The 144,179-nt window shown below is 44.1% G+C and overlaps 1 protein-coding gene across 1 annotated transcript; it reads right to left on the minus strand.

Annotated features, from left to right (window-relative positions):
• Window positions 1-8,541: 8,541 nt before the first annotated feature.
• On the minus strand, window positions 8,542-112,396 carry GDF6 (growth differentiation factor 6). The gene is made up of 2 exons (XM_069220508.1): window positions 111,905-112,396; window positions 8,542-13,180 (listed from the first exon to the last, which is right to left on the minus strand). The coding sequence occupies exons 1-2, from the start codon at window positions 112,230-112,232 to the stop codon at window positions 12,312-12,314; spliced, it is 1,197 nt and encodes a 398-aa protein (XP_069076609.1). The 5' UTR covers window positions 112,233-112,396; the 3' UTR covers window positions 8,542-12,311.
• Between the last annotated feature and the right edge of the window lie 31,783 nt (window positions 112,397-144,179).

Consider the following 144,179-nt stretch of genomic DNA (forward strand, 5'->3'; position numbering starts at 1 on the left):
ATTTATTTTATTGTTTTTTTCATTTGTTATCTGTCCATCGATTTTATCTACACAAGTGACCTCTGTGTGGTTGTACCTGTCTGTAGGATTGTGTACTGGGTGATGTACCCATAGTACCAACCCTACGCGAGACACTGCTGGCTCACTCTTGGCTGAGCATCCCGCACAATTGTGTGAGTGTTGCCGATTATGTGGTCTCTGGGTGCTTCTTGCTACATTTTGTAATTTTCAAGCACCGAGCGCTCCATTGCCTGAAGGATAGTAAACGTGGGCCTGTCTGTTACCCTGTCATCGATCTCCTATTCCAGATGTTGGGTGATAACTCGGGTCACAAAAGATCACCCAGTAAAGATGGCGGAGGCCTGACAACTGGATGAGCCATCACACACATCTTGCTCAGTGTTTGGGAGTAATACGCAATAATCAAAAGTGTGATGGCTAAACAAAAATGCGTCCGTAGTCATAGGCATTAAATGTGAATTATTTGTTATCACTTTTTGCAATATTGCTGTGATGTGGGCGCAAAGCGTGGTGCCGGTTCTACTTCACTGTCGGGCCAGGATACTACTTTGCCGAGCAGGGGTAGTGTTGTCTGAAACATGCAGTTTTGCGCATGCAGCTGATCTTGGCGTGCCCTCTTGCCACTCTCCTAAATCAATTTACGTCGGGTTGCTTCAATACCTGCCCAGCAACTATTGCTCCCGCATTCGATATAGGCTTTACAAGGACAGACCTATCGGCTTTGTCAATGATTGTTTTAGCTCCGGTTCCCCAAACTTATCTTTGTCACCGACCTGCATCCTGTCTGAGCCCTAGATCCATAAACTGCCCGGGAGGTGACTCCTAGACAGGAGTACCGCAAATTCGGGGGTGCGGGCTATGTTAGCAAACCTTGCCTGGCCCTATAGAGTTCATAATTATGTTAGTGCTAGACACTGGAAAAAATGACGCTTGATCCCAACGACCTTTTCCTAGGTGCTCCTAAAATTGTATTAAACGTAGCGCCCAGCCCGCCCACTTTAAGCACTTATGCTGGTCCTGCGCCGATCCAACGCCACATTAGCGTCATTTTTTTACGTTAATGTGGAGTTGGAAGGGGAAAAACGTTGCGCCATATTTACAAAGTGGTGCAATGCTTGCATTGCACCACTTTGTAACCCGTTGCGCCACATTATGCCTGCGCCAAGCATAATGTATCCTTTGCGCCATTTTTATCTGCATTTTGTAACGCCTGATAAGTGCAGGTGGTAAAAAGAACTTCCCTTTGATTACAATGGGTCTCTGGGTGCTTTGCAGGATTATCGTCATAATTTCCGACACTGATTCTGAAAAGCACTGGACAAGCTTAAAAAATTATGATGCTAGTCACTCTAACTACTGCCATGGTGCGTGTATTTTAAATATAGTGCTACAATGGTGGCGTTAGGGGGCGCTAAGGGCCACAGGAAAAGTGGCGCTGCACTAGGAGCAGCGCCACTTTTCATAAATCTGCCCCTACGGGGCATATTTAACAGCCCCTAGCGCCATTGAAGCGTCACTTTTTGTGACGCTCTGGTGGCGCAATGCCTTGCGCCCTATGTACAAGGTGGCATTAAGCCACTTCTTGTGGCTTAACACCACCTTGTAAATACAACCTCTTAACATGCAGCCCTTTGCGTGGAAGGGGTGTGCAATGGGTGTTGCTTTGGGCGTGCCACAGCAACAGCCATTGCATTTTGAAGCTGCTTCAGATTTACGAGTTTTCGTAAACCTGAGGCAGCCCCAAAATCTAACGACACCCTAGGGGTGGCATTAGCAATGCACAACTAGGCGGGATACTTTTATTCCTCTTCGTTTTTTGCTTTTTCTATGTGTGCTTCATTCTGCAGCAGACACAGAAAGAAAGAAAAATGCCAGCAATGATTGTTGATGTGCGGGAAAGTTTTTCTTTCTGCACAAAAACAATATTCCCCTCAACGCAGCCATCCTTGCACCATGACGCAAGGGTGGCTGAGATGGCGCTCGCTGCAAATTTAGCGCTGGTGAAAGGGACAACATAGGTTTGTGCAGTATTCAATTAAATGTGACGCATCCCTGCATTGTGAAAATGACAGAGTACGGCGCTGCCAATTTTAGCATAACTTCGCGTTCCGTCATTTTCTGTTAAATATGGGCCCTTATAGCGCCTGCTTATACCGAATGTAACCAAATGCTACTTCATGAATCGGCTCTTCTAGTGCATCAGGCCACGCATTAGTCACTGGAACACATTCACAAACCGACTGCTTGGATTAAAGACATAAGCGTATGATGACATAAAGGTGAACTAATATTGTGTTTTTCCTGTTTTCATCCTACGTAGGCTGCACAAACGCTGGGATCTCATGTGCTTCTCTTCATGTTTGTGCAGCACGCAGTGTGGACACTAGGCCAGAGTGCACTCCTCGAAGAAGTGCAAGTCTGTTGAAATATACACAGAAGTGCCTTTAAAAAAAACTGTGCCCTACACTGCCCCCCACCTCATTCACCTGTACCCCGCCCTCTTCACACACGCACACACACACACTCACCACCACCCTCGGTTGTGAAAGAGATAACTGCATTGGTGGAAAACTATGTGTATATCTTCATATGGGCTTTGTATAATAAAACAATGCCTACACCCACACACTGCTTAATTTGTGAAAATATAAGTGCCAGTGTCCGAGGTATTCCTCGCGAAGCCATGGTGGTCACCACCAATTGTCCCTGCCAACACTGCCAAATGCTAGTCCAGGTCACCTAATGTTGTAAATATGGCCTTGATCAATATTTTTCACATTTTTAAATGTGTATTGAGTGTGTTGTTGATGAGTTGTGCTCATATACAGACAGTTTCACAGTGTGGTAGACTGTCATAAATACGACTATGGTACAAATTAAGCATGCTGCACTCACGTGGGTTGGAGTGTGGTGCACACAAGCGTGCACAATGGCAAAGAACGCCTCGCATGATTGGTGACGGTCACTTTCGGGAGCATGAGAGGGTCTTGCGGGTGAATTCCTGTCCAAACATTTGGCTGTTGTAGGTAAGACCAGGCTCTTCCACAGGTTGAGGGCCCTATTTACAAAAAAAAGTTTTGTCCCTAAATATAAGTCTTCAGATGAAAATACCTCTCTTCTGCCTATCTGAAATTCATAAACGGGTTCGTGGCAGTCGTAAATACATTTACTACTGCAGATTTCTCCACCAGGAGTGCGACAATTCCACAGTAGTGAATCTTACTCAAGAGATAAGGGATGGGCAGTCAAAGGCACAGGTTGTCCTGGAAATTAGGGAACGCCAAAAATGTACAATTGTCGGCATTCGTATATTCCAAACTGACATGTTCCCACTCCTGGTTTGGAGAAACTCCCCTTGCAGGATGGCAAGAGGTATGGCTCAACGCCAGATTTGCTGAAGGTGTAGTGAAGAGCTTTCTCCATGGGGAAACGTGTTTCCCAACACAGCACAAACTAGCTGCATTTGCACCGGAGGCTCCATTCCGCATGTGATATGTCAAATGACTTTCTCTGTAGTACACCTGGAAATCTACCCATGCGATTACAAATCAAGGGCAACTTGTGCTCAACTAAAAACGTTCTCCCTATGATTTGTGTAACAGAAAAGCTGCCATACCTAGGAGCAACAATTCCTACAACAAGTCATTTTACTTTCCCAATAATGGACCGAATCATACATATCTGATGCTATGACAAGTGAGTGCATCCACATTCTACAGGCTTGTTGCATTCAGGGCGTTGGTGCGTTGGTGCGCCTGTCTGTGGCACTGGTTCAGGAAAGCACCTCTAATTAAACCCAGAGTGAACTGTGTGACTGGTTCAAGGAAGCATCCAATCGTATTCCAGGTGGACTGTCTCTTGCTCAGGAAGGTGTCCGTGATTAAGTCCCTAGGCCTTCATTACGCATAGCCCACAAAATGGACTGTTTTTTCCCCATCTCCGAATTATGGATAGTGGGGTACTGGTAGCTCCAAGTGAGGGGAAAATCCAGCCTATTATGAGATGGACCCAGCGGGAGCACAAAACAAAGAGGAATTACCCGGGAATCTGTCATTTAGGGTCCAGTTCCCCCCGTATTTCTCAATTTTCTCCAACGTTTCACATGGAAACTTCAACAGATTTCAGCATCCGAAATCTCTATGTGAAAGTACAAAATCTTTCATTCCGATAGGTCCAGTAACTGCTGTCACCAGCCCCATCAGAATTAGGAAGCCACTCACAATGCGGGCCTGAAGGCTAAGAGGGGATTCATAATTGTACTCTAGCAAAGACACCAGGTCCGTGGATTTCTTGTGGCCCTTATAATGACACCAGGTCTATGAATTTATTCTGGACCTATAATTACGATGAGGATAGAAACTTCTGCTAGTGACTTCATTGGAATTCAGTACTCGCTTGTAGTCGAAGCCTAAGTGAGTTGTGTCATAGTCTCAAGAAGGTGTCCGTTATTAAACTTTAAGTGAGCTTTGTCAATGGTTCCTGAAGGTAACAATAAACATACTCGAAGTAAGCTGAAGGTAACAATAAACATACTCTAAGTGAGTTGTGTCACAGGTTCCTGAAGGTAACAATAAAATAATCTAAGTGACCTATATCGCTGTCTTGGGAAGAGAACAATAAACATACGCTAGGTGAGCTCTGTCGTGAGCTGTCTCATTGGTTCCTGAAGGTAACAATAAACATGCTCTAGGTGAGCTGTGTCGTTGTATTGGGAAGGTAACAATAAACATACTTTAAGTGAGCTGTGTCACTGGATCGTGGAAGTAACAATAAACATACTCTAGGTGAGCTGTGTCACTGGTTCCTGAAGGTAACCATAAATATACTCTAAGTGAGCTGTATCGCTGTCTTGGGAAGGTAACAATAAACATACTCTAAGTGATCTGTGTCACTGGTTCCTGAAGGTAACAATAAACATACTCTAAGTGAGCTGTGTCACTAGTTCCTGAAGGTAACAATACACCTACTCTAAGTGAGCTGTGTCACTGTCTTGGGAAGGTAACAATAAACATACTCTAAGTGAGCTGTGTCACTAGTTCCTGAAGGTAACAATAAACATACTCTAGGTGAGCTGTGTCCCTGCCTTGGGAAGGTAACAATAAAAGTACTCTAAGTGATCTGTGTCACTGGTTCCTGAAGGTAACAATAAACATACTCTAAGTAATCTGTGTTGCTGTCTTGGAAAGGTAACAATAAACATACTCTTAGTCAGCTGTGTCACTGGTTCCTGAAAGTAACAATAAAGATACTCTACGTGAGCTGTGTTGCTGAATTGGGATGGTAACAATAAACATACTCTGAGTGAGCTGTGTCACTGGTTCCTGAAGGTAACAATAAAAATTATCTAAGTGAGCTGTATCGCTGTCTTGGGAAGAGAACAATAAACATACGCTAGGTGAGCTCTGTCGCTCTTTTGGGAAGGTAACAATACACATATTTTAAGTGAGCTGTGTCACTGGTTCCTGAAGGTAACAATAAACATACTCTAGGTGAGCTGTGTCGCTGTCTTGGGTAGGTAACAATAAACATACTCTAAGTGATCTGTGTCACTAGTTCCTGAAGGTAACAATAAAGATACTATAAGTAAGCTGTGTCGCTGTCTTGGGAAGGTAACAATAAATATAATCTAAGTGAGCTGTGTCACTGGTTCCTGAAGGTAACAATAAACATACTCTAGGTGAGCTGTGTCGCTGTCTTGAGAAGGTAACAATAAAGATACTCTAAGTGAGCTGTATCCCTGGTTCCTGAAGGTAACAATAAACATACTCTAGGTGAGGTGTGTCGCTGTATTGGGAAAGTAACAATAAAGATACTCTAAGTGAGCTGTGTCACTGGTTCCTGAAGGTAACAATAAACATACTCTAAGTGATCTGTGTCACTGGTTCCTGAAGGTAACAATAAAGATACTCTAAGTGAGCCATGTCGCTGTCTTGGGAAGGTAACAATAAAGATACTCTAAGTGAGCTGTGTCACTGGTTCCTGAAGGTAACAATAAACATACTCTAGGTGAGCCATGTCGCTGTCTTGGGAAGGTAACAATAAAGATACTCTAAGTGAGCTGTGTCACTGGTTCCTGAAGGTAACAATAAACATACTCTAAGTGATCTGTGTCACTGGTTCCTGAAGGTAACAATAAAGATAACTTAAAGAGTGGATTGTGGCTGTGTAACACACTGGTGCGCACTTCCAAGATTAATGTTTATATTGTGAATATGAAACAACTGTCACTCATGTTGGAACTTGAAACATATAGATTTCAGGAGTGCCAAGGTAGTTCCACACCCAGCCACAGGGTGTGTAGGCCGTGAGCCGAATGGTCCACAGTGGATAAATAGAGCAGAAGGAACCACGGCACATCCAAATTTTCAGAATAGTGTCCTTTATTCTTTTATTTAGTTTATCCGTTGTAACATCAGCCAAAGTGCTCAATGAGAAGACAGCCGACACGTGTTTCGTCGTAACAAAGACTTTTTCAAGGCTTGCTGATATAGTATGTGGTACTCAAAATGTACCATTTATGTCCATAATATAGCATTCAAAGCGAAGAATCATATAGTGTATGAAGGTACTCCATGTTGAGTTCACCGGTGCGTTGTAGAATTATGTCAATGATTGCACCTGGAACATAGTAAGTTCACACCAACTCCAGCCAGAAGACATAGAACTAAGGTGAAAAACAGATCCCCTCAATGGAAATGCTCCAAGATGGTTGAGTTCATTTCTCTTAAGTCCGATTGCAACCGTCTTGCTCCTCATTAATAGTAATGGTCTTCCAATGGATCCTGCCCTTGTGCCGCCACCGAGTGTGGAAATCCGGCAGCCCTTCCCGCTACACCATCCTGAGCATGGTACTGCGACACTATTCTGAAAATTTGGATGTGCCGTGGTTCCTTCTGCTCTATGTAACAATAAAGATACTCTAAGTGAGCCATGTCGCTGTCTTGGGAAGGTAACAAAAAAGATACTCTAAGTGAGCTGTGTCACTGGTTCCTGAAGGTAACAATAAAGATACACTAAGTGAGCTGTGTCGCCGTCTTGGGAACGTAACAGGTAACAATAAACATACTCTAAGTGAGCTGTGTCACTGGTTCCTGAAGGTAACAATAAAGATACTCTAAGTGAGCTGTGTCACTGGTTCCTGAAGGTCACAATAAACATACTCTAGGTGAGCTGTGTCCTGTCTTGGGAAGATATATCGGAAGCTGGCTGTGCGACTGGGTCAGGAAGATATCTGGATTAGCTGTCTCATGGGCTCATGAAGGCGTCTGTAATGATAGCTCTAAGGGGTCACCTCACCTTTTCTTGACAATAATGGTACTCTAAGCGAGCTGTGCCACTTGCTCTAGCAGGTCCCACAGTTTCACTCCTAGAGCTTCCTCTAGAGCAGAGGTCTCCAAACTATTTAATGCCGCGCCCCCCCCAGTTGAAAAATAAAAATCATTGGGCCCCCCTCAGAATTTTTCACAATTATTTTATAAACATGGCAATGTTTAAATATGTCTAAACCTATTTAAACATTGCAGTTAGGTACTGTTACCTTTTTAAAACTGCAATAACATCCTCCTGCTTAAAATAAAGGCCTGTTATCTGTATAATATTTATTTTGGCCAGAATCTGGGGCCCCCCCTGGGATCACTTCAGGCCCCCCTAGGGGGGCCCGCCCCCCAGTTTGAAGACCTCTGCTCTAGAGTGTTGAGTGGGGGTAGTTCCACAAGATTTTGTGGAATGACCACGCCACAAACTTATAACTTTTACCGGGTGAAGATATGCACTTGGTAAAACCACCTGGTTTTCGGCTCACATTTTCCATCCTGTAGCAGGTGGGAAAAGTGAGCAGGAAGGGCCTCGAATTCAGTGAAAACATGTGGTACGGAGCCGAGTAATTCCAGGACTCCCACGTTATTCCCCATTCTTACCCTCAAGTTCATAATGCAGGGTGCCGATACCCACCGCCGTTGGAAACAGCAAGCCCGTATTACACCCCTCTTTTACCGGTCAACTTGAAATAGGCTCCTAAACGGGTTTCCTCACTGACTCAGGACGGTATTTTACTCTTCAGCCCTCATTAGGAGTCGGGCACACAAGGGGTATCTCTGTGGGGAGACACCCACCGGGTACCGCACCCAGCAAAACAAAAAACTTTCCCACTGACATTTTCCACCGCAGAAAGGGCACTAAAATCGGCAAATGCCTGGGATAAAGGTCCCGGCATCTTAATCCCCATCCGAAAATGTGTGATTCCCAGTAACTGGGGAAATAGCGTCTGGAAGTGTGAATTCTTGCCACTCTAAGCTCCCAAATTTCCACAATGAAGGCCTCAATGAGCTATCTGACCGGTCGGGAACGTAATCGTATTTAAAATGGCAGAAACTCCTGTTTACGTTCCGTGGGTTCTTTGGGAGGGAGTCACAGGGTGGCAATGTAGAAGCAAGGCTATTTTCCACGGTGCACCCTTTCTTCCCAGGTGCTAATGAGAAGGCGAGGTGCAACTTTACAGAAATCAAACATTGTAGAGGCATGTTTTCTTTATGGGCAAAAACAACTTTATTTAACAGCCATCTGTGGAATTGTGTCGAGGAAAAAAACATGTCCTGCAGAACAGTCCAAATATGAATTCACCTCATATAATATGAGAGCTTTAGGTGCGTGTATGACGATGAGGTAGATGAAAAACCCTTCTCAAATATTACCGTAGCAATGCCACTTAACATGAATAGTGTGGAAAAATAAAGCAACAATATATCAGATGGATTACTGTGATTTACCCTGTACAACTCAAATATAACCTTTACAAAAATATTACATATTATACATTTCCGAGTGCATAAAACGTGTCCTTATTTAGTACATTAAAATAGATGCAGCTGTTGCCTTTTGCTTAGCGCCAGTCCGTTTAAATAAGGGGATATTTACAGGCTTGGACTCAAACAACTCAAATAAAATGTGCATTTAAAATCGTCACGGCTGCGTGAGTTTATTAGGGGATGTGTGTCCGTGCGCTTTGGGTGAAGAAGAGGCGAGTCTCCGAGAGAGCCGGGCAGTGTGTGCGTTTCCGCTTCCGGAAGTGCTCTTTCCTTGTGTATGAATAAAGCCACATTTCTGAATTATGACGGAGAGGACAGGGTTCGCTGCGTGCTGGCTTTCAAACGTGCAGATAATATTTCTGTAAAATGACGGCTCTCCTCCCCCGGAAGCTGAAGCACTTTAAAGTTCTGCGAGGTGCGGGGGCTTCAACCACCCACCCGCCATCCAGCTCCCTGCGACACTTTGCACTTTTCACAGTTTTTCATTACCACGTCTTAAAATGTACCTAACTGGTAATTACACTCCTCAACAATGCTCTCCCCCTCCCTTGTCATTCGTGTTTTTTTTTTTGCTTTCGGCCCCAGGCGCTTTCTGGCTGGTAATCTTGCAGGAATGTGAGAGGGGTGAAACGGAATAACCCTTTTTAGTGAAACTTCAGAGACAGGCGGGATTTTACCTTCCCAGCCCCCTCCCTCGACCTCTGGTGTCCAGTCTGACTTCAGAACCAGCCCCGGCTCAGCGTCTGAAGCGCCGGGTCCACATTCACCTCCCATCGCCACCTCTGTCCCTCTACTTTCTTTAGCTATCGCTTCTCCTTCTGAATCTCCCCCTCCTCCGCACCGTCTCCGCCTGCCCGCTCTCTGGGCGTCTCGCTCTCTCTCGCGTGTCCCCCTCGTGCTGTCCCTGCCGCTCTCTCGCTTCATGTCTCTCCTCTTTCTGCCTCCAGACAGGCAGATATCTACAGAAATGTTTGCGTGCACAGCCAGAAGAGATACCAGGCATTTGTATACATAAGTAAATAGATATAACACTGGTTTCTGGACGAACGGGTGGAAAGATAAGCCCGATCGGCAGACAACAGATCGGTGATCAGACGCAAAATGCACGGGCATGATGAACAGATAGCCACGAAGACATGAGTGCGCAACAGATAACAGATGTGTGTGGATGAAAACGGATGTAGAAAGAGCAGCCAACATAAAGACAACCGAGGAGGGTACAGCATGGACCACATGCTGGACCGCAGATGAAAAGATAGGCAGATGGGGTGATCAACAGATAAATCGACGGATATCAGACCAGTGTATAGATACATCGGTGTATGGATGAAAAGATGGCTAGATACGGTGATCTACAGGCAGATAGACAGATGACAGACCAGTCTATATAAAGGTAGATCCTAGATATGTGTTTGGATGAAAAGATAGCTAGATAGGGTGATTAACAAAGAGTTTGACAGATAACAAATCAGTGTACAGATAAGTATATAACAAATCGGTGCATGGATGAAAATCTAGGTAAACAGGGTGACCAGCGGACAGATCGACAGATAACAGAGCAGTGTATAGGTAGGTAGATAACAAATCTGCAGATGGGTGAAAGGATGGATAATTAGGTAGATGAACAGGTAGGTAGATGCATACTGGTGTGTTAGTACATGCCTGGGTGTATTGTAAAACCAATTGCACTTCGTGTAACATGGAATGTGCATGGGCTCAATGAGTATAGCACAAGAGCACGGGCTTTTACTGGAACAAAATATGTAGCATGTAGACTAGTCTAAGTCGTTCCGCCATTGCTGAGGCTGAAAAGCTCATCGGAGGGGAAGGTGTTCTGAAGGTGTGAGCGGGTATGTGAATGAGTGTTCAGGCACATACAGACGGACATGTAGATAGGCAGAAGTGGGCAGATATATATGGAGATGTACCGAGTGCAACATGCGATTTCATAAGACTTTCGAGAGTGGGAGAGGCCCTAACGCCTTGCATCTCCTGGGCCACGCTGCCCTTCGCCTCCCACAACGAGAATAAATTGCATATATGTCTGCAAGTCTGTGTATAGGTTAAGCCATGCTGTTATTTCATGTAAAGCAGCGCAGTCTCATTGCACAGACCCACAGTGTGAGCAGTGAAGGTCCCAGGGTATTATGATCCAGAAGATGGAGCTCTCCCATGGCAAAAACATATAACACTGGATTTGACCTCTACACTAAAGCAGTAACTGTCTGACTATGCAGTCATTGCATCTGCTTATTGGCCCAAATGTTCTTTAATGTACTGTGCGTGTGCACGGGCGTGCGTGTGATTTTCAAAGAACAGCGTTCACTCAGGATATTTCCAAATTTGTCTGTATTTTATTGAAATTGCTCACAACTCAAGGCGTGTTTCGGCAGCAGAGCAACCTTACTCGCCGCCAAAACGCTGTGCTAAACGGCCGAAATGCGCCACGAGTTGCGTGCGATTTCAATAAACTGTGCAAGGATGTAGAGATATCCCGAGTGAACGCTGTCATTTGAAAGATGCGAGAGACAATTTAATGGGCAGACAGGCTCTTCCAGCTGAGCCCTGCACTCCCGCAGCGTCAAAGGGCGAATGGCAGTGTTCGAAAGAGAATATAGCTATATTTTATGACAATTCTGTCCTCACCTTCCTCTTCTCTTCATTATGTGTATCCTCGCTGCCACACACAATTAGGTCAGGTGTTTACTGGCTATTTGACACTCCTTATAATTGCTTTCAAGGTTAGAGGCTGGAAAACACCCTCTAAAATAGACAATAAAAATAAATACAATGGTGTCAGGGTTTTGACCTCCTGCCCAAGCGTTAGTGGTTTAAGGGCCTTATGCTGCTATCCTCAGGGTCCTTCAAGGCTCAGTTTGAACAGGTGCCTGACACTGCCTCTTGTGTACACTCCGAAAACCAACAGAGGTGGCAACATAATCCCCCTTGTGTCCAGACAAGGCTACCAGGACCTGACCTGCAGGGGATGGGCCCTCGCACAGGGAGAAGGCATGGCATCCCTCCCCCATCACAACCCCACACTTCCCTCTGCAGGATCAGAACCGAACATCCACAAAGGACGACCTCTGGCCTCAGGTGGGCTGCCACTCTTGTGCTTGGCAGTGTTCTCGTTAGACATTACCCCAAGCAGAAAAGCTGCCAAATGTGGTATCCAGAGGGGCTTTAGTCACTTTAAAGAAAATGATTTACTGATTTGCGGCCTAGGCTTGGTCAGACCTGCACTTTGTCTTCGCTTGCTCACTTCCATCCGTTTAAAGCATCGGTATATAAACGTGTGTGCGGTTCGTTGTGTGTTTCAGTGGTCACAGTCTAGCGTCTTTTAGCAGAACACTGCAGCACACGCCGGTCGGTGGGTTTCCTCCCCCAGCCCTGTGAGGGCAGCTCCCCTTCAGTGACTGGAGTGGTGCAGGCCTCAGGCCAGCCCGCTCTGTCCCTGTCCTTCTCAGGTCCAATCTAGCTCTGCTGCTACCTGCAGCCGCACGACTCCACCACCATGTCCTCGTACTGCTTGTACACCACGTTGTTGCCGGCGTCGATGTAGAGGATGCTGATGGGCGTGAGCTTGGTGGGCACGCAGCAGCTGGGGGGCGTGGCGCCAGGGTCCATGGAGTTCATGAGGGTCTGGATGATGGCGTGGTTGGTGGGCTCCAGGTGTGAGCGGAGCGGGAAGTCGCACACACCCTCGCAGTGGTGGGCCTCGTACTCCAGGGGGGCGATGATCCAGTCGTCCCAGCCCAGCTCCTTGAAGTTCACGTGCAGGGGCTTCTTGCTGCAGCGCAGGCGAGACTTCCGGCCGTGCCGCTTTCCGTGCCGGCTGCCGAAGCTGGTCCGCCTCTTCCGGCGGCTCTTGAACTGCAGCTTGGCCTCCTTTTCGGCCTGGTGCGAGGAGTTGGCCTGGTCCCGCATCTCGTGGTAAAGGTTCTTCCTCTTGGACTTGGTGAAGACCACCAGGAGGGCCTTTTCCTGCTGCGGCCGCCCCTTCCGGGCCAGGCCCAGGCTCCTGAGGTCCGCGGCCCTGCCCGCAGGATCCGCGGACAGGCGCAGCTCCAGGCAGAGCTGCTTCCCTGCCCCCTTGGGGCTCTGGAGGCCCTGCCAGACGTCGAACACCTCCCAGGTCGAGCTGCCCCCATCCTGGGGGTCCAGCGTGCGGGAGTCCAGCAGGGTCCTGGACAGGCAGGAGTAGAGTTGCAGGTGATGTACACCCGGCCCGGCCATCTCCCCGGGGGCTCGGCGAAAGAGCCGGAGCTCAGCCCCCACCAGCTCCTCTTTGTCCGACAGAGTTGACACATCAAACAGATACTTCTGTCTCCTGAGAGGACTGTGGGATAGATCGTCTGCAAGATAAGAGAACAAATAATTATCGTCAGTTTCACTTAAAAGTCTCTGTGAAAAGGCTACATCTACCTGCAGAAGGTATTACGCTCCCTCAGACCTCTACCCTTAATGGGCATTGAATCTTTAAAAGCGTGCGATCAAAATGGTATAATTACAGTAAGAGTTAAAATGAGTACATCGTTAATAAAAAAGACAATTGCTCACAGTTTGAGTTTTGTTTAATTTAAAAGTTTAAGAGAGAAAGCAAAGAAGGAAGTAGAAGAAAGAACGAAAAAACGTCGAGGTATACGGCGAACATTAAAACAGAGATAAATAGAAACGCCCATAAGACATAATATTCAATTTCGAAAATAAAAAAAACAACGCAAAGGAAAAATAAAGAGGAGAAAAAAACTATAAACGTTGGGAATGGAAGTGAAAGGAATGAAAGAGACATGTAAGTAATGAAACAATACATGAAATAAAGACACATTATAAAAACGAAAAGAAAGAAATTAAGCGAAATAGAATAGGATAAGGTAAGAACCAGAATGGAGGAAATACAACGGGTAAAAGAAAGAACATTAGCAAGAAACAAATACGTGAGAAAGGAGATATGGGGAGAATGTTAGTTATTTAGCAGCATCCATTGTAAGATCAGGTGTAAAATCCACGTAAATTAGTCTGTCAACATGCCGGACAGGTCTGAAAAGTGTCCTTTTGTTAAGTGCCATATTCGGTACACAGAGTCCGATGCCCTTGTTTAACCGGCCGTGGACAGAGCCCCACAGCGAGCACGAACAGTACATCACATTCCCACGATTTCTGCCTCTATACAGCCCGTTAAATATACGTCTTCCCAGAGCCTGTGGTCAAAGCTCTTTACATGCTGAAGGACGCGGGGCCGTAAACATGTCTGCGCCGTGCGCACGGCTTGGGAACAAGGAGTCCCCTCCGCGCTGTGCACTGTTTATTGGGCTTTAAAGGCCACTGGTAATTCACTGCATGCCTAAACAGAGAGTCCTAGAACAATTTTCCAAACAAAATTGGTCCTACCGTGAACATCCATGTATACTGGGAAAATTGAGAATCGCAAAGGTAATATGAAAACCAGTCTCTCTGTGAAACTAATTACCTAAACATGTTAACTAAACGTGGACAATGGTTGCATAGCGGCTAAAAGGCAACTACGATTTGCAGTGTCTTTTTGAAGAAAATTTCTGCGTTCGCTCTATACTTGTTTTCTCAAAGGGAGTTTTTCAGTAACAACCACTCCTCCACCCCCCCCCCCCCCCCCCCCCAATTATGCCCGTCCACTCCTCAGCTTCTCCGAAGTCCTCGCGCGTTTCATTAACATGCCCGAGGGCGCCCAAGCTTAATTCATTCCTGATTGAAATGATAGCACTCGCAGCGATATCCCCAGTGCCCTGATGCACCCCGCTTTCCACAGCCCTGCTGCTCTTATGTGGGCGGTTTTATATGGCGCGGGCATAAGCCTCAGGCGTTCTCGCGCTTTACTGAAGAAATAGAATATTACATAAGAAACATAAATAACAGCAGACACTTAGCGAGAAGCGGGGTGTATACAGACTCAGGAAAGTAACATAAAATATGGCGGCAGCCGGATAAGGCGTCGTTCAACATCTCTGTCCACGCGTGTTTTACAGGTAGCGTGTAACTCAATAGACTGGGGAACTATGCAGTAGACGGGTCCCTACGTGCGGCCTCAATGCGGGATATCACACACCTGGAGAAAGTTCCAGCACGTATGAGATGCGCCATCTATAGAGGCGAGTGCATCCACTTCCGTGGCTGGGCTCTCTCGGGCAGTTGTGTCCGACAGCAGGACGTCTCCTCGGATTCTTAGCTGAGCACTGCGTCAGGCCAAATTGTTTAGGCGACATCAATTTAAAATATCTTCTTTGCACCAATCCCTGTAATGGAAAGATCACTTTTTAATTCCGGAGGTCTGTTGTTTTACGCCACTGAGGCGGGTAGGATTTTTTAATTCCCTGTTTAATTCTAACTTTGGTTAGATTGTCGGGATCTTCACATGTAATATAACAACATATCAACGAGTTGTCTGGTCGTGACAGCATAAGAGGAGTGTTTTTTATTGTTACTTCCTTTCTGGGTACTCTTCACGTTGTACAATCTCTTGTCAGGTGCGCACGCACCAGCTCTTCCCTTTGAGCGCTACGCCTCGTCACCTTGTCTCTACATTTAAAGCGCTGGGGTCTAGAGACGAACAGAAGGCGCCGTAGTGCAGGAAACCGTAAATTGTAAAACCGTATTTTTTTAAAGAGCGCTCTAAAATGTTTTCATAATGAAGGTGCCAGCGCGATACATTGTGCATTTAAAATGTAAATGCCCCGTTTCAATCCTTTTAGGTGAGCATTGTTAATATGCACACCAAGCGCAGGTGATATTCTTAACATTATCGCAACATGTAATATTAAAATGTAGCCTTCCTGCTGCGTTGATAAGTTTGTCTGGCGCACAGTCTGCGCCCAGGAGTCCGCCTCTTCTGTTTAGCTCACCACTGAAACAACACGTGGCCAGTGCAAGAACAATGTGTATGAAGTAATGTAGAGGTATCTTCACACTCCTCTTCCTCCTAGCAGTTCTTAGTTTTGAGGCGCAACAAAGCTTACTTGGAGTGCAGACTCACTGGTGACAAGTAGACAAAATAACGCAATAACAAAGTTCACCGGGCCTTCGCCTGCTGTGTAACCCAGAAGAAACGTTATTATGTAAGTTAGGTACGATAAGACGTTTCCAAACAGGGCTCAGTCCCCCAACATCCAATTTTGCCCCAAATCATCTCAGTCACCTGAAAGACGAAAATGTCTCACAAAAGCGTGAGTGGGTGGCCATGCCACTGCTGCGAAGTGTTCTGCTATGGCTGACCTCCTGCCAGGAGTCCGTCTTCTGTCCGTGACCCAGTTCTGCGGACTCCTTGAGACCTGGAGCTTTGCCAACGAGTTGCTGGATCCAGAGCCCTAATCACTTAATGCAAACACGGAAGGGCTTGCACCTATAGCACCTTTGAGGGGCCCAAGGACCAGTGATATAGCCGCTCATGACCAAAGCATTCGAACTGGCATATATTATTATTATTATTATTATTTCATATTATTATTATTATTACATCATATAAATGGTGAATCATAAAGTCTTGTGAAGTTTCTTTGCACTTTAGATCAAACCTATATCGGATCCACAGTGAGGGTGCAGATGGTATGAAAGACACGAATTATAATTTTGTCAAAACTTCATGTCTTCAACCATTTTCAAAATGTAGCCAGGGAAAATTCAGCATGAATATTGAGTGCCACTGAATCCCAGATGTGTGTGCCAGGAACTCTGAAAAGCATCTGCAAAGCATAACATTCCATCTGTTCCATGAGGCTGGCGAAGGTGACAAACAGGAGCCGTCCCCTCTTCATGCCCACCCCGTGGCTCTTTGAAAGCCCTAACAGCGCATCATTAGAGCCACAGGCTTGTGGCATAGGGACAACTGTATTGTAAGAACCGTGGAAGTGCCTACACACCAAAGGAAAGAGTGGGCAACGATTTCTGAGCACACCACTTTAGAAAAACAGGCTAGTGGCTTTTATTAGCATGTAAACCAATGCCAGCTCAACTGTTGAATGGAAAGGGCAAGGCGCTGTGGTAGCCCTCTGCGCTGGAGCCCCACGCTGTGAACCTCCACACTATCAGCCCTAAATTCTTCAAATCCTGATCGTCCATGTGAGCAAGCTGCATTGGATACAAGGGCAGAGAAAGCTTCTGTACTGTAGCCAATGGTAACTGAGTAGGACGGGAATAAATATTTTTATGGCCATAAGGACAAATCCACAGGCACCTTCACATGCTCCCACTTTATCATCGGAAAGAAATGTCGCATCATTGGCAGGGAAGCAATGGGCCAGGCCCGTGGGATTATCATGACACACTCCCTTGGCCTCTAGCACCAGCAATCCTGTGCAGAGCCATAGGAGCTGGGCATTCTGAGGTGATGTGAAAAGCACCCAAACCTTCTGCACATGTTCTTAAAGTCCATGGGACACAAACTTCACCCCTAACACCATAAAAAAGCAAGATGGATATCAGATCATTCCCTCCAGGAAGGCAGACCATCCTGCTGCTCCATCCACTGCTGTATAAAGGGACATAAAACCTGCCAGTAAGGCCTGCTTAAGTTCAATAAATGATACTGTGAAGCCAAGGTCTATTACCCGTTATGGGATTTTCTACATCAAATTCATTTTCTTATCTGTGCTGTTACAGATAGCGAATTCTTCAGTCTAGAGGGATGTTCTATCAGCTAATTTGGAAAACCGGTTGTCCACCTGGATGGTCTCGGGCAATTCTTTGTCCTGCTCTAGTAGGAGATTTGGCGGGACATGAAGTTCACTATGGAAATTCTTTCCCTCGTGATTCCTATGAGAACATGCAGATGGATTATCAGACCAAGCTGGGGAATATTGGGCATTGCATTCCAAGAAACAAGGCATCTTGGGATCTGGAAAACCCACACTGCAACATACTCTGTGCAGAACTGCAGCAACATGTCATTTTGCATGTATTTCCTTTTATATTCAATGGGGATCCGGTGTCACGTTCCTGTTATGGTTAAATCGAAACCTTAAACTCTGGGAGGACAGATGCAGGGACTTTTGCTTTTGAGTTCTGGCATTACTTTTATTGTGCAGCCACTGTTTTTGTAATCATGGCTGTAAGTTTCTTCCCAGATGCGGTCACCCCTCCCTCCCAGCAGTGTCACAACAAGGGTTTGCCTACGTGTGTAAATAGCCCTTGCCTTAACAATACTGGTTCTAACCACGCTCCAATACTTGGAGTACTCATGTTCTGTACACATCCAGTAAGTAACATCATTTCACGGGGTGAACAACAGACTCAGAGGTATAGACCAGGGTTTGGGTGGGACACTGTTGAGAACTTCACCGAAATCTAGAATGTAGGCAGATAAATGAAATCCATCATTTGCACATGGAAGTACTGGAGGAAACGACACCTACATGCATTGCTGAGAGGGTCAATGGATACAGCAATGCAGGGAAGGATCAAGATAGTGGGAAGTGTGTACCTCTAGGTCTCAAGAAGAAGAAAGATCTGCAAGGTTATGATTGTTGCTTCATCTCCTGTATTGGGGCCTCTATTTGAAAAACGTATTTTTGTCACTCGTTTTCAACTAATCCAAGCCCTCTTAATCACAAATACAGGGATACAAAAACATTAAAAGCTCAGGCTGTCTGTTGTCTGCCCACTAAATAGTACCAAAGGAAAGCTTAAACGAGCATTGGTCAACCCATTCCTTTTCCACTTGGATCTATAGATGTGTTTTACTTCTAACACCTTGACACAAACTGCATGAGAGAGGGAAGTTTAAGTTTTGGCAGGCCAGGCATGCACACTGAGCTTCTGGTAAGCATGCCTAGATTTAAAATGAAAAAATTATCTAGTTTTTGTGCAGTAATCTAGCTGCCATGTGTAACTTATGACTGTCCCAACCACTTTAACAAGGGACACTTGGAAGGTCGGGGTCATGTGTAATTGCCAACTTTGTGCATGCCCTAAAATGTCACTGCCCAGCCTCCATAACTAGTAGTAGCTGTTGAACGTCCAAACAGGTAACTAGAATCTCTTAGCCCAATTTGTACCAAGCAAAACGCCCACGCTATGGCCTTTAAAGCCAATCCTTTCCACCTGAAAATAAATGTATAGAAAAATGGCGGGGTAATGTGTTTCCAGCATAATTTCCCTAAGGAATTATCAAATCTGTAGGTTTAGAGGCATTTAGGAAGGGACACAATTGAAATTTCGTAAAGAATACATGGTTCATCGAAAGAGCCCGACCTTCCCCAGAGTACCCTAGACATTTCTTACTCCCAAAAAACCCTTTTATGTAAAAATAAAAGTGTGGCAAAATTCATGTGATAAAATGTAAATTATGGTGTTAGAGGAGAAGTCTCTCGTAGTCTCCTCATTTAGCCCTGCCACCATGAAAGAAGGGAGGAGGACGACACTTGAGAGTAAATTCCTTTCACAACTAACTCTTTCAAAGCTACTCAACGGCTGTGGTATACAGGGAGTGCAGAATTATTAGGCAAATGAGTATTTTGACCACATCATCCTCTTTATGCATGTTGTCTTACTCCAAGCTGTATAGGCTCGAAAGCCTACTACCAATTAAGCATATTAGGTGATGTGCATCTCTGTAATGAGAAGGGGTGTGGTCTAATGACATCAACACCCTATATCAGGTGTGCATAATTATTAGGCAACTTCCTTTCCTTTGGCAAAATGGGTCAAAAGAAGGACTTGACAGGCTCAGAAAAGTCAAAAATAGTGAGATATCTTGCAGAGGGATGCAGCACTCTTAAAATTGCAAAGCTTCTGAAGCGTGATCATCGAACAATCAAGCGTTTCATTCAAAATAGTCAACAGGGTCGCAAGAAGCGTGTGGAAAAACCAAGGCGCAAAATAACTGCCCATGAACTGAGAAAAGTCAAGCGTGCAGCTGTCACAATGCCACTTGCCACCAGTTTGGCCATATTTCAGAGCTGCAACATCACTGGAGTGCCCAAAAGCACAAGGTGTGCAATACTCAGAGACATGGCCAAGGTAAGAAAGGCTGAAAGACGACCACCACTGAACAAGACACACAAGCTGAAACGTCAAGACTGGGCCAAGAAATATCTCAAGACTGATTTTTCTAAGGTTTTATGGACTGATGAAATGAGAGTGAGTCTTGATGGGCCAGATGGATGGGCCCGTGGCTGGATTGGTAAAGCGCAGAGAGCTCCAGTCCGACTCAGACGCCAGCAAGGTGGAGGTGGAGTACTGGTTTGGGCTGGTATCATCAAAGATGAGCTTGTGGGGCCTTTTCGGGTTGAGGATGGAGTCAAGCTCAACTCCCAGTCCTACTGCCAGTTCCTGGAAGACACCTTCTTCAAGCAGTGGTACAGGAAGAAGTCTGCATCCTTCAAGAAAAACATTATTTTCATGCAGGACAATGCTCCATCACACGCGTCCAAGTACTCCACAGCGTGGCTGGCAAGAAAGGGTATAAAAGAAGGAAATCTAATGACATGGCCTCCTTGTTCACCTGATCTGAACCCCATTGAGAACCTGTGGTCCATCATCAAATGTGAGATTTACAAGGAGGGAAAACAGTACACCTCTCTGAACAGTGTCTGGGAGGCTGTGGTTGCTGCTGCACGCAATGTTGATGGTGAACAGATCAAAACACTGACAGAATCCATGGATGGCAGGCTTTTGAGTGTCCTTGCAAAGAAAGGTGGCTATATTGGTCACTGATTTGTTTTTGTTTTGTTTTTGAATGTCAGAAATGTATATTTGTGAATGTTGAGATGTTATATTGGTTTCACTGGTAATGATAAATAATTGAAATGGGTATATATATTTTTTTGTTAAGTTGCCTAATAATTATGCACAGTAATAGTCACCTGCACACACAGATATCCCCCTAACATAGCTAAAACTAAAAACAAACTAAAAACTACTTCCAAAAATATTCAGCTTTGATATTAATGAGTTTTTTGGGTTCATTGAGAACATGGTTGTTGTTCAATAATAAAATTAATCCTCAAAAATACAACTTGCCTAATAACTCTGCACTCCCTGTAGACTTGATGGCAATACACAAACTTCTCATAGGAGCTCAAGGCTGGAGTCAGTTGAGACAGTGATCATGACCTCGCCTATCCTTTGACCTCAGGTGATAAAGTCAAGTGCCTGAAACAGGAGTAAAATTCCCAGCCTGGCCCCACAATTCAGTGGGTTTTGGGGCTGCAGAATGGTATGAGTACTGTGTGTAGAAAAGAGAACAGTGAATACATTCTACTTAACAGTGATGGAAGTGGGAGCACTTTTATCAAAACTGTAATGCAGGCCAGCCACAATATTTTATGTTTTGCATAATCTAACCTTCAAAGCTGGGGTTGATTTTTCAAAACAAAATGTCAATGGTCCTGTCGTGCAAGGAATTAACTCCCTTTGCCTGGGGGATGTTGAATATTTTTCACACCTAGGACCTCCATGCCTTGCATAGGATCCAGAGAAAGGAGAAATATGTATCAGTAAGCCAAACGTATTGAGAGCAGAACTTCAAGCGCATTTACCTGGTGGCTTAGTGGCAGATTGGCTGCAGGGTCATAGGTTTCTAAAAGCAGAGCCAGCTGAGGCTGTGCAGTCAGAAAGCTGGCAGTTTACTTTTCTTTCCTGGGTCCCAAATGCACTTTGTCAATGGAACCAAGCTATACCTGGCTGCTGAGCCCTAACCAAGGCGAAAACAGTCCGAGGTTACTTGTGTTCCAGTTCAGGGAGGATCTCACCTGGCAGTTCAAGCTGGACTGTTCACATTGGACCAGCCAGCAAAGTTTTAAAGTTTTGTTTCCTCTTCTCTCACTTTCTAGAACATGGGCTATACCAAAATACCACATTGTTTTCCATTTGTTTTCACAATGCTGTGTATAATGCTTGGCCATTGTATAGCTCAAATCTTTTTTGTTAACTGCTCTTATATGTTCCAATATTTTTTTTTTCAATGTGCACCACAAGGAATCCAGATATATAATAACACTTTGAATAAATATCCCTTTTGGGCTGAATACTGATGAAGAATGGAGATACACTTGTGAGAACCTATGACAGGCACAATTGAAAACTTGAGAGCTTGAAGTAGCGATAGAAAGGAGTGATTAGTCTTCTTTTTCCCCACTTATATTAATAGTCCATTGATTTTATTGCACATAAGGTGTTTTGAGTTAGTTTCAATCCCTTTTTTTCTAGATTGTTTTGGTAATGGGAGGTTTTGACATACAATTCAATCGATAGGAGTGACTAACATACACAGTTTAGATACAAGAAGATAATGTGACATATGAAGAACAGGTAATGGATATAATATAAGAACTTAGCTGAGAGTTAAATACAGGAATATAGGTAATAAAGGAAATAACGAGATATGACCTGTGGTACATGTCAATGATTAACTATTTCATTTATTTTCCCTCATTAATTAGAAAGAGGAATATAGATAGTGAGAGCTATGTGATGAACAATGAAGACTTGGATGTGAATGTATATCAGAGAATAGATTATTGTGAGCACTGAGCTAGAAGTACATGTAGAGAGTAATTTACCATTCAATTATAAATCACATAATGCAGCTTGGACATATAACAGGGGTTTGGGTGGCTACAACCCCAACAATGGCACTGGCAGCAAGAGCGTGTGGGTTGGTGTGTGGCCCTTGGCTGACGAATATATATATATATATTATATATCTTATAATATACAGTCACCACCACTTTTATAGTTAGAATTGCTTTTAAATAGACAAGCCAATTTTTAAAAATTTTGGTTTGCTAATAACTTTAGCGCCGTTTGAAAAATCTTCACAAAATTTTCCAAACAAAATTAAATTCACTTCCGCTCCTTCCTCGAAAGTTGCAGGTTGATCCATCAAGCAGGGGCTGAGAAAAATGTGGTGGTCCGAAAAGCAAATTTTGCCATGCATTTTCACTAGACTTCTTTGAGAAGCACCACCACAAAAACTGTTGAACGGAATTATACCAAATTTAGCAAGAAGCTAGTTCTGAATTTCCAGATTGTGCTTTCTGTGATTTGATGTAAATCTGTTCAGTAGTTTGTGAGAAATTAAGGTTAGAAATATTTGTATATCTGGATGGTAGGACTGGCTGGAGAAACGCGAGCATCCCCCAAGAGTGTGAATTAAAAAATGGAGTCGTGTGATTGGCAGAGAGGCCCATTATTCTCGTCAGCCTTCTAGCTCCCATGGGAGCTAGAGACTCTTATGAATCCGGTGGGTGTGAGCACTCTGATAGGCTGGCGACTGGAGGTTTAAAAATGAGATGGCCACTATTACTGTTTACTGTGAAAATTTTTAGGTATTGTGAGGATGAACTAAAAAGCTATATAAGCTAGCATTAGAAAGGAATCCTGACACCATAGTTATTTATAAAAGATCTGTAAGTCATAAATACTGTGATGAAAACAATGCACATTTTTTATTTATAAATGTGATCTTGTGGGACTCTCGTGGGATCGTGAAAAGTAGAAAGGAGTAGGTGATCTATGAATACAATCTATTATGCATACCTGTACTTGTAGAGAACAGTCTTACTGGAGATATTTGTTTATCAGAGCCTACTATTCAAACCCATTACCATGGGAAGAGATCTGAGTGGAGAGAGCACTCTCTCCTCACACGCTACTATGTACACCAATCACCTTGTCAAGAGGTCTCAGAGGCAAGGGCAGTCCCTTCCTACACCCTACTATGGATGCTCACTAACTTTAACTTGCGTATTCACAATGCAATGCTTATGACCTCACATACTGCATCATTCATGACATGATCTACAACATCATTTATGACATCATTGATGACATCTTAAATGACATCATTGATGACATTGCTGACAACATCACTGATGGCAAAGGAAACCCTGAATAGTGACCCCAAACCCTTGACTAGTGATTACACTTAGGAACACCTGCTAGACACACAGGACAAAGCTGTGTTTTTCAACTGCATTCTACTTAGTTTATTCATTTTTGTGTCCAGTTTTTGATCAATTTGCAGTTTGATAATGCTTTGATGCCTTGAAAAGCCCCAATGAAGCCTGCTCCATGACCTACACTTCGTGATAACATAAATCAATAAAGATCATTTTTAAGAAGAAATGAAAGGGCAAGATCACTAAGCTATAGATTTGAAGGGCAAAGACGATCAAAAGGTTTGGATGGGGAGTGCAGGAGTGAAGAGTGCAGATGCAACATGGATTCAGTAAATGAGGTGAAGGCATAGAATGAAGCATGGTAAAGAAGAGGAGAGGTGTAACAAGAAAGGGAATTTCAAGAGAAAAGAATGATAAGGCAAGGCAGCCATAGATGAGCCAAAATTGTATGTGAAGTAGAGGGCAGCAAACTGTGAATTGAAACTGAGGCTCAACAACATCAAAGAAACGCGACATTTGTGAGTCATACAGAAGAATGAAGCAGGGGAATTCAGACAACAATTCTGAACTTTCAGTGGAAAGTTAATAACCCCCACACAGACAAGTTAAATTGCAATGGAGAGGACTATGAAGCCTCTTACCCTTGCCCACAAGGACACTTTTTAAAAGAGGGACCACTCACCCTAATGAATGTTGTTAAGTATTACATTTTTACACATTGACCAGTATACTCATAGTGGAGGTTGTGAATGTAGTATAGGCATAAAGGACGAAGGCATCAAAATGCTAGTCAACATGGAGGTAATTGTTAACATGAGAAGCAAACAGTGTTCAGATCTACCAGATTCTGAGACGATTAGCTTGGTATGAGTGGACGGAGAACACTAGAAAGCAGTAAATAGTGAAATAAAAGATGTAGACGAAAGGGGAACACAATATACTGGGGAACACTCTGATAACAGAACTGAAATTCGGAGCAGCAAATCTGCTTAACATAACATTACTGGACCAACTCACTGAGGAGCTCTTTTGCAATACCAGTTTCACCTGTAATGTATGCAGGGAGTTTTACTTAACTCCCTGCATACATTACAGGTGAAACTGGTATTCATCCCTTATTCAGACTCAGAAAGTCGCATGCAAATTCAATGTAGTATTAAATGAGACTAAATTGACAGACTGAAATGCAGAAGAAAATATTACACTGACAATACAGGGGAGACAAAAAAAGCGCCATGAGGCAACCAGTGACAGTTTCACTGCTTATATGCAAGCTATGTTATCTCCATGTGCGTTAAATGCTAAATAATTGTAACATAAATATAACAGAACAAACAACTGCACGGCGTGCTCTTTAGAATTATCCAAATTACATGCTTGCGCCCTCACTCTCCATCACATCCTGGTTTCAATAATCTGGTATTAAATGGAGCACAGATAATATGTTATACAGCAAGACATGGTCAAGGTGCCCCTGCTGGAATATAATATGGGGCTCGATAAAGCACACATCGTCTCCTTTGAGCTCGGTACATGCTGTATCAAGTGCCTCCAATAAATAGTAAAAAACACATTAGAACATGGGAAGTTTGCATGGTACATTAGCGCTCAAACAGGCTCTGCCTGAGCACAATTCATGTGGAAAGTCACGTAATATATGTGAAGAGGAGAGTGTAATGGTGAATGTTCTGATAGATCACTGGTTGATTGCAGAAAATTCAACAGTACGGTGGACCTATAGGCTGAGGTGGTGGCAGCGTTGCACGAACAGATATGAAGACATCCCTTATCATTACTGTCTTCTCGGTCTTGGATATTGACAATGCATCATGGTATGTACCATTGACTGAGTAAAGTATATGCTTTGCAGCATTACATTTAAAAGGAGGCATCATTGAGTGAGTCCTAAAATAACCATTCATTTCAATTAGCCTATATTTTACGCTTGACTAAAACATTTCATTTAGAATGAGACATCATGATAGAAAGTGGCTTTAAATCAACATCTTTGTTTCTCATTTGTCTGGGGATGGCATGCTTGATAATTTTAAGAAGGTTATAGTAAAAATTGAACAATAAGGGATGTAATTTAACCGAATCGGAATGACACTTAATTCAGAATATGAAGAATAATACTTTCAGTATTACGTGCAATATGGAAATGGACATTATTATTCTTATTATGCATGTTTCAGATATCTCAGTTATAAGAAATGCCATAAGGCCGTGGAAAAGAAAAATTGCAGACACGTTTACTCACATGCATAGATTTTTCTAGTTTACAATTCTGAAGGGCTTTTAGAAGAAGACATAAAGAAAAATACTGATGATCGATACCCCAAATCAGTAATTAAGTTTCTTCCTAAACTTCAAAAGGAAGGTTTCTGCTTACTCCACCTATTACTGCAAGTATTGGCTCTATAACTGAAAAACATGTTGAATATATAGACCACTTTATCAATCTAGTAGCGGAATAGCTACTATCTTATAATAAAGATTTGAAAACATCTTTGAAAAGAGTTTACCATTTTCCATAGGCTGACTACTTTCCAGAGTGCATGGGTACAAAAAATATGTGCATCTGCATTAAGTATTGCGATTTCTTAAATGCTACAAAAAATGCTTTGAATACTAAAGCAGGTAACTGTTTTTTTTCTGAAACCAAACTGATTGGAAGTAGATTTAGGGGCTCATTACGACTGCCCGCCAATGTCCCACGTCGGGGTGACAACCTATGCGGCCGTCCCTCCGTGGGTTCTAGCACGAAATTCCCGCTGGGGTGGCGGGCGGCCCAGTGGGAAACTCGCCACAACACTTACGCCAGCTCGTAATCGAGCCAGCTGCAATGTTGCGGTGCGTCGGGTGGGACAGCCCCCCTCGCGCTTTTCACTGCCCATGATTCGGGCAGTGAGAAGCGCGATGGGGCTGTCTATGGGGGCCCCTGCACTGCCCATGCCAAGTGCATGGGCAGTGCAGGTGCCCACATGGGGCCCCTAATGCCCCCTTTCTGCCAGCCTTTTCATGGCGGGTGGACCGCCATGAAAAGGCTGGCAGAAAGGGAACCCATAATCGGGAGGGCAATGTTGCTTGCAGCGCTGCCGTGGTGGAATAAGACCGCCAGCACCACCAGGCAGTCGACTGGCGGTGCTGGCGGTTGGAGCATGGTGGCTCCGCCACAGTCATAATTTGGAGGTCAGACCGCTACTTTCGTGGCGGTCCGACCACCATTGCAAGTCTGGCGGTCCCAGGACCACCAGACTCGTAATGAGGCCCTTAATGTCTAAAGCTAGGGAGGTCCAGAGATTAGCCATCAGCTAGGAGACATCTCTGCCTCCTGTCCTGCTTTTCTTGATGGAAGGGAGGATGCCCACTTTAGAAGAGGTAAGGTGAAGGGAAGGAGAAGGGAGATCTGGTTAACTATATTTTAAAATGAGTAGGGCCAATTTGTAGATGAAGTTTGTGGGTAAGTCATGTGGCTTTAGAAGAGGACCACTTCTTAATAGAGAGCCACTGAAGCTGGTTTGGATGAAAAGAGATCAGAGAACAAGGTGTAAAGTTCAGAATCTGGTGTGCAACTGAGTTTTGAACCATTTGTAACCTGAGAAGATACTCCAGCAAACCCAGATACAAATCATTACCATAATTAAGATGGGAGGTGATCAGTGAATGCACTGCTGTTTTCCTGACCTCTCGAGGTAAGATAAGAATGGTCTTTCTCAGCATTCAAAGGAGGGAAAAACAGGTGCTCGACAGCTTGTTGATGAGTTTTGAGGAGTTAATGCAATTATCAAACCACATGCCCATGTTTATGGCTGAAGAAGTAGGATAAGGGAAAGTTCCACTTTCTGCAGCCACCATGCATAAGACCAAGGGATGGAATGTTGACCAAATAAGCAGGACCTCGTTCTTGTCATTATTTAAGTTAAGACAATGTTTCTGCATTGATAGGGCAACTCCTTACATAAAAGAGTAAAAGTTAGCTTGTTTTTGACTGCACTCTTTTGAAAATGAGATGATATTTTGGGTATCATCTGCATGTGAAACCAACTGAAAGCTAAAGGAATGGTCCAGAGATGCTTGCGGACAAATATAGATATTGAAAAGGGTGCGACTAAGCAACAGTCCCAAGGGGACACTGCAATTAAGCTTCCAGGTGGTAGAGGGTAAGAATTACCATTTGACTACATACAGAGAGAAAGGAACCTGTTCATCTAAATACATGTTTACAAACACCTACATCAAGTAGACTGTGAAGGAGGGTAACACGGGAGACTGTATCAACTGCTACTAAGAGAATTAGGACAGCATTCTAATGTTTATAGGGTCTGTTATTGCATCAATGCTGACACTCCTAATTTCTTTCCAGTTGTGGATCTCTCCTATGACACAAATTAGACATTTTGTACTTTTTTTTACTTCCTGTTGCCCCATTAAAATCTTCCTTATTGAAGCATGGATAAGTGACTCCTCATCTACAGACATCGCTACTGCCATACCACCAGGTCATTTATCTCCCATGTCAACCATCAAGGAATGAAGGGAGGAAGCATTGCAATTATTTGTCGTTCCTCACTCACATGTTCCATCCCAGACAATCTTTCTTTGGACTTAGGCAAACCAATGATCTTCATGCTCAAATCCAGTCCCTCTACTCCTTTTTTGTGGGTTTTTATCTATCACCCTCTTGGTTCTACAACCCATTTCTGCTCCTCACTGACTTTCCAGTTCAATTCCTTCTCAAGTATGCTAATTTCACACTGCTTGGTGATCTTAACATCCAGTAAGACAATCCCTCAGATACTCCCACAGTCTAACTCACAGAGCTGTTATTGATCTCACTAGCCCCCACCCACACAGCAGGACATTTTGTAGGTATCATTTTCATCAATCTTCCTAATACTAGGATTTTCTACCACATGCCACTTATGTGGTGTGGCCACTTTACTGTCCCTTTTGCACTTCCATTTAGCAACCATTTTAACGCTCCACCTAATCCTGGCAGCTCTTGGGCCAGTGGCATATGGGCCACTGTTAATTCTTTCAATTGAACTAAATCATTACTCTCCATGCCAGGCATCATGGCAGCCTGTACGTTCTTTAAATCAATGGTTAGGTGGTGCCCTGGGCTCAATAACCCCTATTTGGACCACACACCCTGTTTGTAAAATTCCCACAGCACCCTGGTACAGCAAGCAACAAACTGAGATCTTCGAAGCAGCACTAGAAAAAGCTTGAAAGCATTCTCCTACATCCAAAATGACAAAGCTATCTACAAAGTCACAAACAAACAATACCAGTTTTAATCTATTCTTCATGGCAATTATACTACACTAATAGGATAGAATATAGAAAAAGACTTAATTAAGCCAGCAGCATACAGGGAAGAAATTCCTCCAACTCAAGAACTCTACTCTAATTTATCAATTTATATTCCTTTTACTATAAGGAGATTGCCGCACTTCCATCTCATTTCTCTCCCACCCCGATGTGGCATCTTCTATCTCTACCCTGGTAACAGTGGAGCCTTGTGATAGCCCACCTTGCCGCATTTCAGACGTCTTTCTATGGAGGAAGTTGAGAGCCTTATGTCCAAGATTAAATCAGGCTCCCCAGTAATCCTTATCCCCCGCACATCATAGCCCTGGCTCTAATATCCGTCATCGTGTACTGACCCACCTCTGTAATTTGTCCATTCATTCAGCCACGGTTCCAGACACCTGGAAACATTCCTTTGTTAAAAAAAAAAAACTCAGCAAATCCTATTATTTTAAGCAACTTTCAACCACTAACTCTCAGACTTCCTAGGAAAAAATTCTCTCTTGGATCCATCTCAGTTTGGCTTCCACCCCTCCATAGTACAGAATCTGCTGTGGTGGGAGTTTCCGATGATCTCAGAATGAATCTTGATATATGGCATACTGAGTGCTGCACAGCCTGATTTCCTTAACTAACTAAAAGCCATTAAATGACCATTTACTGGCTGATTTGTAGGAGGTGAAAGTGGAATACATGGGATTATTCCCGGCTTTACACCGTTACCAATTGTGTGATCTTAGGTAAACATTTTTCCCCATCCTCCATTTTCATTATTGCATATGAAAGCACCTTCAAATACGTGCCTTCTGAATATAAGCTGTTCAAAAACATACTGTGATTAAATTAATAGACTATACTGTTGTTCTGTTTATAAGAACCTGGGCCACATACAGGGTACACCTGACAACAGATTTGCCTCTTAATTCACTAATATCATTGTCACCGGAGCAGAGACAGGAACAGTTCTAACTTTATAATTAAAAACTATCTATTTTAATTAGCATCTCTCAGTGCAGTGATATACTGTGACATATTAATGTCAAAGATTACTTTTTTAGAATTCTGAAGAGACATAGGGCCATGTTACAAGTCTGGTAGTTTTAAGCCCGCCAGACTCACAGTAGCAGTCAGACCGCTGTCGCCACATTATGACCCTGGTGGTGGGACCGCCAAAAGACTGCTATCTATACCAGAATCTTTGATCCAGACGGAATGACGGTGGTTGTGATTGTAATCACCATGCTGATTACAACCATGTTCCATGCCAGGCTTTTCATGGCGGTTCAACCGCCATGAAAAGACTGGCAGAGAACAAGTGCAGGGGGCCACAAGGGGGCGCCTGCACTGCCCATGCCTGGGCAGTGCAAGGGCCCCTCTCTTCAGCACCGTCAGAATGACCACTGTCTGCTGCACAGACAGTGCACATTCCAGGATGCTAGGGAGGCCCCCTGTGTGACAGCATTGGACTCGGCTCCATGTGGAGCCGAGTCCAATGCCACCCCACGTGTTCCACTGGACTGCACACAGAAACCTTGGTTTCCGCCAGTCAACCCAGTGGAAAACTCATAATGGGGCCGATGGGGAGATGGCCAGCACCACGGCGTTCTCCTCATCGGGAGTTTAGGAGTTGGATTTTTAAAACCGCCAAACTTTTAATCAGCCTCTAAATAATATTTTAGGTAAAGTTTGTTGCACGACTTATATGGATACGTTTTCAGGATTGGCTCTGCTCATGCATGGGCTCTAAGAACCAGACCCTTAGCTCAACTCTAGCAAGGCTCTCCCTGTTAATTTGTTGGCTCTCCCACCTCTAGGTTTCAACCATCCAATTGATCCAACAGATTCCTTCTTCAGCGTTTTTGGATCTCCTCATACTCATGACCTGAACCTGGAGAAAAAGACACAAAATGCCATATTCTCACCAGAGATGCCAGAAACTTCAAGCAAACACTCCTTTATGGACATTATATGCATTCTTATTTAAGCAATGCCACATAAAGAAAATGAAACAGACCAGCCCTCTTAACAGATAAACCCAAGGATACCTCTGAGATTGACACTAACATAAGATTCACCACTAATTTCAAAGCTAAAAACTATGAATTGTATAAAACTATGAGGAAACAATCTCCTTCTATGAGAAGAAAGTAAACAGCTGTCAGAGCACTCACAAAAGTAAAATATAAGAGTATGGTGATGTAATAAATCCTCTGTGTGGAAGGCAATCACGCCAGGCTCTGGTTCAGGATAAATTTATTTCTTGAAGTAGTTCAATCATGATAGGAAAATGTCCTTGAAATCATATACAATTAGCCTCCACAGCCAACACGTGTTTCGTCCAATGAGAGATCCCTCTCACGGACTTCATCAGGGCTTAAAATCAGGTACTGCCTGTGTTCAACAGTACTCTTATCGTGGTCTAAGAAATCTCGTGTGATGAACGCAGTTAATTATCACCTCCCAGTATAGTACTGTAGGAATCCTGATATGTAAACTTAATCAAATATGCTAGTATCTTTATGGGAACATCGTAGCCGTGGTCAGATCATTGCACGGCGTTCCCTGTGACCGAGATCTATCTTCGTAGAACGAGCGTCTGAGAACCGGCGCCGGTAAGAGTACCGTTGAACACAGGCAGTACCTGATTTTAAGCCCTGATGAACTACTTCAAGAAATAAATTTATCCTGAACCAGAGCCTGGCGTGATTGCCTTCCACACAGAGGATTTATTACATCACCATACTCTTATATTTTACTTTTGTGAGTGCTCTGACAGCTGTTTGTTGTTACTGTCAGTTTCCTTTGAAACATTGGAGGAGTCAGGAAGATCCTCCTGTCAGGAGCACCATGACAAATAATATTCTGTGAACTCGACTGTATGGACTTACTGTGAGCGCCCGTTACCTATGTCCTTCTTCCTAGCGGCTTTCTTCTAAATATGAGAAGAAAGTAGTAAGGAATATATTACTACAAGATTGATGATTAATCAACGTTCTTAACTATTCAAATGTTAAATGAGTCTCAGCTATCTAAATTGTAGATATAAGACCAATTCGGAAACATGGTTTCCTAAATCGGCCTAAGGATTCCACAAGTGTGACATGTGTTCTTGTTGCAAGTTTAGTTTAGATAAGACCTACATTTTCACATTCACTATGGAACAGTTTCTTCAAAATTCTGGGTTTTATTAATTGTATGATAGTGTTTTGTGTTTAGTTTCTGCATATGTAAAACAATATGGGATCTCCTATCAAGTGCCTCAAAGATCACTGTAGTCAACACCTTCATGCAATTAAAGGTAAAGATGTGAGATATTCTGTGTCTGTAACCTTTGGTAACTCTCACAAATCTTCAGAAATTTCAAATTTCAAATTTATTAGCATCAATAAAGCTAAGGTAATCAAAAGAGGAGAGGGTTGTAAACTGAGTCCGGGGAAAAACAATGTGGCTAGGTATATGGACTTTACAAAGATGGTGAGTTTGAGATATTTTTGGGAATTAAATACTTTCAAGTGACTTGGAAAGTTTCTCATAGCGCATTCTAATTCTTTTTTTTTTCGCTTTGAGCATTTTGAACTTGTGTAAGGAATTACCTTAACTAATGCAACATGAACCTTGTTTCCATCTTATATCAAGATGATAGCTAAGGGATTCTAAGCTGAATGTTTATGTACTTTAAGCTGTAAGTTTAATACCCACATTAGGTATATTGATTAATTTATTTTATTATTGATAAGTGTTTCACTGTTTTGCATTTTGGTTTTATACTATATGAATTATTTCTTCATAATATTGACTAGACAACAAACAATTTTAAAGACGAGATTTTCTGCATAATATATCGTGAAGTAAATTCCAATAAATGGAATAGTTACATTGACCAAAATTTTGTTTACTAAGGCTAGTTTTACTGGTTTGTACTTTAATTTGAATAGATGTGAAATATTATTTCGTTATTACTTTAATTAATAATATTAATTAGCAACATGTTTAGGATAAAACTGTGTGATGGAATAGTTTGATTTTAAAATTATGAAAACTATATAAATGTAAAATAATTTCTTACAATATGGCATATATACTGCCATTCTTAATGACATTTTTATATATATTTTGCAAATTTTAATAGTATGCAGAATGAAGGCATCATACCTAAGAAGGCCATGGCACTATTGCCATTGCTTATCATTGAATACAAATATTTTGAGAGTGTTTTTTCAAAACACATTTGATAAGGTTTGGGGTAGCAGCTGTAATTTAACCTGTTTTGTTTATATCAGGTACTTTACCATATGATATGTTCTCGTTTTATCGAATGACCATAATTAGTCAGATTTACATGTTTCACTGTTGCATGGTTGTGGGAAGCATAGGATCTTTAGTAAATGGTAGCTGGATAGCTTGAAAGGTATTGTAATTGTGAAGAGACAATCTACAACTCTAATTAATAAACAAATCTTATGAGGCTAGATCACAAGCAAAAATTATTTCCTATGCTGATGACACTCAGTTACTATTCTCATGGGGCAGGGACAAACTGTTTCCAGCTGAAAAAATTCGGGTTTGTCCAACAGCCATCTTTCAATGACTGAGTCACCATCAGCTGAAGTGTAATGCAGCAAAGACGGAGATACTCTTCTTTGGTATATGGACACAAGAACCCTGCCAATCCTTGTGGCCAGTGGATGTCTCTCCTCCACTGCGGCAGGACAGTCTGGTCTGCTATGTGTGTTCAGAAAGTTTTTGCACTTTTTCTCTTTTTCAGCAAGGAAACAGGTAGTTCAGGATTGCAGGTGGTCCAAAACACTGCAGCCGAGACTCCTTGGCTTGCTCTTGAGAACACACATTTCTACATATCTTAGGGAACTTCACTGGCTTCCCATAAGGAAAAGGATCCTTTTTAAGACCTTGCTGTTGCACATTACATAAGGTGCTTCATCAGTCTGGCGCTGGGTATCTTAAAGCAAGGATTTGCTTTCATGCACCATCTAGACGCCTTCGCTCTGACAACCTGTTTCTGGCTAAAATAGCTAGGATTCGGTGGCCCAGATCATTTCGGTGGCAGGGCCATTTCATTTTTAGCTCCATCAACGTGGAACAAAATCCCTTTGGAGTTATGGAACATTTCTGCCACCCATCAATTCCGACAGAAATTAAAAACTTGGTTGTTCAATCAAGAGTAAGCAAGTGTGAGTCCCTTCTGATAGCACTCATCTGTGCTGCATAGTGCCAGGACAATCCTAGGAGTAACAGTGCAAGTTATAAATGCCCGTTACATTATATATTGGCATAATAGAGGAAAAGTCAGTCATTCTTGTTTAAAGGTACACCAGTAACGATATAGGTTACATATTTCAGGAAGTGCATGAGAGTTATATGTATGTACTTCAAAACTATTAAGGGGGCTTCAAATGGATAATGAAACAAAACACTTGTGACACTTGATGTAATGTATACTTAGCATATTGTACATTTATGGTCCTCTGCATTCTCTTTTTATTTTGCTTGACAGCCCTGGTGAAGCTGTTTCCGAGAAACACTAGTTGGCGGTTATCACTAAACTAATATTTATGGAAAATCGACTGAAGTAACGTGACTTCAATTAAGTGTGACTTTGGCGTCAATTGTAGTGCTGTGTGCCTCCGTGTTACTGAATTTGATGATGTAAATATACACCATAAATATTGTTGGCCTGGTTCTCTCCTCACCTTGCTGTGATGGTTTAAGAAATTGATTGGTGCACCAAATGCCTGCTCATACAAGGAAAAAGATCTTAGACCCATGCATTATAAATTAATTTCTTTTAAGCGAATTCTTTGGATAACGGATTCCAATAGACATTGCTGGTGCCTTTCTAAAGGAAATAATCGTGTTTCTAAGAAATATACACTTTGCACACTTCATCATTGAAAATAAAGAAAGTAAGCGGGCAATTGGATTATGATTTTGACTGAGAGGCAAGAAAGATGAAAACAGGAGAACGTAATTTTCAATTCGATCACTAAATCTAACCTGTTCAAGATTTAGATGGAAATATCTACACACTAATAGTGATAATTTGGACCCAGAGATATATGAGATTTACATGCCGAAATACGAGCGTGCGAACACACTGTTGAACATTGGTCATAAAAGTGCAGTAAAGGCCTTAAGTAAAACAGGATATTGGCTCACTGAGGTACAAAGGGGAAAGAAAACTAAACGGGCTAGAGAACAGCTCGAACAAAAAACAAGGGCATTCGGAGAATGAAATAGATCTAGTGAGTCGACCTCCATTATTATAGATTTAAATGTGGACACACTGGATCTGCGCAGCAGACACGTGCAGCGGGCACGCCCAAAATTATTCCTGGTGGCCCACACTGCTAAACCTCACCCCAAGGCCTAAAGGAGGTATTAAGAATCTGGTCTTTCTGATCGACAATTCTCTTTTTATGCTGGACCAAGTGAATGCTGTCTGTGCGAGTTGCTTTGATCTCTTACAGACCCTCTACAGAATATTTTAGTGGATTCTTGTGGCATGGCGTAATAGTAAAGTGCAAACCCTTATTGTGAGTAGACTAGATTATGGTAATGCCTTGTATGTCAGAATGGCTTGACCACCTTCAATTGATTACAAACTTGGTGGCAATATTGCTTCCCACTAGGAGCTCGGTTTCGACCTGTTTAGATTCCCTTCATTGGTTACCAGTCCGCAAGAGAGATATATTTAAGCTACTTGTCAAGTGCACCGTGCATTGTATGAGAAAGGACCAGCAGCCTTACATGGTAGGGTTGTCTTTCACAAGCCAGTGCATGCTCTCCGATCTGCTAACCAAGCTTTGTTACACTGCAGATTAATTAAGAGATCTAGAATGGCTGCAGGAGCTCTTTTAATTATATGGCAGTTTTACACTGGAACAGTCTTCCTCTCTATGCTCAACTTCCAATCTCTTGACTTCGTATTTGGATGCTGCAGCCATGGCTTTCCCTTCCAAGTGTGTACTCAGGCCATAAGGAATTAGGCTGGATTGCTGTCCAGAGCCGGGATATCCCTTTGAGGATGAGTGTGCGCTATAGAACTGCTACAAACAATAATAATTATACTACTACTACCAATAATAATAATAATAATAAGAAGAAGAAGAAGAAGAAGAAGAAGAATAGGTTTTATTTCACTACAGAATTAGTATTTCAAATGACAGAACCCCTAATATAGAAATGGTGCCACCTTGTCAGCACAGGCGAGCAGTGAGTTTGCTTTTCAAATACGCAGGAACACACAAGGGGCTATTCTTGTAAACATTTACATTAATTATACTTCTTGTTTTGGCTGGCAGATGCCCTGTGAACTGTAACAGAGGATGTGGGAGGGGCACAGTAAGGTACAGCCCAAGACTTTACTAGTTGCTGTGGCAGCAGGGCGAAGTGGGGGGACGGCAAACAAAACAAAATAAATCTTTTTTTTTTTCTTTTTTTTAACTTACCTCTACACCTTCGCACCACTGCTCTTCAGGTCTCCGGCTGGACTGCAGGCTCCCAGACACAGGCTACCAGCCTTCCCTGCGGCCAATCCTAACACTGCTCTCATGCTGTTGGCAGCATGAGAGCAGTGTTAGGATTGGCCTGAGTGCCCTAGATTTGTGCTCCCAGGCAGACTGGGAACCTGTACCTGTTGTCTTCAACCCAGCAACACAGTGCCGGGTTGGAGAGAGCTCAGTGCACATGTGTGTTTGGCCGTCCTGAGGCGGTCGTCCAAACACACATGCGCACTGAGTGCGCACCACTCCCTCTCCCTGCCTTTCATCGCACATGGCCCAACCCCTTTAAAAATAAAATGAGGATAAACATTGTTTATTAACATTTATTTTGAACGTTTTGCAGCTGCTTCTGTTGGCGGGTGAACGCTCCTCTGCCATAGAGGAGGAGCCGCCGCTGTACTTTACATAGCTATGTGAAGGTCACACATATCTAATAAACTGCCTTAAGGCCTACGAGTACCATATTATGATTGTATTTCCGATATTCCACTGCCCTAAGGCCCTCCAGAATGTGCTGGAGTAAGGATAATAGTGACTGAAATATCATTCACACAACATCACAATAGGGGTAAGAGCACGAGTATGCATAAGGTCAAGAAGAAAGTGTTCCAGAGAGCATGACTGGGACAGAATTTAACATGTGCAAGTAAAATCCAAAACAAAATGCTTACAGGAATATATCACACATGATTTTGGTTACAGTGACAAGCCCAAAGGGTCGCATAGCCCGATGGAAGAGCAATTGGTCATTTTAATGTCCGGTGATGACCGCAAAGCAATATTGATATGATAAGGGTGGGTCAGTACAAGAAGATAATTGAAGCAAACACACCTCCCAAACTAACTCTCCTGGTAGGGATTAACCTGATGTACAAGCCAAGAAAGACAAAAAAGTCATTGTAAACACCCTCTGTGACTTGAAGCCAAGTGGTAAAAGTAAATGTCTGCCCCACCCATGCGACTGCCACGATGGCCCGTGTCGGTTTCAATGCCTGTGCCCTGTGCATAGGACCTGGTGGCATGCTCTTTCCACCTCACACCAGGTAGGTCCCCTTCTCTCCAGGCCTGCATAGTGAGAAGAGTGAAAGAGTAGTACCAAAACGCCTCGCACATTTCTTTTATTTATAACAAAGAAGGAATACCAAGGCTTGTCTGGCAAGCACACTATGCTACCCAAAGGCAGTCTAAGCGCTCAGGATGCCCAACGCTTTGATTCAGCAGAGCCAAATGTCCGCTCTGGTGGCAGAGACATGCATTCTTTGGGGGGGACGGTAAGTGATTTGGAGGAATATGCAAAAAAGATGGTGACTTGGCTGCGGCAGGACTAAAGAGCATCCCCCCCTCATTTGAACACATTGTGCTCCAGATGGGGCCTCCCCCGTCCAGCAAGGAACAGCATTCTAATAAGATAAGACTGAGTCAAAGGACTTGTGCTCGTTAGAAGAACTGATATAAAGCTTTGGTTCATCACCAAGGTAATGAATGAACACGGTACAGTTGTCCAGCAAAGACAAAAGCAGCACCAGGTGCACATTTAACGCAGCTGCAGATAAAGCGAACACTTTTGGAAACCAAGTGAGATTAGCCCAAAGCTTGACAAACGCCTGGTGTCATATAATCTGCATTGATAACCAAAGATAGTTTATCTAAAAGGACTGGACGTGCCAAGGTGTCCTGTGTGGCGGACATCTAGAGGAGGCGCAGGATAGCACAATGTCCTGCATCCCAAGCACAGAGTACAGCACATTCACTGTCAGGTCAGTCTAGGGCCTGACTAGCAAAGAGATGAACAGAAGGCCCTTCAGGTACAGTCCCCTCCTCGGCCCTGCCCTAATTTTGTCCATTTAGAAAGTAAAAGATCTCCAAATCATCTGCCGGCTTGTGTGAATGAGACACTTTTTGAGATTATTTTATGAAAAAATGATGGAAACAGAGCTGGTGGAGATTTCGATGCCATGGACATTGCACTGGCTTTGTTTTGAGTCTAGGTAAGAGTGTGATAACTACGATAAAAAGTGGCATTAAACACACCAGCTCATGTATGGGGATGGAAATACCGATATTCCAGGCGCTGGGTTGCCCACAAAAAACACACAAATCTGGCATCGCTGAGCAGACTACAGGGGTATAGTGCTGCCACCTCTCCGTACTGTTTATACATGCCTAGATGAAGAAATCAGAAAATAAGGCAAGTGGCCAAAACATGAACAACAGGGATTCCTTCTTGGGTTTGGAGTAGGGGGCAGATTGAGGGGGACGGTAGAATGGGGACTCGGGTACCTGAATGATGTTAACTGTACAGTTTCTTACTATATGTTTTTTCTCTATCATTCTGGTCAACAAGCCTGATTTTGCGAAACTCAGTAAAATCTGTTATAAAAAACAAAAAAAAAAACAGCTCATGTTGGAGCCTGCAATCACATCCATCTGTCAACAGTGAATCTAACAAAAGGAAAAAATAAAAATGTCTATTACAGTTCCATACACGGGGCCCTTTCTATATATCATCAAGAATATAAAGCAAATGCATGTGTAACCAAATTGAATTTGTCAGTATTAATGTTCCTTAAAAATCTATTTTTTTTCAAATATATGTCTCGTTTCATCTTCATCTTCCATGCTAGGTTATTGGCACCCTATTGACTTTTCATTATTAAGAAGGAAAAATAAGGGGGCCTGTGAGTTTTTTACATTCTGGAAGCCTCCTCTACTCGTAGTGGGAGGCTTTACATGTTGAGAAACAAAATTGCAATGTTTGATAATGACACTGTGACTCACAATATCAACACTGTTACACCTCAGAAATTGCCGGGTAAAAGGTGCTACAAGGAGGCATTGTCACTTTTCTTGTGTTTTGCAAGGACTGCATCGATACTTTGCGACTACTCGTGTAGATGCAATGAACTGAAATGCTGCCCTTGTGAGTCAGTACTCAGTTGCAGAGTTGAAATAGTCCATGAGGGACAACTTCCAATGATAGAGTAACAGCTGTGTTCATTGTGGATGATCAGAGAGGGTTATGTATTACTGCATATTCACCTCAATGTACACTTCCCCAGTGTGAGCTTTTAGCAATGCAGCGTTCGTTCCCTTAGGGTAGGGTGACCAGACGTCCCAGATTTCCCCCGACAGTTCCGGTTTTTAGAGGACTGTCCCCGTGTCCCGATGCTTCTCTTAATTTTAAACAAATGTCCTGGTTTTTGGAACAAAGATCAAATCATTACATAAATGTCACGTTTTTTGGGACAAAGGTCAGATTATCTAGGGAAGGATAAGTTAAAGACGCCTACAAAGTATGAAATAATTAAAGTAATTTATCTGTTACTGTCAGGCAACACAGTCTCCTGTCTCCTGTCTGTTCCCAGCAGAGGGATGAGTGTGGAGCAGAGAGAGGTTGGTGGGTTGGGGGTGCAGGGTGGGAGGTCAAGCCATATGTATAGTCTTGTAAATGTGTGTGTGTGTGTATATATATATATATTTATTTATATATATATATATATATATATATATATATATATATATATATATATATATATATGGCACACACATGTATAGGCACACATTCACAAAGCCATGCAAAAAAACGGGACATGCGAGATATAAAATTGAGTGTAAAGCCGTTTGTCCTTCTTTTATGTCTGACGTGTCCCGGTTTTTGCTCCTCGAAATCTGGTCACCCTACCTTAGGGGTGAGGATTGCAAATATGTCACTTTGCAAATGTGAAGGCAGAGATAACTCTCTCCTGTGCCTTGCAACCCTCCATCTCTCCATTCCACGCTGATCCCAAGGATTCACCGAAAGAATGATGCCTCATAGTCTGTGATTCCTCAAGAACAAATTATTCGCTGATCCCGAGGATTCGCAGAAGGAATGTTGCCTCATATCCTGTGATTCGCCAAGAACAAACTATTTGCGCAATGAACAATCTAGGCAAAATCAGGCATTTAGTGCAAACATTGCATCTGCGATGCAACTGTGCACTATGTTCTTTCCCTGCATTTTTCCACTTGAGCGCTCCATGATCTGCCCAGCATTTGAGCGTAGGCATCTGAGAATTATCAGTTCATCTCTGCCTAGGTTAACACATAAAAATTGCCCTTTGCATTGAATTGTCTAAATGACAGCACTTTTCTTGCAATTAATTGATCTCTTGAAAGCAGAGTAAGAGTTTAATTAAGCTGCCTGATTATAGAAAGTTTGTTAGATCAGCACAATTTTCTTTCCTACACTAAGCTGTTTCATCCCTTTTGTGATGCACTGTTTCTGTGTTATAATAATATTTCTCACCCGAAATAATTGTAATAGTACAACTTTGAACTGTGTGATTTGCAAGAGTTACAGTTTGCCTTACAACTGACTAACTGGATGCTCAAATCCGACCTTTAGGGCCTAGTCACAAACGGCACTTTGTAGCATGCCCTACAATAATACCACTCACACACTACAAATGCTATTGGTTAACCTTTATGTAGAGGTTTACTACTCAGCTGCTCCTATCTTTTCCCAATGGATATAATCGCCCCAACGGCGGCGATATCCACACATAAATATACTTTAAAATGATGAAACACTTACTGCAAAATGGGATGGATTTAGGAAGGGGTAAAGCATGTTTAGGGAGGTTTAGGCAGTTGCTCAGGGAGGGACACAAATAAACAAAGGAGTAATCCCATTGCCATTCAAAAACTGCACTTGTACAGTTATTGCAGCCAAAAAGGGCATAAAACGGTTGTAAATGTACTCTATGTCAGGCCTAAAGTAGGCCCAGAACCACACAAGGCCAACCTTGTGTAAACTGCAGCACATTACCACAACAAATGATGGAGGCAGGGACTTAAATAAAACCCCATAGGACATAATGCAAATATAAATACACTTTTTTGACTTTTAAAAGAATATATATATTTTAATGTTAAAAATATATAAATAAAAATATATTATTTTTGTTCAACACACTTTTTAAAATGTAAACTTGAAAGTAACTTTAGGTTGGTTGAAAACATCTTTTAAAATGCATTCTGTACATAACTTTTAGTAATTTCTAGAACATATCAAATAAAAATTATTTTTTTACTGTTGTTGGGATTTTTGCATTCCTACCTCCAGCTTCTACATTACTAAGCCTGCTTATGCATTCTTAACTCCTGCTTGTGCATTCCTAATTTCTGCTTCTGCATTCCTAATTCCTGCTTTGGCATTCCAAACTCCAGAAATTGCATCCCTAACTCCTACTTGTGCATTCCTAACTCCAGCTTCTGTATTCCTAATTCCTGCTTCTGCATTCGTAACTTCAGATTCTGCATTCTTAACTCCATCATCTGCATTTTTAACTCCTGCTTCTGCACTCCTAACCTCTGCTTCTGCATTCCAAACTCCGCTGTCTGCATTCCTAACTCCAGACTCTGCATTCTTAAACTCCTGCTTCTACATTCTTAACTCCATTATCTGCATCCCTAAATCACTAAATCCTGCTCCCACATTCCCTTACTCCGACTACTTCATGCCTAACTCTTGCTCCCACATTCTTCACTCCAGCATCTGCATTCTTCACACCCACTCCACATTCATGACACCTTTTCTGCACTCCTGTTTCCTGCTTCCACATTCAATCTGCAACCTAGCTAGATTCACAAGACGGAAGAGCTTCTTATGGTACACAAAATCGCCAAGTGCTGGGGCCATCAGGGGCATTTGGAGGGTGGAAGGGCAAGGGAGTGCACAATATGTGTGCAATGGGTTTCATATTTTTAACAATGAAAAAGGAAAGAGTTATTCGAGGGGTCTGCAAGAAGGTTCGAAGAATGGTAAAAAATTCCAGTGATACACACTTAGTTACACCTTTTGTGACAGTATTTGTAGCTGATTGATTAGTTTGCAATGTCATTTGTAAGGTTTGTGAATACCCAGAAAGTTCACCACCTTCCTAGAAGCCACCCCATTCCCTTTCTGAGGGGCAATCATGGCCTCACTCCTACCCCAAACTTATAGCTGCATACCAACCACACTTTGGAGTTTCCCCTAGCAATAAATGGAATTCCTGACCACGTGTTCAACGTGTAGCACACACATGTAAGACATATGAACACAGAAGGTTTGATGATTAACACTCAGGGCCTGATTGTAAAGTAGTACTGCATCAGTACTATTTATTACAAAATGCAATTGACAACCTACCACTATAACTCTCCACTTCCACCTCTTGCATCTTTTATATGGGAAGATCCTCATGCATGTTAGTTCACTACTTAGTAATAAATGTGGGAGGGGCTGGGAAAGTGGTTGGAAAGGGGCATATTTACTACTAAATGGGAGGGGTTTAGGGAGTAGTATGGAATGCTTAAGGTAGGGCTAAGGATGGGTTTGGGGAGGGACAGACACCCACCCAGAAAGCAATAAACCCATTGCTATTTATAAGCTTCAATTCTAAAGTTACTGCAGACATAAAGGACCTAAAAAGTAGTAAATGTACTCCCGCTCAAAACTGGAGAACCCCCTTCACCACACACGGAGAATCCTGTGACTGAAACACCCTTCCATAGAAAGTAATGGAGGTAAGGACTTAACATAGACCTACATAGGAAATAAGATTCAAATAAATAATTTAAACCAGTAAAACATGTAAATACATTTTATGTAATAATAAACATTGTCTTAAAAAAATACAAATGTATTATTTTATTTTACAATATTTTAATAACTTTTTAGTTTACAAATTAGGGTATCATTATTCTTTCAAATAAATTATTTAATTACATTATTTTTAAATATTGTTGTACCTCAGTTTTATAACTTTTAATACATAAGAAAACATCATTGTTGTTATAATAATTCTAATTCAATATATTTAAAATATTTAAATCTTAAATTAAAATTATAATTGTTACTATTTCTGTAGATTTTGTATATCATCTTCTACATTTAAAATAAGTATATATAAGATGTGTTTAATGTTTAGTATAAATATATTTTTATGTTTTCTTTTTTTACTTTCCCCTATGGTTTACTATAGGGAGATCTGTACCACCAGCGTTGCACACTTAAAATGCTAAATGTATAAACCATCTTAGATGTGATTTAAATATCACCTTAGAAATGCTTATTCTTCATTTTGACACTCATTACAGTAAATAAATAACATATTTATTGCAGCATAGTGTCTGACTTCCGTAGACCTGTCCGATGTCTAGTAAGCATGTCTAGCTACAGAAAACCGTTTAGTCTAAGCCATCTATGGAGCAGTTCAAACAATCCTTCAAGATTTTTTTTTTCTGGTCTCTCATTTTATGACTAGGGTTCACAGTTAAGTTATTGAGTTTTTATCTGTATCTGATCATACTCCCATTTCCCGGCTCATTGATTTGCTGCCAGTTTCAGATCTATCTCAATAACTACTGAAGACTAAATACGTCCCATTCAAATGGTGCCACATTTGTAGAATATTTTACCAAGCGGTCCTGTGAGAGGTCGGTTTAGGCGCATAGAGAGCACCCGCCTTTGATGCAAGTCTGACTATAAGGGGACGCTCCCTCTCCTGGACACCGGAGGCTACTAGCCTCTTGTGATAGGGTCCTCCCCAGGTATTCCCTCGGCAAGGTAGGCCCCCCCGCCCATCCGGGTGACACTTATTATTTCTACTTAATTGCTATTATATTCAACGCTCACTAAGCATGTATAGCAGGGATCCTTCGCCCTGAAGAATGCCCCGAGACCTTCCAAAGCTCTATTTTGAGGGCAGAAACATGTCGGCTTCTTCCTTTTAGATAGGAGACGTCATTGCTCTCACTTTGGTGTCCCAGTCTTCTTTTTAATCACATCAAACAGAACCTCCTATTAAAATACTTACATGGGTATCTGTTTAGGTGTTTTTATTTCCTAGTCTAGCTGGATCCCTTTTCCAGAACCAGAATTGATTTACGCACTCCCTCCTGTTCCTTTAACAGTGAGGTTGAGTCCGCCCAGGTGGCATTGTCCTACCTGGGTGGGGCTAGGTGGTCATATGATGAAGCATGACACCATAGAGTGTGTGAGACCACCTAGTCCGTAAAGGAAATTCCCCCTCCATTCCATACACCTAAGTCCTCCCTTGTCTCGCCTCTAGTTGAGGATCACGAGGGGCGTAGTGCTACAAGTGATACACTACTGACCTGCCCTCGTTACAAGAACCCCGTACTCCCAATTGTGTTTCTGTGTTGGTTTTTGGGAGTTGAGTACAGCTGTGTTCTCCATCTACCCCCCCACTCCCATAATTTCTCTCTCTGTGTGTTTTGAATATTTTACCCCACAAATATTGTAATGTTTTTGGCCCCATCTCACCAAGGTATTTTCAGTTGGAGACATACGTTTATGGCCAAAAATGCCTTCTTTATGCCAGCCAGAAAGTCTCAAAGGAATTCATGATGAGTGTAAATGCATTTACTGGTGACAATTTCCTGCAGTATTAAATCCCTCTAATGGAGTGGGAATTGGGCATTCCAGGGCATGGTCTGTCTTACAAGTTTGTGAACACCCACAATCATGAACATTTGTGCACATTCCAAAATTTCTCTCTGAACTCTTCCATGTTGGAAATGACTGAAGTAACTCCTCTTCCAGGATGGGAATGGGAACGATCACCCCAGATTTGCTGGGAAGAGGAAGAACTTTCACCACAGCAAACAAGGTTTTGTCCATGGTGAAAAAAGTGCATTTGCACAGTAGGCTCAAATCCCCTTCTGCAGAGTTCTACAATATGTAGAACTAATCCCTTCGGATTGGTCACATCACAATCCCAGTTATACACCTGGTGCAGCTTTCCAGGTTTACAAATGAGAATGTTTGTAAATGACAAAATAAAAATGCCAAAAGTACATTCAGGTAGTGATCCAAGTCTCAGTCTGTATTTATGTATGTATATGGTATTTCTATAGCACAAACCTAGCCGAAAGGCATTGGAGGTCTCTACATGGTCAAGGAAAAACATATGTCAAATGAGTAAGAGAAGATGGAACTGGGTTAAGGATGGTTAATGATTGTGATGTAGTGTTCTTTAAAGAGGTGAATCTTCAACTCTTTCCTACATTGGAGCTGGGTTGGTGCAGTCCTGATGGATATTGGGATGTTTTCTAGATCCTGGTGAATAGATGGAAAAGGCCTATTGTCTTGTTTTTAATTTTTTACATTTCTTAATCTGCAGACTGATGGTGTCCTGGCTGCGGGTTTGCCTAGATCCACCAGAGATGTTGAGCTTTTCTGCATGTTAAGTTGGTCATGATAGCTTTGCAAATGATGTAGCTGGTTTTAAAAATGTTACGGGACGGCACTGGGAGCCAATGGAGTTCCATCAGGATGGGGATGATGTGATCATATTTTTTCAGGCCCTGGATGAGACCTGCTGTTGCATGTAAGATGCCCCTGAAAGATGCCAGTGTGGCACCTGGGAGGCCATGGAGTAGGGCGTTACTATTATCCAGGTGCAAGAGTATGAGGCCTTACCAGCAGTTCTGAAGTCGCTTTCTGGAAGAAAAAAAATTGACTTTCTTTAGAAGAGATGGCTTGTACCAAGCTGTCTTTGTGTTTTTTGGCGATGTGTTCCTTGAGGGTTAGTTTGATGTCCAATGTAATTCCAAGTGACTTGGGATTTGGTGAAAGTTGGGATTTGAATCCATCAAGGTACATGTCTTGGAACTAGGTTGGTTGTTCTTGCTAAATAACAGGCATTCTTTCTTGGTTGGGTTGAGTTTGGATGATGTACAAGCACTGATTGAGGTGTTGCATGCTTGAAGGAGAAGAGACTTTGAAGTAAAATGCTGTACTTTTATGTTTTTTTGTTGAATGGGGTTTACCGCGTCAACATGTGCACACCATTTTTTTATCTATAATAAATTATATTTTATTTTGATGTCCTGTCTCTGTGGAAAGGCATAAATTGTAAACTTGCAATCTACTAGGAAAAATCACATTATCTAAGCATTATCAGCTTACAAAAATGACTTAAGGAAATAGAAACACAATTTACTGCCTTCAAAAAGTTTTGTTTTATGTACCTTTACAAAGTCAAACACAATTTCTATCATCTACCTAATCTAAAGTCAGCACTTGCACTGCAAACAATGAGAACTAACTTCTGGGCATCTCGTTGTGAACAGTGCTTAATTTGTAAATAAAAACATGTCAGTGCCCAAAACTCGCGGCTGCTGCAATTAAATGTGCGAGCACAGAATACAGACAGTGTAATCCTAAAGGCACTTCTCGGGCCTCTCTAATCTATTTACTGACACTCCTTGCTTCTTCAGCTCACTCTTGCAACTTTCTGCTTTCTCCCTTTGTGTTGCTTTTTTTGTTTTTCTTTTCCTACGTCTTTCCCTTATGTCTCTTTTGCCCGCAGCAAATGCTTGAGGCAGAAGAATAAGTGCCAGCCCTCAATTATAAGTGCTGGTGCCCCGCACCGGAAACCACTGGCTCAAATTAAGCACTCGTTGTGAGGGAAAGCAGACTTCTGTCACACACGATTGATAAAATCGCTAACTCCATTAGGAATGGACGGTTATTATTTTGGAGGAAACTAAGAGAACAATGAGTATTTTGATGATTATTACCAAGTCCTCTTTGTAGATAATACTATTCATTTAAACGCGGATATTGAGGTTTTTCTGCATGGTGTAATTATGCCAGTACTTTCTCAAGCGGATCAAGGCTGCAATGGCTCTGAGAAAATATCCTATTGGCAATTATAATTTTTAAATTAGGGAAGACTACTGGATTGTAAGGCTTCACATTGGTGTTTGAATAAGAGTTTTCCAGTGTTCTACAGTAAATAACACACAGAAGTAGGGTCCAATAGAGCAAACTAACAAGTTTAAATCAGACGTCTAAGCCATGTGTCACAAAGACAGTTTGTAACCTGCCTCCTCAGTGATGCTTCTATGTGGGCATCAAATATTAAAATGTTTTGTATTTCTCAGAGAATATCAAGAGTACACCTTGGAAGCCGTGCTTGCTACAACTTCCTATAAATAGTAAAAGACACAAAAATCTATGCATTTTTTCATACTCCATTAGGATAATCACTGTTATACTTTTCATCCTTGGCGTGGTCTCCCTTAACTTTTTGCCTCTGTTTCCCAGGTTGTTGATGTGTGCTGGACTCTGATTTTGCTGTTTTAGTTACTCTGGGCACTTTACCACTGCTAACCAGTGCTAAAGTGCAAGTGCTCCTTTACAAAATGTGTATGCAATTGGCTTATCCATGATTGGCATATTTGATTTACTAGTAAGTCCCTAGTAAAGTGCACTAGAGGTGCCAGGGCCTGTAAATCAAATGCTACTAGTGGGCCTGCAGCACTGGTTGTGCCACCCACATAAGGAGCTCTGTAATCATGTCTCAGACCTGCCATTGCAGTGTCTGTGTGTGCAGTTTCAACTGTAAATTCGACTTGGCAAGTGTACCCACTTGCCAGGCCTAAACCTTCCCTTTTCTTACATGTCAGACACCCCTAAGGTAGGCCCTGGGTAGCCCCAAGGGCAGGGTGCACTGTATGGTTAAGGTAGGACATATAGGGGGTCATTCCTACCCTGGCGGTCCGAGACCGCCAAGGTAGGGGACCGCGGATGCACCGCCAACAGGCTGGCAGTGCATCCAGGCCCATTCTGACCGCGGCGGTAAAGCCACGGTCAGAAAAGGGAAACCGGCGGTTTCCCGCCGGTTTTCCCCTGGCCTGCAGAATCCCCCATGGCGGCACTGCAGGCAGCGCCGCCATGGGGATTCTGACCCCCTTCCCGCCAGCCTGGTTCTGGCGGTTTCGACCGCCAGAACCAGGCTGGCGGGAACGGGTGTTGTGGGGCCCCTGGGGGCCCCTGCAGTGCCAATGGCATGGGCACTGCAGGGGCGCCCTAACAGGGCCCCACATTGATTTCCAGTGTCTGCATAGCAGACACTGGAAATCGCAACGGGTGCAACTGCACCCGTCGCACAAAAGCAACTCCGCCGGTTCCATTCGGAGCCGGCTTCATCGTTGCTGTGGGTTTCCCACTGGGCGGGCGGGCGGCCTTTTGGCGGTCGCCCGCCCGCCCAGCAGGAAAGCCAGAATGACCGCCGCGGTCTTTTGACCGCGGTACGGTCTTCTGGCGGAATCACCACCATAGTAATGTGTTTTATATGTTCTGACAGTGAAATATTGCTAAATTCGTTTTTCACTGTTGCAAGGCCTGTCCCTCTCATAGGTTAACATAGGGCTACCTTTAAATCTGATTAAAGTGTAGATTACCTTTGGGAGCGGATGGACATGTGAAGTTTGGGGTCTCTGAGCTCACAATTTAAAAATACATCTTTTAGTAAAGTTGATTTTAAGATTGTGTGCTTGAAAATGCCACTTTTAGAAAGTGGGCATTTTCTTGAGTATACCATTTCTGTGACTCTGCCTGTTTGTGGATTCCCTGTCTGGGTCAGTTTGACAGTTGGGCTGGTTGCACCTCACACTAGACAGTGACACAAAGGGAGCTGGGGTGTAGTCTGCATTTCCTGATGAGCCTCTGTGCTTGGAGGGAAGGGAGGAGTGGTCACTTACACCTGAAAGGGCTGTGCCTGTCCTCACACAATGCAGTCTCCAACCCCCTGGTGAGTGTCTGGGGCCTGGCCTGGGCAAGGAAGGATTTCACATTCAAAAGAGACTTTACTTTGAAGTAGGCCTACGTCAAAAGAGATATTGGGCATAAGAAGGGCACCCAAAACCACAGACATTAGAACACTTCTGGAAACCAAGAGGAACCTCTGCCTGGAGAAGAGCTGAAGAGCTGAGGAAGAAGAGCTGCCCTGCCTATGACTGTGCTTTGTGGAGCTATCCTGCAGTTGCTGCTACTGCCAGAGTAAGAGAGACTCCTACTCTGCCAAGTGGTGCCTCTCCAGTTCCTGGGACCCTGAAAGGAGAAGGTGGCAGCCTAAGAGGAGGAAATCCACGCACGGAGCACCGTGCGGGGAAAAGATCGACGCAACTCCGATCTGGAGCTGAAGAAACGACGCGCCACCGGCTCCGCGGCTGAAAATCGCTGTGACCAAAGAATCGATGCACAGAGCTGGAGAAACGACGAGCAGCATCGCTGACGGAGGCTGGGAGATTGCAACCCATGCTGTGTGGTTTTCGGATCATCGTGCGGCTGGATATCCGATGCAAGTATTGCTGGGCGTGTAAAAACAATGCATTGCCTGACCGGACCTGAGAGTGCTGACCTGATCGACACATCGCTCTCCTGCGGAGAGAAGAAACGACTCGCCCCGACCCGACGAAAGTAGAAACGACGCAAGGTCTCTCTGGTGAGTGAAATCGACGCATTGCAAGCCCTTTTTGACGTACACTCACCCATGTAGGGGTTATTTTTTACACACCCAGGGTAAATTTTCACGCTAACAGTGTTAGTGTGTGTTTATAAACTACATAAAGGCTCTTTTTGCTTTTTAATTGATAACTGGACTTGTGTATTGTGGATTTTTGTCGTTTTGGTCTTGTTTTTTCTAAACCTGTGTTGTGTCATTTTGTAGTGTTTTCATTAAGTTACTGTGTGTGTTGGTACAAATACTTTACACCTAGCACTCTGAAATTAAGCCTACTGCTCTGCCAAGCTACCAAGGGGGTAAGCAGGGATTAGCTGAGGGTGATTCTCTTTTACCCTGACTAGAGTGAGGGTCCTTGCTTGAATAGGGGGTATCCTGACTGTCAACCAAAGACCCCATTTCTAACAATCACTCTTGACAAACCTTACTTATTTTGGTGCGTCCCTTGCCCTTTCATACACTGAAAAAATATTTACTCCTGTCCTTGACAGCTGTAAATCTGCAACCTTTTTATGGGCAGGAAGCTACCTACAAATGTCTGTGAATGCTCATAAGCATGCAAGTTAGTATAGTTTTACCTCTTTTTGCAGGTACTCCCACCTGAAACACCTGTCAGAAGATTTGCTCATACTTAAAATTATTCAATATTCATGCAATTTAAATACAGCTTATGAATCAGTAAAGTGAATTTGCACTCACTCGTAAGTGATACTAAGTGATGCTACGTGGGCGCCTAAGTGTTACTTAGGTATGAAAATAAGTCCATGAAATTGGTACACACTTTTTATTCCACTTTGCAAGAACTGAAGAAAAAAAATAAGCTGACAGGAGTAGGCATTCAATATCGCTGTATAAAAAAGCTGACTCACAGAATCAAAAATCAGATTCCTTTCCTTGTCATTTGGATTAACAAGATCCGAATATTTCACAGCGAGCAAAGGCACGCAATTCAAGGTTTAATAATTGGTAAAAGATAATAAAGTCGTAAGGTTGAAGTGTGAGCATGCCAAATTTGATCTCTACGAGACAATTTCCTTTATAGAATATGCAAAAGGACCGAAGCTGAGCAGCAAAACAGATGACTACCTGACAATTTTGATTATCGATTTTTTTTTTTAATGCTATGAAAGATAGTGGATTTTACAAAAGTAGCCATGAGTTTGAGGCTTTCAAATGTCAGATCAAAATAGCTGACCCAGAGCTTGCCAGCAGGAGTGCAATCAACAATTCTACAGTAGGTAAGCCGAATTTGTGATCTCGGGCTAAGAGAATGCCCGACACCTGCACCTATTGTTAGAATCTGGCGGTAAATGTTGATGAACACCCCATTTTCACCCTCAGATTGTAACAACAAGTGAAGACCAGAGTTTTCCATGTTCAGTTTCCACTTCACGTATTGGCCTATTTATTGTTTAGTCAAAACAAACAGGCAGTGTAAGCATTGTTTCATAGGTAGACTAAACACACATATGTATTTGTCTACAGCAAATAGAAAAAACTACACTGTCTTTGGTCTTGAGACAATTAATCACAGATCATTTAACACCGATGGGTGTGTTGAGCTTTAAAATATTTTTTACAACCTTTGCAAATTTCTACGAAAAACATCCCAACTTCCAAGATGTTGCAAAGTTTTACACATTGCTTCTTGTGCATAGAACAACTCAGCAAAGGGTAAACTTGCAGACAAAAATCTGCCATGTTGACAAGAAAAGGATTGCAAATAATCCTGCATGCATATTACAAATTAGCTGAGTACGATTAGATTGAAAAGTGTCTTGCTGTGCTGTGAAAGTCACCTATACCCACAGAAAAAAAACGTTGCTTACACAATGAAAAATTGAAGGTAATTCGGAAACCTTCACGAAATGAGAAAATTAGGACATCTGTAAAACTTTGAGGGTGGAAAAAATATTTGCACAGCCCTAACAACACTTCTTTGCTTGTAAGTGCCTTATGCATGGTTTATCAGGCTTTCTTGGAAACACAGTCCCCATTTCTTTAGGGTTAACTACTGCACTACGTTGTAATCAAACTATTGAGATCTACATCTGCCTGATTTCTTTCAATACCTAGGTTCAAGAAAACATCATCATCAAAGAATTCGCCATGTCTCCGGCTGCCTCCAGCAACGTCACATCATCTCCAAAAACTCTGCAACATGCTTCCAGAATTCTCCTGTGACAAATACACCCCCATATGCAGCTACTTTGAACGTCAGCTGGACCCTGTCACCTGGAAACTCAACTTCCCACCCAGCCAAAGAACAAACCTGGATCTGATGGCCCACCATCACCACCGATGAAACCGCTGTTACCATGAAGACCATCCACTCAGGGATCCCATCGGACCCCTGCACCATCACACCTTCACCAAAGAACTCAGACCGCTAAGCTAGGTACTAACACCATCCTCAATGCCTCCATCAACTCAGCCTTTTTTTCTGGACACCTGAAAAAACTCCACCATCATGCCCTTACTCAGGAAGCCATCAACAGACCCAGCCGTGCTTGTCAATTACATGTCCACCTCCCTCCTACCATCCATGGCTAAGATAATCAAGCAAAGCCTTGCCAGCCACATTAGCAACCACCAGCTCCTCGACACCACTATGTCTGGATTCAACCCCAACCACAGTACAGAAACAGCACTCATCACTGCCATGGATGACATCTGCATGATCCTTGACAGGGGATATGTAGCAGACCTCATTTCCATAGGCACCTCTGCAGCATTCAACATGTTCTCACACCTCACCCTCATGAGGTGCCAACACGAGATCGGCATCTGAGGAACCCCCCTCCACTGGATCTGCTCTTTCTTAACAGATAGAATGCAAGCTGTCTGCATAGTACCCCTCCTCTGAAGCCTACACTCATCTGTGGAGTTCTTCAAGGTTGATCCCTTAGCCTGACTCATTTTAACACATACAAGAGCCCTCTGCCTAACGTCATCATGTGCATGACATCAACATCCTCTCCTACGCTGATGAAACACAACTCATACTCTCCTTCTCAGACAAGACTTCAGCACAAGAAACAAGTACACTACCTGTATGACTAAAGTTGTTAACTGGGTGAAAGCCAACTGTCTCAATCTCAACACACACCAACAATATGTAGACAGTGACCTCTGGCAATAACATCTCACTATGGGACTCCACCTGGTGGCCAGCTGAACTTGTAGCCACACCCACTCCTCACGCCAGGAACCTCTGAATCATCGACAACAGCTAAGAGGACACAACGACACAAGTCAACAGTGTCACCACATCCTAAAGATGTTGAGGAAGTTCATCAAATGGCTCTCAAACAATACCAGGAAAAATGTCACCCACGTTCACTTCTCCAGAAAACTGGACTACAGAAATATCAATAAGCAGCTCACCAGAAGACTAAAAGCTATCCTGAACACAGCATCCAGACTCATCCACAAACTCCCACGCAGAACTCACATCAGTCCACACCTCAGAGAGCTTCCTTGCCTCCCAGTACACCAACATGCTCATTTCATACTCCTTGCACACACATTCAAGGCACTACACAAATTAGGCCCCACCTACTTGGACAACCTGCATCTCCTTCCACCAATGACCCAGGCAAATAGGCTCTGCAGGACTTTGACTCACACACATTCCACTCATAGAGAGGGCCAGAGCATTCTCTTACAACACTTCTAAAGCATGGAACATTCTTCCACTTGACATCAGAGACTCCTCCACTCTTCTTGTATTCTGAAAGAAGTTGAAGATCTGGCTCTTCAATTGATATACACACCCTTGGCTGAGTTTAACACATGCACCTCCTCAGAATCAGGATACCCATACAGGTGATAATGTGCTCTACACATACATTTAACATAACTTGAAAAAACAGCAATCTTAAAAGCAGATCACTTTAGGGATGTTCTTCCTTTGAAATTCTTGGCCACAAAACAACTTCTTAATATTTTGGAAACTTTTCTCTTAGCACCAGAGCCACTAATTATCGATGATCAGCAAAGTAATTTTGTCGCAATGTGTCTGGTAGTGCAGCACCAAGAAGCCCCCAGCATATGCTGCACTATAAAGATATAACAGAATTTGATTTGTGAAATGAATTGTTAAAGTTTATATTATAATTTGATAGCGCACCAGTGTTTCTAATGTAGATTTTGCAGAGGAAAATATCGGTAGCAGTGTAATTTATTCTAATAGTTGATTTAAATAAATTGATTATTGGGAGAATAAGCGTAAATCAAAATAGTAGCATGAAAAACCATCTTTCTTATTGTTAGGATATTTTGAAATAATAAGATTTTCGGCACGGCTGAGGGCTAATGCGTCGCTGTGCATATTCAGAAGGGCGAGTTGGGGTAAGCATGCTGCCAGGAAGAATCGGATCCGTTTGAGGAGAGTTGTGAGGAACAATAAGAAAATCAAAAGAATAATTCTAAGGCTTAAAATGATTTGTCTGTGGACCAAGAATTTTGGTGACACATATTCCTCTCTGTGAAGCACATAGACTGTGCTGGGGAACTTCAGGCTCTGTAATCAAAGCTATATCCCCGATATCAAATGTGCTCACCAGTTGTGAGGAATGTAATATCTCGAAGGTTGCTTATACTTATCCGAAGCCGGTTGAGGTACACAGAGATCTCAGTTCCTTAAGCAGAGTTGCCTCAGCAGCGGCCCCACCGTAGGCACTGGAGCTTTGCAGAGTGGGCACCATGTTGAATGTGTTTTTAGAAGCCAGGACATCAGCCACTTTTTGGCGGATACTGTTATCCACCAAACTCTAAATGAGGCCATAAGTTCCAGGCCTGGAAATACTTTTGACAAAAATATTCGAATTTATGTGGTCAGATATGATTCTTACCAAATACAAAGAATCCATGAAATGCATCTAAATACACAATTCCCATAACAAATAATGTCATGAAGCAAGGCAAAAGTGTGTAGCTTCAGCAATAGACACAGACTTTTCATAGAGGCTCGGGACTGGGATCACAAAGGGAAAAACTCGAGTTAAGTGGGGAAAGGCACATCTGCAATACCATGAACTGCGTTTGTGCTGCAGGACTTCAGGACTCCAACAGCGATCCTGAAACTGTCAGGGGCAACTTGGGAATCAAGAATGAGGTTCTGTTCAGGTCCGTGGACCCAGAAATTTGAAAATCAGGCTTCAGGGAGTGAACACCTGGAGACAAAACGACACTTGGAGCAGGAATAGGTGATCTGTTGCCAGGTAGTTCAGTTCTGAAAACCCCGAAAGCCGGGAGTTGAGTCAAGTCCCAAGTGTAAGCCAGACATCTTCCGGCAGCGCACACGTAGACATAAAGTTGATTCTCAAATTCTATCATTAACGGTTCAATATGTGATAGCTCTAGTGGGAGTCATCTTATAGACAAGCACATGGCAAAGATGAATCATTTAAGACAGACAAAGGCAAAACGGCTAATCTGGATATCATGGAACTTCCATTTCACTTTTTCCGTGCGGTTTCCGATTGACGGTGACCTGACATATGAACCAATTAATACACAATCTGATAACTGTTGAGAGTGTTAAACTCATCTAAACTTTTTGCATGCAAATGAAGATGTACAAAATGAAGATGGCGCAGACACTTGGCTATACTCAATAGCTCTCTAACCTTGTCCTACATGCATGAAGGTTAACTCCTCTGACCGCTCCAAATAAGGCCTCATTGTAGAACTGCTTATCGCGGTGGGGTTTATAGCCCCAGTGGTGAATAGTTACAGAATGCATTGTTGCTATTATAAATAATCTACAAAACGACTGAAGACTTACTAACCTCCCTGATCCCCAACCTCCATGGTGCCAGCACCATTCACCCAGAGAGCACCTCCCCCTTTGTGAATCAGGTACCACCTCCGTCAAGGGGTTGGGCGTCAGCCAATGATTTGAAACCGCAAACATGGATGCATTTGGTACTGAATCACAATAAGGAACGAAGACCACCTTTCGCGCTTTTTCCTAAAAGCGATTTGGTTTGAATCCGTAAACCCATTTTTTGCATGGAATTTTTTTTTCAACTCTCAAAAATAGTTTCACACCTTCTAAAAAGCCATTTTGCTGTCACACAGCCTGTAATTTTGCAAATCGCACGCTTATGGTTATATTTTAGTTTACATGATAACTACAATAATAATTTACAACAATAATTTACTAACTCGGAGGTTGGTTTGAAGACGCTTGCTGCTTTCATACGACTATTAGTGATTATCTATGGTACACTTGAGATATGATGGCAATGTGAATTTAGTTAGAAGTGTTGGGAGTGGTACATGGTTACTCACATTATGATTACATGGGTGAACTCATGCCGTTGCTGGCTAGGGATGGAAACTGTACTTACTTCAGTTAAATATGAATTAATATTAAACAGTAGTTAGGAGAAATGTTACTTACTCGAACCAAAAGCAATATGTTTTATGCTTTCTTAGGATGCATTTAATAATATTTCTAAATTGCACCTTAGGATGAATTTAAGGGACTTGGAACAAAGAGTTGGCGCTCACTGGATGAAAAACTGGGACAAGAGAAGGATTTGTGTTCTACTGGTTCTGTCAATTGTAATTTTTCTATTTTATAATACTTATTTCTATTTTCTTTTTCCCACCATATGCAGACTATCTATTCATGGTTAACCGGAGACAGCCTTGCCTGAAGGAGTTTTATGTAGAACACTATCCAGCTGGATTGACAAACCAAGAATGTCGGTGCTAATCACCTGAACCACCTTGAGAAATTAAACTAATCACTACTGCATAAGACTGAAATTAATGATAGCAACAAGAATCAGCGCCAAAATAGCATCAAGTCTGGGTTGGAAATGTGTTTTTCTGGAGTAGTTCCCCAAAGGGATGGGGTCATTATTCGCAAAGAAGGCACACTGAAAAATTCTGTCCTGGGAACGTGACAATGAAGGTAGATGGATCGTAGTAAATAATAATAATAATTACAATAATAATAATAATGGGGTCCACTGTGGACTGGCACAAGTTTTATCTGGTTAGAAATTAAATTGATATGTCTCCCTGTAAATGGAAGACTGGTCATTGTAATGATTTCAAATAAGTACTCAGCAAGGTAGCAGAAAACCTATTGTATGACAGAATGTGGCCACTTAAGTCTCAAAAATACCTAATCATGTTATGTAAAATCTTAGCACTCATGGACGTATCAAGAGTACATACACCCACTAGACAGGAATTCACTTCCTATTCCTTCCCACACCAATGCTACTCCCTGGTTCACTACCTTATACTGAATGGTCATCTTCTAGACCAGGAAAAAACAATCCCCAATGGTTGAAAGTTCTCCATACCTGATCATGCCTGTATTGTCTTGTTCACTGCAAAGCACACTACTATATCGACCTCTAAGTCATGGTCTCTGAATGCTGAAATTCTGGGTGATTCAGATGATTCACAAGACAAGTCAAATTTTAACTTAGACAGTACTTTGCAGAAAATAGAACTAAATAAATTCAGCAGGACCCCTGTAGGACACCATGGAAAGAGTGCACAGGGACCTTCTTTTAATAGCATCTTGGCACATCAGAATAAAATCTGAAAAACCTGAATCCTTGGAATTGAAAATCAAATAAAAGACATAAGAAGCCCACATTAACCCTAATGCATTCAACTGCAACTGCAAGAAACTTAAAACATGCATTTGCACAGCTAATAAAGATGGCCATCTGTTATCATATTACAACAAGGCAAAAAACTGTTTTTCAATTAAAAGTGAGACTAACTTAATCTGCATCAAGGACAGTGGCCACTAAAATCTTCCGAATTAACAGATTTCCTTTTTTTTACCGTTGTGATTTTTTTTAAGTTGATGAATCGGTGTCTGCATGCAACATGCCCCCATATATGACTCCTTGTACCCCGCCGAAGAGCACTTTCAGTTTAACCCCTTGCAGGATGTCAGAAGCCATATACACGCTTCAGTTCGGTTCTGACAGAGAGACATTAACTTCCTCCCTCCTCCCTGCAAATGTCTGTCAGGAGGGCTCCGGGCCCATCCCTTACCTGCACTTCATATCTTGGTGAGTCCCTGAGATATGCCTCCCAGATTAAAAAAAATTGTTATAACCTTAAATGTCAAAAGAAAAAAAGAAAAATTAAATTTTTCTGTGGGAAATGATTCGTGCTGCTGAGAAAGCTCAGTTGGTTAATGCAATCACTTCAGACGTGTGCATATAGCAAGAGGGTGTCATTTTAACTTCATTGGGGAAAAGTGACGCCAGTTCATAGTGTAATGAGGACCTAGCCTGTGACAGAAAGCACCATCAGTATGTAGTTATGAACTTAAATAGTATACTACAATTGTTCAAAGATACACCAGTAAGAATGCATGGCATTACCACGAAAAAGGTTACAGGGATGTTATAGTTAGGCTGACATTTTAAACATACAAAACCATAGAAATTCAACTCGCACCCCCACCATGCACAGGTTTTTCATCAAATATCACATTGATATTATCAATGATGCTATCAAAGATGTCATGAGTGCTGTAATTTGTGGGGTAATTAGCAGTGCATGGTGAGGGCGCGAGTTATAGTTACTTAAGTTAACTCTTACAGGTGAATTTCTATAGTTTTGTACATTTAAAATGTAAGCCTAAATATAACGTCCCTGTAACATATGTTTTTTAAATGAAATTTCTATGGGCTTTTTTCAAATCTATTTTCTAACTATAATGTCCCTGTAAAATGTGTTTTTTTCAGTGAATTTCAATGTTTTTTTTACGTAAAGTAATTTTCTACTATGCGTTTATCCAACCACTGCCACGCATGGCCTTTGGCTGTGTGCGGGAGTGATTGGCCGCAGGCCAGGCCTTGTGGCCAACCTCTATAACCACTCAACCCCACGCTGCACACGGCCTATGGATGTGCACAGCAGGGTTTGCCACAGGGCCTGGCCTGCAGTCAGGCATTGTGGCCAACTCCTATAACCACCCAAACCCGGGCCATGCATGGCCGTGCGTGGTGGGGGTTGGCTGCAGCATCAGACCTGTGGCCAGGCACTGCAGCCAACCCCCCTCACCACCCAACCCCACTCTGCGCACAGCCTTTGGTCGTGCACGGCGAAAGTTGGCCCTGGTCTATCTCTCTGGGTGTGAAAATAGGTGTGACAGGGAGTATCTGGATGTGAGAGTGGCTGTGTGAGTGTTTTTCTGGGTGTGGGAATGAGTGCGTCCTTGTCTGTGTGGGTCTGTGAGTGGGTGCATGAGTGTTTCAGTGGGTCTGTGAGTGAGTGGGTGAGAGTCTGAGTGGGTGTATGAGTGGGTGCATGACTGTCTCACTGGGTCTGTGAGTGTGTGTGTGAGGGCTTGAGTGCTGCTGTGAGCGGCAGCACGAGGGTCTGTGAGGGGATGCATGTCTGAATGGTTCTGTGAGTGGGTGCGTAAGGGTCTGAGTGGGTGCATGGGGGGGAAGAGATTAAAAGAGAGAGAGAGAGAGAGCATGATAGAGAGTTTTTACTCTTTGATGAATGATATACTTAGAATGAGATATTTCTGGACATATTGAAAAGCAAAATGTATGTCAATTAGAAAGAGTGTGATCAAACTTCAGTATGAATCTTAAACTTTTGAAGTTGAAAAGAAATGAAAGAAGGAAAACAACCAGGGGCACATCTGGAGTAGAACCCTCAACTTTCAGTGTGAGGTTCTGTGACCTTAATCTTTACACCATAGGTGATGCTTCCAAACATACCTATGACAGTCAACCCACGCATGTGAGTGGAAAGAAATGTGAATGTTCCATCACTAGGAAGGCTTAACACTCAAAACACTAGTAAATAAACAAACATACTGCCAAAGCAGATTTGAACCTTCAGCCTACTGAGTGACAGCACAAGACCTTGACCATTAGGCCAGGAATGACAATGTTCTGCTCTGCATCCAAACATAACTATAACATTTGCACCAAACAAAACATCCTGCTAGTCTGACTCCCTGAAGTAATTGCATGGAGAGAACATTACAATGACAATCTCTCTTTCTCTCGCTCTCTTCCATCCCATTATAGGATGGAAGAGAGAGAGAGAGTGACAGGACCACAGAGGGACCCTCAAGGCCCACGCGGTCCTAGCCAGCTCCCCATATCCTGCGGGAGCCTGATTGCTCCCACAAGCTGTGGGAGCTGCTTTAGACAGCAGCTCCCTGCTTGTGGGAGCATTGTTTTCAACTGTTTCCCTGCATGCATATTTGCGTGTAGGGAAACAGATGAAAACTCCACTTTCTGCCAGTGGAAGCTGTTCGATAGCTCCCCCTGTTAGAAAGCAGACTTTGTTTGCTTTTGCTTGGTGGGAGCTGTTAGCTCCCACCAACCAAAAGCAAACAGCTATGTCTCAAGGGTTAGCACCCCGGGACATAGCAGGTTCTGGCCTGGGGGTTGCAGTCCCCAGGGCCATTATTGGCTCCGCAAAAGGGGCCACGTGGCCCCCCCTTCAATGTAATTTAGTCCCGGGGAGGTGGTGGTCCCTGGAGCCCACAACAGACCCCCTTGATTCTTTTATTGTAGCCCTGGGGAGGTGGCAGTCCCTGGGCCTGCAGGGGGGGGGGGGCACGTGCCACCCCACATTGTATTTCTTTAAAACGGAAGGAGGTGGTTGTCCCCTGGGCTGTGGGGTGGGCCAGGTGCCCCCTGCATCCAAATTCATTAAAGCCCGGGGGAAGTGGTGGTCCCAGGGCTGTGGGGGTCAGGAGGCCCCCTCCGCATTCAAGATGTCAGTGCATTTAAAAACTGTTTTTTTAGCCCTGGAGGGGTCCCTCAAGGACACCAGTACCGGAGCTAAAGGGTCATGGTGATCTACCCTGGCCCCTTGTCTTATATTTGTATCTTTTTTTCTGGGACTCAGCTGAAGCAGAGTCCCAAGATGGCTGCCAACACTTCCTGGTTAAAGTGCTGGCAGCCAGTCGGAGCTCTGCATTTCCCTGCATGAGCTTGTCATATTCACGAAGTCATTGCGGCCAGATATATCCAAATTTGGATTTCCTTTAATATCTCAAAAACTACTGAACAGATTTACACCAAATAACTGAAAGCATAATCTGCATCCTGACAGCTAAAGTTTTGCCAAATTTGGAGTAATTACATCCAGAGGGCTGTAGTCGTCTTCAAAACTCCTATGGGAATTAAGAAGGGGAAACACGTTTTTTTACACTCCCCATTTGTTTTAATCAGCCCCCGCTTGATGGATCACCCCAAAACTTCCCATGAGCAACAAAAATCACCAGCACACTTTGTTTGGAAAATTTTGTGAAGATTCATCAAACGGTGCCAAAGATATAGGCAAGTCAAAGAATGCTTTTTCTATGGAAACATGGTCCTAACTGTAACTACCCACTCGGGACCGCCAGTAGGTAATATATATATAGTTTTGGAGGGAGGACCCCCAACCAATTTTTATCAAAATTTACCCCTACCTTCCATTAACGCAACCCACTCTCCTCTTAACCCTATAATAACCTGTATCTCCTTTTACCTCTATCCACCTTAAAACGTAAAATTTCCCTTACTGCTGTTTACCACTACCCATCCCTGAACCTTAAAAATGATCTCCCATTACAAATTATTTATAAAATATACACATATTTAAATATATATATTTATGTGTATATTTTATAAATAATTTGTAACAGGAGGTCATTTTTAAGGTTCAGGGAGTGCGGCGTTACAGTTGCTGTCAGCTTTTTGTTTTGAATATATGTATATATATTCAAAACAAACAGCAGACAGCAACTGTAACGCCGCACTCCAGGTGAGTTGTTATACTCTTTTAATTGCAGTGAAATAAATCACCAACCATCACCACCGACACATTTCGACCTACTGGTCTTGTTCACGGTATCTAAGTGTTTTTTCAATGTCTGTTATTTATAATCTATTCCCTATTGCCCAACCTAGTGCATTCTGGGACATGTGGTGAGCTTTAAAACCTAATTCTTCAAATGAAAGGATACAACATCTCACAGTATTCCAAAGAGTGAAAAATAAAATATAAAACCAGATCTATTCAAGAACCTACGGAAAGCATGTTTGTTCACATTTGAAAAAACATAAATAAGACCCAGAAAGGAAATCACGTACTATAAACTGGTGTTGATTATTTTGACAGTAGTCCTACTCTAAGGGGTTCGCTCATTGAACCACAGTTATTAATCATAAGTGTTCAAGTTCCTTCACTATCTATAGATGTTATTCCTTTGTCCTCTTTGCTATTCAGTCAGTAACACATATTTAAGAATGTTCCAGTTACTCCCAGATATATCCATTCATATTCTATAATAGGCAATTGTATATCTACATGGTATATGATACTGTGCATATTGTTGCATCCTGGATTATAAATGATAGTGAAGTTCCTCATTACCATTGAGACCCCTCGGGCTCTTGGTTCTTAGCTGTATTACAAATCGTGATTCCAACCATCTTAGTTTCATCTCTTGGTCTCCTCCCCTCTCATTACTGTCAATACTTGCGATTCCGAAGAATTTCATATCTGTCCAACTAACTTCATCATGTGTCATCAGATGTTTGGGCATGGCATAGGTCAGATCCTTATTTTGCACAGCTCTAATGTGTTCTAAAACATGTTTTTAAGGGGACAGATTGTGCTGCCCACGTAGCGTAATCCACAAGGACATTCAATTATATGGACCACATTGCTGGTATTGCAAGTGATCCTTTTATTGATCATCAACTTGTTACCTCGGTAATCAAGGAATTCTTTCATGTTTGTACCTATGCGGCATGCTTTGCACTTGCCACGGCATACAAAGCCAGTTGTTTGAGCTGTTAGCTAATTTGGCTGTTTCTTCATCTGAAAATGGCTGTTGATCAATAAGTCTTGTAAAGACGGTACCTTTTTATACGTTACCATTAGTCTATCTCCAATCAATTTTCCATCATCTGGATACTTTCTTATGACATCCCAGTATCTATTAAGGATGTTCAAAATTAGATGATTCTCCTTGCTGTATGTCATTACCAATCTTATGTTGGATTCATTCTTTGGTGCATTAGTCATTGGTTTATTTAGTAATTCCTCTCTTGTCCGATATCTCGCTTTTAGTTCCCCAGATCTTATGCCTTTGTATTTGTATTTTCTCTGGATGAATCTTTGTCTGGTTTCACTAAACCTTTGTTCCGTTTCTTGTTCGGTGGAACAGTTTTGTTTAATCCTGATGAATTCTCCATATGGTATGCTTTTTTTTAGGGATATTGGGTGGAAACTGTCTCCATGCAGTATACTGTTCGTTGAGGTTGCCTTCTGAAAAAAAGCTGTCTCGATTTGGTTATTCTCTATATATACCTGTATGTCCAAAAATTGGACACAGTTAGTACTCATATTATATGTAAATTGTAGGCCCATATCATTTTGGTTCCACTTTTCAAAGTATTGCATAAATTCATTCTCTGTTCCATTCCAAACAATAAAGAGATCGTCTATATATCTTAACCAAATTATTGCTTTTTCTGCAAATTCTTCATTGTCCTCTCCCCATGCTACATGTTTTTCCACCAACCCATGGTGAGGTTCGCGTAGCTGGGTGAGAAGGACACGCCTATCGCTGTCCCACAGATCTGGGCATAAATTTGGTGATTGAATAAAAATATGTTATTCCTCAAACATAGATCAATCATTGTCAATAGCATTTGTGAATGTTTCAACGTATTCATATCACGTTGTTGTAGAAAGTAGCATACCGCTCTAAGCCCTATTTCATGACTGATGAATGTGTGTAAGGATACCAGATCAATGGTGATTAGTTTGTACCCCTCGTCCCATCCAATGCCAGCTAGAATTCGCAAAAAATCGCCTGTATCCTTTATGTAGGAACTTAGACTAGGTACCATCGGGGCTAAGAAATGGTCCACATAGGTTGAGACATTTTCATATAATGATCCACAACTGGAAATTATCGGACGTCCTGGCGGCTTGTCCAGACTTTTATGTATCTTTGGAAGAAAAAATATGGTAGGTACAATGGGACTTTCATTTTTCAAGAACGTTCTTTCACCATCATTTAGCAGGCCCTCCTTGTGCCATGTATCCAGATATTGGTTCAGCTCCAAGGTTAACTCATTTATGGGATTCTTTTCCAATTTCAAATAGTGATTTTTTTTGTTTAATTGTCGGTACGCTTCCTCTATGTATTGTTGCTTTTCCATAATCACTATGTTGCCCCCCTGGTCAGCTGGTTTTATTTCCAAATTCTTATTTTTCATCAGTTCCTTAAGTGCCTTGAGTTCTTGCAAAGTGATATTTTCTCTTTTGGTATTTTTGATCTTTTCCACTTTCTCTAATTCTTCATTCATCAGGTCATGGAATGTGTCCATCCTGTTACCTGGTGATAGTACCGGACAGAATTTAGATTTAGGCTTGAAGTCTGTGCAGCAATGTCCTCCTGTGTTGATTTCTAATTGCTCTAGGACTTGGGTTTCCGAGATCTTATGTTTTGAACATAATCTGGAGGAAAGGTCCATTCCTCACATTTGCACCAGCATTAAATGCGCGCCATAATGAGGACCGTTTTGTTTTACTATATATATATGTATATATAGTAATATATATATAATAAATAAATATATTTATATTTATTTATCATATGTGGTAAAGGCATGCATTGTAAGGGCATGCATCGCAATGGATGCATGGTAGAGGCTGTTTACTTAATGTCACCAGTGCTTAATTTGAGCAGGTTGTTGCATGTGGAGCCCCACCAGCACTCATTTTTATGTTTCGCCTATACAGCACACGTGCAGTGCTGTGAGACGTATTGTTTAAAATTCAGTGGGCTTACAACCTGCCCACAGCATATCATTTGTTGTTTTCATTGTCAGTCTCATTTGCATTCTTTAGATTGCTTTGCTCTTGTAGGCTTCCCTTCTTTCCTTGTGTTAGCGCCTCCTTGGAGCATGCACCAAGTACATATGTTCTTCCTCTTTGTTCCTCCTCATCTTTTTGAAATGCACTATATATATTTTTTATTTTAAAAGAGCTTGGGTGTTATTCCTGGATGTGCAGTCTGATTTCATACTTTTATCACAGGCTTATGGCTTATGGCTTCCTATTTCTATTGCATTCTGTTACATCAGTTACTTACACCCAAAACTGTACTACTCTATGCCACTTCACTCTACTGCATACCAATCTACCCCACTCTACTTTAAGCAACTCCACTCTTCGCCACTCTAGGTCACTCTACTCTACCCCACTCTAATCCATGCTACTTCACTCTCCTTTATGCCACTCTATTCTACTGTTTGGCACACTACGTAACCCTGCTCTATGACACTTTGCTGTACACCATTTTGTTGTACACCACTCCACTCTATGCCATTCCACACTACGACATTCCACTCTGCACCACTCTTAGCCACTCCACTCTCTACCACTCTACTCTACGCCACTCTTGGCCTCTCCACTCTCCTCTCCTCTTTTGCCAAAGTAAAGGGAAATAAGTTATGGAAGGATTAACTCCCCACTAGGAGGGCCCAGGACCCAAAAGAAAGACACAATTGTAATCTAAAAAATAACAATTGAGCCAGCTCTTACCAACTTTCTTAAAAATCTGTTTCGGGAATTCATCCAACATGGTAACACATAATGCAGTACTACAGAAGCCTCAATAATGTTAATCCCAAAGAAGGCAAAGGTCCCTGAAGGCTGTTGAGAAATAGCCCAGTTTTCCAATTAAATACTACCTGCTTATTCCATACAGGAGGTCATAAATGTATTAATACACAATACTCTAACTGGTTTCCTAAACACTGATTATGCGCTTATAACAGAAGGCTGTTTGGTCATATCATTAACTGTGATAAATCTTGCTTGAGCCCTCTTCAATTATTAATAACAATGGGGATCAATCTCTCAATAAAGTTTACCTTTCCTTTTTAAATCCATCATTATTAAACCCACCCTTGATCCAGTGCCTAATGGCCCTTTAAAGAACAGTAAATGCATCTGTCAAAGGGGCCGACCAGTGAGCGAAGTCACAATACATCTCCAAATTTGCTGACATCATCAAACATTGGAACATTCTGGAATTAGCAATGCAGACTGGGTAAAAATAACGGGTTTGTGTTTTCTCTACATCATATGGCCCCTTGAGCACACAGTTCATCCTGCACGTATGTCACCCTACAAAATTCACAAGTTGTGGTTGCCCCCTTTCACCACTACTTTCCTCCCACCCCTCGAAGCTTTGCTGTACATGTGTCTAAACTTACGCCATGCAGCTATTATTAACAAAACAAGGTTACCCAATGGATAAATTATACTCTCAGTATATCCTCTCACACACTTTCAGAAAGGTCTTTGTAACCATTGACTACTTTTATGTCGAATTAATCTGTGCCAAAAAAACATCAAATTGCTCAGTCTAAACTCTGACGAAATAAAAAAATGGGAGGGAGCGGTCTGCTGAAAATGTGTGACTACCTTAGCAGAAGTAATTCCTAACATAAGGGACCATTCCATGATCCGGTGCTCTGCCGGCACAGAATGGGCCTGTATGTTTCTTTTTGGTATCTCTAGCGCATGGACTATATCAATATATATATGAGTTAATGCATGATTTGCTGACATCGAAGCTCAGAAACACAGGGTTGTCATTGCTTCTTTGTGTTTTCCAGGTCTACGTTCAGCAAAAGGTCACTAAATCTAAGCTAATTCATGGTAATATGTGTGCCCAAGAAGCCAAAAAGAAATGCACAGATCTCTTCTGCACTGGCACAGGACAGAAAACGGAGACAATATGGCCCCGGTGATGCTAAATACATTATTGACACACGTACATTAGAAAAGGCAGCCGGTTTATGAAGATAACATCGTTTTTTGCACACTTTTTACTCTGGAAAAGGACACAGTGATCAATATCTACAATCTTCAAAGACAGGACTAAACCCATACCCTTGCTAGATGGAAAGCTAAATATTTGTGTATGGGTATGCTAACCCAAGGTTGTCCAACATCTGGAAGGGCGGGATGCATGTCATATCAGATTTTCAGGCTAACCACAAAAATAACTTTATATGCAGTAAATTTGAGTGGGAAATCAGTTGTATTGTGTGTGGTTAGCCTGAAAGTTTTTCTTGGATCCTGACTCCTACAACCCTGCTATAACCCAATATTATTCTCTAAGCTATCAACTTCATAATATTACCAGAACTGTGGAATTGAGGAATCATACTTGATGAGATCTTTTCACTATTCACTAGTTAACCTCGCTTATACCAATACCTCTATCATAAATATGGCCAAACTCCTGTTCGACAAAGCACTTTCTTTATTAACAGGCATATTGGAAACTTTAAAAATATGCAAGCATATGGAAGTGCCTTCATAATGTTTCATGAGCATTCAGAATACAGTATGATACAACGAAACTAATTGCATTCATATCAGTCTGCATGCATATCGATATTGGTAATAACTCACCGCATCAGCATATTGTGCTTCCACAATCTGATACTTATGGATCTGCCCTGCTAAATGGCGTTTTATGTTTCAAAACTACTTTCATCATTTCTTTTGTTGTTAGCTAAATTTATTGGTGCTGCTTAGGAAATGTCGATTAACTTTCTGAACTGAAATGTTGCTAAATATGTTTTTGCTTTACTGAAGGGGTTTTGTTTTTTTATTTTTTTAACTTCTTTGACACATCCATTAATTGCTGCAGTTGGTTTTAAAATTAAGGTGTAATTGTTTATAAAGAGAGATTAATGTTATCTTTATATAATATAATTATCACATCCTATGAAAGGCACTGTTTATATGAATTTGCTGTTTTTGGAACATATTTATGAAATACATATCTTTGAATTAAATTGATTAAGCATTACCAGTGTGGTGCCCTTCCTGGCTGAGCAATTATTTTTAATGTAACATGCCTTTACCTGATTGAACCATGCAATAGTTGCGTTCAGGTCGAACAAGGTTATTGAGAATTAAGGCTTTGCGTTTGCAGGATTTCAGTTTGTGTGACAGCTAACTAAATCCATGTATGAGAACATGTTCATAAAAACCTGGGCAGTTTTAAAGCAGGTTTTGAATCTATTTTATTTTGGTCTCATTCAAATTTAATTTCATTGAAACAGGTATACAGGTGCTCTCTTTGATCAAATGGTTTACCAATAAAAGTTACTGTTGCACTACTTACAGAATATCATAAATCATACCCGGTCTCCGGGCAGAAGGACATCACATATTGTCACCGAACTCTATGATTCCCATCTGTCATCTGAAGGTAACCTATCTTTCTGTTGAGAAATGGTCTTCTAAAATGCATCTGTAAACACTAGAGGATTTAGGCGTGGTTCTATCGGGAGAAGGTTCTCGCTCACATGGTCCTTCAGGTCACACAGGGGTAGGGGATGTTGTGCAAGATGACGGGACTTTACCCACTTACTACTGCTGGTGAGATCAGGTTTGGCTTCCTGGCAATAGCTCTTTCATCTACAAGACCAAATAACTCCTCCCCTGGAACCTACCTGAGCACTCATCACCTATCACCCACACTTTTTAACCTTTATATACACCCACTGGCAGAGATTGTATGTCCTTATGGTTTGTCATTTGTTTCTTCTGCCGACCACACTCAGTTGATCATTTCATTTTCCTCAAGTTCTAATACAGTTCAATCCCAGCTAATGCCTTGTCTTCAAGAGGTAGCCAGATGGATGGCAGACTGTAAGCTAAAACTGAATGAAGACAAGACAGAGGTTTGTCATTGGGGAACAACTTTCATCATAGGTCCGTGACCCTTGTTCTGGAAGGTCTGGAGTCTTTACCACCTCCGAAAAGCACAACAAAGAGTCTGGGGGTGTGGCTGGACTCCGCCTTACCATGGACCAACAAGCAAGAAAGCTCGATGCCACCTGTTTTAAAGTACTGAGGTTGTTGAGGAAAACCTTTAACGTTCTTCCTTTCTTAGCCAAAAAATTTATTGTTCAAGCCCTCATAATCTCACATCTAGATTGCGATAATGCTCTTTATTTTTGGCTCACCTGATTATGTGGTGAAGAGGCTTCAGATTGTGCAGAACACCGCTGCTCGCCTTCTTATAAACATCACAAGTCATCAATCGGTTAAATCCTCCATAGCAGCTGTCCACTGGCTTCCGGTAGAACAACGTGTACAATTTAAGGCCCTCTGCATTATGCATAGAGCACTTCACAACAGGGGCCCTGCTCTTCTATGACCTCCTTGCTGAAGATCCCTAAATTCAAGAGAGCTCAGTGGGGCAGAAGATGTATGGCCTACAGAGCTGCTATACTTCGGAACTCTCTCCCACTGGGGCTCCGCTAAATTAGCCATGAACTTTCCTTTCATAAGAATTTGAAAACCTGGCTGTTTAGGGCCTAATTAGGTGTCCCCACAGTTCACACTGTTCTGCTTCAGTGCTGGGAGGCCTTCGGGTAGCCATGCACTATACAAATCTCTTAAACTAAACTAAACTATCTCTGCTCTATGTAACATCTCTCCTACCCTCAAGCAGTAGAGCCCTCCATCCCTTGCCACCCCTCCGCCCAGTGGCAGCACTCCCCTTTTGTCACCTGGTAGCCTCTTTTTCCCCATTTCCTGCTCCCACTCCATTATAATGTCAATCTAGCACAGCGCTGCAGGCTTTGTAGCTATGTGTGTGCTTCAGAAGTCTCAAACCTACAATATACATACTTACAATATACATACAAGGAACCAGTGATGCCACATTCTTGCAGGATAGCTCTTGGTCATATGGAGAGGTTGAGTATACATATTCTTTCATATCAGGGTCGAGGCCAGTAGAGTCATCAGACACCACCTTCAGGCCCAGGAGACCGGACTGTATAGCCACAGGTATACAGGTGGGAGAAGGGGTCTGTGAAGACACCTACAAGTCAGATTAGAATCGACTATGGAAACACTGCCATGTTGATCGGATGACAAACTTAATGTGTAGTCAGGTGTACATGTTGGGGACTGAATAAACACTGTCCTAAAGGTGAGAGTCCTGTCAAGGATATTGAGCTGTGCAAACATAGTCCTACAAGCTATACCCCTAACATCAACAGACACACCTGAAAATCCTCAAATATCCCCTCATTACTAGAAAGGACAAAAGAAGACACCCCTACATATGCATCCCATTGAAAGAAAGAGACAATTCAGATTCAATAATCGATCAGTCTCACAATGTGATTTAACAGCCCTAAATGCATCGAAATCACTCCTTCGCTACTGGAATAAACCGCACCTAATGAAAGGCAGATCAGCAGCTGTTAGCATGTCAGCTACCTCTGTTCTATTACATGGCCATTAACTATACTTACTGGCACTCACTGAAACATAGTTAACTCCAACCTCTGAATGAATAGTAGATACACTGTACCTTATTTATTTTAAAATAATAGACAAGGACAGAACAACAAGACTGGTGACGTTATTAGCCTTGTCCACAAGCAACACCTCATCGGAATCACGATTAAAACTCACTTTCTTTCTTCTTTCGAATGCCTCATCACACAGACAAAACATAGAAGACTGAACGCCACCTGCCATCCTCCAGAAATTAGCACCTCTTCCATTGATTACATAACACATAGTTTTATTATATCACATATACTAAATAGGACTTTGAGCTTTGGAAGCTTCGCCATGCCTGAGAGCATTTTAGATGAAAATAATCACTTCCAACACATTACGTTTTCACATGAAATGTCACCGTCACCACACATAAAATTATACACAGCTCAGACCCAATCCCTGTGACTGACCATTGGTGCATACCTTTCATTATTTTCAGTTCCCATGTAGTCTACAAAACCAAATTCTGAAGACTATGAGGCCGCTAGAGACTTGAATGTCATCAATGTTTGATATGACTACAGGCCTAGCAGGCTCCCATCATGGTACTGCTACAAATCCTGTCACACCTTTCCACAAGTACAATAAGAATCCCACACTCACAATGGAAAACTTGCCCCTCTCCCACTAGGCAAAACATAACAGAATCATGTTAAACTTGGTGAGCTTCTTCATCAACATGAAATACTATTTCATCTGTATGCAGTCACCAGCTGCCATAATTGAAGATAGACTGCAGAACTAGTGTCCCTAAATAACCAATGAGAGGAAGGAGAGGAAGTCTTTAACGCGGTCCAACACACATCCTCCCCAGAGAGCAACTTATAAATAAGCATAGTGTGCTGTACCGCCTCACCACCATATACTGAATTGAAATGGTGGAGCCAGTGATAGTATCAATTGATGACACTGACTCCACCATTTCGATTCAGAATATGGTGGTGAGGTGGAACATTACACTAACCTTATTCATAGATCACAGAACTAGTCTGAATACCTTAACTTCGTACACCTCTAATGTACAGATTTAAAGGAGATGATTAAACTAAATATACATTAACAAAAAATGAATACCTCATCTCCCATGCATCTCTCCCACCCCCAAGCAATATTGCGAGATCCCACAACATGGACTGGGCCCTTGAACAATATTCGTATCTCAGCCAAATGTATCACGACAGCTAAATTGCGTGGTCTCATTCGGAATCAAATCTAAACCCTGATGCCAACATCAACAATAAAGTAAAACATGCAAACCACCTGTTAAGACTAATAAGAATTGTCAACCATTTCCTCCCCAGGAACAATCTAAATATTATAGTCCAAGCTACAGTCACCTCTTGGGTTCAATAGGGAAGGGCACTGTTCATTGGCCACTCCAACCTCCGAATTGCACACCTCAAGGCAGCCAGGCACTCTACTGCCTGGCTCATGCGAAGAGCTCAGAAAATTGACCTTAATGCTCCAGTTTTAACGTCCTCAACTGGTACCAAATAAGGCCTGCATTGTCTGCAAACCTGATTGCCTTATGTATAAAGAACTACACCTAGACCCCTCACATACCCAGAATATCCCTTAAAGAAACTGACCATTTCTGGAATGAACAGATCAAGTATTAAGTCCATTCTCCAACTTGAAAATCCACAAGTTCAGACAGTAAAAACTCTACATCAAAGCATTCACTTGCTGCTAATGCCCCCGAGAAATGGAACTCTTTCCCAAGCCACATTCCCCTTGCTGCCTCTCTAAAAAAAGTAGAAACTCAAACTAAAAAGCTATGTACTCACTAAATACTAGATCTGATTGTTGCAGGACGTTGAGAGACATTCTCCTTTGTGCATCACTACACATGGATGCAGCTCAATATAATTCTTCTCTGTGTATTGTACATCTCATGACATATCACATTATTTGATCTCATTGTTATTATGCTTTCACTTGTCAGATGTTCTGTTGTACATGTTACACATTACATAGATCATTTATTCTAAGATTACTATTTACTTTTGCCTATGTCTCTATGAAGTGGTCCTCTACCCTACCGAGATCTAGGCTGCATTACAAAAACAATAAATACTCTGTGTTGGGGCTGATTTTTTTATTTATGCAATTTTATATATCACGGACATTATCCAGAGATGTCAGAGTGCTTTACAATAGAACGAAGAACGTTACATGAGAAATTCAGTGTAACAGGGTAGTAGGTGACAATACGTATAGCTGCTATGGTTACTCATGTTGAGAGTTACGTATGTACAAATTACAAATTACCTATTAGAAAAGTAAAAGTGATTAAAGTTGCACAAATACATACTACAAATGTATAGAGTTAATCAGAAAGGTTGTTATAGGTCTTTAGAGTGACATGTAACAGGGTGAATCCATTAAGTTTGAGGGTGTATATCTGGTGAGGAGCTTGGCGAGGATCGTTATTGAGACAATAGTCTCTGGAAAAGAAGTGTTTTAAGGTCTATTTTGAAGATTTGGAAAGAGGTGGTGGTGAGAAGGTTTGGAAGTAAAGAGTTCTAAATTCTAGTCACATTTCCTGAGAAAGATTGCACCATAAGTCTTTCCCTTTTAAAAGTTGGAGGTTTGAGCAGCAGATTTTGAGTGTTTCATGAAGTTCTAAATCCATTTGATATCTTGAGTTTGTTTGCTAGGTAACGAGGGGTGGAAGTTTGAATGGCTCTATGAGGATACAAGCTCTCTTTTATAAAGACCTAGCTTCAATAGGAAGCCAGTGAATAGTTGTCAGCACATGTGTGATATGGTCATTTCTTTTGGTCCAATAGACAAAAAGTGCAGCCGAGTGGACGATGGATAGGTGGACTTTAGGGAGGCCTGCAAGGAGACAATTACAGTAGACTAGTCTAGAGAGTATCAAAGATTGAACAAGAGTTTTCAGGTCCAGCTCAAGAAAGTAATGTCAGATCTCCCAGAGAAGGTGCAGTTGGATGCATGTATTCTTGGCCATGGTGTTGATTTGGGATTGGTGGTTAAATCTTTTGTCCAGAATGACACATAGGGATTAGACATTGTCAACTGTGGTACTTTTACTGTTAAGAATGTTTAGATTATGCATCCATGATTGAAAAGGCGGTGAGTTTGAGGTAGATATAAGAAGGAATATGGTTTTAGAGGGATTCAGTTTTAGGTGATGAGATGACATCTATTCTTGGATGGAGCTGAGGGTGGTGGCTAGAAGTGAGATGTTGTGTGCAGAAGACACCTTGAGGTAGATTTGGGGCCGTCAGCAAAAAGGTGATAAAGGATCCTAGCCTTTATCGGGTCGAGCGTGCAAGCGCTCTGACCTGTTGTAATCTCTCTGTGGGCTTTTAACCATACCCATTACTGCTATTCATTCTTTGTTGTGCTTGTCTTAAATGCTTCATTTTTATTGGTGCATTTTGTGAAATGTCCCTCCTTTGTGTGCTGAGTTCTCTCTCAGGTGATTTCACTAAGTGAATATTTTTGTTGGCCATCACACTACGTCACGCTTTCTCCTGTTACAGCGTGTGATGGCCCCTCCTCCAGTTTCGGTTTGCCTTTCATCCCAGCCACAATCCTTTCTAGACATTCACGCAGGGAGCCAATAACTCTCACGCTCAAGGCGGCCGTGCCACTTTGAATTGACTTGCTTAGGTCAACTGTATTACTTTTCATTTTCAATTTATTTGGCAAGAAAAGTCCAATTAGGAATTTACAACGCTAATATCTGTAACTTGAGCAAACGCAAGACCCATTGCTGTACAAATTCTTGTCAATAAAGTGGTGTTTGGCGGGAGTCCTACAGCTCAGGGAGATGTTGGTGTGCAGAGTCTGCTTTAGATGGTGATCAGTGGCATAGTTATTCAAATAAGGGGGTCCCTCTGAATGGAGCCTGTGCTGACATTGTCATTCAGGCCTTTCAAAGGGGGTTGTGTAGGCATGGCCCAGTGGGTCAGGGTGTAGGGGGCTGTAAAAGAACAGTCCTGGAGACCCAGTCAGCAGACCAGGAAGGAGTTGTTAAACACAATCTTTGGATATAAAGCTGTGTAGAAGCCGTCTTAGGGTATTAGCATCAGCGCAGGCACAGTGATGTATGTTAGGAGACTGTAGAAAGTTTTTCAGTAATAAAGAATGAGATATTTTACAGTCACACCCCTACTGGTCTGAGTGTCTTCGAACTCAGTGGTTACGGGCCTTCTTACGATCGGCACCTTTGCTTAATTGCGTTTCGCTCTTCAACCGTGACACGAATGAGCCATGTTTAAGACCCGTAGTAGAACAAATAAGGTGGGGCCCGGGTCACAGGAATGTCCTAACTAGCACAAGCGCACGGGGGAGGCCAGCAGTGAATTCGGCCTCGGGGATAGCGCCCGGGGGCACGCTGTATCCCTTTAAGTGAATGTGGCTCTAATTATTTTAAACTGAATTTATTTGAGGGGGTCCGAAGAATAAGGAGAATTTAAGCAGCGGGGAGAGCCGCCTTCCCTCTGCCCGGTGCGGTTACTTCGGCGTTTCCAAGCGGTGATTTACTATCTCCGGGGCCGGGTGTAATTGCTTGGAGGGGATGGTTTATTTTAGCTCCTTGTATTAAAGAAGGAGTTTGTTGATTGCCAGCTTCCACTCCCAGGCAGGCCTGAAATTCGACAAAAGCGTGCAGTTAATGAAGGCCACGGAAAGTTTCCCTTTCCAGGGCAGCTCCATGCTGGGCCGGGGCCAAGTCATCAGGGCCGCAATCCTAACTTTACATCTTGGAGCATTGTAGGAAAACCGCAGATTATGAGCGGCCACAAGCAAAAACCACATTCAAGTAGCGCGCCATACTTAAAGGATGGTAAAGCCTCTTACTTACGGGTAACTCCAGACTAAGCTAGAGCACTGGGTCTTCTCAGAAAACGTCCCACGTGGGCTAAGGGCATAAAAGCGCCCCAAAAATGTTGCCACTGGCATGTCTCGTGGTGTGAAATGGAACCGTGGCAACTCACCTCTGTCGTGGAACCCAAGATGTTGCTCCGGCCGTGAGGGGTCTTTGTGAGCTGTGCTCAGGGAGACTTGCCAAACCTCACAAGTTCACGTGAAGGCGAAAGTGTCAACGGCCCGTGGGCCCAAGAGAAACGTGCTCGGTGGGCAGTTTATTTATCTATTGGAGCCAAGGAGATATCGTACAGATGTTGCATCCATTTTCACATATGTGCATCTTGCGTGAGCTTTAGTATGCGAAGCTGAAGAGTGCATTGGGCACTACGGTACATTAATGTACATTTCACTTTTTTAAGTTCTGGATTTAAACCATAATGCCTTTTCATCTGATTTGTATTCAGTTGATCTTGTATGCTACATTACTTAGTAACAAATCTTAGTAGACAATTTTAACTGGCCCTATCTATCTATCTATCTATCTATCTATCTATTTATCTACACACACATATAGTTTTAAACTGTCCAGATGTTACCTGTACTCTTACCACTAGTAATGACGAGGCGTAGCCGACAGCCAAGCCAAGTGGACACAAAATACGGGCAAAGGTCATGCTCTATGGCAGGTACCCTAACCCTTCTGCCCACTGTTCTTCTGTATTCTACATGCACTGGGCAATGTCACAGCTCTTGTCCATGCCCTTTCCCCAGTAACCTGTAGAGTGTGCAGCCATTTTTTGTAGGCACCTTGCACAAGGCTGTCTACATCAGCAGCTCCATCTCATGGCCTATATAAGCTTGCCCAGTTGGCACTGCGCACATGTCATGGCTAACAATCACAGACTGTACCCAGAATCCCAGCTTCAATTAGCTGCTTGGCATATCCTTTCACTATCTCCCACAGGTTCTTGGCACAGCACATGACCTGTGGCTTCACCCTATACCTATACCCCTTCATTCAAAAGTCCCCTTGTTGCTCAGGGCACATCATGGGTCCTATGACCACACCCTGTATGTATTGATGCTGTCGGAAGCCTGCTGACAATGCTTTCTGACCAATAATTTATGTACTCTCCTATCCCAAGGATCTTCTGGGCCTAGTGTCTTTGGATATGCTCTGCAGACTTGGAGGAGTCTCAGAGCCCCGGACATGGCCTTAGGCCATGCTCTAACCCCAAGAGGATGGCTGAAACCTGCCTCTTGAACCCACTGAGTATGGCCTTCAGCCCTGTTCTACAGGTTCTGGAAACCATGTCTTCTTTCTCCACGACCCTAACCCCACTCATTTAGCCATAGCCTGTGTGTATTGGGTAAAGACATTACCTACTGTGCACAGACCCTTTGTCCTGCAGAGCCAAAAGGGAAGTTCATATGCTGTTCCCTTATTCCTAGAGCTCACATGGATTGACTTTCTCATACCCTATGGGCACACGGTATGACAATAGTTCATGCACTATATCCACTTTATCTAACCCAATGTCCTCTTTTCCCTGACTTTCATTCATGACTAGGGGTGTGCAGGGAGCTCTGTTCCGATTGGTGGCGCTAACAGAGTTTTTGAAATTCCTAGGAGTTATCCAAACAACTCCACTAGCCCCGCCAGCGTAGCGGAGCTCACCCGGTGCACGCTGCAGCCCAGTAAGGACTGCACAGCACAAGCGCAGACAGTCTGCGCTTGCACTGTGCAGCCCATACCTGGGCTGCAGCGTGCCCCGGAGCAGAGGAGGGACGCAGCTGCTGGAGAGGACGCGTCGTCGCTGTCGGACGACGAGGAGAGGACGACCCCCGGGAAGACCCAGGTAAGTCCTTGTCTCTTTCTTTCTTTGTTTTGTCATTGTTTGTGCACACTGATGCACAAACAAGGACTGAAATGGCAGTGAAAGAAAACTGCCATTTCAGGCCTCTTGTGCACTAGCCTACCCCATGTGCAGTGAACACGAGGCAGGCCAGTGCACAACAGGCTTGGCAGCTTTCACTACCTATGGCCCTGGCCTGAATTCAGGCCAGGGCTTTAGGCAGTGAAAGAAAGCTGGCATTTCAGGCCTCCGATGCACCCACCTGCCCTGTGTGCACTGCCAGTGCACAAGTGGCCTGAAACAGCAGCTTTCAATTCCTACAGCCCTCCTCAATGCACCCATCTCGAAAGCGCAAAGCAGGGTCGGACCTGGCTGACCTGGCCCGACCAATGCTTAGCGCTTCCGTGGTGGGTTCATTCAGGAGGACTCAGCGGGGCACGGAACTCCAGCTTTGTAGAATCCCACTGAGTTTTTTTCAATTCTGTGGAATTCTGAGAAGCTGGACTCCGTTCACTCCACCCAGGCCTATTCATGACCAACAGGATCAGGGCACAGAGCATGCCAAATGGCCATACCCCCTGACCTCAGAAATGTACAAGTTCTGGTAAAATGATGCAGCCTTTTGTCATGCCCAGTGAGAACTGGGCAAAGGAATTGGTCTTTGGCAAAACCCATAGATAGTTCTCCTGCACACAATACCAGCTGGGCACAGGGCATGGACTTTGGCAAAATGTTGTGCCTAGTACTCTAGCATTTAAATAGCTGTCTTATGTATGCAATGTTGAATTGGCTCTGATCAATAGGTCACATGTTCAAATCCTCACAAGGCTAACTCAGCATTTCATCCTGCTACACATGATAAATGAAGTACCGATATATTTGCTAATATAAGACCTATTGCTTATAGTGTTAAGAAATAGCAGTAGTATGGAATGGAGCACTATTTTAAAGACAAATTATTTTTAGGTCGAGCGTAGGCGTATGACTTTTTGTATACTTTTAAGTATACTTCTGTGGGCTTCCAGTTATTTTGTTTTTAGTTTCAGTGTCATTTGAAAATCCTTGGTTGCTAGTGGTCAGTCATGCCTCTTTGTCCCTCCTTCTTCTGTATGAGAGCAGGGACCAACTACTGTATAATTACGCTTTGTCCTGCTTATCTGATCTGTAGGGGACTTTTTTTTTTACTTTGTTTCCTGCTCCTGTCCAGGGAAGCCTGCCTTTTCATTCACAGAGTATTCTTGCTCTGGGCTTAGCTGTAAACAAGACCATAAATCAGGCTGTTATCTTGGTCACATTTGGTCTTTGTGGGCACTCTGCACCCTCTCTCAGCTACCTGGCTCCAACCCTTCCTTGGCTTGGATTTTACTTACCAAGTGTGACTGTGGTCCCCAGGGCGGAGGATCACTTGTAATTGCTTATAACCTAGGCACCCAGCTCTACCAGGGTTCCACAATCCTTAGAGACAGTGCCCACTTCTGCTCCAAACTGGGATCCCACTCACAGCTTCATTAGTGCACCTCAGTTCACACACTCCAAGCCCTCAACTGTGGCAGTGTCAGACTCCACACACGCTGTCTGCCAGAGCACCTCAGTTCTTGTAGTCAGTACACTCTGCTGCTCCAGTACGGGGACCTCGGGGCAGCTACATCAGTGCACCTCAGTTTGCACACTTCAAGTCCCTCAGACATGCCTGTGTCAGAATCCCACACATGCTTTCTGCCAGAGCACCTCAGTTCTTTCAGTCAGTACACTCTGCTGTTCCAGTACTGGGTCCTCGGGTGCAGCTCCATCAGTGCACTTCAGTTCACACACTCCAAGCACCTCAGCTGTGCTAGTGCCAGAACCCCACACATGCTGTCTTCCAGAGCACCTCAGTTCTTGCAGCCAGTACACACTGCTGTTGCAGTACTGGGACCTCGAGCGCAGCTCCCTCAGTGCACCTCAGTTCACACACTCCAAGACCCTAAGTCGTGCCCATGCCCAAGAACCCCACACATGCTGTCTGCCAGACCACCTCAGTTCTTACAGTCAGTACACACTGCTGTTCCAGTACTGGAACAGACCTCGGTCGCAGCTCCATCAGTGCATCTTAATTCACACACCCCACGCCCCTCAGCCGTGCCCATGCCAGAGCCCCACACACTCTGTCTGCTAGAGCACCTAAATTCTTACAGTCAGTACACACTGCTGTTCCAGTACTGGGACCTCAGGCGCAGCTCCATCAGTGCACCTCAGTTCACACACTCCAAGCCCCTCAGCCTTGCCTGTGCCAGAACCCCACACTCGCTGTATCCCAGTGCACCTCAGTTCTTACAGCCAGTACACTCTGCTGTTCCATTACTGGGACCTCAGGTGCAGCTCCATCAGTGCACCTAACTTTTACCCCTGCGAGGTCACATCCTTTCCTATTCTGGGACCCTGCTCACATACAGTTCCATTACAGCAGCTCAATTCTAATATTCAGTCCCACTGCCAAGACAATACTGGACCCAAAACAGCAAAACACCGTTACTATTCCAGTACTGCAGCCCACATACAACTCTGTCAGTGCGCCTCAACCCTAACATGCAGTGCCCCATTATTCCAATACCAGAAATTACACGGCGCTCCGTTTCTCGTTCCTCACCTGCTGCCTTTCTGTTACTCTAGCACTGGGCAGGGACACAGCTCTGTCTATACCCCCAATCCTGATCTAAAGTTCCCCAATATTGCTGTATTGGGGTTCACATACAACTCTGCTAATGCACCTCCTGCTGTTCTGCAGTGCCCCTTGCTGTCCCACACTCTGTCTTCTTGTAAGGATGTGGGGGAGCCAATCAAATACAATCTTAGCTGCCGTCTTTATTTGGGAAGCTCTGTTTCACCTATCTCACTCCGTTCTTTCCTTTACTCTGTTTCCTCTCAATGTTTTCTTTCTCCCCCACTTTTCTCTTTCCAGCTCTTAAAATACACACATTAACAGTTTCGCTCTTTCTTTAAAATGTTTAGTTATATTCCTCTCCTTTTTCTTATTTCCCTCTTCTTATCTCCCCTTTCAAACTCACAAACATTTGGTTATTTCTTTCCCTGATTTGTTCCTCTCTTTTTTCATCATCAGGCGTTCATTCTTTCACTATTTTTTCTCTTCACTTCACTTCATTCTTTCTTTTTCTTTTTTCTTTGCTCTTTCCTTTGACTAGGTATGCATACTTTCACTTTTTTTTAGATCTTTCTTTCTTCCTTTCTCTGGTGTTTTTCCTATCTTTATCTGTCAATTCGCATTTTACTATAAATCCCTCTTTTTCCCGTCTGTATGCAGAAGCCACATGTTACTTGTTGGGTCCCAAAGTGTCAAAGTGGTTTTCCTATTCTGTGTCTGTGGGAAATGTGTCAGTACTTACATGTCCTGGTTCTTTTGCTGCATGTTTCTCTCATCATCTCTCTTTTTTTCTCTGATGTTCATTTTTCTATTTCTTTTCACACTTCTTTCATTATTTTTTCCACTTTATCTTTCGTTCGCTAGCTTCCTTCCCTTCTTTCTTTTGTCTCACATGTTCTATTTCTTCCCTTAGTTGTTTTTTCATTTTCTCGTTCTTTCTTCCCCTTCCTGCTTTTATTTCTTTGCGACCCTTCTCTTTCTTATGTTTGTCTGTTGTATTCCTTGCTTCTCTTTTACTGCCCCATCTGCTTTCCCTCCTGAGTCCCAGTTATCAATGGAGCAACAGGTGCAGTGGCACCGGGGCCCAGAGACCTACGAACCACACTCAAGTCTAATTACTCCTTTATTTTCCTACTGAAATTCCAGTCAACCATTTTCCTTTCTTACTCCAGGGCCCATGACACCGTTACTTTGCCATTTGACCTCTCCGTCTTTATTCCAGACTCTTTCTTTCCTTTCACCCTCCAATCCTTCATAAGGGATATTTTTGATATGGTGGTTTGAGCATTATACTTTAATGCCAAATGTTTTTTTCTGATAAAGGTTTATATGATAATTGTATATGTTTCAAGATAGTGGAAGAAGGTAAATGAAAGTGCTTTAGTTAAATGCTGGGCCACTGGAATTATATGGCGGGAACAGATGAAATTATGAGGCAGGGTTGACCAATTTATGTGGCAAGAAAAGTCCAGTTATGAATTTACAATGCCAATAGCTCTAACTCAAGAAAATGTGAGACCTATTGCATTGCAAATGCTTGTTTATTATTGGTGTTATTATTTTTACTATTATCAGTCGCTCCTTCTCTGCGATGCTGTCTTAATGTGGATTTTGGGCAGTAGTTCTTGAAGTTTCCCAAATATTTTTTTTAAGATTTCAATTGAAAATTCAAATTTGAGCCCCTCTCTATTTTTCCTCTGTAACTGGTCAGTACCCATCATTGCAAAATCAAAAAACGTTTGCATACTCTATCTTTGAAACTTTGTTTGAACTTACTTCACTTCTCATGAGACCAAAGTAGTAAGCCATCCAAAAATAATGTTGTTATGGACGCATGCAGCATTGGTATATAGCAGTACTAGGTAGTAATGGGGACAGAGCATGAACCTGGACTGAGCCTTGCATAAGATTCAGATTGGGTACCAGATGCAGATACCCTGCAGCAGGGTAAGGGTCAGGGATACATTTAATGGTATAGGGAAAACCAGTATTAATCTTACCTTATCCTAACTTTGGTGAGGAATTAAAAAAAACATTTTGGTTCATGGAGCTGAGTTTGCATACCGTGGCCTAATGTAGATATAGTTTCGTTTTTGGGGGAGGAGAGAATGCATTTTCCACCCCTTTCAGGGTTAGCTCCATCCTCCCATGTAGTAGGGTATGCACGCTCTGCTCCCTAATGACCAGATAGAAGTTACAGTCACCACCAGGCTGCAACCGTAGTTGAAGTTACAATGGCCGGCCCTTCTCAGGAAGTTTTTTTCTTTATGGGAACTCAAAACGGCTAACAAAGCAAAAAAACGTAATATCTATTTACATAATAGTAGATTTTTGTTTTTCTATTTTTTCCAAAAATAGTGAATAGGTTAATACTAAAGGGCAAAGGCATGCCATACTCAAAATTCAGTTCTAACTTTGGAGTAAATCCATTGAGATGTTTTTGTGCAGCAGAAATGCAAAAATTCCAGTGGGACGTTGAAGGGGAAATATAGATGTTTGCACCCTTGCCTCGCTTTTCACTTCTAGACAGATCTGCATGGTTGATACTTATGAACATGTATTCATTTGAATATCTGTTTGGTGTATGTGTATCTGGTTGGCCCGATAAAAAGTAATATGGAGAAAGTGTGTAAATGAACGTGCATCCTGACATTTATTACTAAAGCACAACACTCAAATTCCATTTAGTGCAGTATAGCTCATGAAGCCACTGTTTACTGCTGCTTAGCCTCAAACATTCCACCTTTGAGAGACAGGGGAGCAGGTACCATACTCACATGACCTGGTCAATATTTTATTTTATTGTTCACATTTAATCACTATCGATCTGGGGCAGGTTACATACCTTTGTTAATATTACAAGTGGTGAGGGAGGGGCGTGGCATCACTATGACCCATTTGAGAACTCACGTCTTGTGTGTCACGAACTTTACCCATATTCAACATTAGTTAATAAGTGTATCTATTAAATGTATTTTTCCGTTACAAATATTTTGGTGCACAAAAAAGTGCATTGAAAAGGTGCACTACAAAGGTCACAATGAGCAATTGATAGAGATAGTTGCAATTTAATGCGAAGGATGTCCTGTCAGCAACTGCATTCGCAAACCGCCAACTACATGAGAGGTGATCAGTTACATTAGAGTCTGCATAGTTCGGTTTTCAAGAGGTCTTTAATAAGCAAGAGCTTAGGTTCTACCCTTAGTTTGGACTCAGCATTCAAATATTTCAATATCCTGGGGTCCTGTACAGTACTTGAAGTGTCTTTAGGCTTTAGGAGTTTATTTCTGAAAAGGTTTGCAGTGGGACGCGGGGTCAGTGCTCCAGAAGTGGCGTAATATGAGCCAAGTTGTATGAAGAATTTATCTCACTACTCCTTGTACGCAGACACAGGGCTTTTAATTTAATCCCCAATTCCACCACAATATAGTTGTGTGCCTTCAAAACTGGTTTAACATGATCTCATTTCCAGATGTCAAGTCAAAGTATTGCTGTATAATTCTGAATTCTTTGCAGTTTACTGGTAGCTTTTTTTGGAACACCAGTGTCGATGTTATTGCAGTAGTCAAGACACACCACAACACAGGTGGTTTTGTTCTACCCTCTATTGCAACTGAAGGAAGAGAAGGATTTTCTGAACCAAGGACATCTGACAATAGAAACCTTTAGCCACTGTACTGATCTATGGGGCAAAGGAAAGGTCGTTGGTGAGGATGACCCCAGATTTTTGCTTGTTTCAACATGATTGACTGAGCTCCTAAGGCAGGAGGACAGAAAGTGTGATGTGTGGATGAAAGTGTGATCAATAACCGCATTTGAATTTCAGTTTTTGATCCGTTTGGTGAGGGCATTCTGATTCATCCAGTTATGGGGGTTATCAAGGCACTTGAGATGTTTCAGTGGTAATTCAAACTGGTTTCTAAGTGGAAGATGACGTGGGTATAGTCTGCTTGTATATGAAGAACTCCTGGTATTGTTGCTCTATGTGTCCCAGCAGGAAATGGTACAGCGTGACCAATGGGTGATAAGGAGAAATTCTGGGGAGCATCTCTCATCACCTTAAAGGTTGGTGGAAGATGCTAATGGACAGCCATGGACCTGTGACTGAGTTTGGAAAGGAAGGGGTATTCCCACTTTAGTGCAATATCATTCACCCCTGCCTACTCATTCAAATCTCTGATGAGGATGCACTGGTCCAATACATAGCAGGTCTCTTCGTCAAAAAACCCATATATAATAAATACCATGTTACAATTGACCTCGTCAGGGGTAGTGAGCGCTCTATAAATACAATTACAATTACATATACGTATATAGTGAAAGCCTGCACGAGGAGGAAGATTTTGTGTAAAATGTGTGTTGGTGTAATGGAACGTAATCTCCTGCCACAGAAGCATGTTCATAGAAGATTTCCTCAGGTCACGGTAAGTGTTTGCTTTGCTAGTCTTGATAGAATAAGTGAAGTTTCCTTGCAGTGCGCCAGTGACATTTTTCTTAATGCTCCTCTGAGAAGCGGGAAGTACGTCTTTCCTCGAGAAGTGAGGCGGGTCTCTCGTGGTCCGACTGTCAGACTGTTTGCCTATCTCTGTAATCCGATAGACAAACGTCAAACAAGGCGGCAAAACCGATGAGACAAATCTACCTCAGTGAGAACCCGGCAGCCCGTCCTTTGCTTATCACAAGCTCTTCTGTGACAGCTAAAAGCGAGATCCCCTAAAGTGTTCAGTGGAATTCCTTATAATATTTACCTGCCTGCGTTGTAAACATCACCCGCAAACAAATCACCTCTGTTGCAGCGTTTTATAGAGCGCCTTTTACCCGCAGGCATTAATTGTACCGAGAGGGGCAGATTAGGGAAGAAGGCAAGAAGAAAGGGAAGAGGCCGGGCACCAAAAAGAGAAGAGGAGTGGGGGAGGAGATTTTGGAGGGGTGAATAGGTGGACGCACAGATGTATTGTTTGTAGCATTTTCTGTTGCTCACCTGGACACAAATCTCTTCCACCTGCTATTTCAGGTATGAAGTAGGAGCACAGTAAGACTGAGAGAGTTTATTTCTGGCATCTTCCTCTCCTTTCCTCTGTTTTTTTCCTTTCCCTGCAGACAAATCTTGCTGTGCAGAGTTACACAGGCTCCCCCCGGTGGGGGAAGCTGCTGGTATGTTTCCATTCCGCCTAAAGCGGGGCTGACTTTAGGCGACAAGCCTGAGAAAGGCTACATTTGCCTTTGGGAGATAACCTGTGGAAGCGAAGGCTCTTGTGATCAAACCACTGTTCAGGTCAAGGATTGATGCCAATATAGATTAGGTGCGGTATTTGCTGCGAGCTCTGACCACCAAAGACGCGCCAGAGGCCACTGCCAGTTACTTTGACAGACAGGGCACCGCCGACGCCATGTTACAGCTGATAGGTTGGTGTCAGTGCGAAATCCATCCACATTGTTGAAAAATATGCTGCTGCCTTTAGTTGTTTATGCTGCGTTTGTCACTTTGACGCAGTAAGCAAGCTTATTTAGTGTGGTTTCCTTCATATTGTCCTATGTTGTGTCTTGTGGTAACACTTTTGGTTTGTGTTGTGTGTTATGGTGGTGTTCTGGGTCAGGGTTAGTTATTGTAAGACTTGTTGGATCAAAACAAGTTATATAATATTTTATAACTTAAGTTAATCAAACCAGAAGGCACCATGCAATGGTATTTCTCCTATAAGTACCAGTGGCAGCTCCTCCGTTTGGGCGGAGGAGCGTCGTCCCTCCGTCAGCATCGGGAGCTGCAAAACCTTTTAAAGAAAACGATAATAAACTATGTTTATTATTGTTTTCTTTGAAAATGGCGGGGCCATGAGGGTGACGTGCACTGAGGGGGAGTGCTTAGCACTCTCCCTTCGCAGCGCATGTGTGTTTGACCGGCCGTCTCGGCCAGTGAAACACACATGCGCTGTAGGCTCTCTCTAGCCCAGAAACATGGTTGCTGGGCTGGAGAGAGCCTGAACAGGCTCTAAGTCTACCTGAGAGTGCCCTGGCTGGGAGCTCCCAGCCAGCAGCATCAGGATCGGCGCAGGGCAGGCTGGGAGCCTCTGCCAGCAGAGGCAGAGGAGCATTGAGGGACAGAGTAGCGATAAGGAGGTGTTTTTTTTCTTTAATTAAATTCAATGTTTATTCCCTCCAGCCTCTCCCCCGCACCTTCCTGTCCTGCCCCTTCGGCAATGATAATTGTGTGATTTACTGATGTTATTATTAAGTCTTTATTTTGGAGCACATAGTCTTAATTGCACATTTACACATAAAACAAGCATTTGCAATGCAATGGGTCTGACGTTTGTTCAAGTTAGAGCTATTAGCGTTGTAAATTCCTAATTGGACTTTTCTTGCCACATAAATTGAAAATGAAAAGTAAAACAGTTGAACGAAGCGAGGCGATCCAAAGCGCCACAGCTGCCATGAGCGTGAGCATGAGAGTTATTGGCTCCCTGCGTGAATGTCCAGAAAGGATCACGGCTGAGATGAAAGACAAACCGAAACCGGAGGAGGGGCCATCACACGCTGTAACAGGAGGAAGCATGACGTAGTGTGATAGGCAACAAAAATTATCACTTAGTGAAATCGCCTGGGAGGAAACTCAGCACACAAAGGAAGGACATTTCACAAAATACACCAATAAAAATGAAGCATTTAAGACAAGCACAATAAAGAATGAATAGAAATAGTGTGTGTGGTTAAAAGCCCACAGAGAGATAACAATAGGCCAGAGCGCTTGTGCGCTCCACCCTAAAAAAGAAGCTCCATCTGACATGTTTCTGGGGACAATTTTCACAAGGTGTATGCATATTAAAGTACTGGGGAATAGCTGGTCAAAGCACACTAGGTTTTCTTACTCAGTACTGTTATGTAGTTTTGCATTATGCTGCATGTTGTTATGTTACCTTATGCTATTTCAAATTGTTTTATGTTAGTGCCAAAAGATCATCCAGTCAATATTCCCAGCTGACATTTGTTGTGATCTGTAGATCAGTAGCTCAGCTTCTGGCAAGCTCAACTTAGCTTTTAATCCTTCCAAGGTTCACAACTTGAGTACCTTTACATTGGGTAGGGAAAAGCGCCCCTCCGACATGGGGGGAGCGCGGCCCCTTAGGATTCGGGGCCGCCGTGGCCTGAACCCCTCGCACTAGTTGTGCCCATGCACTTCTGCCCTCACGCCTCGCGAGGTGTGGGGGCAGAAGCTAGGTAAGGGGTAAACGTAGGTGCAGCGTTCTCTGAGCCGGTTTCAGCCGCCGCGCTCCAGCTGGGGGGCTACTTAAGCGCCCCCCAACGGTGGGCCTTGTGGTTTGCGCGGCAGCTGGAATCGGCAAATACAGCGTTGTCCCTCCCACCCTCTCCCTTGTCTTTATGGTTGGAGAAGAAGTACTGAGGTAACCAGAAGCAACAGAGGGGTTCCCAAGGCTGGGGCCCCGGGTTAACACCGGAGGCAGGATCCTGACGTCCTGAACCAACCTGCGGATGTACACAACAGATTAGGGGGTAGGGAGCCCAGATCGCTGGGGTGGCCATGGGGCTCCCGCTCCTAGCCACCCCGTTACACCCCTTGACAGTTTGGTGTTTGGAGAGGGGGCGGAACCCTGAGCATGAGGACAAGGAACGGTGAAGTCAGAGGAGCCGCCCCCCCAGGGATACAGGTGAGGTACGGTTCACCTGTGTGGTCCAAGGGAGGTTCAGGCAGGAAGGGATCCTGTCACAAGTGATTTATGGTTATAGAATAAAACTTATGAAATGGTTATTATCTTGTAAATATGTTTTTGAAATATCTTATGCAGTGATTTATTGATAAACAAGTGTTATGTAATTAACAAATGAAAAGTTAAGAAAATAAACTTCTTCCAACAAATGAGTTGTCCGTCTGCGTATAGCCGGTGTTGGGGTGAGGGCTTGCTGGTGCCCTCCGAGTTCTAATGGTATCACCTGTTATTTGCAGCACTATGAAATATCACATCTTGTGCTGTGTAGTGTTTCTTAATGTTATCTTAGTATGCCTGCAGTAACCCAACTAGGGTAACCCAATGTGTAAAGTGATTTTCAGACTGCAGGACTTACTCTTTATTTGAGAACTCTTCAGTAGCATGAATGAAGGCTCCTAGTTTCCCTATTTTACTGATTTGAACAGATAGATAGAAATACAATTTCCTTCTTGTATTTATTTATAATACGAGCAAAAAATGGAAAATACAGCTTTTTGATTGATTCTCATAGCTGGCACACATGCCTAGTAGGCCAATACCTCAGATTGACATGTTAAGGATTTTTAAAAAGGGAGAACGTTTGTTAAACAAAATTACACTGTTGCATGTTTGACATGGGTGTGTATTATATATTCATGCAAGTGTACTAACTTATCATAAATTAATACGTTCAGCATTAAAACCCATCTGCAATATGTGTATTATTGTACATTTATTGTTTAAATATATGACAAAATATAAACTAGTTGCAGCATAGTTGTTCCACAAACCCCTAAATAAATAGGGATGAAAACAGATAAAATGAGCAAAAATTAAATATGGATAAATATAGACTGTACTGGCCAAACAAACCACAAAACTGGAAGCCCTATTTATATTTTAGCATCCATTCATTTTTGTCTATTTCCATAGGAGTTTGGCTCAGCTATGTGAATCTGTGCCCTTTCTTCTGTGGGACGTAATGGAAGAGCGCCCCCCCAACATGGGGGGAGCGCGGACCCTTAGGGATCGGGGATGCTGGGGCCGAACCTCGCACTAGTTGTGCGCAGGCTGGCCATGGGCTTCCGCTCGCGCGTCTCGTGAGACGCGCAAGTGGAAGTCCGACGCTTGGTGAGCGTCGGTGGACGGGTGCAGTGCCGGACCGGTTTGGGCCGCCGCGCACTGGTGGGGGGGCATAAAAGCGCCCCCCCCCCCAGAAGGCTCGGCCTTCTTACTTTGTGCGCGGCGGCCCTGGTTGGACGGACCTGTCGGCGATTGGATCATTGTGCGAAGAGCGGCAGCAAGGGAGCAGCATCACCAGGATTATTGCCGTGCACGCAGGATCAGGGAGCTGTAGCGCGCTGGCGAGGTCAAGTGCCCTTGAGGCAGCAGGCTATCCTTGTTCAGGGGTTCGAATCCAGCCCATGCCCGGAGGTGCCTGAGGACGGACAAGGGAGCGACCTTGTAGAAGTCGGGTGCATCAAATCGGACGCGTAGTTACAGGAGCAGGGGAGCGACCTCGTCAATCATTCGTGTGGGCAATTAAAGGGAAGCGAGGTGAGTGAGCTCACGAGGCTAACTCCGTTGTTAGGGGGTTGTTCTGTGCGCGCTCTCACCTGCTAGGGGTTCACCCCAGGTCAATTAGTTAAAGGGTTTCTCCCTGTTTTTAATGGTTTAAAAATTTGGATGCCACGTGGGAGAGGGCTGTGGCGCTAGGGCTAAAGAGTTTGTGACAACAGATATTTATTCTCCTTCCAATTCTCTTCAACTTTGTGGTAAAGCGAAAGGGTGTCATATATCAATTGTTGAAGGTGCTTATTTGCAGGTATAATTGTGGTATTGGTAGGTTGGTAATTTTGTCACTAATTTGAACGTGTTTAATTGTGCATTGCATGACAGTGTCTTAGGACTGTTATCCACTGTATTTTGTAAAAGTGCTGTTGGCATTGGGCTAACAGATTATTCCTTTTAGGTTAATTAATTTAGAAAGTTTTCTTACCACTGCTTACAACTTGTTTACCTAATATTGGCATTATGGCAGCTAATAGGGTGAGAGGAGGTAAGAGGAAGGGCACAGATCCTGATCTTGCCCAACTATTAAAATTGGTCCTAGCTAAGTTAGGGGGCGGGGATTCAGAAGGGGAGGCTGCTCCTTCAGATGGAGATGACGGTGAGGTAGGCGCTTCCCGCCCGCGCTGTGCGAACGTAGCACCGCCTGCAGCTTTTCCTCCAGTTAAGCGTAGGAATAAAAAACAGACTGGGGGGACGGTAGTCCAACAACCTACGCCTCAGGCAGTTCTTGCCCCCCCTCCCCCTGTGATTGAGTTAGTCACAGTGGTGGCCCCCAGTAGTGCAGCGGCTGCGCCTTCTGAAGAAATTGCTGGGCATCACACAGGGGTAGGGTCGCCTAGCACGGGTCCGGCGGGAGGTGTGGAAGCTATGCTGGCGGATATACGGCGTTCTGTAGCAGCATTAGCAGCACCAGCCAATGATGTACCCACACAAGCATTACCCATTGCGCAGGGAGTGGCACCAGGAGCTAGCGCAGTCACAGAGCAGGGGCAGGTGGCTAGGGCCCATCCAGGGGCATCCCAGGACCTGACAACTCAAACATTGGTGTCAGTATCACAGATGTTGGCCAATCTCACTGTGCCAGTGCCAACACCACCCCCCACGACCCCATGGGCTAGTGACCCATTGCAGAACACGGTACTTGAACTTAAGCGCCAGGTGGAGGCATTGGTAGCAGCGCGTAATGTTCCTTCATTGCAGGTGGCGACCTCAGGTCCCTGTGTCAGCCAGACACCGGGCCCGCTGTCTCAGACTCCTCCAGTTGGAAAAGAACATGGTAAGGTCATAGAACAGGGTGTTAACACCATAGTAACACCGGCTCCAGCTGAAGTCACGGGTGCAGACACATTGCTATCTAGGCCGGGGAAGTTAGCTGCACATGTGGCTTCTGAAATCAAAGAGAAAATATGGAAAGGGGATTTTGTGGACATTTTTAGCCTGGTAAGGGCTAAGAGAAGGGAAATAGAATCAAAGGATAAAGATACTAAAGCTTCATCATATACAGATAAAAAACCAAAGATAGAAGAGAATATTACAAATTGGTTATTCGGTTTTAATGTGTTTATGTCGGTCATGATGGAAAAGAAGCCTGAAATTGGTCTGTCAATGATATTTTATGCAAACAAAATTTTAAAAGCTCACCATATGTACGGTGGGAACGCTTGGCTGGAGTATGACCGTGATTTCAGGTGGGCAAAGGTAGAGGATCCAACAATTGGTTGGGACCAGACTGAAGTAAATGTTTGGCTGGAGTGCGTGAACAACAAATTACCCAGCAAGCAGCCCTTTCAGACACAGTATACAAGTGACAAAAAAGGGTCTTGCTGGGCGTTTAACAAGAAAGTATGTTCACGCCCCCCTGGGACGTGCAAATTCAGGCACTCCTGTGCATTTTGTGGGCACCCCTCTCACCCCGAATTTAAATGCCTTAAAAAAGCAAAGGACAGAGCTAAGGAAGGGAGTAAATCCAGTACCTAGTTCTTCCTTGCCTTCTCCCATTCACTTAGAGGTTTTGTTGCCTTGGCTGAAGGTTTACCCAGTCAAGGCTTCAGCTGAACTACTGATTAAAGGTTTTTCACAGGGTTTTAGAATTCCAGCATCCCAGGTCCCCCCCTTAGGTCATTGCAGAAATCTTATGTCTGCCGTGAAAAACCCCGGTGTGGTGGCTAGGAAAATTGCAAAAGAATGCGCTCTAGGGAGACTGGCTGGCCCCTTCACTTCCCCACCCACAGCTAATTTTGTCTGTTCCCCATTAGGAGTAGTACCCAAAAAAGAGCTGGGACAGTTCAGATTGATCCATAATCTATCAGCCCCACGCAGCGCCTCAGTGAATGAGGCGATAGACCCGACTCTATGTTCAGTGCGTAATGCTACCGTAGACCAGGCACTAGTGTTGCTGAGGGGTCTGGGGCGGGGTGCGCTCTTAGCAAAAACAGATGTCGAAGCAGCTTTCCGGCTTTTGCCAGTTCACCCTGAAGATTACAATTTTTTGGGATTCCAATTTAATGGGGAGTATTTTTATGACAAATGTATGCCCATGGGATGCAGTGTGTCCTGCAGTTATTTCGAACAGTTCAGTTCTGCTTTGCAATGGATTTTCACCAGGCGTACAAGTCATGCGAATGTAATACATTATTTGGATGATTTCCTAGTGTTGGGCCCTCCTGAGTCAAACAAATGCCTTTGGGCCCTGCAGTCTCTGACAACCATGTTCGGGGAATTCGGGGTCCCAATAGCCCAAGAAAAAACAGAAGGCCCCTCCACATGCATCGCTTTCCTGGGCATGGAAATTGACACCATAGCGGGGGAGTGTCGCCTTCCTCTGGACAAGCTTCAAGTTTTTAAGGGGTCCATCAGAACTGTCTTATCCCATACCAAGGTCACTCTGCACCAATTGCAAGTCCTGGTGGGTCAATTGAATTTCACCCTGAGGATCATTCCCATGGCCCCCCCTTTTCCAGATCCATAGCTAGGTCTATGGCAGGGTTGACCGAGAAACACCATCACACCAGGCTGTCGGCTGAAGTAAGGGACGATATGAGAGTGTGGGAAGCATTCCTACAAGACTTTAACGGGCGGTGATCTGGCCTCATCCCCCTGCCGACAGCCCTTCTCTTGCCCTATTTATGGACACTGCAGGCAGTGTAGGCTTTGGGGCTATACTTGGTTCTGCATGGTGCCGGGCAGATTGGCCAACTGGTTGGGTAGAGTTGGGGCTCACCAAAAATATAGCATTCTTGGAATTATTTCCCATCATTGTAGCGGTTTCTGTTTGGGAGGACACATTGAGAAACAAAACAGTAGTATTTTGGTCAGACAACATGGCAGTCGTGGAGTCAATCAATAGACAAAAAGCTAGCTGCAGATGGGTGCTGAGACTACTTAAGTATCTGGTGCTGCAATGTTTGAAACTCAACATCACATTCCGGGCGAAACATGTTCCTGGGGTAAATAACAATGCGGCTGATGCCTTGTCTCGATCATTAATGCAGGATTTTCAGAGGTTCCACCCACAGGCGTCGGAGAGGATGACAGAGTTTCCAACATCACTGTGGAAGATTGGTGTCCCGCGCTGTCAGCCCTAGTAGGGGCTTCTTTGGCGACACGAACAAAGGGGGCATACGAAAGGGCCTTCTTGCATTATATACTGTTTTTGAAATCAGTGAACTCCTCAGATTGGTTTTCATCCGAAGCAATCTGTGCCTTTTTGCAACATTTAAAAAGCAATGGTAAACCTGTCTCGTGCGCCAAGGCCAACTTGGCAGCCATCCGTTTTTTCGCCAAGCTAAGAGGGCAAGACTCTAAACTCAATGCCTTTATTATTAAGCAGGCACTGGTGGGGTGGTCAAGAGCGGAGGGCCCCAAAGTAGACTACAGGCAGCCTATAACCCCCCAGGTATTAGAGAAATTGCTGGGTGCAGTTGCTGTAGTTTCTTCCTCCCCGTTTGAGACTGCCTTATTCACATCAGCTTTTTCGGTGGCCTTCTATGGGGCCTTCCGTATTGGGGAAATGTTAGGTACTTCCAAGAACGACCATGCAGGGGGTCTCCAGTGGCCAGATGTAATAATCAATAATAACTCCGCCACCATACTGCTACGCAAATCAAAGACTGATCAGTTAGGAAAAGGGGCGAGGATTGCTCTTCGGGCAGCGCAGGGGTCTCTTATCTGTCCGGTTGCCAACCTAGATGCTTACCTAAAGGTGCGCCCTTTAGAAAAATCAATGGCGTTATTCATACACTCAAATGGGGACTGTCTGTCGCGCTACCAATTTACAGAGGTAATGAAAATATCATTAAAAGCAGCAGGCATAGAGCCTCTAGGTTACTCCCCTCACTCGTTCAGGATTGGCGCGGCTACGTTAGCTGCGGGGGCAGGCTTGCCCATCTCTGAAGTTAAGGCCATTGGCAGATGGTCGTCTAACTGTTATAAGCGTTACGTTATGCCAGAGCTGGTCTAATTTGGAGTTTGTGTGTATCTTAACATTCTGTATCATTCCTCACACAATTTTCCCTTTATTGCAGTAGATGGCTCCGCGTGTGGTTTGGGTACTGGGGCATTCATTCGTTCGTCGGGCGGCGTACCGGTTGCAGCAGCTCCGTAAACCGAATCCGGCGACAAGCTTAGACGTGGCCTTCAGGTGGTGCGGGGTTGGCGGCAAAGGAATTAAACAGCTACAGCAGCTGGTTGATTTGGCTCGCGGATGTGCAGGGCTCCAATCCCCGGACCTCATCATCATTCACCTTGGGGGCAATGACCTGGTACATCTAGGTCGTAAAGCCCTCAGAGAGGCAATATTCTTAGAAATAACAAAGCTTGCTAAGCAATTTCCTAATGCAGCCATCGCCTGGTCTCACATGGTACCACGGAAAAGATGGGGCCCAGGAATCAAACCAAGAACAATCAATGTGTCAGTTAGGCGGCTTAATGCGGAGATGTCAAAGCTTTGCCCTGGTCCAGGCCGTTTGTGGAACATCCCACATAGACAATTGAAAGGACCTGAAATGTTTCATAGGGATTTGGTTCATTTATCCGATGCAGGTACTGACCAATTCATGGCAGACATGTGGTTTTTCGCTAAGTGTTTGTTTTCTGGTGGGGAGGGCGTAGGACCCTGGGGCCCTGGTCGCCTCGTGGCGCAGAAAGAGAGAATAAAGTAACCGGAAGCAACAGAGGGGACCCCAAGGGTGGGGCCCCGGTATAACAACAGAGATAGGATCCTGAAGTCCTGGACCAACCTGCGGATGGACACACCTGTTTGGGGGTAGGGAGCCCACATCACTGGGGTGGTCACGGGGCTCATGCCCTGGGCCGCCCTGGTACACCCCTTGGTTGATTGGTGTTTGGAGAGGGGGCGGAACCCTGAACATGGGGGCAAGGAACAGAGGAAGCAGGGATACCGCCCCCCACTAAGGATACAGGTGACGACCAGTCCCTGTGTGGTCCAAAGGAGGTTCAAGACAGGAAGGGATCCTGTCAAAATAATCTATGGTTACAAAGTAGCGTCTATAACAGTATATATATATATATTAAAGTTTGCAGTGAAATGTTTTAGTTGAGTAATGTGCATATGATGACTTGCATAAATTGTGTTTATGAATTTTTATGAAAGTATATATAAAAATAAATACTTCTTCCATCAAACAAAACTGTCTTGTTGGTTGGTGTATGACCGGTGTTGGGGTCAGGGCCCTATGGCGGCCTCCGAGTCCCAGGGGCGCATTGTACATGGGGAAGAAGGTCTCAGCCAGTGTTAAAGAAGTACGAGGTCAGGTCTTCCCCTCCCCACGCACAACACATGTGTGCACTGTTTCAGCACACAGAGGGCATGGCACGCGGAACTCAGCTCTGAACAGGACTCGAGCCCCTTGTCCTAGGAAAGATGGGGAATCACTTCCTCAGTTTGAAGGTCAGTTTTGCTTTTATGTGTTTATCATGGCACCCAAAAATATCGGGAAAAAGGACAGTTGTGAGTTCTCTTTGCCTTTGAAATCTTATCATCTAGTGTCTTCCCTACAACAACGACACAAGTGCTGGGTAAACACAACAGCAACAACAGCCTCCCGCCTCGGGGCCGCTGGGGATGATGTACAGCAGCGAGACCATACACTGCACGTGTCAGCTCTAGGCTGGGACTCTCCTTGGACCAGCAGGAGAGTGCAGGGCTGCATAAGGCACTGAGGGGGGATCTGTGAGTGCGCGCATTTCAGACTGTGGGAAGCAGGGATGAAAGAGAAAGGTGACCCCAGTGTTGCCACTCTGACATTTTGAAAAATGAGACACGTTTTGCCTTCTGATTGAAGCACATTTCCCTTGATATCAATGTGGCTTGCTGTGCTTGTTCAAAGAAAGCTCATTCTAGACCTGAACGGCCACGTCGTACTGTCAATCAGCAGAACCAACTTCCTGAAAGCCAACTCAACCTTACTGAGCTAACATTCAGATATAAATTAAGTTTCAACATTTAGAGAATGGTGATCTCTTTCAAACCCGAGAGTGATCGTCGTGATGTCCAGACTCGTGGAGGGCTGTCTCCTACGTGCTTAGAGACTTTCACAACTGTGCTCTTTATAACAATAGATGTGGTTAGTAACTCTCATGAAAATACCCAAACTCTTTCAGTGCAAGGATTTCATAACACACAAACTCCACCTATTAACGTAAAATCAAAGAGAGTGCTGCTGATCATAACACCTAGAATCATTCACTCATATTTATGTCCTTAGAACAGAATCTCTCAAATGTTTGCTCTGGACATTTCCCAATTTGTGATTTCGTGATAAAGTCACATAATGCTTTACAATGCCACACAGTGCAGCAAATGCAGTTATGCACACTGTAATATGTCTGTCAGAAACACTGTGAAGCCACCTGGAGCCCTGGACGATCAATGCAAGAATGCTGTCTAGCGGAAGCGCAGTTGCACAGAAACATTCAGCAAGAACAGATATAACAACCATCGTACAAATTCTACATAAACAAATAATAGTCACAGGGAATACTGTGACTACTTTAAAGTTAATATCTTTCAGTAATAGTGGTGTGCAAGTTATGGTCCCATTCATGCCATGAAACAAAGACCCTAAGAATATCAGACACAAACCATACCCTAGGAACATTGAGCTATATAATACTGCATTAGAATGTAAAGTATATTACAGTATACATATATATATATATATATATATATATATATATATATATATATATATATATATATATATATATTATTCTCAATCGTTGCACCAAAAATCCCTCCATCTCATCCTTTCGGCCTACAAGCATGTAGAGTAGTGTTGAACAATGGCAGCTGATGTTCAATAAAGAGCATTTGGAAATGCTAGCTCGATGTTTTCTTGGGTAGGGTCATTAAAACCGTGGAGACTGAAAGGATCTGCACCTAATATACAACATACCATAGTTCTTTTCTAAATTAGTCAAATGTGTTCAATCTTTAGGATACCTTTATTTCCTCAGAGATCTGATCTTTATAATTCCATCTACTTTTGACAATACCATGATAAGCTCAGAAATCTGTTCTTATAAGGTTATATTCTCACTGTGAGCACTACTCTTGATACTATCCAGAGTTATTGAGAGCCATGTTCTTGAAAATATGCAGCACCACATGGGTATCTATGTACCTAAATCAATGGTTTCTTAGAGCTGTGGTCCTAAAATATGAGATTCACTATGAATTTAGATCCTATTAATATACCGATTAACTGTAAGCTGTGAGCTTGATATTATTCAGAGTTCTACAGAGTTACTAATTATAATGCTGAATGCTTATGTGGATTCTTATCCCTTTTCTAAAAATGTTTACATATTTTCATTGAAGCAGAGCTCTGCTCTTGCTAATACCCAGAATAACTAATTGGTCTATCCTTGTCAAAGATAGACTTACTCAGGCATCTTTATGGGCACAGGCTTTGTTTTGAAAATCTCTAGACTTGCTTCAATTAGGACAAAAATTCCCAAGCTGTACCTTCCCATATGTCAGATGAGTCCCCGTTATGTAGCTTATATATATTGTTTGGGTTGTTTAGAAAACTCTATGTGCTTATAATAACAGCATCAGAGTGTTTTGGGGTGAAGCAGCATGATTAGAAGAATTAAGCGGTTGTGTGATTGAGAACAAACAGGGTAAAATATGGGTATCTTTCATGGGAGTTCGGGCAGCTTGGATATAAAGGATTGAAAAGTGAAAATCATCAAAAAAGTTAGTGGGTGGTTGACTGTTCTTAGGCCCGTGTATGACCAGACACTGCCGGACAATAGAGTTTAAACAGAGATGACAATAGCTGGCATTATGATGGGGAGGGCTCTTGTATAGTCAGAGACTTTACTTCTTACATACCTCTTAGTAGGCATGGCTCTTGAGTCCTTTACAGACCTATCAAAGTCACTTTTGAGTCTCATGGGCAGGGATGGCAATTCAGAGTGAGAGGTACTAGATTTGGTGAGATTTTCCACCAAATCCTTTAAACCATATTAGGTACATGGCAAATTGGTTCTCACCGGCTGACCTCAAAACTTAGCTTGTTTTGGATGTCTCCTACATTGCTGCCTTCCTTTGTGTCTTACACTGTCATGTTAGCCTTAATGTCTATTCCTCAGAACTATATAATCGTAATACTGTTTTATATAATCTTAATAAAAAGGCTAAGTATTGATACTCAATGTATTGTACTCAGAAGAAAAAGGTGGATTTGGCCTTGCTGGCTATGAAGCTCATTGCCTGAAGACCGCATAAATGTTATAAATGAATGCTTAATTTGTGGAGCTACGTTACCTGCTGGCTGTGAACATTCGAGACAATGAGCTTGTGGTATTAATTATTTATTTACTATAAACTGGGAACTTCTCAGGAGTTGATACTTCTTTGGTGTCTGAGCTTCATTCTCAAGAGTATAAATTTAAAATAGTTTCTAGAAATTTCTGTAACTACATGTGAAATCTGTAGGGTTTTTTTATAAGTAGAGAGTACTTTTTCAACAACACTTTGTTCATAACAGACTTCTCTAGTTGTCTAGATTTTAATGGCGGGACCAGAAAGTTTCTCTTAACCAACAAATGAACAACATTTAATTATTTAATTGATAGAGTACAGAAGTACATCAGTGGGTTGATGTGCCTTCGGCCCAGACCACAAAACCTCAGAGAAACAATAGCAAGCACGCAGTTAAGAGTTTTTGGAAATATCATAGTAGTCCAGATTCGTGAAGATAAATGCTTTGAACTTGGCTGAAAGCACCCTCACATTTTGTGCTATGAAAGATGCGCTATCCCTTATCTGCGTAAAGGTCTGTGCGCAGTCAGGCACACGCTGCTCAGCTCTTTAAAAACAATCAGGCACAAATTGACTGTGCACTTCATTGTTTGCAGTAGTGAATGCTTGGTCACAGGCGTGCACAGAACAGCAACCCTCCATTTTTGCATATGAATTTAGAATGTTCCGGCTTTGTGATCCCTGTCCCCCAAAAAAAGAAGGGTTGCACTAATAGAAAAGTGTGGTTGGAAACTGGACTTCTTGAGACCATCATCTACTCTTTGCAATGCACATAGTCTCGGGATGTAAAGCATAAACTCGCAGAAATTGAGTGCATATACTCTGAAAATGGCTACCAGCTGTCATTAGTAATCTGAAACAATTCCATGCGCTGTGACGACAGAATAGGTTAAAAAACATTGCTTGCACCCTTTTTAACATTCGAAGTGCGAAGGAAATAGCTCATGGACTCTGGTGAATCTTGTGCAGGGAAAGGAAATATTGATTCGCAGTTTTTGTATCCCTGGAAACGGGGAACTATGGAGATGTGCCATGTAAAGCCAAAATTGCATGGTAATCCTCATTGCAACCTGTAAAACTCAGAATAGGGAGATCAATTTGCCACAGGGAAAATGTGCAATGTGTGATAATGGCTTAACTAGTTGTACATTACTCAAAGAACACTGATGTATTTCAATTGTAACCTTTATTTCCACCATACCTGAATATTAAGTGATAAAAACCTCATTTGCACTTCTACTAAGAACCTTATAGGTGGGACCTACCGCAGGGAGAACAGTTCAATAGTTTCTCAAAACCTACAAATGTAAAAATCAAATAATTTTTCCGTTTGTGTGTTTTGAGAAACTTCTGAAGTAACTTTGTCCCTTCTCACTGTGCTTTGTCCCAGTTACAATGCTACAATCTCCTTAGTTTCAAGTAACAAAATGCTCATATCTTCCTTGCAAACATAAATATAGACATGCATAACAGAAATAGCAGTAGTGTGTAAGGCAAATGTATTTGTTTACAGTTTAAACACACCAAAGAATGTGCTTTCCATTATAGTGTTTGGTATAAAGAGGCTGCAAAACAAAAGCGGCTGTATCGTCAATTCTCTACTGCTCTTCTCTACTTCCATCAAATGAGGGGTGCTGTAGCTCCCCTTCCTCCCAGTTCCAACGCCCCTGAAGAACGTCTGTGTGTACAGGGCTGTGTTTTGTGTATGCAGCGCTGTGTTTCAGACTGGTGGAAGTCGGCGTGTGCTGTGCTGCATTTAAAGCCGTAACAGACCTTAAATGCCCCGCTTGAGAGCATCACATGTCGAGAGTCCTGGGGCCAGGAAACATCATATACCTTCCAGGAATCTCTCTATAGTAAACAGTAGTTTTCCTGTAACCAGGCCTAATCGACAACGCAAAAAAGTGCGTGAAAAAAACTGCAAAGAACAGGATAAAAAAAAAGCTTGTGCTCGTCAAGCAATTTCTTCATGAAGCCTTATCTTCCCCATAACGTTCCTCCTGAAGTGACCTCGTGTGTACCTATAACACACTCACAACGGTGATCTCAGGAGCACTGTGTGTGCAGGCATGGCCTCGAGAACTCTTTCTGCAGTGACCTTATGAGAACTTGTGAGCGCTTATGGAGCTCTTTCTACGTGGCCTTATGAGAACTTGCGTGCACCTATGGAGTTCTTCCTATAGTGACCTTATGAGAACTTGTGTGCACCTATGGAGTTTTTCCTATAGTGACCTTATGGGAACTTGTGTGCACCTATGGAGTTCTTCCTATAGTGACCTTATGAGAACTTGTGAGTGCCTGTGAAGCTGTTCCTATAGTGATCTTATGAGAACTTGTGTGTGTCTATGGAGATTTTCCTGCAGTGACCTTATCAGAACTTGTATGCACATATAGAGTTCTTCCAGTAGTGACCTTCAGAGGGAACGTGAGTGCCTGCGTGATCGTCGGAACTATATTTTCGTATTAATTCGCCTTGTTTTCGAGTGGCCGGTTGCGGAGAGGTGTAGAGGTGCGACTGCCGGCGGCCACGCCTCACGCTCCCCCCGGGCAGGCCTGTGGGGGCCTGGCAGACATGCCCAGTGTCAGGGAGGAAGGTATGCGCCTCCCAGGCTCTCTCTCCACTCGCCGGCCAGAGAGGGCTCCGTGTAATTAGGTCATTTTTGGCGGGCAGGGGAGGGGATGGGGCCCGCACTGCCTGCGAAGGAACTGACAGCTCCCTCCCGGAGCAGCACCACGCCAGGCCCGCAATTACCTCGCCGCCGGTCCCGCAGGGCGGCGGGCAGTGAAAAGCTGGCACTTCAGAGGGAGGAAGTTCTGGGGATGTGTGTCCCCTCGGCCGCGCCATTGGCTGCGCCGCCTCGTTACGGGAGACTAGACAATCTCTGATATGTTATGACATGAACACTCAATTAGATCACTGAGTTCAAACGGGCCGGTGCGGCGCGGGATGCTAAGCAACCCTCGTTAGGTCCGGCCCGGGGTCAGGGCTGGTGACACATCGCATCAGGCTCAGGCGGGGAGCGAGGGCGCCCCGGCAGCCGAGGGACCCCGGCTCACGAGTGCGTCAGGGGCGGAGGCTCCAGGCACCAGGGCCTGCCGCATCTCTTTCTGCCGCTGCACGCCTCTGTGCTCACAATAAACGGCTGCACTGGTGGGACTGAACTCCTTGCACTCTTGAATCAGACTCCATTCACGCTTGCTTTCGTCAAACGTATTGATTCTGGCGCAGCTACATTGATGGAGTGACTATTTGGCAATCGGTGCCATTTACTATTTGATTTGTTAAAAAATAAGTTTCTGCTGTTGCATTAGTGAAATGTACATTTCTTGTTGCGGGTTAGTTGCTGAAACTGCTTCCTTTGTACTTCTTCACTGGGGGATATTTCTCTGCTGCTGCATTAGTCTTTCTTTTCATCGAAGGATTATTGAAAATAATTGTATTTCTGTTTTGGTGTAATAGGGTCTTTCTGCTTCTATGTTGATCACATTGGCTTATTTGGTTCATGGATGTAGTGAATACTACAGAGGTGAAACTACTTGTATATTGAGTTGCGCTGCAGCAATTAACTCTGCTGCTTGTTGTGTGAAACGAGTTGTTTCACACCTTTATTGACAAAACTAAACAGTGTTCTGCTTCGTTATTGGTAAAATTTGCTGCCCTGAAACTTCTGCCTTGTTGAAATAAATTGTAGTTGATACACCCTGGCACGCGCCTCTTCATTGTTAGCGGCATCGTTTCACTTTTCTCCACTCCGGAGTCTAGCGCTAAAAGTGCAGCAAATTAAATGCACACCCCTCCGCTATTTGTACCCAAACCATATCACAGAATGTTTAGAATTGAGGGAATGCATGTTGCGCCATTTTGCGCTCTACTAATAACGAATGAAACGAACTAATCTTTCTTCATTTTTATTAACATGTGAAGTGGCGAAAATTCTTGCGTACGTTTATTTCAGTTGCCTTTATCCATTAAAATATTTTCAAAAGAGAAAGCTATTTCTTTCGGCCAATGTTTGCCAGAGTGCAAGAATGTAAATTATATATATTCTTCTGTTGACACACATCCTAAGACAAAGCCAGCTAAGTAGCGAAAGGTCTGCGCTCCTTGTGCGTGGTGTGCGGGATCCAGCTCGGCGCGAACAAGGGCGTAACACAGGCTCCTGAAGCACCTGCGATGCAGGGAAAGGAGATGAGAGTGGGAGGGGCTCCACGCCCCCCCCCTCACCCTGAAACCTAAGGCTATCTGGGAAATGCAGGAGTTTCTGGGCCCCGTGGCACATTCTTCAGGGGACATCCACATGTGGGAACCCGGGCCGCATAGAACTTGTATACAATTTAAAACATAGGATTAACTCATCCGGAGGGCCGACACTATCATTCATTTCTAGGTGTGTAGACATGGGATGTCGACCCATATGCGTTTTTCTAAGAAATCGAAAATACGGGAAAAGCGAGTCACCTGATTATATCGCAGTTCGCGTCTAGTCGTGACCATTGCTTAATTTGAGCCGGTGGTTGCAGGGCCCATCAGCACTCATTTTTTTGGGCTGACACCTATTCTTCCTTATCAGCCTTTGATTCAGAACAAGAGTAAAAATAAAAAAAAAACATGCAGAGGGAACGGAGGAAGAGAAAACCAACAAAAGTGACAACGGTAGAAAACAAGGAGGAAAAAACGACAAGAGTGAGATAAAGGGACAAGGAGTGCCCGGGAGTGGATTAAAGAGACATGGGGTGGAGTGTGCTTCCTCTGGGGAGTACCAGCTCAGGTGAGTTTCAGTGAAGTTCGGAAGCTACAGTAAATTGACATTAAAACCCGATTGTAGCTGGGTGACTCCTCGAAGCCGAGCAGCGTCCTACAGGTGGCGCTTCACCTCGAGGTCGTGGGCTTGTGGGGGTCTCACGGAGGAGGGGTGAGATAGGATAGAATGGGGGAAGGGCTGGACGCTGTCTCCTCGGAAGGGCCAGTTACATTCCGGGGATATTTCGAGGTACTAACCTTCTTAACAGACAGTCAGTGATGAGCGGGTCACACACGATGGTGTCACATGGTAGCCACACTCTGGGCAAGGGTCCACGGCTTGCACTGTCATGAGTGAGGGTACACCTGATAAAGTTAGGGGGGGGGGGTCCTCGCTCTTCTGCATTGCAACTGGGCCAGTGTGGGACGCACCCTAAATTCCTCGTCGGTGGACACTCTCGGGTCTCCTGTGAGCTGTGCTTCAAATTGGCAGGTACTGTCCAGTACTGAGTACCTTCACGTCTAGAATTTAAAGGGAGAGTACAGGCACTTCTCAGCACTGCTGCAATACATTTAATGGGAGATTAGGAGCACTGCTCAAAAGGAAACAGGTACTCAGACGAATAAAGTACCTGCACTTCGACATTTCCATTTAATGCACTGGCTATGAGTGAGGGCACATGTTGGATAGTAAGGGGCACCCCCATCCCCGTCGGCTGGCACTCTCGGAGCTGCCTGAGTGAGGGCACACCTGGGAGACAGAGACGCACCCTATTCAACCGAAAGCGAATGGATATCAGTGAGATGTGGAAGAGCAGGGGGGCCTTTGTCACTTCCCCCCAGGGCAAGGGGCTTTGTTTTCGTTTTGTGCGTGGATTGGACGCGCTCACCCGGGAGAGAGCGCCACGACGAAGGCCTCGCTGCGCGGTCATCACAGAGGATGCACTGTGAGTGGCGAAGATTCCAAGTCACTTGGGACCAAAACACCAGGAAGAGAGAATCACACCTTACGTCACTTTTTAGATGTAACAAATCGGCCTAATGAAAAAAAGCACTAGCCTACACACCATCAGCATATGAAACGTGGGGAGACTTGTTAACCTGCGTCCTAATGGCAGATATCACTACCTCCGTCTTATGTAATTGTGTGCTTATTACCGGAAGCTAATCACCCCTCTTCACTCCCCAATTAAACTCCCACTGTCTACGCCCGTTACTAACTTAGCCCCACCACCTCGGCTGGAGATGATAGCACGCATTCACCAGCAGGCCCGGCTCCGATTCCAGTGTATAGCGTCGCACTGGTCCAAAGAGGTTCCACAGAGGAGCAGCGCACACCGCGAGGGCACATGGGGTATATACTGCAGAACACAGCAGGGGCACATACAGGTTTTATGGTAGCTTCACTCCACTGGTATATAGAGGTTCCAGGGCAGAACGTCGCACTGGTAGATCTAGGTTCTACCGAAGAGCAACGCACAGGCACGTAGATGATCTAATGCATAACAGCACCCTGGAACACAGAGGGTATAATGCTGAGCACCGCAGGAGCACATACACGTCCTACTAGAGAGCACTCCATCGGAACATAGAGGCTCTAGGACAGAACGTCTCACTGGTACATAGAGGTTCTAGGATAGAACGTCGCACTGGTACATTAAAGGTTCTAGGATAGAACGTCGCGCTGGCGCATTGATGTCCTAGGACAGAACGTCTTACTAGTTCATAGAGGTTCTATGACAGAACGTCTCACTAGTTAATAGAGGTTTTAGGATAATGTCGCACCGGTACATTAAAGGTTCTAGGATAGAACGTCGCGATGGCGCATAGAGGTTCTAGGGTAGGACGTCTCACCGGTACACAGATTTTCTACAGTGGAGCACCAAATTACTCTATAGAAGTCCATTTAAAAAGATCACACTGGTACATAGAGGCTCCACAACAGAGCACTGCAGAGGTACACAGAAGTACTAAAGGATGACAAAGCACAGGCACAAATAGGTTTTACGGTAGAACACAACATTAGTAAGTTGGGGGTTCTGCAATACAATAACACTTTGCTACATGGAGGTTTTGATTCAGAACATTGCACTGGGACATAGGAACCTCACAGCACAACACCACATTGGCGCACAGTGGTTAAATGGCAGAGCACCACACGGATACAATGAGATTTTACGGTAGAACACCAAATGTAACGTTCTCATGACGAACGATGCGCTGCCAACAAGGGTTCTAGAACAGAGTACCACATTGAAATATCGAGGTTCCAATACAAAGCACAACACTGGTAAATAAAGGTTCTACACTTCACTGATACATTCTCTGGCAAACACTTCAGATGTACCGAAAGTTTTAAATGTAGAACACCACACCGATACATCAAGGTTCTTTGGCAGAACACTATAGAGGTACAAAACATACAATTTCTTATGCCAAGCACTTTCTAGTACATAGGAGTTGTAATACAGATCACTCACTGGTGTAATAGAAGCGTAGGGCACTGCTACTTAGAGTTTCTATAGCAGAACACTGCACTGGTACATGGAGACTTTAATGCAGAACATCCAATTGGTGTATTCAGGTTCTATGGTAGAACACCGCTCTAGCATATAGAAGTTCTAAGGAAGAACGTTGTCTTGGTGCGCATATGTTCTGTAGGTGAACAGCACACTATTACACAGAAGCTCTAATTCAGGACACCGCACTGTTTGTTGCATAGAGATTTTATAGTAGAGCAACACACGAGTACATGGGGACTTTAATGCAGAACATCACGGTGCCATATAGAGGTTCTACAGTAGGAAACTGCACGTGTATGTAGGGGTTCAGGTATAGAACACTGTGCTGCTATTTACAGATTCCAAAGTAGAACAGCACGCTTGTACATAGAGGTTCTAATGAAGAATATCATAGTAGTACACATAGATTTCTAATATGGAACACTGCATTGCTACTTAAAGGTCCCACAGTGGAACACTGCAAAGATAAAGAGAGGCCCGAAGGATGACACCTCAGTGGCACAGAGATGTTCTACATTTTTTCATAGTGATTCTTATGCAGGACCTAGTACTGGTACATAGACGATCTACTACAGCACCCCACACTGGTAGATGGAAGTTCTACAACAGAACACCACACTGGTACATGAGGATTCTAATGCAGGGCAGCACACTGGTGCTTACAGGTTCTAATGCAGAGCACTGCACCCTATACATAAGAATCTAACAGCTGAAATGCACAGTGAGGCACAGAGGTCCAAAGACCTAGCAGCAAAATGTCACATGGAGGTTCTTTGGTAGAACACCACATTGTGCATAGAGGTTTTGACAAACATCACTGCACTGACAGGCTTTCTGTTGTAGGATGCCACACTCCTATTTACAAGTTCTAAAGCAGAGTACTGCACTGGTACATACAGGGACATCTTAAGGATTTTGGGGGCCATGTAGGCCAAACGTATTTTGGGGGATCTCTTTGGAGCAGCTTTGAATTTATAGTCTCATTTGAGCTCTTTCATGCCTTCTTTGGCCAGGTCACTGATAATGCACTGGCACATTTGTCCAAATTCTTAATGTTACATCGAATATTCAGGCATAGTGATGTGTGTTTTCAATATTGTAACACAACAGCAGCTCACTATTACTGCACATCACTTCCGCACAACACCCTCCCATTTATTACATGTGAGGTCCTGTTGTGATCTAGAAGAAACATGTTATTGATGTTGCATGAAACATAAGCACATGTACTGCAAATTAACTGAAATAGATTCTCACACATCACCCACATTAAAAATAAATGAAAGGAAAACGATATTTAAAACACTCAGTTTGAAAATTATTCAAGGTCATCGGGGCAAGTCTCTCTGCAGAACAGAAATGGCTCTATCGGGGGACGGGGGGCTAAAAGGCTGGTGGCCCTGGGCTAGAGACCACTTTGCCTATGCCTTAAAACATCTCTGGGTACATAGAAGGCCTAATGCAGAACACTACACTAGTATATATAGTTTTTACGGCAGAACACCACAATGGTACAAAGAGATGCCAGATCAGAGCACTGCGCTGTATATGGAAGCTCTGATGTGGAGAATTTCCTGGTAAATAGGAGTTCTAAAGAATTTCCTGGTAAATAGGAGTTCTAAAGAGCATACTGATGCAGAAAACTGCACTACTACATATTGAGGTGCCAACAAAAACTTCACACTGGAGTTAAGAGTTTCCACACAAAAACAAATAACACTTCATTATCACATAGAGGGTCTAAGACAGAACACCACACTAGTAGATAGAGGTTATAATGCAGAATTCTCCACTAGGACCGTGAGCCTGTTAGACAGAACACTACACTGGTATAGAGGTTCTAATAAGAGGATCTCATGGTACATAGAGGAATTAGTGAAGAACACTTCAGGGGCATATATAGGTTCTACAACAGAACACAATCAGGCATACAGAGATTCAAATGCAAAAAATGGCACTGGTAGACAGAGTTTCAAATACAGATTAGTTTCCTTGTATAGGGGGTTGTAAAAGAACACTGCACTGATTTACAGAGATTGTACTACATTGGTAGATCAAGGGTCCAATGCAGAACACTGCACAGGTACATATAATTTCTAATGCAGGTCACTGCACTTGTGTATAAAGGTTCTATGGCAGAACACTACATTGATACAATAAGGTTAAACCGAAGGGCACCACACGTGAACAAAGTGGTTCTACTGCAGAACTCCACGCAGGAACACACAGGTATACAGTGGAACCCTTAAGTAATACATACAGCTTCTGTAGAAGAACACCTCACAGGAAGATAGAAGGACATCACCCTGGTATCTAGAGGTTCTATAGCTGGGCTCTGCATTCGTGCATTGAGGTTCTACGGGAGGAGACTGCACCACAGAGGCTCTAAAGGAGGCCACAACTCCCTGCGCACAATGGCCTAACTCAGACCACCACAGGGGCACACTTAGGTCCTACAGTGGAGCACTGCATTTGTATGTTTGGGTTCAATAAAGAAAAATAGAAAGATGTTCTAGGCACAGAGATATTAATGGAGATGAGCACTTTCTGTACATAGAGGTTCTAATGTGAAACATAAGCATTGTACACATGGGTCCTAAGGAAGGCCTCTGCCATAGTAACAGATTTCCCGAGGAAGAAGACTGCATTACGAGATGAAGGTTCTAGTAAGAATATCGAACTGGTACATACATAGGGGTTCTGATGTCGCACGCCGCCCTGGAGAGCACTGCACAGATACAAGATGTTATAATATAGAACACTGTACACGTTTCTACAGGTTGTATAGTAAAATGTTTCTCTGGTACGTAGTGGTTCTAATGCAGGACACCATGGTGACACAGACATGCTCTAATTGAACACTGCAAGCAGGTTATTTAATGATAAGCCACTGCGTTAACTAAAGAGGTTATAGTGAAAAAGCGCACTGTTCAGAGAGGTTCTAATCAGTGCTTAATTTGTAAATAAAAAGGTGTCAGTGCTCAAGCCCTCCTCTTAAACACGCGGCTGCTGCAATTAAATGTGTGAGCATGGACTACTGAGGTGGCGTAATCCTGAAGCCATCTCGGGCCCCTTCAATCCATATAAAGCCACTCCCTGCCCCTTCAGCTCACTCTTCCATCTTTTTGCTTTCTCAGATTGTGACGCTTTTTCGTTTTTCTCTTCCTCCTTCTTTCCCATATGTGTCTTTTGTTCGCAGTACATGCTTGCGGCAGAAGAATAACCCCCGGCCCTCCAAAATAAGTGCCGGTGCTCAGCACCGGAAACAATAAGCACAAATTTAGCACTGGTTCTAACGCAGGACACCGCAGTGGTGCACGGAGGTTCACATGCAGAATATCACACCGCGCGGCAGTGGTTCTGACGCAGAACAGCTCACTGGTGGACAGAGGCTGTAGTAAAAGAAGCGCACTGTTAAACGAGGTTCTAGAGCAGAACACGCCCCGGCACATCAGCATCGTACTGGCAGATGGAGGTTCTGAACCAGCAGCCTGTTGTCACGCAGAGGTTCTAGTGCCTCACACTTTAGTGGCGGATTCCACGGGGTACCTGTGTAGAATATTTCATTAGTCGATTTTCCACTAGGCAATGTGTTAGTGGCACATTCATCACATAATAAGAAGACCCTTCAATACCTCTTATATTGAATACCCAAAGGCACATGCTAGAAAACTTGTATAAAAAAAAAATATTGACTTTGTTTATTTAGCGGTGTTTGAAAAGTGGAGTTTGTTTCCTTGTGAATTTTTTCTGTTTTGTACACCTTTTTACATCCACGTTGTTTATATACCTCGCAGAGATTGTGGCGTAGAACATCCATCTCGCATATTTCGCAAGAAGGCTGCATGTTTATGATTTGGAAATATTCGAATGCAAAAATCTCTTCTGCTACAATAATTGAATGCAAATTATGCGGATAATACTTCGTGTATGTTTTAAAATATTCAGTTCGCACATATTTAATTCACATAATCTGAAAAGGTTCCTTATAATGCAGCCGGTGCTTTAGAATATTTTGCCAATCATCTACCTCAAAAGTAACGTAATTCACCAGCACGTTTAGAAAGAATCAAATTACGAAACATCCGCACTCGTTTCTTTCTCTATTTCGCACTCCAGAAGGTGTTTCGGTCATATTTAGAGTAGGAATTTATGCAGATTACGCCTCCGAAATACATCGAAAGGATTTTACGCAGTATACATTTGAGTCTGAGTCGCACATGCTCTATTGCAGATAACCGCGCTACAAGATCGGTGAGCTGCTTTTGCAGACCAATTCTGGCGTATTTTGCAGAGATTCCAACGAGGAAATACGGCCGCACATGCTGCAAAATTTACAGCTAAGGATGCACCCTTTTTCGAACTGTTGAACGAACAGTTCACCAAAAAGCATTCAGCAGCTCCGGCGCCTTAAGGCCCTCACGTGTGATTTGCTGCGTTTTACAAATCTTGGTTGATTGGCGTAGTTTGTGTAAGATCCAGTGCAGAATCCGTTTCGGGTATTGTTTGAAATGTCACGATGAAAAATACACTACAGAAAGTACTCTGACGCAGGTCACCTCCCTAGGCGCATTTTGTATCCTAGTGCAGATCACCTCCCTTAGATAGATTTTGTACTCCAGTGCAGATTTCCTCCTCTCTTAAACACATTTTGTACTTCCGTGCAGATTACCTCTCTTAAACATTTTTTGCACTACAGTACAGATCACCTCTCTTAAACAGATTTGGAATATAATCCGATGAAGAAACCTGGTGGGTAAGTGCTGCAGGATGTCAAATGCGAATCACATTTCAAGTAAATGGTGTAAAAAATCCAATGGGATGCCCTGTCTGGAATAGTCTATTAGGTTCTACGCATAATAACACATTGGGCCTTTTTTAAATAACATCCATTAAGAACGAGGCAGGCATAAGTTTCAAATGTCCCTGTGCGCAACTGTCCCCCTCCCCCACACACGAATGTTTAACAAAGGTACAAAGCCGACGGCTTTCCTGCTCTGTTTCACTAGCAATAGTCATGAAAGACTCACATGTACCACGACTTTTGTTCGAGTGATCTTTTTAAAGAATAAGGTCGAGGACGCCGGACAGGTGTGATCACGGGTGTACTTCGCGTTTATTCGTGATAGGCCGGCACCAGAACCTAATTAGTTTATGATTTATAGGCAGAATAAAGTGTAGAGTTTGCGGGCACCTCTGACGTCGGTTAGGCAGCCAGGGTGCCCCAGACCATTCCACGAGACATCTCACCGAGAGACTGCAGGGAGCTCAGCCCACAGGTGCCCGGCAGCGGCAGCAGAGCAAGTTATTCACACAGTAAACCGGGTCTCCACTGAGGGGTCCAAATGAGGCGTCTCACTAAGAAACTGCAGGGGAATCAAACAGACTGCAGAGGATATCACCAAGAGACTGCCTTGGGGAGAGCGGGGCACACCACAGATGTGTCTTCGCGGAGCTGCACCGGAGCGCATTTCAGTGAGAGACTGCAGGCAAAGAGAGACTGCAGGTGATGTCACCGAGAGTCTACGCGCGGGAGTCTCGCCACACTGATGGCAACACAGAGCCTTACCAGAGACAACAGGGCCCCTCTCAGAGACAGTACAAGGTCTCCCCGAGTGTGGTGTCTGGAGGTCCTTCTGGGCAGGTTGTACACGCAAAAGCCCGGGGTGCCTCAACGAAGTGCATGTGGATATAACTGAAAGACCTCAAGCATTGTTACTGATAGACCTCGGGTCTCACCGATAAAATGCCGGGGGTCTCACTGAAGACTGCAGGAGAGTTCACTGGCAGACTGCATGGGGTCTCATTGACAGATTATGGGGGGGGGGGGGCTTTAAGAGGGAGGCTCACTGACAAACTGCATGTAGTTTCACTGACGGAGCTCAGGGCTCTCTCTGGCAGACTGCACGGGGCTCTCACTGACAGACTACCGGGGCTCTCACTGGCAGACTGCCCAGGGTCCTACTGACACACTGCTGGGGCTCTCACTAACATACTGGCGGGGATCTCACTGCCAGACTGCCGGTGCTCTCCCTGACAGACTGTGGGACTCTCACTGGCAGACTGCCGCTGCTCTCAGGGACAGACTGTCGGGGCTCTCAGGGACAGACTGTCGGGGCTCCCACTGACAGAGTGCATGGGGTCTCACTGACAGACTGTCGGGGCTCCCAAAGTCAGACTGCATGAGGTTTCGCTGACAGACTGCAGGGGAGTTCACTGGTGGACTGCTGGGGTCTCAGTGATTGATGAGGGGTCTCACTGACAGCCTGGAGGGGAGTTCGCTGGTAGACTGCATAGAGTGCTACTGATAGATGGGGTCTCACCGACAAACTGCCGGGGTAACACGAACAGACTTCACGGCCCTCGCTGACAGAGTGCCGTGGGTCTCGCAGGCTGCTCCCGGAGACGCCCGGCTCCCCTCACGGAGCTGCTGTTACTCCAGGTCACCCGTCCAAACAAGCGGCCGCTGATAAGATAGAAACTGCCGAGCAAATGTTTGTTCGCAGTCAGCGTGAACTGTTCGTGTCCCTTGAAGCGAGATAGTAACACACGTTTCCCTTCAGGAAAACCGAAAGGGCTGCAGTATAGGCTAAACTCAACACTTGTGTTCAAAGCTTGGGACTTTATATGACCTCTGGTCAAACCTATTAAAACCAGAAAATGACACTTTCATATTTTGTATCACAATGTTCCATAGAGTTGTGCAATCTTTCCTATCCAAAAACCAACGTTAACATAAAAAGTGTAGATTGTGAGTGTGTGTTTTAAGAGTGTGAGATATTCTACCCACCAGAAACATTTTAGTAAGTTCGAGTAACTATGCCCCCACCATATTTTCTAGAAATGTGAGGGACACATTGTATAGATAATGGAAGTTTGCCCCCACAGAACATGACATCGCCTGAAATAAATAACACACACACATATACCGCCCACAGATCTCCGGGGACCACTGTCCGCGAGCCTCGCCCCTCGAGGTTCGTGGACCCATTCGCGCGGCCCGCGGTGCCCACGCACGGACGTACCTCTTCCCCTGTCTACAAAGCTAGTGATGGTGTTGGCGGACCTGGAGGACTGGAAGGAGCTGGCGTTGATGCCCAGTCGCTCGGCGGTGGAGTACGTCCTGTAGATGGCCAGCATGTACTCGTGGGGTACCACGGCTCGGCTTTCCCTGCCCGCTCGGGGCGGCCCCGTGGCGGGTCCGGGCGGCGGCAGCCTGCTGCCCTCTTTGCGGGTCCTCCTGCTGTCCCTGCCCGGGGACTGAGGGATGGAGGCTTGCTCAGAACAGGGTAAATCCCAGAGAAAGACACTGATGAGCAGAAGGGCCGACCAGAGGTTCCTGTGTGCGTCCATGCTGAGCGGTGGCAGTCCTGCCCTCTCGGGGGGTCACTGGGGTCCGGTCAGGCAGAGGTGGCGGGTGCGCTGGGGCGCCCTCGGTGCTGCGGCTGCAGGACACTGGAGTTAAGACGGGGTTTGAGCTCCTCGAGCGGCCTGTGAGAGAGAGAGAGCTTGGCGCACTGGCGCTGCACACACAGACACGCCCCCGTGCACGCCCCGCACCGCACCCCCGCACAGAGCGAGCAGCGGACCACAAGCCACAGGCCAGCGGCACCGGCTGCAGTGGCTTCCTCACACTCGCGGGGAGCCGAGCCGCAGCCTCAGTACTGAACACGGCGGAACAATCCCACGGACCGCGTCCAGGTGCGCCGCAGGCACGGCACAAGGCGGAACAGGCAGAGCATCACAGGCGCGTGCAAGGAACGGCTCTGGAGATCAGCAAAAAATAAAAGGAAAAACATTAGAGCCAACCGAACCAGGCACCGTCAGCAAGACAGCCCCACTACCAGCTGCAAGACTGAAGAACTACACTGACATTCAAACTGATAGTCTTTTTGGCGCGGGAGGAGGTTTACGTATGGCAAAGCAGTTTCTCCGTGGGCAGCGAGAATCTCCAGATCTAATGGTAATTTTTCAATGACGGGGCTTCGTTTTGTGTTACTTTCCTGAGGTTGCAGTGCTCTGAATTGCATGGGATGCCTTTTTCATCAGCCTAAGAAGTAATTCTCCCAATTACCTGCATAATCTAAGTGTCCTATACATCAAGGGCGTTACCAGAGTGACACCACACCCTCCAGCTGCCAGCACCATCAGCCCTCACTATACTTCACCTTCATCCTCTTGATAGGCCCAATTGAAGGTTTTGTCCCATCAAAGACTAGACTACATTCAACAGTATCCTCGCCTGGGGCCTAGCAGGCCCTCTGGATTACCAACACGCACTCCGAGGTGACAACCCCATTAGCAGGCATCAGAAGTGCACAAAACAGTATCTTCCACCTGACTTTGCCAGCCCCCTTCAATTACCTGCCCAATCCCAGTATGTTGTGGCTCAGTGACCCTTCTGCAGTGATGCTGTGTATTCATGCACCATCAACCATCCTCACATATCAACTTTGCCCCACTGGTCTGGGTGAATATAGATTACTTTCCAAAAAGAACTGAACTGCATTTTCCAGAGGCTTCCAATTGGCCCAGGAAGGCATTCATGACAATGTTGTTTGATTTACATCACTTGGCCCTCCTTCCGTCACAGTCTAATCACAGTGCATTATGAGTCAAGAGCGGTACCAAAATGATGTAGCATTCTCCAGCAGTCTGCACCATCAAACTTCAATGTTGCCCTCCTTATCAGGCTGATCATGGGTTACTTTGAGACAAAGACAGGACTACAGTAACCAGCAAATTCCTTTGCACCCAGACAGGCACATCTGAGTACGAGCGTATGCCCCAGCATGCCAACAGGTGCATCCGGTGTGTGTTAAACAATATGTTCTGCCTGAATTCCCCTGGCCCTTTTGGGTTTGAGAGTCACTTGCAAAGCCCTGGAGCATAGGGGACTGCCCCTATGTTGCTTTCCTTGTGAGCATTCACTAGGCTGAACACAACAATCGTGTGCATTCCCTGATAATCTCCCTGTTTACACAGACTGACAGTGGTGGCAGCATGGATTCCTAGTGGAAGGTGCAGGCCTTTATAGCTGTAGATTACTCTTTGCATCCCTTCTTTAAAAGGTTCTCCCAGTTTCACTTAACATGGTCTTTGGCTCCCTCTTTTTCAGATATAGATGGAGAGGGCATGAACATTTTGTATGTTTGGTGCAGGGTGATTGTGAAGACAGTCTGTATGCTTGATAGGGTGCAGTAGAGATTCTATCATGGACTCCCTTTATGGGAAGTACAGTACCAACAGGAGAGATGTGGGTGAAGCTGCTCAGGCCTTTGATCACAGTACATGCATTGGAGCATTCCTTACTCCCCCCACCCTTAGAGCTTAATTGCAGTGGACTTTGGTATATGGTGGGTGCATGTTTCACATTCCTCTTTTGTGTTTGCTTCTCACTTCCCCTGCTAGAGTTCTCATAGCTCTGACTCTGTTTCTGCCTGAATTTGCCTGACAAAAAGATGTGGCTAGATTGTCCGACCCAAATAAACAAAATAACTGACTGTGTCAAACTAGCACAGGAAGGGATCCTGCACCAATCATGTAGGGGCATGCAGCATTTGACTAGAGAAGGACTCACAGTTTGAACTATGCACCAGACCTGATTGGTCTTATCTGGGGACAAATAGTAGGCCTTTGTCTTGCTCAGTGTGAACACCATCCACTCCGGCTCTCCATCTGACCCCTGCCCTCACCACATCCTCAACAACGCAAGCTCCGTCATCACACCCCTACTAGGGAAGATCATCAACAGCTCCTTCGAGTCCGCCACCTTCCCAGAGAGCTGGAAACAAGCCAAGATCAACGCCCTCTTCAAAAAACCCAAGGCAGACCCAAAGGACCTCAAGAACTTCCGGCCTATCTCCCTGCTTCCCTTCCTGGCAAAAGTAATCGAGAAGGCTGTCAACAGACAACTATCCCGTTTCCTTGAGGAGAACTGCACCCTAGACCCTTCCCAATCTGGATTCCGCAGCAACCACAGTACCAAAACTGCCCTCATCGCCTCCACTGATGACATCAGAACCATATTGGACAGTGGCAAAACCACAGCCCTCATCCTCCTGGACATCTCGGCCGCATTCAACACCGTCTGCCACCACACCTTACGCTCACGCCTCAGCAATGCAGGAATCTGCGACAGAGCGTTGGTCTGGGTCACCTCCTATCTCACCAGCAGAACCCAGAGAGTCCGCCTCCCCCCATTCTGCTTGGAAGCCACTGAAATCATCTGCAGCATACCCCAGGGTTCGTCCCTCAGCACGACATTCTTCAACGTCTACATGGCCCTGCTCGCTATTATCACCCGATCCCACAACCTCAACATCATCTCATACGCCAATGACACACAGCTGATCCTATCCCTCACCAAGGACCCCGCCATCACAAAAACCAACCTCCATGATGGAATAAAGGCCATCGCCGAATGGATGAAAAACAGCTGCCTGAAACTGAATTCTGACAAAACCGAGGTCCTCATCCTCGGCTCCACCCCCACCGCATTGGACAAATCCTGGTGGCCTGCCACATTGGGAACCGCACCTACACCCACAGACCACGTATGCAACCTAGGAATCATCCAAGGACTCCACCAAGACCTACCTCCACGAAGGAATGAAGGCCATCGCCGAATGGATGAAGAGCAGCTGCCTCAAACTCAATTCCGACATGATGGAAGTCCTTATCTATGGCTCCACCCCCTCCTCCTGGGATGATTCCTGGTGGCCTGCAACTCTCGGAGCTGCTCCGACTCTCACGACCACGCACGCAACCTAGGATTCATCTTGGACTCGTCATTATTCATGACCCAGCAAGTTAACGCCATCTCGTCATCCTGCTTCAACACCCTCCACATGCTTCGAAAGATCTACAATGGATACCCACCGAAACCAGAAAAACAGTCACCCAAGCCCCCGTGAGCAGCAAGCTGGACTACGGCAGTGCCCTCTATGCAGGAACCGCGGCCAAACTCCAGAAGAGGCTGCAACGCATCCAGAACGCCTCTGCACACCTAATTCAGGACATCCCCCGCCACTGCCACATCACAGACCACCTGAGAAACCTGGACTGGCTCCCAGTCAACAAGAGAATCACATTCAAACTCCTTACCCACTCTCACAAGGCACTGCACAACACCAGACCAGAATACCTCAACAGATGGCTCTCTTTCTACACCCTGAACCGACATCTCTGCTCTGCCGACCTTGCCCTTGCAACCGTCCCATTCATCCGCATAACTACAACCCGGTGGTAGAACATTCTTGCACCTCACCGCCAAAACATGGATCACTCTTCCCACCCACCTGAGCCAGACCAAAGACCTCCTTGCCTTCAGGAAACTTCTCAAGACATGGCTGTTCGGGCAGTAGCAGCACCTCCCCCACCTTCCCCTCCTCCTCAATGCCTAGAAACCCTCACAGATGAGTAGTGCGCTTTACAAATTTCTGAGTGATTGATCGAAAATTTCTCAATAATCAGCGAGAACACATATACAGGTGTGGTTGGGAAGATAAGGTTACTGTGCTTCACAGTTATGATCTCTGTTAATTCACCATCAGGTTGGAAACTGAATCTGAGGTCCTGACCACTTTTAGAAATGCATTTGGTCTGTCTTATGGGAGGGACTGTTGGCAGGAGAGGGGTGCTGATATGTGGCCTTCAAGGGGAGTAGCATGCTTAGAGAAAAATAGCAGCAGCCTCGCTGATGGAATTCAAAAGCTGAGCAGAACTAACCAGAAAGCACCATCATCAATACTGGCTGTGGCTCAAGGGAAGACTTTGAACTTGCAAGAATTTTGACCCCAACCCTTCCAGTGTGCCCCAAGTTGCCTGGTGGTCCTTCCTACTAGAAAGAAAAGTAGTTAGATGATGGGATGTTCTATATTGAATCCCACAGAAGATGAAAGTAAAACCTCTAAAACCTATGATAATTTTGAGGATGTGTTTACTGAAAAAGGTTCAGAATCCTTACATTCTCACAAGAAGTAACATTTTTCTAAAGATTATATTCAAGTTGCAAAGTTACCCCATGACCGAATACATCCATGAACCTAAAAGATGATGAACCTCTAAAGAAATATGAGAACATTTAGGTAAAGGCTTTATAAGATATTCTTTTTCTCTAGAAGAATCACCAATAATTTTCATGCCTGTAGCTAATGGGGAGCTGAGACCTTGTATGGATTAACAAGAATGAAATGCCATCACCGTAAAGAATCAATTCCTTTTAAATATTTTGAGGATGTGCATTATTAGTGGTGGTGGATGATAGTCCAACACAAAGAATAATGACACTGTTCTTCTTAGGTCCAGTAAAGGTTTCAGTAATCTAAACCTGAGCTTATCCCCTGGTAGCTATGGGACAGATCAACAGGCTTAACTTAAGAAAATGTGTAAACCATTTACAAGTACCAAAGCAGTTAAAAAGTTGAAAACACAATACAATAATAATCCCACTCCAATTTATAGAAATAGAGAATATTTTAATGAACAAAATGAACCATAAAAACAAAAATTCAATAGTGGGTACTGGAAATAAGAATTTTAAAGTTTTAAATAAAAAGAGCACCAAAAAGCTCAAAAAGTGGTAACTGCGGGAAGCTGGTCACGCTAGACTTGGAGAAGGATTAGGGTTGTGGCTGACCACGATGGAGCACAGGTTGGATACAAAGACCAGGTTGGTCCCAGTCAGAAAGTTGCCTCCACAGTTAGAACATTTTCAAGAAGGTAGAATCCTCAGTAGGGTACACTTGCAGAGTAGATCCCAAGATGGGCTAGTCAATGGCAGGGTGACGCAGGCCAAGGTCTTGGTGAACCTGTCGACAAGGGCAGGAAAAGCTTAGTGCAGGAAGTGCCCAGATTCGCACCTAGGAATTTGGCAACATTGATCAGATGCTGCTGGGAGTCAGGCCCGTGAAGCTTTTTACCTTTTTTAATTAGATTATTTTCTGGAAGTCGGATTTCCTCAGAGGGGTACCACTGCAGGCTGGAGCTAAAGAGGAATTGACATCATTGGATGCCAGTTGGTCGGAGCTGTGGCAAAGTCAGGCCCATCAACGATGCACCCTCAGCAGATTAGCTGGTAGGTTGGTCTCGGTCTCTGGACAAAAAGGTAGCAAAACGTTTCTAAGTCCTAGGTTTTTAGGTGTAGGCAGAAGGAGTACATTCTGGCATCTGTCAAGAGTTCAAGGACCTCATGAAGAGCACTTGTGGGTTTGGACTCACTTCAACAATAGCCACCAGTAGGGTCCAGGGCAGGGTCCTGTTCAAACTCATCAGCTGGGCTCTTCCAGGAAAGTGAGCTTCTTGCAGTCCCTGTAGCTTAACAGAATGCCAGCCAACTGACCCTTGGGGTCTACTTCATTGTCCTCGGATCAGGTAGCAGCAGGTCCCACCCTTAAGGTTCTGCTAACAGGTCTCAACAGTAAGTGCAGTCCTTCTTCTGTGTTCCACAGCTTGAGTAGTTTTCTGAAGGAGATACCCAGGAGTGTCACATTTATACTTGCACTAGCTTGTGCATGGGGGAGACTCCTGCCCCCTCCCTAACCAATAGGGACAACGTTTCCAGGGATAAAACTACCCATGTTTGCAGCAGTTCCTGTGTGCCCTACTGCTAACAAACCCAGAGTGCCACTCTCTCTCTCATCAAACATGGCACAGACTTTCTACCATTGTGCAGAGCGCCTATGCTAACTGTTGAGGTGTGGTCAGGAAAATGAGAAACCCAACCTCCATGGTCACTCTAAACTAGTGCTGGGGCAGTTCCTCTCCCCTGGGATTAGAGCCTGGCTGGCTAGGAAGACAAAAGCGAGGCAGGCCCAGGTGTGAACTATATTTGCCAGTGACAGGGTAGGCATCCTTTGAAGATATGCAAGGGGGTGGGCACAGCCCCAGCCTATTCTGCCATGGGAAGGTCAACCACTCCACACACCCAAGGCCTTTGTCTCAAGCCTGAGACCAATTCACACCTCATCAAGGAGCTTCTTAGCTCCTGGATCACAAATGAAGTTCAAACAAATGGGCTTCAAGAGGCTTTAGACAGGTTAAAGGGAACTTTTTAAAGTACCTTTTCAAAAATATGTAGTGCAAATCCAGCTTTACCATTGATTTGGATTTGTAATATATATTTAAAAAGTCCAATAATTAATGATTTATCTAGTTCCTAGGCAAATATTACATTATTTACTTTTAACAATGTCTCCTGGTTCTTTCCTATGGAACAGATATCCCTGCTATACTGACAATAACCTTTAGGGCATTGTCACTTAAGGGATATGTTTAACAATAATCATTCACATGCCATACTTTAAAATCATGCACCCTGCCTTGTGTGCATTTAGGGGCTACTTCGGGATGACCTATTAATATTTAAAAGGAGAGTTTAGGTCTCTAGGGATTATTTTGGCAGGTCGAATTTGCAGTTTGAACCTGCACAGCCAAGTTACTGGTAGCAGGCCTGCAGCCATGCTTAGCTTTGGGAATTTATTAGTGGCACAATATGTGTTGCAGTTCGCAAGTGACATTTAGATTACAGAACATGGGACACTTTGAACAACTTATTAGGGACTTATAGGTAAATTAAATGTGCCAATTAGGAGTATATCCAATTTCGACATGTTTTAGGGGTCTGAGCACGTGCACTGGAGCCTGGTTAGCAAGACCCAATGTACAGAGTAAAGAAAACCCAACAGCATCAGTCCAAAAATGTACAATTTAAAGCCTAATTTAGAGTTTAGTAGATAGGTTACTTTGCCACAAACTTGGCAGATATCTCATCAGTCATATTTCAAGTGCATTATATCCTATAGCACTTAATAAGGCGGATGGGATATGTGTCACAAGGTGGAGTACCCATCCTCCAAACTCTAAATCAGGCCCAAAGCATCAAAGCAAGTGATTAATGAAAAAACTTTTAACATCCAATGTGGGCATTTCAAATGTTTAGTCATACTGCTTGGCTTTTGCATGGCACCAGTGTCCTTCCAACATTTCATCAATTATATTTTTCAAAATATTCTCTGTCAATATCTAGATGTCATTATAATATTCTCAAATGACTTGGAGACCCACACACACACAGCATTTTTGAGAAATTTTTAACCTGAGAATTCATTCACTGTGAGCTAAATTAAACAAATACATCTATGAAGTTCAACTTGTAGCTTTCCTCGGTTTTATATTCATTTCTATATGGAGATTATTAGCTTCTGTGAATTTTTATAGGCACTTTATTGAGTCTTTCTTAGCAATTGCAACACCAGAGTTCAACTAAACAAGAAGGGTACTTGTTTTCAAAAGTGCCCAACATTGCAAAGAACTTTTGAACATTTCAAGGTGCAGTTCACAAAAGCACCCATTCTAAATCATGCTGATCGCAGTCTGCCATTCGATGTAAAACAGATGCATCCCCTTTTTTTCTAAAGGGATTCCTGAACAGAAGCTGTTCATCCAGTATATCTCTGTAGGAAATCCACCTTTCCTACATGGTCACCCCTGATTTTTAATCTTTTGCTGGACCCTATATTATCATGACCTCCTTGTATCACCCCAAACCTCATTTTACTACTATGATCTCCCAAACAACCCTTTTTAAATGCTTCCATCATATATCACTCCTTTGACTCATCCCAAACCTCATTTTACTACTATGATCTCCCTTAACTATTTCTAGAGACTCTTCCTTCCTCCATCTCTCCTTTAACTAGTTCCACAACTCATCTTACTACTATGATTTCCCAAATAACACTTTCTAGATTCTTCCCTCTTCTATCCCTCCATTATCCTATTCAATCCAGCTAACAGACTCACATGCCTACTGCTCAAATTAATTAGTATTTCTCTAAACTAATCCACCACTAATCCATTTTGGGTTCCAGAGTAGTATGCTATTCCCCGAAAAGTGCTTCAACACCTCCTCAGGGGTAGCAAGCTCTATATCAATAGAATTACAATTACAACATGACACCTGCACCGACCGGATAGTGAAATCAGCTACAGTAAAACTGTAGGACTGCAAGGAATTCTTCAGTACAGGCTGCCAGGTCAAACAAGGACCTGAGGAAGCCTCATCTATGGCCTCAAGTTTCTGTGCAATTCAATTAGAAGGCTAGCCAATTATACGCAGGTGCCCCTCTCAACCTGCACCACACACACAAAGGGCCAGATTTTATAGAAAATGACAGTGTGCGGTGCTGCGCCAAATTTGGCAGCATCGTGCACCGTCTTTTCCAAAATGCAGGGGTGCACCATATTTACTAGAATATGACACATCCCTGAGATTCTCCTTGCGTCGGTGCAAAATTTGCTGCCATGCCCCACCGTAGCCACCCTTGCACCATAGTGCAAGGATGGCTGAGTTGAGGGTGAGATTGTTTTTGTGCAGGAAGGAACACCCCATTAGGAGTTTGACAGGCCGACCGTCAGCCCTTCAGACCCATGGGAATAGAACGCTGCGGAACTGGAGGTCTCAGCCCTGCCCTTCCACCAACCTTTTCATGGCGGGGACCCTGCCATGAAAAGGCTGGTGGAAAGTGGGCTTGTGATGAGCACGGCTGTGTTGAACTCAGTGTTGCCATGGCTTACCACGACTCTGACTTCTGCCACCCCGTTTGGGATCCGTCATCCTGGTGGTGGCTGCAGTCCCCTGGCGGTCTGACTGCCAAGGTTGTAATCTGGTGATTGGAGCACCAGGAGTGTGGCAGTCCGACTGCCAATGCAAGTTCTGCAGTCCTAGGACCACCAAAACTCGTAATGAGGCCCAAAGTCTGGAAGTCCTTCAGAATCCACACAATTCTCCTGGGGATTACTTATGCATTTCACAAAAGAACTAAGACTGACAAAGCAGACCTTTATCGGCATTATATCACTTTGATGCACCATTCATTTTCCTTTTTGTCATCTATGAAGTTTTGTTGTTTTATTGCTTTCCTACAAAATTTACTGTGCCCATTGTTTTCCAATTAAAAGTTTTAAATAATACATTTAACATTTCAGATTCTGAAGCTGTCCAAACGTTTGGTTAAACAGAAGAAAAAGCAACCAGAAACACCTCAAAAGTAAAGATCAAATAACCTCCAATAGTCTACAATTTATGACATATGGCATAAACTGAGAACATAAGGCTTTGTCCCATGGGTGTAACTTGGTCAGTAAGATTGGAAGGGAGGGAGCTTCAGATTTTCTGAGAATCAGACTGGCGTATACTGTTTAAATACATTATACGACAAGCAGGACACATGGTTAGGGGCCTAAAGGGCAGTGGAAAGGGAGAGGAATGCAGATTAGTAGGAGTACTAAGAGAGAAATATAATATTTTGTAAAATAACCAATGTTTTTGAGTGCTTTCAAAATAGATAGGGAGAGAGTGTGTGTGTGTGTAGGCCCTTTTGTCTGTGTGTGTGTAAACATTCCTGGTGAAATCTGACTTGCATCTCAAAACAACAGACTAAAAGCACCTGTACCCAACTATTTATCATAAAGTACACTTACAAGGGCGGGGGTGTAATACCCCAAACTCACTCCCTGAAGCTAGGCCCCTGATTAGTCCTGGGAATTAGATTCAGTCAAGACAAACCAAATAAATTCTACAAAATCACTAGTAAATGACAGCTAGGATGCCAGATTGGAGAAGAAGTTTCGAAGTAGAGAAATGCTACAAATTACATTTTAGATTTAAGCCCTCTGCATCTGGGTCTAAGGGACAAGGGCAGGTGACTTACATAGTTTTCAATTTAGCATGCCAGCTGGAAAAACGGTTTGCGTTTTCATTTTAAATCTCTAGGTCTACCTTTAAGTATGAAATAATGTTTCATCGTTCATGTCACTGGGCTTGTTCCAAAAATTAATTGTAAAAGCTTTACTGAAGACTAGGAGCCTCATTATGAGTTTCGTGGTCAGATGCATTTTTGAGGCCTTATGAATATTTGTTATACACAGTGGTTAAGGTATAATCCTTGTCTTCCAATATTTCATCTTGGGTTAGCAAGTCAGATGTGTCTGTGGTTTGGGCATGATCTGTGCTTTATCAGTCCCATGTCCCACGTCCCATGCCCCATGTGAGTATACTTCATTTGATAGTTGACAAACAAGGGTATTTGGACAAGTGGCCACAGTGCTGGTGTTTGGAGTTAGAGTTTCAGGGCCTAGTGGGCTTTGCAGTCATGTCACTCTCTCTACTTCCCAACACTTAGCAAATAGTAACCTCCCAGGTGAGTACCCTTCAATTGCGACTTGCATCACACTCAAGTAGGCTTCCTAATGGACAAAGCCATATCTTCCCTACCCACTGTTTTGCCTGCACTGGTGGCAAGATGGCATTTTCAGACCATCCTCCCTAGTGCTAATGTTCTACACATTTCAGTAGCAGCTTGATTCTAAATTAATTAGCATGCTTCACACATGGCATATCAATACACCAAATAACATGGTTACTTGCCACAATAGGATTAACTGCAACTTATATTTTTACAAGGTCTCTGCTTACTAGAACACTAAACCGTTGGAGGTAGATGTCACAATACAACCAGTAACATTGTGTGTTTTACATCAACGAGTGAGCAGGTGAAGCTGCTGCTGGGCACACCAGAGCCAAAGAATAGACTGCCACTACCCTCCTGGATGAAGCCCTCTGTTGAGAAGACATTTCTGGATGTCTGGACGTGGCAGATGGTTCTGGCCCATCAGGGCAGTCTTGTCAGAGGGCAACAGTGAGTATCACTGTGGCCACTACATCACCTCCCAGCCCGGTTGCCTTAACATCACAGATAGTCATTTGCCCCCAACCTGTGTCCTGAGCCCAGTGTCTACCATCTCTTGACCCCCAGTCCTAGGTCCTGAGTTGCAGCGCAACACTTCTGACAATGAGGGTCCAGGAACAAGTTGGAAAGGGGGCCCTGTGGCAAAGGCACAGGCCCATGGGGTTAGAGTGCGTGGGAGGGATGCTGTTGGCTGGTAGGGTAAGGCCACTGGGGCTGAGTTTGCCCAGGACACCATTAGCCATGTCTTGGGGGTCTATCAGGAGTCCCAAGGCGTGATGGGTCAGGTCTTGACTGAACTCTTGGAAATCATGCAGCTACAGACTGCATGCACAGAGTCATGCGGAAACAGATGGAGGCCAACAATACCAACATGGCCTTCCTAGCAGGGGTGCTGAAAGACATTCACACCACCCTGAGCAGGGCTTTTCAACAACAGTCTACCCCTTCCTTTGGCTCATCAACACCAGGCACATCAACATCTGTGCCTGTCACTGGAATTAAGGTCCTGCCAGAGGAAGATCCAGCCCCAAACATCCCTGCCTCTGTAGCAGCAGATCCCCTCTCATACAAGCGGGACATCCAGCAAAGAATGCAGGAGGTGCAGATGACAAGACACCAACCACTGCCAGCAAGTGACCTCTTCCTAAAGGACCTCCTTTGTATGTCACACATTCACTCTGTTCACTGGTCCTCAACCACCTGCCAGTTCCAATCGGAGGGGTACTCTGGACTTTGGACTCCCAATGATGTGACATCTACTCCAATGATTTCATTCACCATGACTGACCCCTTCACATCTTTTGTTTCTTTCAGTCCAAATTTTATTTTCATAATTCGCATTGTAATAAGTCCACCCATCACAAACTCCTGGTCCGCTTGTTTAATTTTCACATTTTGCTATGTAGAGATGTAAGACTATGTGAATCATACTATGAAGACACAAGCAAGCAGGGATATGTTACAAGTACACAGTGTCCATCTTAGGATTACAAACATTACACACCAACATATCAGTTCAAGTGTCTGGTCAACTAACCAAAAAGGTTATTAAAGTGTACAGCACACAGACTGTCAATATGTCTGCACTCTTAGGAACAAGAATGTGTGACTCTTACTGAGTCAAATAAAAATATTTCAAAACCCAGACCCCCAGACCACGGAAGGAAGGGATTCGTCAGACATTGTCCTGTAGAACAGGCAACATTAAAGTGGTTGATGTCAGCAGCTTGAACCTTGTCACATACCACACAGAAGTAATCCAACATAACATAATCCAGAATACAGACAGATGGCAGTACAACAGTCCCTGATCACAGGCCCATCATAAACCAATTCCCATGCATCTGGCGGTATGACACAAACATGTGTCAGTGTTATGGCATATGCCCTGTGGGCTGCAATGATGAAACACATCTGCAGCTCTATACAGATCATACAAAAAAAGGTTTAGCCAATGTGAAGGAAAAAAGACTTGATCAAAAGCTAGAACTACTGTACATATTTTCCAACCACATGATGACACAAATGATGCATCAGGCTCACCACAAGACACAACAAGTGCAATGTGCACTTCTGTACCTCCACCCAAACAATGTGCCAACTGTCTTAGTACAGGTCTCATACATCCAAACTCTGCTTCCTACATTACCTTGAACAGTCCATGCTCACTTTGCATGTCAGAACAACATCAGATACCTGCCAATGTCACAACTCTGAAATGCCCACATGAAGATGCCATGGCGAGGGTACCTATACAAAGAACAAAACAAATAGTATAGGCTTGAAACCATACCTATGACACAAGTCACATATTAAGCAAACGGAAAATAAAGTACATTGCAAGGAAACTGACACAAGCAAAGCAACATCATCTAGGTCGGGATGTGTCAAACGCTATCTTATCAAGCAGCCTTTGGCTGAATATTGCATAATGTCAGCTCCTTAGCTGTTTCTAAAACATTTAACTCCACACATTCTCACAACTACAGTTCAACGTACAGTCACAGTCAATACATCACATGACATACACTCATGAAAAGTAGCTGTTAAAGCAATTTTCCCACAAGTCAGCTCCTTCTTTTTCACCACTGTCATCCTCACTTGGCATTTCAGGATTCTCACCCGGAGGCACTGCAGGCTCCCCATTTTCTGGGATGTACAGAATATTCCTCGGCAGGGCGATGCAGTGGATCATGCAGAATGCCACAGTGATCTGACACAGTTTCCTGGGTGAGTAGAGGAGGGCTCCCACAGTCTGGTCCAGATAGTGGAATCTGGCCTTCAGGAGCCCAAAAGCATGCTCCACTGGCCTCTGTGTTATTCCTTGGGCCTCATTGAAGGCGGCTTCCCTTGTGTAGTTGGATTCCTCAGCGGCATCAACAGCCAAGTATGGTTTGGATATGTGGAGTCTCCTGTCAGTGAATGGGAAATAAGTGCAACAATTAGTCCCTCATTTTATGATTGTAGCACCTGGCATTGCATACACACAAGCAGGACAGACATGACTTACCAACCAGCCAGGCCCTCTCTTGGTGCAGTTGTGACATCAGCTGTGGTGCTGTTCCACATTCTGAAGGAATCATGGGCTGAACCTGAATAACAGGCACAGAGATGAGATGTAGAGATCTGCCAGACAACTCGCACATTGATGGAATGGAAGTTCTTTCTGTTGCGATGGACTTGTTCAGTGGCCTGCAGTGGCACCAAGCAAACATTTGCACCATAAATGGCCCCAATCACACGGAGTCGGGCAAAACCATAAAAGTCAGCCTGCATATTGTCTAAATCCTCACATCGGGGGAACCTGACATAGCTGCCAATGTGTTTCACCATTGCTGAGAGAAAATTGGTCAACACCAGACTGACCATAGGTTGAGACATACCAGCAGTGCCACTGTATGTTGGAAGGACCCTGTAAGTGTGTAGTCATGTCCCTGTACTTATTGATTTGTGTGCTTTACACTTGTTGTGTGTTAACAAATATGATAATTTCTAGCTGATTTTTCTCGCATGTATGTGAAATTGGGATTGTTATCTCTTGATTTGTCTCTTGCATCCATGCAGGTCAACACCCATCAGAAGAAGGATATATGGAGAGCCATTGTCTAGAAGGTACGGACCCAGGGGGGCCACAGCTGGTAGAGAGCCCACTGTCGCAAGAGGTGGGAGGACCTGAGACACTGGGCACAGAAGGTTGGTGGAGGTCCAGCTATGGCTGTCCTCTTAACCTGGTTAAGGCACACATCGGAGCACGACCCCCCTAATGTCATTCATCCTGATAGTGGCCTATCCAAACCTTGGTAGGTGTTTGAGGGGAAGACAGCAGCCACAAGGGAGTGAATACAGGGCATATTCCTACCTGTCACATTGCCATGTCATTGTGTTAGGTTCTGACATCTCCCTCTGATAATTAGGGATGTGCCGTGTGTGACACAGTAGATGAGTGACTGTTTGTGTAGATATATAATGGGGGGCATACTGATATACCTTTCCTATTGGCTCAGGGACCTAGGACCCAACTGGGAACAATTCTGGACAATTTGCTCTCCAGGGACAACATATGGCTGTGTACATTCATCAATCAAGTACTGTTTGCTGTTATAGTGATTGTTCATTCTACAGAACACTATTCCTCATTGTTACAGGCCAAAGTAAAGGAAGTGTTGGATCACTATCCTCAGTCATGTGTCTGGTTAAATGAGTATATTGGCATCTGCCACCAAGAGCCTACATGTCTTCAGCGCCTGACGAGTGCTGGTGCCTCACTACTGTCTATAATGTGAAGATGGCCATCATAAATGCCACAGAGCACACATTTATCTTTGGGTGCAGCCCCAGATCAATACCTCCCCTTGGTGAATGGGGAATGTCCATGGATCTGATTTGTGTGCCATCACTATTGCCAGCATTCCTTGTGTCTACATGTTAGCATGCGTCCCTTTCTCTTTTGACAAAATGTATACGCTGTTGTTTCATGCATGGTCTACCTGTGTGCATGGGATGATTCCTGTATTCCTTCACATGTATGTGCATGTCAACTTGTGTTCAGAATAGGACATTTACAATGGGAGTACATTTCACGTGGTGCCACAGACAGGAGTGTGTCACCATTGATTGTTGGCTCACACTGTTGTGTAGCCATTTTAAGTATAGCTGCATGCATGTTAGTTTAATACACTAGGCCACTGAGCACCTTGAACTAGATATATTTTATTCAGCTTCGCACTGTTATTTTTACAATAACCAGTTTTACAGTCTTGTTTTAATTTCTTCTATCAAATTGTTTTTCTTAGTTCAGCACTGTGTTCTCAAACAATGCATTCTTGATCACCCTGTGCTTCAGTCAGGGCTACAGTCTGGTACATTGCAGGTAAACATGGTAGAAGTTTAGTCTCCAACATTCATAGAAAATACACATCCTTACGTAGGGACATTTTCTCAGAACATCTGCTGTGTTAGTTATAAAAACACTTTCTAGTCCTAGTACACGTCAAGAGGGAGATTCCAGCCAGGGAACCACAACTGTATGCTGAATGCTCCGCTGCAGATGCTGACACAGATCACAGGCCTTTGCTCAGGTATGAGGGTTGAGGTCCTCCCGGGGAAACCTGAAAGGCAGGATTAGAGCTTAACATGCTGTGCTCAAAATATGATTTAGATAGGGAATGGCACTATGATAGCATTATTCTTATGCTTCACTCTCATCGTCACAATTTTAATATTGTTGTGCTGTGTAGCTCTGGTTATTGCAGCTCACGCTTTGCTATCCAAAATGCAGTTGTTTTATTAAACCAATCTTTAAAACTTATACTGCCTTTATTGTCATTTATAAATGAGACTGCACTGTGTATGAGAGATCCGGTTGTGACTTGAGTGACCACGACTTCCCTGAGAAGTACCACTATGTTATGCGCTTGGCTGCCCAATCGTCTCTGCCTCTTGGGGGAGATGAGGCACTGCTAGTTAGCCGGAGCAAAACCCGGATTTGGAGCGACAAGTGTCATCCACCGTGGGTCAGACTCAGTCCCCCACACTGTGGACGATCTTGCTGCTCAAAATCCAGTAGTCTCATTAGAATAATGAGAGCCTACGCGACAACACATACCCACAGCCATCATTGCATGTCCTTTAGCATGTACCACTGCAGTTGCAATGAGGGACAAGAGGTGTAAGACTAGATCTTTTACCCACAATGTGAATTTCCAGGCCATTGAATTGGCATCATGTAGAACAGTGCATTGCACATGTGTAATGGGTAAGGTTCCTTACCTGACTGTTGGCATGCATTATGTAATGTCTTGCAGTTATGTTGAAATCACATGTGTTTGGGTAAAACCACCATTCATCCACAAACATCTGGGTTTGCAGTACCTTTCCACTGGGCAACATGTTGAGGGCCTTCTACAGGTACATGCAAATCTTTATGTCTCTCCAACATACGAATGACTAATGAAATTACTTCTACTAATACAATCAGAGTATGTAATTTTAAGTGGTGCTAGACATTAGTGATGAATTCCCTGGAGCTTACTGATTCATTGTGTTGTGGATTTTAGGGACATATCCCCCTGACAATTTGCACATGGTGTCTACAGTGTTCGTTTACATGCAAAATATATGGCTATCAGAGAAACACTGATACTACCTCCACAACTCAAATGGGGCACATTTCACTTGGTGAAGTGTGCATTGTAGGTATGTTTCCATTGTGACATGAGTATTTCCATGTCACCTCCTCAAGGCTACTGTACTGTTGTCAGCAACATGGCATGTTCTGGGAGCATCATTTATTATTGTTGTGTATGTGACAAATAAACGTCTGCATTACCTTATGTGGGATTTGTGGGAGCGCAGTTGGCATTGGCCTACTGTTTTATGACAGCAGGTATGTAATGTATGCTCCAGAAGACAAAGCATTGAGGGGTATGTGGTCTCCTACTTGTTCAGTGGTTACTGTGATGCAATTACAGTTGCCTGAGATCTTGATTTTCCTTTGGACAGCTGTTGACAGTTCAGATGGCATGCATGCATATGGTATGGTACAAGTAGGGGCCACTTAGGTGGACTTTTTTGCTGGGGCCTACCTGACATCATGGAGATGTTTGCTGATCACAGCTGCTGTTCAAGTGTGATCAGTTACATGTGGTGACCCTTGTTCTATTGGTACTTGCAGCATCAGCCCAGGCAAGTGAAATAGTCAGGGCAAAGCCAAATGGAGAAGCATCTGGCCAAGGGACCTTGGGTGAAGACACCACCGACACAGTGGACCCAGTGTCCTGGAGGGTGAGGGGAGTGCCACGGAGGAGAGCAGACCCATTGGGACATACTACAGTACCACTTTTGTCCGCCACCCCCAGTTCTATCGCCACCCTCCCTGTTGCTCCCACCCACTTGGTTGTGCCCGCTCACCCAAGACAGTGAGCGTCTCCTTTGTCACAAGCACCTCTGCCTCAGCCCCTGTTACTTTGCTACCCTGAGTGAGGAGGCCTTGGCCTCCAGAGGAGTATCTGCTGGTGAGATTGCCATAGTGAATGCCATCCAGGGGTTGGCCTTCCAACTTCAGCAGACCAATGCTTTCCTGGAAGGCATTCATAATACCATGTCTGGCCAACAGAGATATTTTCATGCTCTAGCCTCCTCAATGACAGCAGCCAGTCACCCCCCCCCCCCACATTCCAACCCCCTCCACCTCCCTCTTCCCAGTCCAAATACCTCATTCTTCTACCTATCCTAAGCACACACACAGATCCACACGCACCCACCTCAACAAACACAAGCAGCACATATAAACCACGAAACACACCGGCACGCAAGCACTTAACATACACCCACAAACACAACATCAGCCACCACTTCCCCAGAGACACCCACCATCGCCACCAGCCCACACCACATCAAGCATACCCACAGACACCACCCGCACAGATCCACAGACATGCACCACACTCACTGTATCCACAGGCACCACCCCAGCAGACACACAGATATCCACCACATCCACCATACCTGCAGATACCACCCCAACAGACATACACATCCACCATTACAAGCATTCCTGCAGACACCACCCCACCAGACATTCACACATCTACCACTTCCACATTACCCATTACCTCCCAGCCCTCAAGACAAGCAAACCCCCACACTCACACATGAAACAGACACCACGCAAACAGAAGCATACCGCAGAAATGACATGAACACCGACATACCAGACAACCACCCACTCAACCTCCAAATACCCAAACCCCTTCTGATGACCGTCCCCATGGTCCAACTTAAAAAAAAAAATTACTTGCCTTTTCCCCTGCTCCCTCCACACCTTGTCCCAAACCCAAGAAGCCACAACCCACATCCCAATGCATCCCTTCCACAACCAAGTCCTCCCCTGTCACACCTGCCCCCCCGCAAGCACCCATACCCATCGCCCCCAAGAAGAATCCCACCTCTCCTCTCCAGGGATTGGAGTAGGCACCACTTGGCAGGGTAGGAGTCCCAGCAGAGAGTCCAGGTGCGGGAAGAGGAAGTCTTTGATGGCCCTGAGACTTCAAAATAGGAGGCAAGCTCAGTTCAAGCCCATGGAGACACTTCACAAGCAGGAATATACCACAAAGTCCAGTCTTTGTCTTCTTTCAGGCATAAGCAGCAACTGTAGGTCAACCCAGCAAAGCATAGTAACAGGAAAAAGGGCAGTACTCCTCCTCCAGCTCTTCAGCTCTTTTCCTTGGCAGAGGTTCCTCTTGAGTCCAGAAGTAATCTAAAAATCTAAGGTTTGGGTCCTCTACTCATACCCCTTTCTGCCTTTGAAGTAGGCAAACTTCAAAGGAAAGTCTCTGTTGTTCACATGATCCTGCCTTGCCCAGGCCTGGCCCCAGACACACCCCAGGGGGTTGGAGACTGCACTGTGTAAGAGCAGGCACAGCCCATTCAGGTGTACGTGTCAGCTCCTCCCTCCACTCTAGCCTAGATGACCCATCAGGATATGCAGGTTACACTTCAGCTCCCTTTGAGTCACTGTGTAGTGTAGATTCAAAAACAGCCAACTGTCAGTCTGACCCAGACAGGGAATACACAAGCAGGTAGAGTCACAGAATGATTGAAGCAAGAAAATGCCCACTTTCTAAAAGTGACATTTTCAAACTGACAATCTAAAAAACAACTTTACCAAAAGATGTATTTTTAAATTGTGAGTTTGGATCCCCAAACTCCACATGTCCATCTGCTCCCAGAGGGAAACTGCACTTACAAAATATTTAAAGGCAGCCCCCATGAAAACCTACGAAAGAGCTAGGCCTTTCAACAGTGAGAACCGAATTAGACAGTGTTTCACTGTCAGGACATGTAAAACATATCAGTACATGTCCTAACTTTAACATACACTGCACCCTGCCCATGGGGCTACCTTGGGCCTACCGTAGGGGAGCCTTACATGTATGACAAGGGAAGTTTTGGACCTGACAAGTGAGTACACTTGCCAGGTTGATTTGGCTGTTTAAAACTCCACACACAGACACTGCAGAGGCAGCTCAGAGCCATGTGTACAGGGCTACTCATGTGGGTGGCACAATCAGTACTGCAAGCTCACTAGTAGCATTTGATTTACAGGCCCTGGAGACCTCCAGTGCACTTTACTAGAGACTTCCTAGTAAATCAAATATGCCAATCATGGAAAAGCCAATTACACCTATAATTTACACAGGGAGTACTTGCACTTTAGCACTGGTCAGCAGGTACCAAAACCAGCAAAAACAAAGTCCAGCACACAGTCAAAACATGGGAAGCAGAGGCAAAAAGACAGGGGAGACCACGCCAAGAATGCCAGGTCTAACACTGGACATTCCCCACATACCAGGGGAAAGTATTGATCTGTAGCTGCACCCAAAGATAAATGTATGCTCTGTCACATGTATGATGGCGATCGGCACATTAAAGACAGTAGTGAGGCACCAGAACCTGTCACACACTGAAGACAAGTAGCCTCTGGGTGCATATGCCAATATAGTCATGTAACCAGATGCATGTGTGAGGACAGTGACCTATCACGTCCTGAGGAGTAGTGGTATGTTTCATATCATTTACAACTAATACAACAACAAACAATACTTGATTGATCAATGTAAACAGCCACATGTTGTTCCTGGAGAGCAAATTGTGGATTGTACACAGTTGTGTCCTAGGTCCCTGGGCCGAAAGGCAAGGCACATCAGTATGCACAACGTTACATATTTACACAGTCACTCATCTACTGTATCACATATGGCACATTACTAATCATCAGGGGGAGATGTCAGAACCTAACACATTAACATGGCAATGTGACAAGCAGGGCTATGCCCTGTACTTACCGCTTGTGTCTGCTGTGTTCCCCTCAAACTCCCATCAATTTCTGAGTACACCACCATCACGATGCCTTACATTAGGGAGGTCATGGTCCGGAGTGTGCCCCGCCCACGTTGGGAGGACAGCCCCAGCTAGACCGCCACGATCTTCTGTGCCCAGCGTCTCAGGTCCTCCCACCTCTTGCAACAGTTGGCGTTCCGCCGGCTGTGGACCCCAAGGATCCACACCTTCCGGGCAATGGCTCTCCATATCCCCTTCTTCTGATGGGTGTTGACCTGCATAGATGCAAGAGACAAATCAAGAGATTACAATCACAAATTTTCACACAAATGGTTGAGTCACACACGTGTAAAAAATAAACAAGCAAGAAAATTTCAATTTGTTAACACTACAAGTGTTAAAAACACAAGCCAATATGTACAGGTACACAACTACACACTTTTGTATCCATCTGCATACTAACAGACTACTCTGCTCATGGCCTACAATGAATAAGCAAACCTACCGACATCAGGTAGCCCAGGCTCCTGCAATACGTACTTGGATGTGCACCATAATGAAACACTACATAAAAATGTGGCTTCTGAAGGGTAAACTCCTGAGGCCTGACTAGACCAACACATTCACACTCTGTGAGATTGACTCACTGCATACAGTCCTTACAGGCAACTGCTATAGCACAGACTTCACCCTTACGCTTGAGTGACAATGAAGGGGCTGGCATGATGGGCACAGAAAGTGTCTCCCTTGTGCATGTGTAGACATGTGGCCTACCAAATGCAGACTTATGCCGCTTTATGGGGTGGGTTCTGGCATATGTACCTTTACCATAGAACACTCCTTTGGACATTTGTGTCTATCCCACAGAGATGGCACCCAACATACAAAGGTATGCATTGTACAATTTCAGCTCTGTGACCAAGCTACTGTGTCACATTTCATGGCTCCCAGGAATCAACACACTGTCTGCACTGTGGGACTGTCAGCAGTGCACTAAGCCTGTACAGGACAAATCTGAGTTCTGCAAAGGTGACAACAGAGCTGTGGGTGTGAGGGATATGCCTTCCAGTCTATAGTTTGGCAAGGCCAGGTGTGGGGTGAAAGATTTGTGGTACAATACACATTGCTTAAAAGAACCTCAAATAACTCATACAAAATGCATTCACAGCTCATGCTGTCGTACACATACAAGTTGCCTAGCATCTACAAGCATTGTAAAGGAAAGATGTCAGTGGATGGCAATAAAGTCTCCTTACCTATTTATGTGCATCCAACACAAGGAGGATTTAGACCCTCAAAACCCTCACACAACCCAATGTGACTGAACTTAACATATGTTACTGGCCACCAATACCTGTACCATGTGCATCCCATTGGTGCCACACAGATTGCAACAACAGGCACACAAGAAGTATAACTGGCACACAGGGGCACAATGTAGCCTGTGAGGAGGGAAACAATGGTGCGGGACAGTATCAATTGTGCCTCTGAGATTCTTACCTGCTCCTCTGGTGATCCATAGAGCTATCTCTAAACGGTAGGACCTAATTGACAAGCCTCTCCAGCTCCCCTGGGGAGAAGGCAAGGGCCCTATCACCTGCTGGATGTGGCATGATTGCTCCCAGAGGCGGCACACAGCAGCTCAAGTCCTTGAAGTGTCGCTGGCAACAGCGCCAGGAGTCAAGTGAGTGAATCTGCACAACATGGCGATCACGTCCACCACGTACGCAGTCCTCACCACTGGTGGACACAGCCATTATGCCACACCCACCACAGGAAACAACGTTAGCTGATGCCTGTGTCTGCCATGGTACCAACCACCTACCGCCCTGACAACTTCCTCCAGCGGTCGCGGGCGGTTCCTAATGTCCAGTGGAGCAGGTCACACATCCGCCATTTTGGGGAGCTGAAATTCTGTATTTGGCTTTATAAACTGTGTCACAGCTAAAATATATGTTTAGTTTAATCACAAACATCCTTATTCTGTCTTGTCGTGTAGGTCCTTTAACTCAACCACCACTGTAGTTTGTTGAAGGGCACAGGTGGCATTTAAAAGCGGTGCACGGACTACCACTGCCAACGGTCCTTTTGGCGGGCGGAATATACAGCCACATTTCGAGGGGCACATCTTTGAGTTTTGTCCAAATCCATGTTGTGGACACATGTTTTGAAAACCATGGGGGTCACATGTGACCCTTGTTTAGTTGCCTGCTGGGATTTGTACTGGATGTCATGTCTATCATGTCAGAAATGCTTTGTTACATGATATTGTTGGCATGCATCATGTATGTTGCTGGGGACACACTGACTAATGCTGCAAATCATGTCTTGTCACACATAGGCACCTTGGGAGAGGGAGGATGCGACTACTTCCTGTCTACCGCCCACTGCCAGACCTTCAGACCATGGAAGAACACCACGTCATCTAGCTCTACCGTCTGATTAGGCAAACAATAGTGGACTTAAGTCATTAGTGTGGAAAAGTGTGGCACAATGATTAGAGCGGCAGACCCTGATGCAGAGATCTGACCCAGGACCAGAGTTCAATCCCCACCTTGGTGGGTCTTGGGCTCAATTCCCTGGGACCAGATAATTCTCCCTGTGGTGCCTAATCTAATTGATGGGTCTTACTCTGTAACTCTGGGCAACAGCTTGCTTAATCTCCACAATGGCCCTCACAGCGCTTGAATGCCTGGCTTCACCCTGGGGCTGTCCAGGAGTGGGAACCTCACAGGGAAAAGCCAGGAGGGGTTCCACTGCAGTATGCGTACAGTGCCTTGAGACCCTAATGGGTGAGTAGTGCGCTATACAAGTGTGAAGTTTTACAGATCTTATGCCAGCTATTAGTTATGTCAGTATTGCACTTCCTGGCCACAGGGTCCTTCCAACATTCAGTGACCCTATCTGCTGGTATGTCCCAACCTATGCTTAGCCTGGTGTTGAACTATTTCATCTCAGCAATGGCGAAACACATTGACAGCTAAATCAGGTTCCCCTGATGTGAGGATCTAGCCAATGTGAATGGCTGACGGTTATGGTTTTGCCCACCTCCCACTTGTGGTAGGGGCAATTGAAGGCACACATGTTGGCTTGGTGCCACTGCAGGCCTCTGAACAAGTCTATTACAACTGAAAGAACTTCCATTCCATCAACGTGCAAGTTGTCTGTTTAGCGGATCTCTACATCTCACCAATGTGTGCCCATTATCCGGGTTCAGCCCATGATTCCTTCATAATGTGGAACAGCACCATACCCCAGCTCATGTCACAACTGCACCAAGAGAGGGCTTGGCTGGTTGGTAAGCCACGTCTGTCCTGATTATGTTTGTGCAATGTCAGGTGTTACAATCATGAAGTGAGGGACTCAGTGTTGCACTTATGTCCCATTCCTTGATAGGAGATACTGCATATCCAAACTGTCCTTAGTTGTTGACGCTGCTGAGGAATCCAACTACGTCAGGGGAAGTCCATTTTAATGAGACCTCTGGAAGTACACAGCGGCCAGTGGAGCGGTCTTTTGGGCTCTTGAAGGCCACATTCTGCTGGCTGAACCGGACTGATGTAGCTGTCCTCTACTCACCCCGGGAAAGTGTGTCAGATCACTGTGGCATGCTGCATGCTCCACAACATCACCTTGCGGAGGAATATCCCATACATCCCAGAGCAGGGGAAGCCTCCAGTACCACCGGGTGAGCCTCCTGAAAGGCCAAGTGATGATGATAGTGGTGAAGAGAAAGCAGCTGAAGATCTCAACAACAGCTACTTTTCATGAGTGTAAGTATGTCATGTGATGTCATGACTCTATGATGTAGTTGTGAGAATGTGTGGAACTGAGTATTTTAGAAAAAGCTAGGGAGCTGATACTCTGTAATATTCAGCCAAAGAAAATAGCTTTTGACACATCCCCATCTTGGTGATGTAGCTTTGTTTGTGTCAGTTTCCTTGCAATGTAATTTATTTTCCATTTGCTTGCTATGTGACTTGTGTTACAAGTCACATAGCATGTTATGTAGCCTATACTCCTTGTTTTTTTCCTTTGTAGATGTGCCTTCACCATGGCCTCTTCATATGGGCATTTCAGAGTTGTGACATTGGCAAGTATCTGATGCTGCTCTGATTTACAAAGTGGGCATGGACTTTCTAACCAATCTAGGTTGCAGAGCTTTGATGTATAAAACCTGTACCAAGACAGTTGGCACAGTGTTTGGGTGGAGGTACAGAAGTATAAATTGCATTTGTTGGTGTCTTGTGGTTGGCCTGATGCATCGTTTGTGTCATCATGGGCTCTGAAAATATGTAGTCCTAGCTTTTACTTGTCATTTTTCCTTCACATTGGGTAAACACTCTTTTTGTACGACCTATGTCTAGTAGTAGATGTGTTTCATCATTGCAGGCTTCAATGCCTGTGCCACAACACTGACATATGTTTGTGTCATGTCACCAGATGCATAGAAGCTGGATCATGGTGTGCCTGTGATCAGGGACTGTTGTACTGCCATCTGTCTGTATCTTGGATTATGTGATTTTGGATCACTTTGAGGTGGTATATGATAAGGCTCAAGCTGCTGACATCAACCACTTTAGTGTTTGCCTATTCTATAGGACAATGTCTGACAAAGCACTTCCTACCATGGTCTGGGGTCTGTAAATATGTACTTTGACTCAGTATGAGTCACACATTCTTGTTTCTAGGAATCCAGACATATTGACAGACTATGGGCCAGATGTATGAAAATGTTTTTCACTCACAAACGGTGTGAATCGCAAAATTCGGCCGTTTGCGAGTGCAAAACAGTGGTCTGCAATGCATGAAAGGCATTTGCAGACCACAAAGCAGAAATCGCTAAAATAGCGATTTCTTGCGTTGCGACCTGGGTGCTGCGAATCTCAATTTGCGATTCGCAAAATCCACATCGCAAGGCGATGCTGCAAAAAATCGCAAATTGCGATTTTTCGCAGAATGGCATTTTGCACATGCAAAATACCATGGACTGCAACCAGGTGGTAACCTGGTGCAACATTTTAAAATGCATTTAAAATACATTTTTAATTTGAACATGCAAAGCACACATGCCCTTTTGGCATGTGTGCACCTTACATGTCCCCCAAAACATTTTTGGGGTGCAGCAGAGGGGGCCATAGGCCCCCAGCACCCTGGGGATTTGCATTTCCAAAATTGCGATTTCTGGTTCAGAAATCGCAATTTTGGAAATGCAAAAAATTAGCATCTATGGGCCAACAGGCCCATAGCTGCAAATGGAGCTGGTATTGCAATTTGCGATTCGGTAATAGCATTTGCGATTTTTAAGAAATCGCTATTACCGAATCGTAAATGTGATACATGGCACTTTGCAATCGGTAATAGCGATTTCTTGAAAATCGCTATTACCGAATCGCAAAGGGCCGTGATGATACATCTGGCCCTATGTGCTGTACACTGTCATAACTATTTTGGTTTGAACAGACACTTGTACTAATGTCTTGGTGTGTAATGTATGTAATCCTGAGCTGGGCACTGTGTACCTGTAACATATCCCTACTTCCACAAGTAGCTTGTGTCTTCATCGTATGGTTCACATGGCCTTACATCTCTACATAGGGAAATGTGAAACTTAGGCAAGAAGACAATGAGTTTGTGATGAGTTAATTCATTACAATTCATTACAATGGATAGAAAGAAACAAAAGATGTAAAGTGAAGGGATCAGTCATGGTGAATGAAATCATTGGAGTAGATGTCACGCCATTGGGAGTCCAGAGTACTCCTCCCATTGGAACAGGTAGGTGGTTGATGATCAGGCAACAGAGTGAATGTGTAGCACACAAAGCTGGTCCTTTAGGAAGAGGTCACTTGCTGGCAGTAGCGGATGTCTTGCCATCCACACCTCCTGGATTTTTTTCTGTACATCCCTGCTGCTACAGAGGAAGAGGTGCCTGGGGCTGGTACTTTCTTTGGCAGGGCCTCCCTTCCAATGGCTGGCACCAATGTTGATGTGCCTGGTATCGATGAGCCAAAGGAAGGGGTAGACTGTTGTTGAAAAGCCCTGCTCAGGGTGATGTGAATGTCCCTCAGCACCCCTGTTAGGGAGGCCATGCTGGTATTGTGGGCCTCCATCTATACCTGCATGTCTCTGTGCATGTCCCTCTGTAGCTGCTTGATTTCCCAGAGTTCAGTCAAGACCTAGCTCATCATGCCTTGGGACTCCTGATAGACCCCCAATACGTGACTGATGGTGTCCTGGCCAGGATCAGCCCCAGTGGCCTCATCCCACTGGCTCACAGCATCCCTCCCAGGCACCCCATCCCCACAGGCCTGTGTCCTTGCCACAGGATGCCCTCTCCAACTTGTTCCTGGACCTTCATTGACGGAAGTGTTGCACTGCAACTCAGGACCCAGGACAGGGGGGCATAAGATGGTAGACACAGTACTAGGGACCCAGATTGGGGGGCAACTGACTGCCTGTGATGTTAAGACAACCAGGCTGGGAGGTGATGTGGTGGCCACAGTGAGACTCACTGCTGCTATCTGACCAGGTTGCCCAGATGGGCCAGAACTGTCCTTCACGTTCAGACTTCCAGGAGTGTCATCGTCACTGAGGGCTTCTTCCGGGGGGTAGTGGTAGCCTGTTCTGTGGCCTCGGTGTGCCTAGTGGCAGCTCCACCTTTTGATGAAACAAGTACAATGTTACTGGATGTATTGTGACATCAACCACCAATGGATTAGTGTTACAGTAAGCAGAGATCTTGTACAAAGTTAATTTGCAGTTAATCTTATGGTGGCAAGAAAGCATGGTATTGGGTGTATTGACATGCCATGCGTAAAGCATGCTAATTAATTTTTTCTCAAGCTGCTGCTGAAATGTGCATTAGCACTAGGGATGATGGCCTGAAAATGCCATATTGCCACTAGTGCTGGCAAAACAGTGGCCAGGCAAGATATGGCTTTGCCCAATTGGAGGCCTAGTTGAGTGTGATGCAGGCAGACCCAGGACTTTGTTGTATATGTTACTGGTGTCATCATGTGCCTAGTGCAATCTGAATGTGTCTGTTGCCAATACCAATCTGGTGATGCATCTTGAGGCTTCATGAAGCCTTCTTATACACAGTGGCTAAGGTGTCATTCCTGTCCTTTAATATTTCATCTTGTGTTAGCAACTCATGATGGAGCTATGTTGACAGATACGTCTGTGATTTGGGAAAGATCTGTGCTTGATCAGTCCCAGGTGAGCATACTTGATTTGAGAGTTGACAAACAACGGTATTTGGACAAGTGACCTCTGTGCTGGTATTTGGAGTTAGAGTTACTGGGCCTATTGGGCTTTGCAGTCATGTCACTCCCCCTCTACTTACCAACACTGTGTAAATGGTATCCTCCCAGGTGAGTATACTTTAAATGAGACTTGACAAACAGTGATATGTGGACAAGTGAACACTCGGCTGGTGTTTGGAGTTACAGACACAAGTCGTCCTGAGAGTTGAGGTCAGATTATTCCCTCTACTTCACATACTTGACAAATAGTATCCTCCCAGATGAGTACACTTCAATTGAGAGATAACAAACAGGTGTATTTGGACAAGTGAACACTGGGCTGGTGGTTGGAGTTACTGAAACAAGACCTCCTGTCCCCAGCAGTCATGTCACTCCCTGTACTACACACACTATACAAATGTGAATTCCCCAGGTGAGTACATTTCATTTGTGGTTTACCAAGCAATGGTATTTGGACAAGAGAAACATGGGCTGGTGTGTAGAGTAGCAGTAACAGAGCCTCCTGGTCTCAGCAGTCATTTCACTTCTTGTACTGCACACACTATACAAATGTGATCCCCCAGGTGAGTACACTTCATTTATGCATTGCCAAACAATGATATTTGGACAAGCGAACACTGGGCGTACAGACACAGGGCCTTCCTGGCCTTAGCAGGCAGGTCACTCCCTCTACTTCCAACACTTGACAAATGGTATCCTTCCAGGTGAGCGACGTTCATTTGTGAATTGCCAAACAGGGGTATATGGACAACTGACCACTGGGCTGGTGTTTGGAGTTGCTGAAACAGTGCCTCCTGGGAGTTGCAGTCAGGTTACTCCCTCTACTAAACACACTTGACAAAGGTTTTCTCCCCACGTGAGTAAACTTAATTTGAGAGTTTACTAACAGATGTCTTGGGGCAAGTGAACACTGAGCTGGTGTTTGGAGTTTCTGAAATAGTGATTCCTGGGAGTTGCAGTCTGGTCACCCCCCTGTACTACGCACATTATAGAAATGGCATCCTCTCAGGTGAGTCAACTTCAAATGAGCGGTATTTCGGCAAGTGTACATTGGACTGGTGGTTGGCATTACAGAAATAGGGCCTCCTGGCCTTAACAGTCAGGCCACTCCCTCTGCTTCCCACACTTGACAAATGGTATCCCTCCAGGTGTGCAAACTTCAAGTTAGAATTACCAAACAGATGTATGTGCGGTGTCTGGAGTTTGAGAAACAGTGCGTCCTGGGAGTTGCAGTCAGATAACTCTGTACTACACACGCTACACAAATGTTGGGTGTTACATATCTGTATGCAGACTGCATTTAGGTTTGGAAATAAATTTACCTGTTGAGACATACCATGAATCTTGGGATTATTATTGTATATTGAAAGGCCTTATTTGGACTAATGGCATGTGATAGACCTTAGTAGTTATGATGTTGGGTCCAGCAATACAGATTGACTGTGTTTACACTCAGATACTCTGGGTATTGAATGTTGGTGGGGTACATGAACAAGACAGTTGGTAAAGGTGAGCTGTGAGCATGCATGACATTGCATTTTGGTGACATTTTTTGTATTGTGACTTACCATACTACAACCCCCTAGGTATTCCTGTCAAGCCCTCAGGATGCAGGATGGCCAAGACCTCTCCTCCCAGGGAAAGAGATGTAATGGGGCACTGGGAGAGCCATCACTACTCTTCTTGTCCTGCAGCTGGTGCTTGGAGATAAGGGAATGGACCTTGCCCCTGAGGTTGTTCCACCTCTTCCTGGTGTCCTCCTTTGTGTGCAGGGTGGTGCCTTCTGCATTGACTCTGTCGACTATTCTGTCCCACATTTCTATTTTCCTACTGAGAGGAGTATGCTGCACCTAGGCTCCAAACAATTGTGGCTCTACTCTTATGATTTCATCCACCATGACTATTAACTCATCTTCAGAAAAACGTGGATTTTTCGACCATGACATGGTGGAAAAAATGAAAACAGGTAACAGGGACTTACTTAACAGGGGAAGTGCAAAAGGGTGTGCATGGAAAAAAGTGTGTGCGCGGTATTTCATGAGATAGTGAAAAAACAGGGTGCCTAATCTATGAAGTGTTTTGGAAATAAGGTGCTCCGGCTTCTGTGTTTTGCGTTGAAAATGCAAAGAATTGTGGACTTTGAGGATGTGTGTTTTATAGTGTTCTTTGCAGGTGTGTCTACTGTGGTAATATGTATCAGCTGTGTTGTTTTCAAATTCATTCAATGTTCAGTTGTCTATTACTTTGCTGACCACAAATCGCCATGGTTCCAACTGCCATTGGCTGACTGCCATGAGGGTCTGCCACGGTGAATATGTGCTTGTAATATGCTTGGTCGTTGGTCGCAGTGCTGACGGCACTGGAGGTCAGACTGCCCATTTCCAGCATGGTGGTCTTTTCAGGACCGCCACCATGGACGTCTGGCTGTCCAACCACCAAAATCGTAACTGGGCCCTTTATTTCCCAGACAATTTAAGAATGAAAAAAATAACAGACACCCTCCTCAATCTCATTGACCCATGCAATGTGGTATAGCATGTCAACCAACCAACACACCTCAGCAACCAAATCCTCACTATCTTCTTCATGACATCAACTACCACCCATTGCAAACCCCCCATACACCTGGACTGGACGGACTACCATGGCCTCCCCATTACCCTGCTCAGCATCCAACCAGTAAACTGAGGTCAACCCAAAACAGAACAACACATTTTCAGATCTTTCAAAGACTTCTTCATCATCAACCTAAAGCTAAAACTCTCCTCTTACCCTGCCGCCTCCATGTCTGGCATCAACACCCTTCTAAACAACTTCATTTTTTCAGAAATGTATGTGAACACACAGAGCCTGAATTCCAAAGGTAAACTTGGACCTAAAGTCTAAATTTAGACCAAAAGTCTAAACTTAGACCAAAACTTAGACCAAAAGTCTAACTTTACTATTAGTACTTAGACCAAAAGTCTAAACCTAGACCAAAAGTGTAACATTACTATGAGTAAAGTTAGGCTTTTGGTCTAAACTTAGACTTTTGGTCTAAGGTACCTTTGTGAATCTGCCCCCTGTGTTCAATGAAAGCATGCAGGTACAAACTGGGCACCATCTAAGGCAGAAAAGAAAACAGAAGAAAAGCAGATTACCCTATACAATTGAAGACTCTCTGCTCCATAGCCAGGTGTTAAACCAAAACCATTAACAAACTTGCCAGCCGTTGTAGAATGCTCAAGGCAATCAAGCATTTCATCAAACATGCCTGGCCCTCTAATCCCACACTCCACAGAGGAGTTCAAAGACATAATTCTCTTTTCAGTGAAAAAAGGAAGATCCAAAGAACATCAAAAACAAGAAGGGGGTCATTACAACATTGGCGGTAAAAGTCGCTTACCGCCGTGCAGAAGACCGCCAACACATCGCCGCGGCCGCGGAATACCGCCACAGCTATTATGACCCACATCCCGAAATCCGACAAAATTCAGACACCCACACAAGTCCGCCACACCAAAGGTCAGTGATAAACTGGCGATAACAAAACCTCCACCGTCACGCCAACAGAAATACGCCCATGCTAGCACGACACACGAATCCAAGCGGCGGTCTTTCAACCGCGGTATTCCATTGGCAGTGCACACCGCCGCGCTCAAAATACACACACCCTTACAAAACACAGCCACATTGGACAATTTGAAATACACACACCTGATACACATACCCACACCACTCCCACACACCCAATACTATATAAAACACACACCCACATCACCCACAAACCTCTACGACCAAAAATTCTGAAAGAAGGCCAGAGAGAGACACCACCATCCACAAACTAGCAGCCACAGGCACTCAACACCATCACCCACACTACTTACACGCACAAAACACCACACACCAAGACATATCACCGCACTTATCACCACATACACCACCCCACACATCACCTACAC

The sequence above is a fragment of the Pleurodeles waltl genome, chromosome 2_2 (genome assembly GCF_031143425.1).
Source record: "Pleurodeles waltl isolate 20211129_DDA chromosome 2_2, aPleWal1.hap1.20221129, whole genome shotgun sequence".
Lineage (NCBI taxonomy): Eukaryota > Metazoa > Chordata > Amphibia > Caudata > Salamandridae > Pleurodeles > Pleurodeles waltl.

What these genes read in the sequence shown, in the direction of transcription:
- GDF6 (XM_069220508.1), bottom strand. Translation starts at nt 112,232, where the DNA reads ATGGACGCACACAGGAACCTCTGGTCGGCCCTTCTGCTCATCAGTGTC. An exon ending in CTTTGTAGACAGGGGAAGAG is followed by an intron (nt 13,181 to 111,904) that starts GTACGTCCGTGC and finishes CTTATCTTGCAG; the next exon opens with ACGATCTATCCCACAGTCCT.